Genomic DNA, 130,496 nt, shown 5'->3' with positions numbered 1-130,496 from the left:
TGTAACCGCATGAGCGGCTGGGTGAGGAGATGATGAGTGGGATGTATCACCGCTAGAACTGAAGAAGTGTCTCCTGGCCTCTCATGAGGATCTGGTTCCCCTCTGCCCAAACCAAATCATCTCCACAGGAGACAGGTTTCCTTTGTGGCTCAGACAGGGGGAAAAAAAACCACACAAATATATATATATGTGTGTGTGTTCTCCAGAGTTCCTCAAACTGAGGAGGTGGTACAGGAATAAGAGGCTGTACCAGAAAGGTTGTGCTGAAGTATGGAGCCAAGGCTGAGCTGAGCACAGGGCTCCTGCTGTTGCAGCATCCCCTTTCCTCTCCCTTCACCTGCAGGGACACCTTTAGCTCTTCTCTTTACCCCCTGTGAAGCCAATATCTGTATTCAGCCCTTCAGCTGCAAAATCCAATGTATTCCAGGGCTGCCTGTCCCTGCCGGCAGCCTGCGCACCTTTTGACACATGGACACAGGCACACATGCATCTCTTCCCTGACCACTAATGCCAGCAGATGGATTGGTACCCGCTTTTCATTTCCACAATGCTTTGCTCGGGTTATGCATTAGGTGGGTAGAAGATGGCATCACACCTCTCAGAGGGAGCCATTTCATGGATACAACAGTCTGGTGGTCTTTTTGCCCACAAAAACCAGAGATTCAGGATACCGAAACAGGCAGTTGGGAGGGCCATAGCGTTACTCCCGGTTTGGGCAACTAGAGATCAACATTATCCAGACCATTTTTAACTAAAATCATGCTTTAAGTTACATTAAATCATCTTGCACCTACTTTGCAAGCTCTCCAGCAGCAATAACTTTGGATTTTCCCCAGATTTCTCAGGGAACCTTCACGGCTTTGGTAGGAAAGCAAGGGGACAGAGTAGATGCTGTACAGGAGCATTATTGATGAAAATTAATGATAGTGGGGTCTTTTGTTCTAAAATCCATTTGTCCTGGTGTTTTCCAACCCAGTGTTTTGATTTTCAGGGAGTACCATGTTCTGCCAAAGTGCAAAAATAAGGCAAAGTCAAGATGGTTTCCAGGACAAAGCATGAACATGAACTCTAATGTAGAAGCATTACAGCTAACAGAAACGGGGGGGCTCTTATTTGCATAGAGAGGACCATGCTTAGCCCCCACAGACAAAGAGAAAGGCACACAGCAAAGGCTATCTCCATAATAACACTCAGGTGTCTCAGGTTAGCACATTGCTGCAGGCAATTAAATCCAACTCAACCATTTCCTAAGGTCTGCATCCCCCCCACTTGCTTTAAATGTACTTTCAGTAGTAGTTCCTCATGGGTGTATCCTAAACTGCCCCAATTTGAGCAGCTCTGGGCCTCAGCTGGGCTCTAGAAGCTACATATGAGTCCTGCAAGGGGCTTGAGCTGTTAAATAGTCTCAGAATACAGCACCAGGTTTCTCAGGGAATGTGTTTGGGTTTGCTTTGTCCTTTGGGAGCACTGCGGTAGGACAGGTCCCAGCAAGCCCTGTGCCATTGCTCATTCCTATCAACCTCCTGCTGCGGTGATGAGACAACGCTGGCTGATATCTCTGCCACACTGGGTACGTGGTAGCTGTTTAATATGAAGCCTTTCAAAATGGACCTACTGCTGGAGATTAAAAGGTTGAGTCCCTTGTTTGGTAGGGATAACACAGCCAAAGGGTGGGAGGTGCAGCTTGAGCTGCTTGCTGAGCCCACAGAAAATAACACTGTGGTATGGTTGGGATCAGGTGTGGGATGTGCTATGGCAGAGGTTTAGAGAAGCCCTATGAAAGCAGGGCAAGCATACAGCAACGCTGCTCCTGAAATATCCATACGTCAGCATGCATTAATGGGATTTCTGAGCCAAATGCAAGGGATTTGCTGGTATCTTTTTATGTAACAGCTCTGGATTGATGTTTAACTGTTCAGTCGGTACAGCTGCATTTTCAGATTGGTATTCCCTGTCCTGTGGCAGTGACTGCTGGAGAGCCATGCTGCATGCTTGAGATGCTATTTGTTCTTGGGAATTCCTTTTGATGCCCCTGTGTCCAGTCACCAGAGACACTCATCCCTCACCCATGCTCTCCAGGCCTCTCGTGGTGTCACTGTCCCCAAGCATCCCTATCCTCAGTTGCTGCCTTTCCAAGAGGAGAGGTATCATGAGCATGCCCCATCTGCCCACCTCCCGGATGCCCTGAAAAAGGCATGCGTTGGGGCTTGGCTTCCATATTAAAAGACCTCAAGATTTATGGTGCTAAAGAAGGGAGCAAGAAGGCACATGACTGCCCAGCCTGAGGAGCTTGCAATGAGTGCTGGGCAAAGCATAGGGAGGGGTCTCAGTGGCCACAAGGTGCCTGAACTGGTGCAGCAGCTGAAAATCCACCCAGGAACGTGCCAGTTCCCAAGGATTTCACTAGCAGGGATTTGAAGTTGATGCGAGTTAAGTGGATGTACATTTTCATGCCCATAGGCCTGCAGACATCAAAGCTGGAAGGCGGCGTGGAGCGACAGAGAAATTCATCAGCTGTAAATTTGCCTTGTGGCTCCATAAAAGCTGAAATGGGCAACGTGAAAAATATTCCTGCTGGAAAGAGCATGGAAAATGCTGCACCCCTGGGAAAACAATACAAAGCACTGCAGACCTAAATCAAACTCCAGGCTTGGAAATGCTTTGAGGTGCGAGATGGGACTCCCCAGGCACTGAAATCATGGGTGGGCTTGGGATTTATAACATCATCTCTTCTGGATGTGAGCTTGGAATTCCCTTTGTTCCTATATTTATTTATAGAGCTTAGTAGATGACATACAAGGTTCTGCATTCTGGTTTATCAAAGAAGAAAAAAGTATCATTTTTCCAAGCATGTGCATCTAGAAAACATGCTAACCGTGTGATTATATTTCTGAACAATTTCAGAGCTCTGGAAGCTTCTCAGTCCTCCCCAGGCAGAGGAGTACTCGGGACTCATGAAAATCAGGCAACTTTTTTACCATAAATCTAAAAATGTGCTTGAGGGCCTTGTTTTTCACAGCAGCATTTGAACATGGAAGACTGAAGAGAGAGCCTGTGTTTTATTGTCCTTCCAACTTATTCACCATAGGGATGCAGTTTCAAGCAGTGTAGGAAGCTCAAGGATGTTTCTAGGCCTTTCAAAGTCCCTATGTTCTGGATACATTCAAACTGGAATGCTCTGATGTCTGTGAGTTCATTTGTTTGTGTGTGATCAAACAGGTATTTTTCTGTGACTGGAAAGTTACTGTGATGCCACCTCAGAAAACTGATGAACATCTTGTAGTTAAGAGTTGAAGAAACTATTAATGACTGTAACTTCCCCCCCCCCCCCTTTTTTTTTTTTTTTGCCTGGAGAACTCTTTTGATGTCTTCTTTTTTGTCTAAAATTTGCATTAAGTAAGAGCTTACAATTCATTTTTCATCAGCAACCCCCTTGCCATAGCAGAGCAGGAGTTGTCTGGATGGGCTGTTGGAGGTGGATTTATATGGGTTTATACATTAAAGGCGGTGATCCAGCTGGGTTTTACTGTGTGACTTCTTTTCCTTTGTTTCCCAGTCTCTCCTTTGCCCGTTTGGGATCATGGTCTTGACACTGCACAAGGGTCTGCGTCGTTCTGTTAGATCTGGTTTGATAACTGAGGAAGATCAAGGTCATACTGATGAGTTTCCTCCATTGATAACATCAGTGTCTTTATTAATTCAGCTTTAATCGTATTGAAGTGAAGCCCCTTCACAGGAAAGGGCTGGGAAGGGGGGTTTCTACCTTCGCATGGAAGCAGAAGTTCCTTTTATTTCTTTCATCTATATATACACAAATATACAGAGATAAATACACAAATATAGAGATGTATATTTCAAGGCAGAGGGTCAGGCACAGAAGGAGATGGTGTGCTGGTGCCATGTGGGACTTGGATAATCATCTTCTCTCATGAGCTTGCCCTGAGCTTACCCAAAATCCTGTTAATTAAACCATGTCAGGTGAAACTGTAGGTTTTAAGTATTCTGAAAAGAATTTCAAAAGCCTGAGAGCGAAGTCCTGGAAATGGGTGGCCTTAGTCATCGTGTTCCCCTTCTACAGAAGGGCAGATCCCCAGTTACTGAGAAGATTTGGTAGTGGTCAGCAGGAATGTGCAGGTCCCATCCTGGGGGACTTCTCTTTCACTAGTGGCAGAGGAGACTAGGTGAGGTTAGGCTGGATGTTGTGGGCTGAGATTGGAAAGGACTGAACACAATCCTTCTATTGCCCTAATGAGAAAATAGATCTGGAGGGTGAGATGTGCTTAGAATTATTTCTAGTTCAAGTGTATTATTCGAAAAGAAGCCTGCTGTTGTTGTTTATTCCCTGCCAAGCCCCCTGCTTTTCTTGGGCCACAAGGAGTCTGACTTCTTGCAGCCCTGTTCCAGTCATGATGTCTCAGATCAGTGTCCTGTTTCTGTTCTCCTCCACAAACATCTCACCCCTGTTACAAAATCAGTCGTACATTGAGAAAACTTGCTTCTGGTGCGAGTAATTGAGAGTCTTATGCTGGTGAAGGTGAGGATTCACAGAAGGAGATTCTGGAGGTTAATTGGTGTTGTGTTAGGGGAGCAACACAGACATGGCATGTCCAGGATGCTAAGTGTGTTCATCTAGTGCTCTCCAACACTGATCCATCCCTTGCACTGCCTTTTCGACAGCTTCCTGTAAGGAAAAGGGCGCAAGATCTGCTTTTCTTTTGAAGAGGGAAGTGTTAAGCGCAAGAAAAGATCACAGACCTGATATATCCAGGGGATGTCAAGTTACATCAAACTTCCTCTTCTTAACATGGCAACATCAAGACAAGTGCCCTGAACCAAGTCACAGAAACTGCTGCATGCAATGCCTCATTAGGGAGAGGTTATCTTCATATTACCTGTGGCACATCACAACATTTACACCCTGATTTCCTTTTCTCTGCCTGTTCTGTTCATGTTTTTAATAAAAAATGAGTCTCATGGCTATGATGCTTAGGATTATAGCCTCTGTCTCTCTTGTGCTTCCTAGCTACCCTACACACTTGATCTGTCATATTTTCCAAGGCTTGCTCTAGCAAGTTTTCACACTCTTCTTCCTCCAGGCTTCCTTGGCTTCTTCCCACCGCCCTCCTCTCTATCACTCAGCCTTCTTGCCTGCAACTTGATCTTTGCTCCAAAACTCATCAGTGTTGCCCCACACCTTCTCTACGCAGGGATCATTCTACCCCAGTTTTTGTTCCTTGCAAAATCAGTTGGTACTCAGTCTTCCCCAAATCCGCCTCTCCCATCACTCGGTGCTAAGCCCAGGTTAGCCACCAGCCTACGGTAAAGCCCCAGGTAAGCCTGCAACCAGCCTGGAGCAAAGTCTTGCTGTCAGAAGATCCCTGACATGTTTATATTCACAAGCTTGTCAACATTTGGCTTTTTTTTCCCCTCTTGGGGAACACTGCTGCTGTTTCTAACACCATTTCAGATCCTCTGAGCCTAGTTGTGAACAAGTCTAGCATCAGTGCTAAAACACCAGATGCCGTGGAGACCCGTTTTGGGTGAGTCTGTGCTAGAAGCTGTCATTACATTGGCATTAGGGACGGTGGAGTTAGGAAGCCAAAGAGAGAATCTCTTTTATGTAAACTGTAAGTTTTTTATAAAAGCCTTTCTAATTTGTACCAAAGAGACTCTAGCACGCCCTTGGGACTGGTAAAAATAATAATAGCTTAAGTAGTAGAAGACTGTGAATTTGAAACAGAAGGTTATGAGATTAAGAAGTATTACAAAATGTCAACATTGTATATCAATAAATGTAATTTAGATATACAAAGGAGATAGGAAAGATTTCAACAAAGAACTGTCAAGTCCTACCTCTTCAGATCTCTTCGAAATAAAGCAGATGTCTTCATCCAACTGATCCAGAGAAGCTGTCTTTCACATCCAAAAGTATGTTATTTCAAATCACAAATGAATTAGTCCTTTCAAAAATTACATGGTTTTCTATTTTTCAATCAGATTTTTTTTTATTCTGAGATGAAACACACAAGTTTACATTGACTGGTCTAGCCTAGAAACACAGCACTCCCCAAAGCTAGCAATCCAGAGCTGGAGGAGCCATGACTGCTGGACCTGTAAGAAGAGATGAAGGCAAATAGCACTCATTAGAGCTGTATCTGTTCGCCACTTGAAATATGCCTTTGTAATAAGCAATTTAATTTTTACTATTCTATACCATAACAAATGGCTTCTGCCCCTTCCCAAATCCTCTAACCAATGCTCAGATACGGTGCTTTATCAAGCCTTGATCCGACATGGGCTCCACAAAGGAAATTGCTGGTTTAAGGCTGTGTTACTATAGGATATTACGTCTGAGCCCTGTGATCTTTCTCCTCATCTAAATCTGCAACTGCTGGCATGCATCTAAGAACAAACACTTGCGTTTTCCTTCCCCTGATTATTGCTGTCATGTAATATTAACAGTCTCAAGGTTGCAAATCACTGAAATCCCAGGTCACCTGGAAACAAAGCCACTTACAAAGAGGTCCTCTAGCTGGATCAGGGCCTCGGCTGTTCAATTTCCAATAACTTCGGTGAGCAGAAAAAGACAGTTCCATATATCCTCCTTTTGACTGCTCCTGCTTTGATACAAATTCCTCAGATTTATCCTTTTCAAAGCCAGGGCTTCAGCTCTTCACCCTGACAAACCCTACCTTACCCAAGATGCTTAAAAGTTCAAGTTTAGCCCAGAATTATGTGGGAAGATCCTAGTCCCTGGCTCCCTCTCTACTGACCTCTTCTCCCAACTGGCTCCTCTGCAGAGACAGCTTTGGGGGGCAGAGAGAAACGGTCTTCAGGAACGTGGGGTACAGGGGGCCTTCGCTCCCCTGTCTCATGAGCTGAGACTCTCCACATCTGGCATGGTGCTTTGCACTGGCTATCAAGGAAACGCTGCTGAGAGGCAGTGTATTCATGTGTGCAGCTGTGTGCATCGGGCACAAGGACACACTGGTCACTGTGCTACCGAAACCCACTGCAATCTGGTTGGTTTTCATTTTCTTTTTCATTTTTCTTCAATAATATTCAGGGGGTTTTTTCTTTCTTTTATGCCTAGCCTGGAGGAGCTGCTTATGGCAGCTGAAATGATCTGTGCAGCTGTGACCAGAGAGATATGGCATGTTACCGTACCAGAATGAAAGCTGCCTTAAGAAGGCGGGCAGCGCCAAGGCCCCCTCAAGACCCTGGGCTTTTTAATGCTAATAATGAAGCACCATTAGTCCATATGCATAGCATGCCAGAGATGTGGAAGCTGCAGGCCAGATACACCTGAGGAAGGGCAGGATGAGTGCTCCTTGCAGGGACCGAGGGCTGGTGGCTTCAGGGATGGTTCTGGAGGACAAACGGGCTCATGTGACAATCCCACTGGGTGACAAAGGAGACACATTGCAGCCCATAATGCTCCCCTCATAACAAGTGATGGTGCTTCACGTGCTGGCTGCATGTGAGCCCACGGCCATCACTCCTGTGAGTCTCTGCTGCATGAAAAGGGATCAGCAATGGGGAGATAGGGATTCGGTCAGTCCCATGGTCACCCCAGAGCAAAGCTTGATAAGAGCCATGCCACAGCCTCTGTCCTGATGGACATCTAGAAATACTCTGAGGAAGTGCAGTGGTGCAAGAAGAGTCTGTGGCTTTCCTTGGAGGTGCAGAAAGCATGTGGGTTTAGTCCAGTGAGGACCAAACATTCAGGTATGTTGAGCAATAGGATGGGGCTGCAGGGCCAGGGCGATGCAGCTCAGCTGGGCTGGGAAGAGCCTTTAGACTGGGTCGTATCAGCAGAGAGACATGAGCACAAGGCAGTACTTGAGCCTGTGTGCTTCACAGAAATTGAGCTTATATCGCTTAGAATTAGCTGACATAGTACTGTATTTTGTGTATACGCTTTCCCTGCAGAGCAGGTTGAAGTGCTGGTTTCATGACCATAGTATCCCTTCCAGACAGAGGGAAATCTGACGGGAGATGCCCTGGAAAACTCCTATCCAAGGTTTATGGCATGTGTGTGTATTTTTAGCCTCTTTGGCTTCTGCTTCTCTTGCTTTAAAGATGTAATTTCTGTGAGTAATAATTTAATCAGGGTTGCTTCTCCAAAGAGGTAATTTGTGCAGTGCGTTACCAGAGACAAACATAAAGTGAGGGTGCTGAGGCGCTGGCACAGGGTGCCCAGAGAAGCTGTGGCTGCCCCATCCCTGGCAGTGTTCAAGGCCAGGCTGGACACAGGGGCTTGGAGCAGCGTGGTCTAGGGGAGGGTGTCCCTGCCTGTTGCAGGGGGTTGGAACTGGATGAGCTTTAAGGTCCCTTCCAACACAAACCAGTCTGTGATTCTATGAAGGTGACTGAAATAATGTGCAGATGTATCAGGGCCACAGCCTGAGCCCCACTATGGGCAAAGCATGCTGCAAGACCCATGTGTGTCTGCTCTGAGGGCAGTTGTAGTTTGGTCTAGGTGGGAAGGGGTGTGTTTTGGGGGTCTCCTACCTGGACAGTGGCTCTGCAGGTCCCCCTGAGGAGCACCAAGCCAAGAGCTGTGCTCCTTGGTGGGCAGGTCAGGCAAATTCCTGCACCAGAAGTATTGGAGCCTGGGAAAATCCCTGTCATCCTCTGGCAACGGGCAGAGGAGAGGGGCACCCTCCTCTTGGTCCTCCAAGCTAAGCATTAGCTGAATGGTGCTGCTCCCTCCTCACTGTTTTCATGTGGGCTGTTGGTGAGTGACTGTTGCCAATACAGGGGGCAAAGCAGGCACTGAGGCTTTCTGAAAGGGTGTCTGTCCTATATCACATATATTCCTTGAGGCAAAGATCATATTCTCTTTCACTGGCAACAGCGAATCCTGAAACTGGCACTCCAGGACAATAACTTGGAACACTTCTTCACTGCCCGCTCGCCTGAGTGACCTGGGATGCAGGAAGCTGGGGGATAGGGGGCAACGAGTACTGGGGAGGTTGTATAATGTGGTGTGGAGTATCATTGTTCCATCCAGGATGAGTAAGAGCACAGCTGACACTGGCCACCGACTGCACTTCCATGTGTCTGAGGGAGGGGGAGGCTGAGAGACAGTTGCATAGTTGAAAATAAAGACAATAAGTCTATAAAAGTTTAAGAACTGAATAGATTCCTAACATTTGTTTTTCATTATCACCAAATAACATATAAATAAACATACAACAGAACCAAGAGCAACATCCTAGTTACCCTCTCTAGAAGAAGCTGTGTTTAGACTTCACTGAGGATTCTTTGGCCAAACCTCCTCCTTGTATGCTCTGTAATGAAGTGAAACAGCAAAGCTGGCTGAGCAATCAGGCCTCCATCTTCCTTTAAAACAGAAAGCAAAGCAAACCAAAACCTTGTCTATATGGGAAAGCTAGATGTCAACATGCTGCTAATTCTTAGAAGTCAGTAGTACAGGGGGAAGAACATGTGAAAATAAACACAGTAAGAATCGATAGACCTGGGTATTTTTCTCTCTCTGTAGAAAGAACACAAGCATATGTAACTTTGTGTTGTTGTTATTATTGCTTGTTGATAATTATTTGTGCATCTTGAAGAAAAAAATGGCAATCAATACATAGTGGTAGGTTTTGCTTTTCCTTTTTTCACGTTTAATGATGTAAAATGGCCCCTCGAGTGATGCTGTGTGTGCTGTGCTCTGTAAACACTGCCTAGTGCTTGTGAGGGACAAAGTAATCCAGGGTTCAAAAGTAGCAGCTGCCGAGCTGACACTGGGATATCAAGTGTTTCCTAATCATCCTCTGTCTTGCACATCTTGTCAAAGCCTGTTACAGAGACTGCCAGTCAAGTGGGGAAATGGGACAATCCTGGTGCAGGAGGGTTTGAGGAGAGGGGTGAGGAGGTCGGTAAGTGTCATTTTAAATGGCAGTTACAAGAATTCATAGAGTAAGATGGAAGAGGCAATGAATGATCTGAGATAATGACGTCCTGAGAGAAAACAATCTCAGAAAAGTCATAGACGGAGCCAGGAAAGAGGCATCCCATGAATGCCATTGCTTGGTACATGTTGCTCTGATAACATGAGCATAATGTTCAATCTGTGTCCCTATGGAAGTGGTTGGACACAAAAAGCAACTTTACTGCACAGGCAGAGCTCATAGTTGTTGAAAAGACAATCTTAAATAAACTAGATTGTATGAAACATCTCGTCTCTCACCGAGGAGAAATAATTGTAGCTGCAGTGAGGTGTGGAGGCTTTATAAAAGTCAGGATCCTTTGTCCTAAGGGCTTATAAATACATTTGAGGACACACTGTTGGTATGCCATGACTTCAGGTTTCAGGAGACTTTATTGTATTGATGTTGTTGCTAACACCACCAAGAGAGTAAAAGAGATGGCTTTCCTGCAATTTAGCAGAGCTTTCTTCAAAGGAAAGTCATGAATGCCAAAGCTTTTAGGTCACACATGCTAAAATCTACTCTATTGCTGCTGCAGATATTACAGCTGTTGCCAAAATGTAAATGGAAAAGGGGCTAAAAATCTTCTTTACAACATCCTTCTAAGAGATCCCCTGATCTATTAGATACACACAGCAATTGGCACCTGGACCTGCCATAAGGTGCCCTGTGTTATGCTGGGAGAGTTTTACCTATTCCAAAAGAAAGGGAGATCTAAAATGACAAGGCTGCTATAGCAGGTTCTCCTCCCATCTTTGGTTAAATCCTGCTTGGATGGGAAGGTTCTGTTGCACTGTAGTGCTGAAAAACCCAGCAAGATCAGGAATGAAGAGAAAAAGTTCCCCCAGCATTAGAGACGTGGCCTCTGTGCATTGTTCCCCTCTTCAGCCTCTGTTCACCCTCCAGAGGGCTCCGTCAACTGTTCTCTATTTCCCTATTGTGGACCCCGCCTTTGATCAGCCCCTCCAAAGCATTACGAATCCATGTCATTTCTGGAGCCATGGCAAGTGAGAGGCTGGAGAAAAGAGTGCAAAACTTCTGTTTCTGGGGCTTGACCAGTGACACACGGTCAATGCACACGGACTTCTCTCAGGTCCGGGATGACACATGTTAATTATGTATCAATTACATCATCAGATAGGATTTCTTTTTAATTAGTAGAAGACCATGCACCATGATCTTCTCTGGGAGGCAGAAGTACCTCAATTTGGGGATTTGGCAAATGTCCCTAATGAGATCTGAGTAGAAATGGTGAACCCGCTTCCTATGTACAGTTAATAACTGATTGACCCAGCTACACAGCCTGGACTTCAGACCTTTGCATTATGGACTTGTCTTTAAGACCCTATGAACATAATCAGTACAAAGTACTTCAGGGACCTCTGAGCTTACTTGACCTCTGAAATGAATCTTAAAAGTAACATGAATTACTCTTGAAGATGGAACGAGGCTATTGCAAGACTGCATGGGTCAATGCATAATTGTTTTTAAATAATTTGGATCCTGATATTGGAAAATGGTAACAACCCTAAGCATTCAAATAATTATAAATTGTCCTAAAATAATTACAGAATTTTTTCAGATGGTTCCTTTGCTTTTATTTGCGTTTTGCTTTTGAGCTGTTAGGGTTGGCACTAGTTAATGCTTCCAGTTTTTAACTCACAAATATTAGGAAAACATTTCTAACTTAAATGGAAACAGAGTCTCTCATGTAATTTCATGACTATTACACAAAACTTAAAGAAAAAATAACCCTACTGCAGAAATATACGGCTGGGAAGGACTACAAAGAGGCCACCTAGTTCATCCTTCTCCCCAAAGGCAGGATAAACAGCAACAATAGTATTTTTTATAGCTGTAATCTATGAAATACTGAGTGATGAAGACCCCATGAATTCCCAGGCAATCTGTTCCAAGACTTGGAAGACTTTCCTGGAAAGGACAGCCTCATGTGAAGTTCACCCTACCCGCGGGATGACGGAGCATGGGAATACAGACCTGCAAGGGACCTCTCAACTCTCCAAGGCCAGCACCGAGCGCCATGCAGTGGAAGATGGGCTCACTGGGCACAGCCCCAGGCATCCCAGGGCATGCAAGACCTTCCTGCAGCATATCTGCCCTGATGTCCCTGGGGAGCATCACACAGAGCTCTGAGCCTGTGGGATTTGCTAGATGTAGTCCTTGGTGTAGCTGCCTTGCCTATAGATCTGACAACAAGCAGAACATACCCTCTCAGTGTTTGCTTTCTCAGCGCTGACGATCTGCTCTGCTTTATCTAAAACCAGCTGGAAGTGCTCCTCAGCAGTGCCATCTAGCCACCCCCGCCTCAGCCACTCTTCTTCCATTAAGACCTTTGCACTTTTTTTCCCCTTTGTATCCTATTTTCTTAAGGCCACCTCTCCAATTTCTTAAACTAATTCCTAACACTGTATTTGAATTTCCTTGCAGCCTGTGGCATGTAGGCATCATAGAGAATCTTATTAATCTCTCTATTTCATTATCAAGTCAAAACACTGATTGGTGATACAACCAGCAAAGACTTTTGCAGAGCTCCTTTTGATATTTTGCTTCCTTCACTGTAAACTATCAATAAACTGTTCCCTATGGTGCAAATGTTCATTTAAGGAATCTCCCCTGCTCATCTGGGGGTTCCTGCTTTCCTCCAGCATTTGCTCTTGCAAGTCCAGGGGCTGGTGGGCCCTCCAGTGAGGAGGGAACTGGTCAGCAGCAGGAATGTCAAAGCTTCGTGGGAATCCAGATAAAGCCATTGCCAGCTTTTCTGTACCTGCTCACCAAAGAGGTCAGACGGGCCTGACAACGTCACCCTCAACAAATCCACGTTAGCTCTCCTCCTTTCCATCTCACCATCCAGGTGCTAATACCTTGATTATGTGCAAAGTTTGTGGGTTATTTAGCCAAGCTGTGTATTAATTTTGCAACATTTTATTCATCCTCACCCAGTCTTTTAAACTCTCCCTGATCCTGTGAATTCCTAGTGATAACCTCTTATGATGTAGCTAAAACATCACCTTCATTAGGCCCAGCTATTTGCAGAAATCCTCATGTTTCTATCTCTACTCCACCTTCCCTGGTCTTACCTGTCGCTGGTGTTAGCAGTTGCCTGAGTGAAATTTGAATGGTTTTATTTTAAATATAATTTCTCACTTGAATAGTCCCAACGCTTCTGTTCACTTCCATTTCAGCTGTACGTGTTCCTCCTTGCTGAGGAGAACCACCCGGTTTTTCTGTCCTTGTTTATGGACATACTTACTGATGTTTCCTTATCTCCCAGGCCACTTGCTGCCTGTCCTCACACTCCCCTGTGGTCGGAGCCTTGCTTCCTCCAGCCCTGTCCCCACACGCTCATGTTATTTTTGACACTCAGTATTAGGGACTGTTCTGATTTATATTTTCAGTGCGTGTTCCTTATTGTTCAAGATGACCAAGCTGATCTCATGCTATTCTTTCTATCTCTTTTCTTCATTGGGATGGTCTGCAGATGTGCCATTATTCCAATTCCAATAAGAAACCAGCAACTCCCTGGATGTCTTCCCCTACCCCTTGTTTTCTGAGGGATATAAACCCAAACTCATGTATTACTCATGCTTTCTTGAAGTTCACATGCTTCTCTCTCAAAACTCCATGCTTCTTCCTTGTTAACTTTTGCCCAAGCAGCTTTCCACCTCCGATTTGTTTCTAGCAGTCAGCATCAACCTTTAAAAAGCTGAAGAAGGCATCGATAGTTGCCTCGAAACAGGCAAAAACCTGCTGGGCACCCAGTGCTCAGCTGCATTCCCCTTCCAGGCAGCCGGAGTTAAAGTCTACCTGCTGAGCCCTGGGTTCTGGACACCTTTGTTATCTGCTCTGAGAAATCCTCCTCCAGTTTCTCACTGTGGAGAATCCGCCACACCTGCAGCAACCTGGCAGCGAAACTTATTTTGAGAGACTATTTGCCTGTTGGGACCCCACTCCAGGGTGTTCACAGTCCCACAGTGCTGCAGCAAACTGCCCTTCCTCCGAGACAAGCTCTTGGCTCCCACCCCTGTCTAGCTTGCTTCCTATGCTAGTGATGTATAACCAGTGCCAAGCAACTGCCCAGCTGGTTATTTTCAGCTTCAGCCTGTAACTCTTTGCTCTATTTGTGTAGAGAAAAGAGCAAAGACGATGCTGGCCCAGACCAGGGGTCTGGCAGCCCAACAGAGTGCTTGCTGTGGCTGGCAGAGGATGCCTGTGGGTGGGTGATGTGGCGTATGGTGGGAGCATGGGCGCTGCCGGGTGTTGATTACCCCTAAACGGACTCTGCTCCCGCACATGCATCGCATCCCCTGGGAGCTCTCAGCATCCACAATATCTTGCACCAAAGAAACCACATCTCTGACCAGCAGTCACCAGCAAATATGAAGTACAGGCTGCCCGGAGAAGCAACTGTGCTGCAGACATGACATAACATAGAATCATAGAATCACAGAATGGTTTGACCTTAAAGCTCATCCAGTTCCAACCCCCTGCCACGGGCAGGGACACCTTCCACTAGAGCAGGTTGCTCCAAGCCCCTGTGTCCAACCTGGCCTTGAACACTGCCAGGGATGGGGCAGCCACAGCTTCTCTGGGCACCCGGTGCCAGCGCCTCAGCACCCTCACAGGGAGGAATTCTTCCTAATATCTAATATAAGTCTCCCCTCTGTTATTTTAAAGCCATTCCCCCTTATCCTATATACCTACTATACCTATATGCTCTTGTCAAAAGCCCCTCTCCAGCTTTCTTGTTGGCCCCTTTAGGCACTGGAAGCTGCTCTAAGGTCTCCATGGAGGTTTCTCCTCTCCAGGCTGAACAAACACAGCTCTCTCAGCCTGTCTCCATAGCAGAGGTGCTCCAGCCCCTGATCATCTTTGTGGCCTCTTCTGGACTTGCTCCAAGAGCTCTTGTGTTTGGGGCCCCATAACTGAATGCGGTACTGCAGGGGGGAGGAGGAAGTTGGGTATCACACAAGAGCAGAGTAGAGGGGGAGAATCCCCTCCCTCGACCTGCTGGTAATGCTTCTTTTGATGAAGCTCAACATATGGCTGGTTTTCTGGACTGTGAGTGCACATGCTGGGTCATGTCGAGCTTCTTGTTAACCAGCACCTTAAAGTCTTTCTCCTCAGCACTGCTCTCAACCCAGTCTCCTTCCAGCCTGTATTTCATGGAATCATAGAGTCATGGAATGCTGGGTTGGAAGGGACTTCAAGGATAATCTGGTCCAACCTTTCTAGGCAAGCATGACCTAGAGCTGATGTCCCAGCACCCTGTCCAGTGTCCAATGCTGGGGAGTCCACCACTTCCCTGGGGAGTTTATTCTTATGGCTGGTTGTTCTCATTGGGAAAAATTTGTGTCCCCAGGACACAAGAGGATCTCTTGAAATATCCCCACGAGTAACTTGTTCCCATCACCCCTTGTGACTCCTCGTAAAAAGGGAGTCTCCACCTTCTTTGTGGCCACCCTTTAAGTACTGGAACATGGTGATAAAGTCTCCTGTGAGCCACCTTTTTTCTAGGCTGAATAAGCCCAGGCCTTTCAGCCTTTCCTCACATGACTGCCCAGTCCTTGGATCTTCTCTAGACCCTCTCCAACCTGTCCACATTTTGTACAGCGAGGACCAAAACTGAACACAGTATTCGAGGTATGGCCTGACAAGTGCCGAGTAGAGTAGGGTGACAACATCTTTATCTCTGCTGGTGATGCCCTTATTTGTGTATTTGTGCTTATCCCTCCGTCCGTCCGTCCGTCCGTCCATCCACCCACCTCCCACCCTCTGCCCGCCCCGGGGCGGGGCTCCGGCACGGCTCGGCCCGGCCCGGCCCGGCCCGGCCCCCTCGGGGCCCCGCCCGCTGGCGTGGCGCTGGGGCAGCCGCGGTACGGCGCGCCCCGGCCGAGCATGGAGCAGTAGCGGCTGAGCGCCTGGCCGCTCCGTACCGCGCCGCTCTGTACCGCACCGCACTGCTCCGCACCGCCGGCCATGGGTGCGGAGCGCAGGGGGGAAGCGGCGGCGCCCCGCGGCGGCTGCGCTTGCGGCGGCGGCAGCTGGCGGCTCTTCCTCGGCTTCTTCGCGCTGTCGCTGGCGCTGCACGTCCTGACGCTGGGCTGTTACCTGGAGCTGCGCTCCGAGCTCCGCCGCGACCGCGGCCCGCAGCCCGCAGCCCCGCCGCGCCGGGACGGGACGGCGGCAGCTCCGGGGTCCCCGGCTGCGGGGCGGCCGCAGCGGCTCGCCGAGGGCGCGGAGCAGCGGCAGCAGGTGGGTGCCGGTGGGTGCCGGGAGGGGGGTGGTCCTGCACTGGTGGCGGAGCCCCGCGATGGTGGCTCCATCCCTCGGCCCGCAGCGCTTTTAAACACAAAACCTCACTTCTGTTTGTTTATGAAAAGGGGAGAAAAGCCCCAAACTGCGCCGGCGGGAGTTAAACTTGGGGAGAACCGGGTTTCCTTTGCCGCGGGTGGGAGGTGCGAAGCGGGAGCCGGGGCTGCGGGGGTCTCCGTGGGGCCGCCGGCGCTCCACCTGCTGCCCGCCCTTTTCCTGTCGCTCCGTCGTGACAGCCCCGCCGTGTCGGCTCCGCTCCCGACAGCCCGGCCTCCGCCGGGGGCAGGCGGGCCATCGTAAGGGTCCCGTCCCGACTGGGGTGTCCCGCAACCTCGTGTCGTGGTGGGGATCCCGTTCCCTGCGCACCCCGGTGCTTACCGCTGTCCTCCTGGGGTGGTTTTGATTATTTGAACTATTTCCCCCCCCCCCCCACCCCACAACCGAGATGCATCTGCCTTTGATGGCCCTGCATCGCCCAGCTGCTTGGAAATCAGAACCGTGCAGGACAGGTTGGATTCTGCCACCGCTTCGTCTCACTGATGCATGGAGCCCTGGGAAGTGGGGGTGCCTGGGGGAGGCTCGCTGGTCTGGAGAGCCTCTGGGAGAACAGGAGCAGAGCTGGGGCCTCTGCTCGCAAACTTAGCTCATTTTTTCCAGGCACGAAACCTCACTGCAAGCAGGGTAAGCTGGAGGAAGGAGTTTCTTCCCCTTCGAGCCTCATGAGCAGATGGCCCGCACCCCAAAGGTGCCGAGTGGCTTTGCTGGGGAGTACTAATGAAGGTCTGGGGGAGCGGAGGCACAAAGCCCTGCCTCAGTGCCCCAGCAGTCCTTCCCTTGCTGGTTATCAATGCAGGGGGTGGGGGGACAGGAAAAAATAGCTTTGATAAAGCTGTGAGTTTGGAACCTCTTCCTCTGACTTGGCAGTGGGCAGCCATTCCACTGTGCCAGCCTCAGCTGCTCCCGGGAAAGCCAGGCTTGTGCTTTCCAGTTGGCACTTGGATTCTGCAGCTTCCGATAATAAAATCTAAGAAAGCATTGAACTGGAGAGAACCTGAGCTATCTGGTCATCGCTTTTCTTTTCTCCCTTCCGTGCTCAAGCAGTGTCAACATAAGTGAGTTGCAGCAGCTTGATGCTGTGTTGGGATTCTTAGGTTGCCTTGTAATAGCATGTGGCTGAAGTTCCTTTCGTGTTATCATGCTGGATCTGTTTAGTCTTTAGAGCTCTTCTTTCCAGCAAATATATAATGAAATACCAGGGTAAATAGTTGAGGCATTCATAAATTACAGCGTCAGATAATTTGTCTCTGGATGCGTACGAAAGATCCAAGCGTCGCTCGCTACAGCTGACATACTCCAGATAAGGTAACGCTAATTCTTTATTTCTTTATTTTACATCTGGCCTGCCGGGCGTAAGATGAAGAATTCTTCCGGCCATATTGAAGCAGTTGGTTGTGAGAGAAAGTTTCCTTGTAGTAAGGACACGCGAAGCGCTGAGCTTAATGGGCAGTGCACAGCTCACAGCTGAACTGCTGGCACCGAAACCGCTCGACTTGGAAACTGGTGCTGTGACAACGTGTAATTAATACTATTTGTAGTAATGCTGCTCTCCCGTTTCTCACTGGGTTTTCTGCCTTGCTATTCGCATGAGATGATGTGCAAGCTAAAAACAGCCACCTTCTGTGTCTTGGGGTGCTGTGAATATAGATATAAATGAGGTATTTGCAAAGACACTTGTTGAAAAAGTTATCATCAATGTTAGTAAAAACATCAGGGGGTTCCCAGCTGCTTCCCAACCCGTCGTTGTGATCACTGCTAAATCCAAAGTGCAGTCCCATGCACGTGTGTCAGGAGACATGCTCACCTAAATGAAGCAGAAATTACTAAGCATTTCAAGCAGTCTGATTGATGATGTTTCTCTCTCAAGGAAGGTCAGAGTCGAGGTGCACTGGGGGGACCCAGCATCTCAAACCCTATGGTTTGAGATAAGGCCCTCCAAAAGGCCTTCTGCTGTGTTCAGCCACGCGAAGTATTGTCAGTGAAGAGGCTGAGGAATGGCTGCATGTGTTGTGATTATACAAGCTGATTTAAACCCAAAAAATATTCCTTTCCTTGACCCTTTTTTCTTTTTTATTTTCGGGGGTTTGGGGTTTTTTTTTAATGTGTTGTTAATTTGTTTTGTTTTGATGGTTCTTCCCTCCCCTCCCCCCCCTCCCCCACCTTTACTGACCTGAGGCAGGAGTGAGAGGAGCAGGGGGAAGGATGGGAAGCGATGGTCATCACTGAAGTTTTGGCTGAAATCTCACCTGGTTGTGTGCCAGAAATGACCTCATGACAGGAGTGAGATCTGGCAGCTTGATAACGCCCTGCTTCCCTATCTTACAGGGTATTCAAATATGTAACTCATTTAAGATACAAGGGCAATTTTTCATGGCAGAGATTGAGGCATTGTAGTTCACATCTTTGTCCCAGAAGCTGCGGGGTGTTGCATCACCGGTTTGGCTCTGAGATGAAAAGTTTGTTAATGCTGCTTTAATTCATCGACTCTCCGGTTGCTGTCCCTCTGAGATGCGACTTGGGGAGCAGTGGTGCAGTCAGCCTTGACTGGTGTTATAAAATCCAAATAATCCCTCCGGGTGGGTGTGCTGGGGAATACCCCAGTGATTCTGTTGGTGTGTTCATTAGTGTTCGGCTGGCACTCCACTAATGGCTCCGCTCATGGGGAATGGGCAGCAGGGTGCTATGTACTGCTCACTAAAATAGGTTATGCCTAAACTAAATCAAACCCCATCATCCCTGTAATGTCTGAGCCTCACAGAGCAATGTTTCTGTGCTTTTTCACCAAGCGAGTCCATGATGTGCCTCATTTCTGCAAAAACTTGTTTTCTTGCAAACACCGGGCAAAGTGCGGGCCCTTGTGAGCGTCCTGAGATGGGCTTAAAAGTTGCCAAAGCCTGCCTCTTGGAACGAGCTCAAGTATCCATCAGATATGGCAAATCAAACTAATTGTGGAGGTGCTGGTGGCTGGCTCAGGGGGCTGCTGAGTCAGCCGAAAAATGTGCTGAGCAGCAATTGGGTTACCAGCATTCACTGTCATCGGTGCCAGACGTGTCTGTTCATTGGTCTTCACCTCTCACCTTTAATGAGGGACATAGTAGTGCTTCCATCACTGTTCCTGACAATACCATTGCTTTCCTGCCAGTATTTTTAATTCCACAAAAGCAGCACATATAACACCCCAACTGTTTGTTTTCTTCCCTTTCCCACCTGTATCCCTCCATCTCCTTAAGAAACAGTCAGGCTCCTCTGATTCCAGCAGTCGTTAGGCTGTTCACCACCCCATCAATTTATATCTGTCTCCTAAAAGCCTGCTTGCTCATTTGATAAAGAAATAATAGGAATAAAGCTTTAGAGGTGAAGTAGTATTTTGCTCGTAGTTGTAGGTAAAGAAATACAACAAGAGTGTGCAACTTAGTCGATGCATGATGCTTTTTGTTACATTGAGTAAAAATGAATCGCTGGCTTTACTTGGAAAAGACCTAGGGAGTAATATATAGTGCTTTCTCTATTTCCGGTGAGGATGCTGTGGCAGAGTAATTCTTAGTGTGTTCTTTAGGCTGTTTCAGCTGGAGAAGGGTTGTGGCCTATTGGCCTCTAACTGGCTGTGGGGAGGGGCTGTTGGCTGTAGAGGACAGATGGACATTGCGTTGTCTTTGACACTTTGTTGTCTACCCTCTGCCACCAAAGGGTCATAAATGAAAATAGGGCATGGTGGGCAGGTACCTGTTGCTGTTTGTTCTTTAAGTAATGTTGTCAGGCTAGTGTGAGTAGCTCGATACTGAAATGGGGTTTTGGAGATTGGTCAGAACATCTAGGCAAGACTCATCCAGTCTAAAAGCTGAAGGGTATTGGTGCTTGACTGTGAGGGCACCTTGGAGTGCTTTGCCTCCCTAATATTAAATTGCAATTATTTTGCCCTTTTTTCCCAGTTCCAGCTCCAGAGTCAAGGTATTCAGGTGCGATCTGCACAGCTTGCTGTCAAAGGGTCTAAAAGGCATTAAAGCAGCTCCAGAGACTTCTCCCTCCCGAGCTCATCCATGCACCTCCATGCTCGTGTCTGGTTCCTGCATCCCAAGCCAGGAGGCTGCACCGGTGCGTGATGGATCAGGAATGAGCTGAAACTTGACAGTGTGCTGAAAGCTGTGAGTGGAGCGTTTTGTTGGTGGTGCTTCTCCAACAAAAGCAGCCTCTCTGTAAGCAGCCTCTGTGCAGAGCCCTGCAGGGCACAAACCTTTAAATACCTGCTCAGGGCTCCTGCTCTGGGGCCTTGGGGCTTCAGGGCTTCTGATCTCAGGCTATGGGTGCAGGTGGGCCATGGAGTAGAAAGAAAATGGTGTTTATGCATGCAGTTCATAGTGGGTTTTGCCTCAAATTACACTTGGAGGTCTTGATTGTAGCTGGAGGAAGCTCTTACAGGGCAATAAAGGGAGACCACAGTGTGTTATCTGGCTAATAACACGTTGGGGCTCTGGTAACCTTCATTCACATCTTAATAATGCCTATCCCTCGACCGAAAGGATAACATTCCTGAGACGGCGTGAGGTTTGGGGTCTGTGCCGGGAAGAGGGGGCTGGAGCGGGGTTGCCTGATATCAAATAGAAAACATATTTCTGCTACTGTGCCTATGAATATTCTTTGCATAATCTGGCATGAATCCATCAACTCCTCCTTTTAAACAAGAAAATGGTATGGAGTGTCAGGAGAATGGCAGTGACTGCTGGGTTAATTGGAGAATGAAGCACAGCAGGAGCGTTGCCCCAGGGGTTCGAGGTGCATCCCTGCATGTGTTGCAGGTTTAACTCCCGGCATGCAGAGGAACCATTGCATTTGGCTGTGCAGAGACTGCTGGGCTGGTGCACTGCTGGGGCCCTGCTCTGCCTCAGGCACCTTCCTGGCGTGCTTATTTACAGAGATTTATGATGCTGCTGAGGTGTGTTTCGTTCTGCATCCTTACACCCAAGCAGGTGATTCGGACACTGTGTTGTATGAGGTGGGATGTCACCACTCCTGAGCTGTTCAGGTGTGAGGGCTGCAGCTTAGGAATTCCCAATTAGAAAGGGGGAAGCAGTCAGTGAGGGAAAACACAAAATAGCTGTGGCTCTGGGGTCTCCAAGCACAGGTTGGCTGCAAGCACATCTCTCCAGGGACATCTCAACATGCTGGGGATGCTGGTGAGGATAGTGAAGAGGTTAAAAAGGAAAAATCTCACACCCAGGAGAGAAGAAAGAGTTGGGAAATATATTTAAAATTATAAATATATGTTGCAACTGCTGACTTGAAGCCTGTGTCAACATCAGGCGGGTTCTTTACCTGGGGAGAGCGGAGGCAGCCTCGCTCTGCGCCCAGTGGGGGACAAGTACAGAATGAATTCAGCAATGCATAGCAAGGAGAGGAGGACAGGCTTCAGCTCACGGAGGAATATAGGGATGCTGATACCTTCTTGGGAACAGAAAACTGCAAATAACAGAGGAATAACGCATCAGGACAGTGTTGGCCCCAGCATCCTGCCCATGCTGAGGGGAGCACACAGCAACACTCACCAAGTGTGTGTGTGCTATAGAAATCATTAAGTGAGCGAGATGTAATTAATGGTGTGTGCATGGAGCACGATGCTTGCTTCTTTTCCAGGCTCTTGCAAGCTCTGCCCTTTCTTCCCCTTCTGGAACTGAGCTTTCTGTGGTGTATTTTCTTTATTTTTATTTTCTTCTCACTTCATGAAGGATAAACACTGCAACTTTGCACAAGGACTAGGCCTTCTTATCGGCATTTATTGAATTCCTTGATGGAGAATGTGGTTGTTGCCAAAGTAAGCGTTTGACTGCCATGTGACAGAAGTTGCAGGATTTTTCCACAATTTTCAGATGAGTTAACTGGCAAACGCTCAAACCCATGTTTTTAAGAACACTCGGTGGCATTCCAAAGTTATCTTTCGCTTAACCTCAGAGTACATAGTGCTTTATCAAACTGATATTATTCTAACCTTTTAACATTATTTTTCTTACCGCATAATACTATAAATCTTGTCTGCTCTTCCATACACATGTAGTATCTTGTAATGCTAATTAAACTGCACACCATCCTAATTTTGCTCTCGTACTAATCCAATATATTTTTCTTGACTGGAAGCCAAACCCTGAGAGCTTCAGAGCATGCAAAGTTCTCATTCCAGTCTTATTATATGTTAATGACTTTATATTTTAATATCTTTCAACACTTTAGGAGGATGTTATTTTTAGAGGTGTCTGGCTGCAAAAGGTAACCCGTATGTGAGAGGCTAAGGGGTTTGTGTGGATGTAAAGCACCAAGTAAACTCTGTGCAATGAGTAAGTGGTAAGTGTGTCTGTGAAGATGTGTAATCTGTCAGAGTTCATTGTGCCCAAGTACAGCATTACAGTGAGATTTGGATGCAATTTCAAAATAGTTAACTGTCTTTATAGGACAGTTGCAGTTGTAAGTGCTCTCTTGTTAAACTCTTGGGGAAACGCGCTGTTTTTGTACACTGATGGTGCTGATGCCAGTTGGGCCTGAATGCTACTATAACAGACATAATTACTCACAGATGGGTGGATATTAAAACGAGCTCTTTCCATAAGCCCAAATAAAATTGTTGTAAGTGCGAAGTACTAAATATGCAAGACTTTATTGATGAGATGCCAGTGCTATAATGCATTCCAAATGGCAAGTGCCAGTGTCCTCCTGCTGAAGCTGCACCTCGGCTGCAGCTTGTCATTCCCCAGTCTATCTGCACTTGCTCAGAAATGGCTCTCGCAGCAGGAGAAACAGAACAGCAACTTGAAATGATATGTAAATCTGCAAGCGATTTAGCTCTGTGCACTGTGCCTCCTGCCTATGCATGGCAAGGAGGGATCCTGCTGCCTCCAGTGCTGCTTTCTTGGTCCCATTCATTCAGGAGACCTAAACGTGTTGAGAAAACAATGGGGTGCCAGCGGCAGGCATTGCATTGCATGGCTTTGCAGTATTGTATTGCATGCTGCGTGCATGGAGTTGTGCTGCATGTGTTGCATGGCATTGCAGCAGCAGGCATTGGATGGTTTGGGTTTGTGTTGCATGGCATTGCATGGGGTGGGATGGCATTGCATGGCTTTGCATCAGCGAGTGTTGGGCGGTCTGGCATGTGGCTTTGCAGAGGTGGATGCTGCATGGCATTACATTTCATGGCTTTGCCATGTTGGGCATTGCTCTACATGGTGTTGCAGCGGGCATTACGTGGCAAAGTGGTGTATTACATGGGACTGTGGTCCCTGCATGTTGTGTTGCATGGCTTTGCAATTCGTTTTACCTCTATGCTTTAAATCTTTCTTGAGACACGTAAAGGCAGTGAGAAAGTTTCTTAAATCAGTACTTGAAGTGAAATCCACCTCAGAGCATGTAACAGCTCTGTAATTGTAAATTATATGTGGGTGGAAGAGTTGGGGAGCTGCTGTAGCAGGATTGTGGTCTCTGCCATGGCCAAGGTTGAGCCACGTCCATGCTCAGACCAGCACTGATGCTTCTGTCTCTGCTCCAGGACATCCTGGGGCTTTTCTTGTTGCCCCACGAGAGTTAACCTGGGTGCTGGTCCCTGGGTAAACCTCATCACGCTTCTTAATCAACTTTTCCATTGTGTTACCTCTTCTCTGTTTTTCCATTTCTTATTTTGAATTACTTTGATGTTGGTATTCCTTCCCAGAGAGCGTTTCCTCCACCCTCCTCTCCCTTGCAGCCCACGCAATTGTGCTGGCCGGGGAGCAGGAGGCAACTGGGTGCCCTCTGAGCAAGAGACCTGCTCTGGCTTTTGGTCTTTATGTTGTTCTATTCAGCGTTCTCCATCTCTGTTACAGTGAACATTTCTCTATAATTCTGCATGGGGCTATGGATGCCATGTGGGGCAGTCTCTAATGGCCTAAGCACTTTGCATGGTGCTGGGCTCAGAAAAATTAATCCAGGGTATAATTTTGGAGCAATTATTTCCTTCGACCATGTAAATAAGTTGCTAATCTACTGCTAACCTCAACCAGCACTTTAAAAATATTTCCCTATGGGACAGGAAAGTAGGATAAATCATATGAAGCTGGTAGCTGAAACTGTTGCTGACCTGCTGAGACAACTAAACAACAGTTCAGACTCACAAAAGATATTTTTCTTTGTCATTTTTACTGCAGTATCAGGGTGCTGCCATTCTGCCTGTCTGTGTGTTGAGAAACCTGGGGCTGTGGAAGCTCAGAGGGGTGGCATTTCTGCCGGGAAAGCTGGGGTTCTCAGGCTTTCGCATTAAACATACCCTATGGCAGAAGAATCAGATCAAAATAGGAATTGCTGGATGTGCAGCTGATGAGGTGTATGTAGAGAGCAGGATGAAAACACATGAAGAAAACAGTTGGTTTTTAACTGCAGCTGTTACTATCTTTTTAGTGATAATGAACTAAATTAGTAGGTTGGCTGCCTTTGAGCTATGGATAGGCTTGTCCGTGCTTGTGGAGTTTGTAGTGTTAACTCTTGCTGGGAAGCCAGGTGATCCATTCTAAGGGATGTCGTCATTTTAAAAGGATGAAAAACAGGCTGAGAGAGCTGGGGTTGTTCAGCATGGAGAAGAGAATGCTCCAGCGAGACCTTAGACCGGCTCCCAGTGTCTAAAGACCAGAAATCTGGCTGCCCTGTTCCTGGCAGTGTTCAAGGCCAGGTCACACAGGGCTTGGAGCAACCTGGTCTAGTGCAAGGTGTCCCTGCCCATGGCAGGGTATTGGAAATAGATGAGCTTTAAGGTCCCTTCCAACCCAAACCATTCCGTGATTATTGTTCTTTTAAGCAACATCTTTATTGCTGACTTGGAGTTTTCTTCTGTTGTGGGAAAGAGCTGTTCTGACTCAGAACATGGCTCGTGCAGAGATTCCTGGGCTGCCCAGAACTGGTGGTGTTCAACAGAAGACGCTTATGACAAGAGCACAGCTGTCTGACAGGCGATGCTGTGCTTCCATCGCAGCTCCTCTGGCAGAGCGGTAGGATCATCGCGCTGGTGGCCCATCTTCATCCCTTCCCAAATCCCCTTTTGTTTTGCAGGTCACAGAACTTATATTTTGAAAGCCCAATCCTATGAGTAGACTGGACGTGGAATATTTGAGCTCAGATGCAGGGATGGTGATTTGTGCAGCATTGCTGCTGTTTTCTGGGCTCTGGTGGTAGCAAAGAGTATGTAAATGGGGTGGAAAAGGTGTTTTCCAGACCAAGGCTGTGTGCCAGATCTGCTTGGTAGTCACCAGCACAGTGTAGCCACAAACTGTGTATCTGGTGGCTGCTGCTTTAGGGGTTTTTGGGGGGTTTCTTTTTGGTTTTTTGTGAAGGAGAAATAAAAGTCAGGTTACTGCGTGAGACTGAGTAACCCTGAACCACTTTGTTCTGGTGCTTCTTCTGGGGAAAACTTTCATCAGCTGGTGTTGCTTGGGGTTTGGGGTTTTTTGGTGGGGGTTTGTTTTGGTTTTGCCTGTCTTTTCGTTACTGTAAGTGTGGAGAATCCCAGCAGCACTGCTAGTGAACAAGGTGTACAGGTAGCAAAGCTCATGGGAGGATGGAGACCTTCCCTCATGGAAAGAAAACACGCAGAGACCTCTTTCCATCTACAAGCTTCTCTTCTAGGCTACGTACATTTTCATGAATGGGTTTTCTCTCATTTTTCTTTAGCAGAAGGTTCAGTAAGCCACAGCTGGGCTTTGCAGCAGGGCTTTGCTTTGGCTGATGCAGTGATAAGATTCAGACTTATTCTTCAGTTCTAGTGATGCTGCTGTCTCAGTCGAGGTAGGAAAAGGGAATGTGTGCAGGCAAAGTCCTTCAGCTGAGCCTGTGGAGGCTCAGCACCAACCTTGATCAGCTGCACTTGTCCTCCATGTCTGGTGAGACACCATATCGACAAGAAACACCAAACCTTTTCCTCATTAGGAGATGGAGAGAGCCTCTGTGCTGATACAGATGCTGGCAGTTTAAATCCCTAGAGACTCTGTATCACATCCAGCCTCGCACAGCAGGCTCTGTCCCTCACATTGCCTGTGCATGTCAGTGTGGGGGCTGCTTCTCATTTCAGGCTCAGTACCAGCAACAGGCGGGGAGAGCCCTGTCCCACCGCACTATGCTGCTGGTGCTCCGGGCTGGGATCCGTGGCGCACCCTGCTACCTCAGCATCACCCCTTGCTGCAATCCCAGCCAGCAGTGAAGTCACGTAGCGGGGAGCAGCAGCCGGTGCAGCGCTCTGAAGAGGAAAGCAGCACGCCCCTAATAAAAGCAGGATCTGACTTCAAACAAATGTGTACTGCACAGTTGTTGTTAGCACTCTTATGTGCGGCTGCAAGGCTTGGACAATTTATAGGCGCTGCATCAAGCGCCTTAGTCGGTTCCATATGTGCTGCCTTTGCACGCTGCCTGGTATGAAATGGTAGGATGAGCTCTCGGAAGTTGAGATCTTCAAGTGTTAAATACAAAGCATTGCTCCTGCAGGCTCAGCTCTGCTGATCCAGGCGTCTGGTGCACATTTCTAACAACAGGCTGGGTTTGCCAAAGAAAGTTACACTTAGATACAGCAAATAGCTGTCAACTCTTTCCTCCGTACTCTGTGAGGTTGCTTTCCTCTTGCTTTTCAGAATAACCAGCCTGTTTGGAAGTATGGAAGTTAGGGCTTCTCAGTGCCTTAGTGATGCTTCCCCTCACTTGGCAAAGCCCTGTCCGCTTCCCTGTCCTCACAGCCTGCTCCAGCCAGCAGCACCCTATTGTGGAGGTAAGGTCTGAGGGTCATTTCAAGCTGAGAATAACTTTAGTTCTTCTCCCCAGGTACCTCAACATTGGACCAAACTATTCAAGAGGGGATTTTGGCTGAAATATTAACTAGCTTGCTGCTCTCTAATGAAGATTTTTGGGATTCTGAGCCCAGTTACATGCAGGTGGATGCAGTTGGGGTCAGAAGAAAACATCCAGAGACCCCTGGGCTGATGTCCCCCCCACCCTGACTCAAAGCCATTTCTTCTTCCCATGTCTCAACATGCTGGAAATCCAATTTTATAAATGGTAATTATGGTAACAGTGGTCAATGGGAGCAGTTGGGGCAGTTAAACTTTTGGCCGGATGCTGGTGATGGTCCTGTGTAGCTTCAAGCTACTTGTCTGGATCAGGTACTCAAGCAGTTAAATATTCCTGCTGCTGGTGTACAAAAGCAGTGCCAGGTATCTTCCAGGGGATTCAAGTTTGCTATCTGAAATCTGGCAAATAGCAAAAATTTTTATGTCGTGAGCAGAAATCACACCCCAAGGCTATGGCTGACAGGGAAGGTCTCACTGATATATTTACCTAGGGATTTTGTTATCATTCAGTGTACACTCTCAAAAAGCCCAAACCTCGAGAACAATAGCAACAAAAATCTGCTGGAGGTTTTGTGAGCAGATGCAGCTTCAAGATAACAAATTATTTTTGTTCTTTGTTTGACTACTTGGCATTTAGTGGTTAATTAAAGCAAGGCCAAGTATGGCCACATAGTTCATAAACCAAAGTTTTAAAACCACTGGAATGGAAAGCGTTTGCATTAACTTTGGTCTGTGGGAGGAGGTGGGCTGCCATGCCACACGTTCATCTGCCACCCCATCTGTCCTTTTGCTGCTTCAGAGAATAAAGCAAAACTGCGTTATTAAGAAATAGGGCTCTCCACTATGAAAATCAATAATAATAGTTCATGTTATAAAGTGTGACATTAGTTCTGATCCAGCTGTTCCCCTTTATTTCAATATTGTTTTATGATACAGAAAGGCACTGATGTGAAGTTGGTGCAAATGACGTGTAGGATGCTCTCTAAGGCTGACGTGTATAATACTGGGTAATAAAACACAGTTTAAGCATGAACTTTGAGGGTTATTGTACAAGGAAGAGCATAAGAAACATGATACTCAAATTGTGATTCCTGGCAGAAATGCTTTGCAAGGGGGAAATTTTACTTTAGTTAGGATTGCTTACATGCCTTTCTTCTAGCTGAAGGGCAAATGACACTGTTAGCATTAAATGCTAGTAACTGACATCTTAACATGAAATATGCCTTATGTCTCTAGAATTGAGTTGGAGTTATTGCTGTTCCAGAAATTCTTCTTCCCTGCTCTTTATTTGCGCCAAAATGTACCCAAATTAAATCTTCATGCTAGTAAAGAGCTTGGTTGTGAAGGAAAAACACAGATTAATTGTACTTCGGGGAAAGGTCTGACAAAGAGCAAGAACATACATGGGGTGGGCTGGACAGCCCCATGGTTCGTGTTGTTGGTTCGCCTGTGGTTGCTATGTGTCAGGCTGATGGGTGCCTGCGATGTACAAACAGTAACAAAACCCAGGGCAATTTCTTGGTGGGTTTTTTTTTTCTGGCTTTCAGGTTTTTTTAAGGGCAGTACTGTGGGTTTTAATATCTTAGACTTTTGTGGGGAAATTTTTATGGTGTTTACCAGTGGTTTAGAGATTGAAGAGATTGTGTTGTAAGCAATGCCCTGTTGGTCCTGCATCCCAGGCAGCTGCTGTGTGGTGGCTCTTGGGTTGGTTGATACAGCTGGGCCTGCTGTACTAATGGCTTTCAGGCCTTAAGAAGGGCTGGTGTAGGGAGCTGTATTGCTGTAGGTTGACTGACGGCTTGTGAAGATGTGTTTGACAGCTTGAGTTGCAGGAAGAATGAACAGTCTTGCATAGTTGTCAATTTTAGCTTTAGGTACAATGAATTTTGCCACTTGTTTCAGAGATAATGAATTGGTGGTTGGTTTGGGCTGAGTTTGGGCTTTTCATCTACAAAAGGTTTTTTCCAACGGGCTGTTGTCCGTGGGAAAGAGAGAGTTGTTAATCTGTTTAGGAAGTATCAAGTGTTGCATCTGCAGAAGATGACCAGAGTTGGGCTTTGCTGGTATGGAGGCTTCAGTGACAATGTTGGACTTTACTGCATCTTCCAGCATCTTGTTGAAGAAAGTCAAGAAGCAATGGATTGGGTGTTGGGTGGGAATGATGATAGCATTACAGGTTGGGTTGTCAGCTCTCTACTGGAGAGAGGTCCAGCAGTATCATCAGAGGAGTTTGCCCTCTATAGTGGCCTAGAGGGTAATTTTGAGGGGGGGGGCTACAGTAGCCTGTGCTGAGCCTTGATGAAAACTATGGCTCTCAAAATAAGCACTTAAAGACAGAAAGGAAGATGAGATGGCTTCTTGGTAGAGCTGTTAAATCTTTTTCGATACTTTGCTTCCTTTTGTGAGTATGCTGCTTTCTATCAACAGCATGGTGCTATCAACTGCTCCTCTGGCTAGCCTGGCTCTGTTTTCTAGCGACTAACTAGTATTCTGAAAGTTCTTGAACTTTGGCACACTTCAGAACTGGTTTTGTTCAGTTGGAGGCAGCGGAACATGTAATCTGGTGGGATGGATGTTTTTTTTCAGGCAGCTCTATACATTTTCAGTTTATTATATCAGTGAAGTATGTTGACAGCTCTGTGTACCATTCAGCGTTCAGGCTCGTGTCTGGACTGTGCGGGCTGTGTCATGCTGTTGATTCCCTACACAAAATAGCTTTCAGGCCTGTAAAGCTGTCACTCAACCGGTCATGTCTACGCTGAGCAGCGGCTGGGGAGAGACATCTTCTGCGTTAATTGTTGGGTAAGCAAGCAAGTGCATGTGCTAATTGTATGTCTGTGGCAGGATTTCCCTTTTGCTGCTCTTCTCCTGTTGCCTGCATTCAGGACGCCGATGAAATGACTTTCAGCAGGAGTCGGTATTTACTGCGCTCAGCTTTTGGTTCACCCTCAGGCTACATCAACCCCCCCGAAAAATCAGACTTTTTCTGTTGGTGCAGCAGGGCTCTTCAGCAACTTTTCCCCTTTTGGGGGGCAGAAAATCCAAACTAGTTTTGCTCTGGACCATCCACACCTGAAGTGAGGCGCAGCCTCAGGAGATGCTGTGCAGGGTCTGACCATGTCCCACTGCTGCCAAAGGAGAGCAGCCGAGATTTGTAGGCCCTTGCTTTAGCTGTTGGAGCACTTGTCTGTGTTTCTAAGTAGCTGCAAGGGGAATGAAACATTTTCTTTGCAAATTTATTTCAGGGGAGGTTGGGTTATGGGTCTTCAAGGACCACAGAGGCAAGCCTTGGTTCGATCTCACAACTCTCAAGTATTAGTTATTTCCAAGCCTCAGATATTCTTGAAAAAATTACTTTAGGTTAAAATTGAATTAAGCTTTAAGTTTTCATGCTACCCAGTTGGAAACCTGTCACTGTGTATGTTTTCCACTTTGAGAATCCCTTTGGTGAATAAAAATATTTTGCTTTTTCCCAGTCTCATGCTGAGAATGAGGAAGATTATTTTCAGGTTTCTGCTATCACTGCAAAATGCCAACATTTTCAGATGGAAAGGACTTGGGTTATTTCTTACAGGATCCTAGTTTTCTTAGCTTTATTTTATTTTCCCCCGTGATATCTCCATAACATAACTGTTTGCACATGAATTAAGCAGAGTTCTTTGGCTGACTCTCGTGCACACCTGTGCACTCACATGTTCTGCCAATAAATCGCTGCAGTTAAATACTGCTTCTAAAATATTTGCTGAGGAATGATTTTAGATATCTGAAAATTATTCTTCTAAGACTTGGGCTTCTTATATGGTCGTTTGTGAATTAAGGCTACATAAAAATAGGTTGTTGTTTAAGCAAGTGAACTGTTCTTAAAAGTAGTCCGTTGGGTATTCTTGAGCAGCAGACAAGTCCCATTTCTTCAACTCATGGGTAAATTCGTCAGTGCCCTGGTGTCCTTAGCACCCCATCTCCCTTCTGCTGCTGCCAGGGCGGACTCCCTCCCTCTGGAACCTCAGCCATCAGGAGGGAGTCTTCATTCACTGGTGGCTGTTAAAATCACCTTCATTTTGGTGAGTACCTTCTCTTAAAGACTCCCCCAAAGACACCTCCAGGTGTAACCAACAGGCCTCAAGGGCAATATAATAAGGCAAATGGGGAGAACTGTTACTGCGTTTGCAGTGCTTGGTAGAGAAGAGCATTGTTCAGGCTGGTGTTTGGGTGACGGGCTGCGAATGGGGGGCTGGCATGATGGAGATGGGACTGGCAGGTCTGTGGAGAGCTGCGAAGAGAACTGGCCAGTTATGAAATAATTTGGCTTTTGGTAGATGTGTTTCTTTGCGTTCACAGCTGGGGTGGCTCTTGGATGTTGAGGAATGAGTGCTTCTATCGCTTTCTGATTTTGTGCCATCTTTTGTTACTCTATGCATTTGTGTTATCTAATGGGCAAATATTTCCTGTAATTATTTGAGGCTCTTGACTCTCGTTATACCTGATAGCAAAGAACTCCCTAAATTCAACTCGTCTTCTGTGAAGGGGTGAATGCACTGGATTTTCCTGTCATTCCTTGCTTTTATTTCAAACTATTTCAGAATTCAACTGGCCATAGAGGTTTAAGAACACTAATTATCACCCAATTTACGAGGAGTTACTGTAAGGGTGATTTCTGGCTGGTAAGGTGACCGTACATCTGCTGCTGTTAATATTAACTGATAAAGTTCCTCAGCGAGCTGGATATGTGAGAAAGCTGCTTGTCATTATGTTAATGAAATATCACAGCACCAAGATTTTCTTTCAAGTCTCAGGATCACAGCCCTGCACCTTGGAATAAAACAGGGTGTGTTTATGGCTCCCATTGCCTCCAAACTGAGAGGTCTCCTGTATGCTGTTGCCTTTCTCAGGATTCCCCATCCTAGTGACTGACTTGCACCAGTTCAATAAAGCGTTGAAAAATGCTGGACTTAAGGGACCCTGATGGATATGTATAGGATTATGATTTTTAAGTAGCACTTTATTTATAACCAGTGGCTAAGGTTAGTTGAAGTGATGGGAGGAAAATGCTAAGGATAATGCAGCGAGCCCCTGTGCACTGCAGAGGTAGGATTTACAGTAGGAGAATGCCCTCCGAAGAGCATGTGTTTGTGCCCACAGCCATTAAGCTTAATAATCTTGCTGTCTGTATCGACTTACAAATGAAAGCTTGCAGTAATTTGGAGCAGCATTTGAATTGTGAGTGGTAGTGATGATGCTGAGCTTGTCTTTTAATGCTGAGTTTAGAGTCTTTGAGGTTTGGATTAAAAAAAAACTTCAATGAAACCACAAAAAAGACATTGGAAGCATAACTGAACAGGTGGAACAAATTTGTTAAATCTGTTATTGAGAAAACAGCAACTTGCTTTTAAGAAATAAATCAATCTGCAGCTCAGTGTTTCATAATGAGGAGTGGGATAGGAAAATCTAAAAATATCTACAAATGAGAGCTAATGCTCTGAAGGAACAGATCCAAACTAGAATATAATATTGCCCATTGTGGTGACAATAAGTATTTTAAAGTTCATTGAGATCCTTGCTGTGATGCAGATGGGACTTTAAGAGCCAGCATATTTCACTTGGCTGAGTCCAGTTTTTATTTGCATAATAACTTATTATATGTATTGCCAGTAGCTTGCGGAGCCCCTGGTCAGGGTTGGGAAACCACGATGAGTTCATACTCCTCTGCCTGGTGAGACAATATATTCAGCGAGGAACTGGGAGGGAGGCGTCTCTAGCAACTCATGCAAGTAGTTATGTGCTTGAAATGGCAGGAAGGAACACAGCTTTTAACCCCTGCTTTAGGACAGGGGGTGACCTTTGTGTATCTCGGCTCTTCCCACCAGGTGCCATTTCAAGGGGCTTTGTCCTTCAGCTGTGTTTGTCCCCCATCCACCAGCCTGTGGTATGAGCTCCAGCAGCTTATTTTGATAAAGGAGCTTATCTAGGTGGAAAAGGTGTCCATCAGCATCTGGACTGTCAGGAGATGGGTATCGCTGCTGTGGTCTGCATTATGTTACTTGTTATTCATTTTCCCTTCACTGTTTGGGCAGCAGAGGCACCTCTGTTTCCATCTTTCTTGGAAAGCTATTCCATAGCCTCATCCCTCTCAGCAGGGTCTTCCTAAACTTTGTTCCAGATTTTCCTTGCTCAGATGAGCAACGGGAGAGCTCTGTCACACCCAGCCTGGGCATCACCATTGACTCTCATGATCCATCCTATCTTTCTGTGCTCTTTGATACTTGCTGAGGGCTTCTCTGTGCAGGGGGTTTCTCACAAGTGCCGTTTCGGAGTAGCTGCTCCGAAATAACTGAATCCACATGGACAGCTGTTGCTCAGAGGGGAGTAGGTAAGTGCATCCATAAAGCTTCAGTTTTCTGCCAGAGGGAGTGTGGCCGGTGCAGCTGGTGCATGGCAATTGCCCTTCTGTGGAGCCCTGTGCACTGGGTTGTTGTTCATATGGCACTCAAGGGGGTTTAAATAAAACCAACCCTCTCCAATTTCCAAAATATGGTTGGGGAGAGAATTGATGGGGTGTGGAGTTGTAAATGTGCCAGGCTGTTTTCCACAGTTGGGTATTGCCATGCACTGGGATGGCGATGGTTGCTTCATGTGCCGTGGGCTGACCTGGGGACACGGCAGCATCCCGCCAGCGCTGCTTCTTGGTTTTAGGCTTGGAGAAGGTTTAGTTGAAACCACTTTTGCTGTGACCTGGACAGGTGAAATTTGGTATAGCAAATGCCACCATCATCCTCTGTGGCAAGTCAAGGGTGCTGGAGCACGGGGCTGCTGCACATTGCAGTGTTCAGTGTTAAGGTTTGGCTGGGTGGAAGCAAACCAGCTATGGCTGCCATTTTGCTTTGTAAGTGGTCACACAAGGGATGCTTTTGCGTGGCTGGGATTCCCTAAGCGTATTGCAACACGTCTTTCTGCCCCAAACCTCATTGCAAACTTAAAGGACTTCTCTTTTTCTTTCCCTTTTCTTTTTTTTTCTCCCCCTCAACTAGCTGGGCTTTGGAAAGCCGTAACCAGCCATCATCAACCTGATTATTGATGTGCTGGGCTCTGGAAGGATCTGTGGTTTTCAGAAACTCCGCCTGTTGCTTTAATGAAGAGTGGGGCTCTGCTTTTGGGGCTCGTGTGGCAATTGTGCTGACTCCTCCTTATGCCGCTGGAAGCCCTGCTCGCCTTCTGTTTCCGTGGTTTGTGAGTGCTTTTATGTGATGCTCAGGCTATGAGAGAGCATCCCCACTCCAGCCATGAGGAGCTGCACAATGGTGATGGGCTGTGCCCAGCAGCCTGAGGCAGAGGTGGGGGGGACCCGCTGGCTGGAAGCCACCAAGGCTTTAGAGCAGCCAAGGGGCAGGGAGCTGGCGCCCATGGGTGCTGTCGGAGGTGTGGAGACGTTTGGAGGTACCAGGGAGTCTCTCTGTCCACGCTGTCTGCGATTTTTCAAGGCCAAAGGGTTCATGGAGTCTTTGTGTTCCCGCTTTGAAGCTTGGGTCTGAAAGTGTTGTAATGAGATTTTATTATGTATTCTGGCAAGGTCTTGTTATTTTGTGTGTGGATTTATTGTATAATGAATTGAGTGATTTTGAAATGTTTTGTGCAACGATTTTTTGGAAAGGACATTGTATTTTGTTTATGGGATGTGTGAGTTTTTATGAAACTTTATTTAGCTTTTAGCAAGAATAATCTTTATTCAACAAATAGTGCAAATAAATCTTTAATTGAACAAATATGTGCCAACTTTCAAACACAGTAACAAACAATGACATGAAACAAGGAAACTTTAGAACAATATACAACTTTAAACATAGTATTAAAAAAAAAAGAAAACCCAAACCAAAAATCCCACAACTCAAAAGCCCCTAACAAAGCAGAATTTGGGCCATATAGCAGGGCAGCAGCTAAGTGCACGTATATGTGGGACCTGCCAAGCCGGAGGGAGCGGAGCAGGGAGCTTGGTGCCCATTGGCTTTCCCAGGGTGTCCCATGGGTTCGGGGGCAATGGGTGCCCCCCTGAAAGGGGGTTTGGGGGCAGCCACTGCTGCCAGCTCGCGCCGGGCTGCCAGACGTGACTGGGCTGTGTGAGCACTTGTAGCTGTGGGGCAATGTGGAAACATGGTCTCCAGCAAAGCCGGCTGTCTCCGCAGCCGCTCCAGGAAATGGTTCATATATGTCCCTGTCCTTTCTCAGCCACCTTCCCGGGGCTGCTGATGTTCCCCCCATCCTGGGGGCATCTCCAGCCTCTCCCAGGAGGGGTGGCAGGGTGCACTGTGGGGTCAAGGGCTGCCTTGTCCAGGCTTTGCATCTTTCAGCCCTGTGTTGTGTTCAGGCTCTTTGCAGGCAGGCGAGTGCCTTCAGTCTCTATGTGTTGCTGCATCCCATGTTTTGCAGTCTTGTGGTAGCTGCAAACTTGTGCAGGGCATTGTTCAACCTGGGAAATGGTGTTAGCATCCCCTTACTCTTCTCTGTTTCACCTTTTATCAGCTATGCTGCCATTAAAGTGCATTTTTTTGCTCCTGTCCGAGCTTGCTGCTGGGAGCAGAGCTCTGGGAAGCACTGAGCTGCAGGCAGCAATGCTGGGCAGGGGTGAGGAATGGGCAGTGGTGTGGGGAACGTGGGCAGGCACATGCCGGGGCTCGGCTGCTGCAGCTTGGGTTGGAAATGGAGCTTTCCATCCCTTGCACTGTGAGAGGCAGTGAGAGCCTTTCCTGACGTGGGACGCCCTGTGCCCAGGGTGGGACACCCATAGTTGTTATCATGGGTGATAACAAAATGGTCTGTATTGCATATGTGGATTATCTTTCCCATAACTGTGGCATGAGACGCTGTGCACCAGGTGGCACCAGTCCCTCCTGGTCCCTTCTCCCTCTGTCTCGGCGTGACAGGGCTGGAAATGGCTAGAAATTACTGCAAAACTCTTATATCCACCATGAAAGGGCTTCAGATGAGTGTAGGAAGCCAAAGGGAAGTAGACTGTGGTACGCAGAAATAGGCAGGCTTATAAGACTTTGTGGTTTTCTGGAACTTTATTAAGCTGCATCCGCCAGCTCTGACAAATTTTGCTCCTCTTCACTTGTTCAAATATCTTTATCAGGAGTAAATATTTGTAATTGATTCTGTATTTCCCGGAGTTTTGCATCAACTCTGTAGAAAGAGATCACAATAGTAAATTTCTCATCTGTAAAACATACACTAGTTTCCAAAAAAACACCTTTTGCACCTTGACAAGTGACTCTTATTCTCAGCATTTGTTTCAGTTCACTTTTTTGAATGTTAGTTTTTAGGGAAGAAGGGCAGAGTCACCTTTCTGTTCATTTCTATAATAATCTGATTCTACTAGATTTCCTTCCTTGTTCCAGCACCTTAGCTGGGTTATGCTTTTCTCTTTATAATGCCAATAATAATCCTAAAGTATGGAAGGCGTTTATTAATGAAGATGCTCATATCTTTATATGGCTGCTGCTTTCCCTGGGGTTTGTGGGTTTCCTATGTTGAAGACAAAATAACTCGGCTGTTTATGGCAGGAGGAGACCAAACTCTGCTTTGAAGTGGCTTCCTTGCACTTTGTAAACTCAGAAATATCGGGAATATGAAGCCCAATATTGCTTATTTCTGTGGGCAGTCTCGTGTAGCGAGTCCATTGTTATGGGGAGGAGCATTTTCAGCCCTTCATTGGCTTTTTCAGCCCCTAGAAATTTTAACAAAAGAGCTTTTCTTCTAATAGTTAGCAATGGAATTGGGTGTTAATGAAAACAAATTAATTTTGAATGGAAAATTCCTTCTCATCTGTGTTGTGCCATTCTCTTTTTATAGCGTAAACCTACCAGATCTCTCTCTAGCTGCCCATACTTTTCCAGGAAGAATAAATGAGGCTTATGTTTCCAGAACTGTGAGCTAGCGGCATCTTGCCTCTCCAAGCACCCTTGGGTTGAACCAGCCCAACCTTCTCCAGACGTTTTGTATGGCCCCAAAAGGACACAATGCTTTTCTGTGTACCTTGCTTTTAAACACTGCTTTTTCTTTGGTTTTGGCTTCATTTTCTTTTTCTCCCCAAGTCTCAACTCCTTCCTCTTTCTTGCACGTTGTGGTTATTTTATATACCTAGAGAATATGGTCAAGGCTCTTCCTCTTTAGTTATAAATATAGACTTTGTTTTCTGTTTTGAGTCCTAGCTTGGATGTGAGTGGCTTCACCCTTGCAAGAGCTCTGCAGAGCAGGAGGAGACAGTTGGGTTGGGGTCAGTTTCACCTTAGTTCATAAATGGAAGATGTTGGTGCAGAGAAGCCTCCTTGGCCAAAGGTTGCACTGGAGGCTTGGGGCTGAGCCAGCGTTTTCAAACCAGATCTCCTGAAACCCAGCCCAGTGTGCAAAGACACCATTCCACCACCTTCCCTAAAGCTCTCATTAGCTGTTCTTGCATTTAAAACAGAGGCAAAAGGCCAACAGTGGAGAAGAACACCTGCCTGCATGTTTTATTTTGAAATCCGTATTAACTTATGAGATCAATGAGTTGATGTCACTTGCACCATGCAGAAGGAATCAAGGAAAGCCATTGATGTGCCAGATGTGTGGTTGTAAAATCTGCTGCCTTCGTGGCCACGTGAGAGCAGAGTGGTTGGTGGTACTTTGAGCAGGATTTCTCGTATTTGGTGAGGAAAGGAGGCAGGGAGATGGTGGCTGCAAAGACTGTGAGCAGTCTCTCTGCAGTAAATCCTCCTTTCAGCTAATGCTTGAGCCACAGCAGGCAGGAAAACAGAGATCAGTCAGCAGCATTTGCCAGCAAAGCATTGTCATTTCAGCAAAAGGTACTTCTTTAATATTTATTATGGGATTGTTCTTTAAACATCATTTTCCATAGGCAGGACATGGCCTGAATCCATAGAATGGCCAGTGATGATACAAAGGATAGACTTCCTTGACTCATTTTTGTTTGGTTTTTTTTTTAACTACTTAATTTCCCATTTTTTGAGGAGGGTATAATTCCTCTTAGGACTCAACTATAAGCATCGTAGCTATTTGTTCATGCTGAGCTGGTGCTGCAAACACATAGCCTTCGTACCTCCATCCAGCAGAAAGGTGATCTTGCAGTCCAGCCTGTTTGGAGCCATCAGTAAAAGATCCACATCCTCCTCTTCTGGACGAACTGCCCCGAAGGATTTTCCTTGGGCTCAGGCTGGATGCCTGGTCCCATGAGAGGTGAGGACCAGGGGGACGATTGCACCTGGCGTTGGAACTGGGGATCCTTCCAAAAGGCAGGAGAGAGGAAGCACTGGCAGGGTCTCGCTGCTGGTGCTTAGTCAGCCCCAGCCAGGTTAGAGATCGGTGCAGGTTAAGAATGGTGAGATCCAGAGAACAAGGCTAGGTCCTGCTGACCATCAAGGTGCTTGCATTCATATTGCTGTCTCGCTTCCTACCTGTGAGAAAGAGATTTTCCTCTTGCTCACTGACTGTGTCGAAGTGCTTGCGTTTTCACATCTCCCCGCGTCCTGGTGCACAGCTCCTCTGTGGGTTGAGGGCTCAGATCTGCCTCTCGGGATGTGCTGGCCCTGGGTGGGAGGACATTCATTCATCCCTGTGAGACCTGGGGGTGTGTGTGTGTCCCACCATGGGGCTGCCAAACGGCTTTCCCTTGGATAGACCAGGATCCCATGCAAGCCTTGGCAGCAGCACTGTTATATTTCATATCACCAAATCACCTGCTCCTTGTTGGAAGTGATAAGTCTGTTCTGGCTTCATGTCAACACTATATCAGACATGTAAGCATGTTGGCAGGCAATCTTCATCTTTCTCAGGCTTTTGGATCATGAGGGGAGGATCAACCAGATGTCCTCAAAATCCTGCGTATCCTGTAGCTATCCTGCAGCCAGCCTGGAGTCCAGCGAGCAAGACTGCGTGCAAGGCTTGCTCCTCTCCATCCCTCTTGCCTCTCCTTGGTCAGTGTTTCTCCCTTGGGCTGCAGGTTGAGAGCAGGTTAAGGTGAGACCTTACAGGTCCCACTGTAAGGGGGAAGGTCTCCATGAGGAAGACCAGAAAGGCACTGAGCTCATCCCGGAGATACTGCAAGGAAGGAATGTATCTGGGACTTGAACTGTTTTCCTCTACAGACCTAAGAAAGGGGATCAGGGCAGCATGGCTTGGAGGACATCAGGTATTCAAATAAATAAATTGTTTATTTGCGCTAAGTTTCTCATTTAAATGGTCACCTGTCTAAAATAGCTTAGTTGGAGTCCTAAGTCCAGACATCGAGGTTTTTGGTTTCAGACCATCTGCTTGCTCCAGGATCTTCCTTTGGAAAGAATGTGACATTTTGCGTCAGCGCTTGCAGCTTGTAGTTGCTGCAAAGATTCTCATCCTGGTTTTAGGATGAAGATTTCGATCTTAACCTGGGAGTCAGAGCACGCACTTCAACAGCATCTTAATGAGCTTATGGTTCAAAGCTATTTATTATCTGCTATGACAGGCCTTTTATTACACTGGAAGACTAATTTGCATTGCTTGTAATTAACACTGTAAAATGTTTAAACAAAAGTACAGATAGAAATTAAATTTACAGGCATTGAATTCAATAGCATTAAAATAAACCTTTGATTTGCTTTTCTCCTTTGGCAAGAAAGTGATTAGCTCAAATTAAATTTACGGAAAGCTCTCAACTTGGAACGAGTGATTTAATGAAAAAAAGGCATCCCAAACTGCCAGAGCAGCTTGAGGAAGAGCCGAGCTTTCACTTGCAGAAGGCTGTCAAAGTGAAACTTAACTGTTATGGGTAGGAGAGACACACCCTGAAAACCTGTGTCAGGACATGTGCAGGCAGACGGTGGCTTGGCTTTTCAGAGCCATCGGTCCCATTTTTCCATCCTCTAGCAACTGTTTTGGGGGCATTGGGGTCTTGTATGGAGTGGCACAGAGATTTTGTTCCCTATTAAGATCTTCAAGCGGGATCTTGCCCGGTGTGATCACTGGGTGCCAGCACCATGTCGTGCTTTTCCTCTGAGCCTTGGGGTCCTGTGGAGGTGGCATTGAGATAAGCAGGTCAAACAGAGGTGGCACAGAGCACCATGTACCACCATGGTTCTGCTCAGGTGGATGCAGTGCTGCAGCACCCCAGCAGCACATTGTCCAAGGGCGGCAGCTGTCTGGGGCCATGTCTCAGCGGAACACGGGGATATTTTGCTCCAGTACTACAGGTTAACCATTGTATCAGGTTCAATGGAAAAGGATTGTGGGTTGTTCTGGGGGTTTTTTTTGTGTGCCACTTCTCCGTCTCTATCGCTGCCTGTCATTTGGCGGGGCAGGGATCTTCCTTCTGCCCTGCCTGAGTGTCCATTCCATTGAGACATGAGACATGAAACAAAGGTTTGAAAAATCAGCCTTCCAATGATAACTGATGCCTGAGGAAAAGGGAATGGGAATTGTGTCATGCCCCCTCTGTTCTGGGGTGCTGGAGGCAGTGGTGTGGGGACCACTGCTAATGCATGCCTGTAATCAGTAAATCTCCTCCTGCTGAAGAGCACAGAAGGTGATTCTGGAAAGATCTTGTTTTACACTAGAAGAGGCTTTGACATGTTCATTCGCAAATGAAGTCATCAAACCGAGGCCATTTCTGCTCTGATTTATGGAGCAAGCTTTGACAAAAAATTATATTGCAAGAAAATGGTCTCTCGGTAAGGTTTGGATTCTCTTCTATTGTTTTGGATTTTCTTTTTTTATGGCTGTAATTAGTTCTAGCTATAGCATAGTTAGAACTAATTTGTAGCATCTGGAACCAAGGCTCTGAGTTGTCCATGTGTTGGTATTGAGCTGCTGCCGAGATTAATGGGTGAGTACATGTTGCCTGGGGTCAGGACTGCTGTGATTTACAGTGTACAGACCTCTTGGGGACTGCTCCAGTCTGTCTGGCAGAAAGTTATGGTAGTCAAAAAAGTAAGGAAGGTAGCATGTAGCATGTCTCTGTCTCTCCTTGGGTCTTCTGTGATGCTGAGTTGCCCAGGAAAGTTGGGGGTTGGAAGGTGGTTTGCACCCTCAATGCTCTCAAATCAGAGGATGTTTGTTCAAAACCTAGTTAGTGGGGTATTGCTGTAGAGGATGTTCAACAACAGGTTTGAGTTTGAAGAAGCTGCAAGTAGTTAAAAATGAGGTCTGGACCAAAGGTTTGTAGGCTGGAAATTCAGGTACCGGTGAAGTGGATTACAAGTTTCAGGTCTTTGCCTGCTCCTGGGCAGACTGATAGCCTTAAAAATGGCATTTCCTCCCAAAATCCCTCCTGTATCAGGGTGAAAACCACCAGCAAGGAGTTGCTTGTATAGAAGACATGAAAAACTGAACTAAAAGCAACTACAGCTAGAAAGCATGTAAAAATAAATAAATTTTAAAAAGCTAATATGCACCAATGCCTTAAGGAACAATGATGGAAATTATATTCTTATGTTTTCTTGGGCAGGTCATGCACAAATTAGATTTTTTAAATTTTTCTTTTTTGTAATTTTTTACTTTAAGTTTCTATCTCTGCAGCAGGTAGTTTTCCACATTGTTTTGATCTGGTTTTAAGTATTTTTATTTTTGGATCAAGCTCACTGCTTCTCTATCCAATGGTTGCCTCTCACTGTTTTCAAAAGATAACTTTAAAAGTTCAAGTATTGGTGCATTATCTGTGTTAATCTGGGAAGATTGTCAGCTGATACAATATCTCTTTCAAACCCTGCCAGGGTATTTGGGAACCTTTCTTCTTCCCCCCTCCTCCCTCTCCCGGGCTCTTTGCTTATGTAGGCACTGTGTTTATGTGCTCTTTCTCCAGATTAGACTGTAAAGTCTCTTGGGAAACATATGACTTCAAGCTGTCGAAATGCATTTTGAACCCGTGTGCATATTTTCATTACAACTGCATGCCCCAGCTACCCAATACACTTGATATGAGCATTGTCCTCTACCAAGAGAAAGACAAAGATGACCTCAAGCTGTATAAAAGCTTGTGTTTTGTCTCTTGTATAAGTCCTTTTGGGTTTTTTTTGGTTGATTTGTGAGGAGAAAGCCAGCCCTTCAGCCATTGGGTAAGGAAGCTTCTGAGCATTTGCTCTACAGAAACTAAGAATGAATTTTGCACAAGTTATTTGACTTAGGATAAACTAGAAAGAAGGAGCATCCTGCTAGCTGTGACAGCATCGGCTAAAAGAGCTCTTCTCTGTTTTAAGAAGGATTTGTCATTCCCAAACTACCGATTGTGAGGCAGGAATAAAGCTTTTTCCCTTCTCATTTTGTTTGGTTTTGCTTTTTAGTGTAATGTTCTGGGGTTTGCAGTTTAAGTCCCTTAAACAGCTGGTAAGAAAAGTTGTGAAATGAGCGAAGGCACAGGATTTAATGCCTAGAGTTTCATAATTGTGTTTTGTTTTTTAAACTTAAAATTAGAGGGTTTTGGTAACATGACAAGCTGGTGGTATGTATCAGACACATAGGACTTTAATTTGAAATTTGTTTTTTATAATAGTGTTTTTTTAAGAGCAGATTCTCTCTATATTTATCGTCAGTTTCTCTGGCAGCACTGTTATTGAGAAATGACAAGTTACGAACAACATTGTTAAAGTTTGGGGGCATTGGGATGGGATTTTTTTGGCTCATGCAATGGAGATCAAGTTTTCGGCTGAGGAGCCCTGGTCAGCCTCACAGCTGATGTGCCCCATGCTGAGCATGACCCAAGATGTTTGCAGCTGGAGTCTGTGCTCAGCAGCCTGCTGCGAGCAGCTCGTGCCTCAGTGCCTGCCCAGACAGATGGCAGGAGTGAGATGGGGAGCAGAGCAGCTAGTAAGGGTATTATCCTGGCTTCAGTCATAACCCAGTTGCTAATCATAACCTGGTCTATGAATACGGGATCCTTAAATCTGGTTGTGTTTGAGCAACCACTTTTACCTGGTTTAATGGAAGGTGTCCCTGCCTGTGGCAGGGTGTTGGAACTGCATGATCTTTAAGGTCCCTTCCAACTCAAACCAATCTGTGATTTTGTGGCCTCCTCTGGACTTGCTCCAACAGGTCCACACCCTCCTTATGTTGGCCTGGATGCGGGGCTGCAGGTACGGTCTTACAAGGGCAGAGGAGAGCGGAGAGAATCCCCTTCCTTGCCTTGCTGGTCACACTTCTTTGCTCTTAAAAGATACGGTCTGGCACTGGTGTCAAGAAGGGATGCTGGACCATGAACCCTTAACTGCGGGAGAGCTGCGGCTCTATGAAATACACTGGAAGCTGACTTGGAGATGCTATACCAGCAAAAAATGGAAGAGCAGCTTCCACCGTTCCGTGCTCACACGTTCCCCTGCCCTAAGTCACTCAGCACCTTGCATGCAGCAAGTGGTGGTGGCTTGCTTTCTCACTTGAAGCAAGGCACTCTTGGGAGGGTCTTTGATGAAAACATGTGCATCTCGTAGGTCACCAGGTAGCACAAGAGCGATGACTGTTTGTTGCGGTGCTTTAAACTGTTGCTAACTTTTATTGGGTATTCTGCTTAGTGCATTTGTAAGGGAGTTATCTTGATAAATACACAGTACAAGTACTGCTTCTGGCTAGAAGGATGATAGCAGCTAATCCACAGAAACATGCACAGCCCAATCTTTTGTTGCTTTCCATGTTGCATAATTCTGCAGAACAGGATATGTCAACACTCTGGTGTCTGACAAAGAGCCACTATAGGGGTGTGGGTGAGACAATAAAGCAGGACTGAAGGGGTAGGTGTTGGGACATGCTGATGGATATCGTGTTTGCACAGAAACAGCTGTTTTATAAATCCCTCCTCTCTTTTGTTAACGGAAAACTGACAGCATCCCAGAAGAAAGCAAGTTCAGGAGGTGCAGAGTGGTTTTCACATTCAGTCAAAGTGTAATTGGTTTCTTAGCAGAGTTAGCTGACTCTTTTTTTGAGGGGGTTACATTTTGTGCTTCTGGGGTGCTGTACATATTTCATCCCTTTCAGATGCTCTTTCTCCTTTTCTCTTTTTTTCTCAACTCTAAAAGTTGAAAGAGGGCTTGGGTTTCTTCTCCTTTTGAATGTTGACCTTGCTGCATAAAGTTGTCTGGCTTTCTGCTCTCCCTGCCGAGTGATATATGTGAGCATCTGGTAACAAGGGGGATTTGATCATTAGTTTTTCTGAATTTCCGTAACTAAGATTACGCATGTACATCAGGATTTCTTCCCAGCATCGCTGGACTGGCCAAGTGTTCCCATGTCAGACCCAGCCTTTCGTGCAGAGCCACAGTGTGCAGGGCTGTAGGCTGAGCTTCCCCTCGGAGCAAAGCAAATCTTTGCTCAAAGTTTACAGCGGTAAATGTGTCCTTTGGGGGGGTCTAGCATATTCTGGTGTTGCTAAGTGTATCTCAAGTAGTCCAATCTATTCATCTGTTGCCTGAGTTCACCTCTGATCTGAAGCAATGCGGACTCCTGCCTTCCTGGGCATGCCTTGGGAGTTCTGGTAGGCTGCTGTATGTCATCGGTATTGCTCATGACACTAGTATTAGCATTAGGATGTTCTTCATGTTCCCTTTTCACTGAGCTTGAGGGCTTGTTGCGGGAGGGGAGGTGGTGGATGAAGGCTTGGGCTCCCACTGTGCCTGTTTCAGATGTATGTGGCAGCTCTGGCCTCACTGGAGGTGCCGGGGTGCACTGGAGGTGCTAGTGTCTGGTGCTGGGGTGCTGCTTCATTGTGCTTGGCAGATGGGTTTCATTGATCCCAGGGAGGAATCTTGGAGTGAGGGACCAGACAGCACTCTGAGCCTTGTCGAATATACAGCACTTTTATTTTTTGAAAGTAAAAATTCAGCCGCTGAGCTGTGGGTGAAGCTCAGGGGTGAGCTGGAGCAACCCTCTCAAGGAGCACAAATCTCGTGGACTGCTGCTACCAAAACACCATCATCTAAATGATGGTGTAATTCCAAAATAATCCATTTTGTAAGGCTGTTTTATGGGTAGTTTCTATTCTTTGCTACTTTCTGTTTATGGGGCTTTTCTTTTTTCGAGTCAGGACAATAAGATCTAGGACAAGAGGCTGGTTTTTCATGCTGGCTGTGGTCACTCTGCTGTCCATCTCAACTTTGCACTTCTCCAGTCTGCTAATAAAGCATCAAATTGTTCTCTCTGCATGAAAAGCTAGCGAAGGCCAAACCAAGTCTGACTGTGATTCAGACTAAGCATCTCCATCTCCTTTTGGGTGCTGGGTGTCAGATCATTACCGTTATTAAAAACACCAAAAGCATCTCTCACCTTGGGGACCTTAAGATCTCTGCATCAGGATTTCCAGCATCCTTGTCTCCATGTGGGATCCTCAGTCATTTGGGTTTTCTCATTGCAGTGTTACCCATTTCTACTGTCCTGGGTTTTACTTGTGGACTTTGTCAGGGTAAGCAGGTAATGCTCATAAATTGAAATTTGACTGCATAATGTGGTTTCTGGCTGCATTGAATTCATTCCCCATGGACTTGGGGACATATCCCATGTGGTGTTCTCCAGTGCAAATGATTGTTTAAAACATCCATCTGCTTTATCTGCTGTTGTGTTTACAATTGCCCTTTGTAGTTCCTGGCAGACTCTTGTCTCCTCTGCTTTTTGTTTATTTAAGGTTATGGTAAAATGTCCCTTCCATTCAGGGTGTGTGGGAACCTTGGGTCAGGGGAATAAAACATTATGACACCACAATCATCCCGAGAGCCTGGAGTGACCCAAGCAGTGGTGGTTCCAGCTGGTCGCCGATGCTGTTGGTCCTCAGGAATGGGATTTTGGCCAGATCCTGCTCTTGGCCTGCCTTGGGCTTTGCAGGCGGAGTAGCTGACTGCATCCATAACCAGTTCGTAGCAGATTCAGTGTGTACAAGGGGAAAAATAAAGGCTTTGGTACACTTAATTTGTAGCAAAACCTGGCCAGTGGAATAACTTTTGTTTGGGTATTGAATCAGTGTGATGTCTCTATTTGTCTGTCTAGGATGATTTAGAAAGCCAGTTTCAGCTTTAGAAAAAAATAAAAATACAACAAACAAACTCAAACCAAACTGTCTGAAGAATCCAGTGAGGATATATTTGATACTTTTTCCTGGCAAAAGTTAAACAGTTTCCATCCTTCTTCAGTTTCAAGCCTTCAGAAGGTTTACAGGTCCTTCTTTAGCACATGTTGCTGCGTGTCCTTGACCATGCTCGCATGCTGACGGTGCTGTAGGCTGGGCACACATGGGGCTGCACAGGCTTTGGAGTTTTACTCAGGTTTTGTGTCCCCATCACAGACCAAATATGACCTGGGGTGACATTTGGAGAAGTTGCAAAATTCTGTCTGTAAACAGTATTTATTTTTTTTCTGTCTTATACTAAGCCCCAAGCCATGTAGCTGTTCGTCTCGCCCAGAAAAGTAGCAAAATACTCCCTGGCTGCAGGAGTGGGTTGTTTTCCTAATTTTCCTTCACTACAGCAGTGTTCCCGTTAAGGGCGAGCATGCAGAGTGCCTGGATGAGACCCCCAGTACGTGTGCCACACCAAAGTGTGTGTTGGAGATCTGTGGGACTTGGTGGCAAATTCCTTGTCCTCTGCTGCTGGAGGTGTTGCCTGTTCCCAGTCATGTTGGGCAAAAGCTTCCGGGCAGCTCCAGGGTTCAGAGCTGGAGGTGCCTGATATGTGTGTATATAAATATATATATATATATATATATATATATCTGTCTTTGAAGCCTCACTGCCAGCAGGACATGGGTTGATACAGGAGGACTTGCCTCTTCCATATCTGGTACCCAGCAGTTTGCTGGGTAAAAAGAAGACAATGATAAAATGAATGATTGTAAAAAATATAGAGTGACAAGATTGGATTTTCCTAGGGAGGAGTCATCAGGGTCCACCTCAGAGGAGCAGGCCGGGAATACCTTCATGCGCTATGCATATGCTCACAATTGGATGTTAAACTTTAAGAATGGGAGTAAGCTGGTATTTCAGAAAGGCTTGAGAGCCAGCTTGCAATCTTACAAGCCAGCTTAGTCCTCATTTCAGGAATAGGGTGTGGACAAAACCGTTCGTGAATTTTTTTTCCCCAGCTCTTTTTAACCTTCAGAAAGCCACTTCATCTTTCAGTGCCTTGCTTTGTAGTGTCCATACAATGGGGAAAGCAGCTGCTGCAGTGGCACAAGCATTATCTACCAGCTTAAAATACTACTGAAATACTTTAACCTGTCTTGTCAAACCAGTAGGACTATACAAAAGCATTTTGCTTCTGTCAGAAAGCAAGAACCTGTAAGCGATCCACAAGCGAGCGCTTCTCCAGCACTGCTCTCGCACAAGAGCAAACAAAGCCTGACTTGAGGCAGCTGCACGGCAGCTGCACAGCAGCTGGCCTGGCTCACTGGATGGAAACATCTGGATGGTCTGACAACGTATGGACCCTCGCGGCATGAGATGCTGTGCTGACTGCTGCTGTGTGCAGCATCTTGCTGTTGCTGCTCTCGGCTGTTTGAAAGACATACTCTCTAGTTCATCACATCAAAGTCTCAAGCAGAAAGGCTTGGCTTGCACAAGACTCACACCTCTCCTTTCTTGTCTAGTGCTGCTGTGTCTGTTGCCTACAGCTGGGGACTGAGTGGTGTAACTGAGGTTCATTTGCCGAAAAGATAATGTAATTCCTTTGCTCAGCTTTGGAATGCACTTGCAGTACTGTGCCAGCTGCATCTTCAACTTCATGGACGGCTGCTCAGATGATCAGATGATGGGGTGGTTTGGTGTAGCTTTATTTCTATTAAAAGCAGTCCTGCTTCCATGGAGAGAGTAAATGGGGAATGTTTTTCTGATTATGAATCTGTCTGGTCCTTACAGCAGCAAGTGGAGCTGGGTTATTTGGCAGCCTCAAAGCTCAGTCTAGAATATGGCTGTGGATGTGTGCATTGCTTCAACTGTGTGAGATAGTGCCTTACGGAAAATTCAGACTCCTGAATTCCTCCCGGCACTTTTTTTGCTAGTTTCCATTTCTGTAGCGTATCCTCGTGTTTCTTGTTCAGACCAGCCAGGCACCATTAGCTCTTTCAAAGCTCATTTGTCTACTGTTCTACTGCATGTGAAATGGTGGTTCCTGGAATCCTGGGGCAGACCCAGCACTATTCACTTAGTCCCCACAGTGCTTTACCAGGCACTGCCGGCTGCCATCCCAAGCACAGCCTCTGCCTTTGCAGAGCTGTCAGAGTTCTTGTGTGCCACCCCTTGCTCCCTCAGCTGCCCATTTGGAGCAGAGCACATTTGGAAGGACGGGGAGATGGCACAGCCAGCAGACGAGACCAGGCTGCCATAGGCTTTACTTCTTGAAGGTGCCATCTGTGAAGTGATGGTGGCTTTTTTGCTTCCAACAAGTCCTGGTTTGCACAGCTTTCCTTGAGGGATATGGTGTTTTGCAAATCCCACAAGGAAGGCACATCTCTGGCACGCCCCAGCACCACGCCCTGGCTGTGCCTTGCGGTGACTTGTTTGCATTGCCATGCCCTGAAACAAAACGAGCACTTTCGGAGTTCTTAATCCCGTTTGTATGAGATCATAGTCTCTTTTGACTTTAATTGCAGTGGATCTGATTAATTAGGCAACAAAGCATAATTTATTTGAAGAGATTAATTTTATAGAATTAAACTGGCAGCTGCCATCTCTCACCACAGTATTGTGTGTTCCTGCAGGTCCGGGAATCGGCACTAAAGCCTTCGTGGTCTAAGTGGATGTCTTTCTAAAAGCAATTCAAGTCCAAGGTTGTGAACTGTCTGGTGCCGGCTTGGCAGGTCTGGACACAGCGCCGCTGCCTAACCCCTGCGATTAGGGATGCTCTGCTTGCACGATGGGAGTTGGCAACAAAAAGGGGGCAATTCATTTATTCTTGGGTTTCTGGCTTTTTCAGTAAGGGCTCAAGTATGGAAACTATTTTAAGCGCATTGGTAATACTTTAATTGAGATTATTTCCCAGTTGCCATAGTGGACTTTTTAATCCTTGTATTGGATGCATTGTGTCATGGATGTTACGTTTACAGTGGACTTGTTTTAATTTTAATGGTAATACTATTTGATTTGGACTACTTGATTCCCTCCTCCTGTTTCCTTTCCTTCCATTTTTGTCCTTCCAATAAAATGTCATAAAAATTAATCATAGCTGAAGGCCAATTTTAACATCCAGATTTAGAAAACAGGATTTTAAAACCCATGTGCTGAAAGGAGAAATGCACTCTAACAGGAAGTCTTTGTTTTGTTATGGAGCAAGAAAAAATGTTTTTAAAACTTTATCTGAACAGTTTCTAGCAAAAAGATTTCAAAATTACGAAGACTTTTGAAGATTTAAATAAAAGGGGAGGAGCGGATGTCTGATAGCAAGTGCAGAATTAAGTTCCTCAGTTCCAACATCTGACATACGTTCTCCTTTGACTTTCTACTGTAGGGATCATTTCAGTGAGTGAATCCAAACTCATTCTTTGCTGCAACTAGTTCCATCTCAAGCAATGGTGAACTTTGAAAGATAGAAGGACAAATACCAGAGAACCGAAAAATGTCCTAAATTGAGGTACTGCAGGCATATTCCCTATGGAAAGCTCCAGAGCAAGATTTGGTGTGTCTCTTCTGCTGGTTGGTCATCTCTTGGAAGAAGAAGTGGCTTTATCACCTTGAGCGTATGTCTGCTTTGGAGACAGGGTTCAAGAAAAAGATTAATTTGTTCAGAGAAGAAGCTGTTCTTCTCAGCTGTCTTGGATGTTGGGACTTCAGGGCTCCTGTTGTATAAGAAACATTTGAAAGCGATGCAAGTTGAAGGCATTGGGTAGAAGAGAAGCACACTGAATGGAGAGTCGCCCAATGGCATCTACTGGGAATGGTCTCTCTATCTCATTATGGTTCATGTTATAGCAGTTGTGGAAGCCAGATACAGAACATGCCAGGAATTCTTAGGTGTTTTCAAATGTGGTGAAAGGAAACCCTCTTATGGAGGCGACCCAACGGTGGTTGAAGGCGAGCCTTTGCAGGCTGGAGGGAACCCAGTTCTTCATTTCACAGGGTAGCGGAGGTGCTCCAAGTAGAGCAGCAGGACCCTAAAACTCTTTGCTGGAGCAGTGCCTGATTTAGGGAAATTTATTTTTAAGAGCCATTATGGCTTCAAGGAGGATTGTGCTGCTGACCTCATGCTGTCCTGGATGTACTGGAGAAGATCCAGGTCATGAGAAAGCACAAACAAAGGCACAGATGGAGAAATGGGCAAAAGGAGAAAATTACAGCTGATATCGAATCACTTAAGCTTACAGGGTTTCCCCCTAAAGCAAGTGTGCCCAGCACCTTTTAGAAGTGACAAATACTTTGATAATATAGATGCTAAAATACAAAAAGAATTGTTGTTGGTATGGAGAAGAAACCATGACCTCCATATGGAGGGGGACATAGCCCAGCTGGCTGAAAATGGGACTGAAAAAGACTGTGAAGGCTAATCAAAATGTGAAAACCTGGGAATTCATACTAATAGACAGCAGATCTCTGGTGCTGGTTCACAGCTAAATTTGATTTCCTTGAGAGACAAAAGGAACTGATTTAAGTTCCTTACCTTGTGCTGACATTGATACTTCTCAGTGTTTTAACTAGTGTGTTCCCAGGGAAGCGCCCAGCTCCTGCAGGTCTGCTGTGCCCCGACAGGGAAGCCAGCAGCAGGAATCTCTTACTCTTGCTACCATTAAAAAATTTACTACAGGTGTCTTCATATATGGTGTTAAACTTGGCTTTGACCTTGTTCTGCCTCACATCTGGGCTGTGTTTTTAGCTTTCTCTTTCCATGCCAACAGGTGTAATACATTGGAAACCTCAGCCCCTGCTCCGCGCTGTGCATAGCTGAGGTTGTGTCTGCCTGAGGTGCCGGCAGCGTTGCGCCTCCATCTACTGTCCCCATGGGAGGCATCAGCTTGCCTCCAGACTAAGGCGGCTCCACAGAAGTGTGTCTCAAGACAAGCATTTGGGCAAAGAGCCTTGTAGAACAAATCACATTCTTTTCAGGCTTGAGATGCTGCTGGCTTGGTATCAGATTTAGCTATCTAGGTGCTCCTGCAAAGTCAGTTATAGTTGTGATGTACATGTAACCCAGGGATTTGAACTGTTAAGAGAGTGACCTGCTCTTGATTTTGAGGGTCTTTTTTAGGGGAGGACGGAAAAAAGCTTTTGTTTCAAAGGTAGGCTCGTTTCTGGGAAATGCTGTGGCATTTGGTGGGTTAGTTTGAGCTCGTTGTTTTACTACTGAAGTTGAAATGAAATTTTAAAATATTTAATCTGTTCCGGTTTCCCTTTATGGGGACAGGTTATTGATTTTGGCAGCAAAAGCTTGGTAGCTGTAACTGTAAGCTAAAAGATGACTGGTGTCATAAACCTAGGAGTACTACTTAAAGCTCTGTAACATACAAAAAGGAGGAAGGAAAAGGAAAGTTTCTGGGAAGGGTTTGGTTTTGAAGGGAAGTTTAAGAGCTGTGATATACCCTTCAGTGGCAATTAATTCGCTATCTTAGTTTCTTTGTAATCAGGCTTGAACTGATAACTGGCAGTCAGATTTAATGTTCTGTGCTGAAAAATACAGTGGCTTTCCTGGGTAATGAAATTAAAATACCAATAAAAACTTAGGAAAATATGCTCCCTCCTCTTTTATTGTTCTCTAATGATTTTCTGTTACCGCAGTGCCTAGAAGACCCAGGAGCATGACTCACTGTCCTTCTGAAAACTGGGATTGCGCAGTCCTCTTTGGAAAGGCTTTTCAATCCAAGGACAGAAAAGCTCAGCAGATTGAAAGCATCTCAAACCCACTTTGTAAAGGCGGTGGTGACAGTATCTGGTGCAGTGCCACTGGTCCATGGCACTAAATTGTCCACCTCCATGCATGTGATCAAGGTCATTTCTGTTTTCTAAGGGTCAAGTACTTGCTTGGCTCCTTGGTAGTCACTTGTTATGAAGCTCTTCGTGACTATTGGGATTGGGAGCTGTTACAGCTCCCACCCGGAGGAATAGTTCAGTCCCTCCTGCCACCCAATCTTCCCGCCTGGCTTTGGATAAGCATTACTGGTGCTTTTTATTCTCTAGGTTATATAATTGTTTTGCCTGATAGCTTTGGGTGGAAAAAGCTTTTAAAGATCGCTGCTGGGTCTAAAAGTCCTCAGTGAGGATCCTTGTGTGCAGATCAGAATGAGGGGGAGTTGTGGTGGGTTTCATATCAACTCAAAGCTGATGGTTTGTGCCCCTGGGACCTTGGGCTCCAGGGTGAATAGCTGGCAAGAGAAGGGATGTGGCTGGCGTTGGGATGAGAGGAAGGATGACCGGGAGCGATGTGAGAGATGAAGCAGTAGGGGTGAGAGAAGAGTTAGAGGCAGTTGTGAAGGAGAGGACCATTCTTGAGCTTTCACAGAGGAAAATAGACAAGCTGGTGGAGGGGTTCGCAGAGGATGGTGTGTAACCTCCAGAGCCCTGGTCGGGGTGCATGCAGTCAAGCTGGGCTGAAACCACCAGATCTGGGGGAGGAAGATGGGTTATGAGAATTCCAGTTTAGAGAAAGTATAATCCCTACTCTCTCCATTGCTATCTCTGACCAAGTTCTGGCTCATGTTATATATTATGTTACAAGAGCTTTGCATTCAGGGCTGTGGCTTGTCTTGCAGACAAGACATCGTGTATAAGTTTTTGGCATGTTGAAATGGGAATTGTTTACTCTTTCTTCTTGTATTTTTATGAGGACAAGTAATGATGACAAAAACAAGACTTAAAATATGTTGAATGGGGTTTGAGTTTTTTTTCCCAATGAAGCAAAGCTACTCCCTGAGCTTCTTTCTAGTCTGTTTGAAAATAAATAATATCTACTTAATTTTTCTTTTGCACCACGTGTTACCAGAGGCAAATTTCTGATGGAGGACAATGGGGGCGATATTCAAGTAGCTGCTGCTGTCAACCGCAACCTCCGATGGCTGAACTTCAGAGCACCAGAAAAACAACAGTATTGCTTGCAAAGAATGCTTCTACAGAGCTTAGGCTTGTTATTAGTCTTCTCACACTGATGATCTCCAAAATTGCAAATGATGAGGGAATTTGACTTTAACAATACCATTAAACAATAATGAAAGAGGATGATTTCATGCCTTTTTTTCTCTGGTGCTTTAAGACGCTGTGCTGTAGGAGAGTGTGGGGTTTATTGATTAGATCTAAAGCTGGCTGGTCTAAGCTTTCTCATGATTAATTGGAAGCCAACTTTGTAATAGTTGCATGCAGGGAATTATTTGGGGGTTTTGTTAGTCATAAATATGTTCTGAAAGACTTTGAAAGAATGTACTTCTCACTGAAAAGGGCTCGTGCACCTGAATGCTTGCATGCTTTTCCCAATTCTGCTGCTCATCGGGAAGAAGACACTAGTTCTTCCAACCAACTTGGCTCTGCCTAAGGAAAAAAAAAAAAGCCTTTTGTGCATAATTGCATTGGTTGGATTGTATTTTTCCACTTCGCTCATTTTCAAGCTGTTTGACCGTTGGAAATACATTCCTTTGGTGCCCAGTGGACCTTCAATCCTATAAAGTGTTTCTGAGGGATGTGCGTTAAGGCATTTGCAGAGGGATGCAATTAAATACACAAGCCTTAATGGTTATTTCAGCATCCCAGCATTGTTTTTCTTACTGCGCATGGTTTGTATATCCAGCCATAACTGTCTCATACGTTTGGGTTTCACAGGCTCCTTCCTATTTTATGGTACCTTTAAAAAAATAATCATCATATGCATACGGACACACATCTCTATTCTTACTTGTCTAGAGCGTGGAACATCCATCCTTACAAACCAGATGAGTTTCTGAAGTGCTGCTTTCAGCCACCTGTGTCGTAATGCTGCACTAGTGTCCAGCCAGCAGCATGTCATGGAAGGTTATTTCTCCTTTCGCATCTGTGTGGCTGCATTGTATTTTGCTAGATGGGTGGCAAACATCTGTTCATTCTGCTCTGCCAATCCTCTTCCTTGTTGAGGACAACAAATAACAGCTCCCTCCATCCGAGGTAGACTTCCTTGAACCCCTCTATATTGGCACCATGGTTTAAATGCTGTTACTTGGCACAGAGTGCTATGGAAGTAGTCCCTACGACAAATTACTCTCATTTTGCTCACACCAGTTATGTCTGTTACCAAGCGTGGAGTACTGATGTGTAACTTCTTCAGCAAAGCTTGGTTTCAAGGGGCTTCGTCCCAATGCAGTGTGTGCACATTGTCAGCATGGTCACAATTGCTGTCACAAGCTATTTTTATTGTAGTCTTTTCTAAGTAAAAGGTATGTTTCAATCATTCACCCTCACTGTCACTTCTCTTTCTGACTTGGTTTAATTAGAATGCCAAAGTTTAATAGGTAGATGCTTTTAGCCAATATTTAGTATTTTTTTCTGAGTGATAAGAACAAAACCTGGGTGAGAACAGAGTTGACAGAGTTGGGGTTGTTGAGCCTTGAGAAGAAGAGGATCCAGGGAAACCTTAGAGCAGCCTTTCAATATGTAAAGGGGCTTATAAGAAAGATTAAGAGGGACTTTACCACAGCCTGTGGTGACAGGACGAGGGGCAAGAGTTTTAAACTATGAGAAAGTAGGTTAGACTGGATGTAAGGAAGAAGCCTTTTATGATGAGAGTGATGAGGCACTGGCACAGGTTGCCCAGAGAGGCTGTGGCCCATCCCTGGAGGTGGAGGAGGAGGAAGGTCTGGCTGGGTGATGTGCTTTGGTAGCTGTAATTTGAGTTTGTGTTTTATTCACCTTTTTTTTTAATCTAAAGTTTCACATTACTATTAGTGCTGACCAAAGCATGCTTAGAGCCCCATAACATGAGATTTGTGAATAGAAAGGTTATTTTATCCAGGAAAATAAACACATTGTGTCAATCTCCTGTACTTCCCCTTCTGAGACTAAAATTAAATGGTTTTGTTCAGATTGTGAACAGCTTTCAAGTCTCTTAAGAAATTTTCATTGTTTTACTGAAAATGACAAAACCCATCAATCAAATGAGAAATCAGGGTGTTTCATCCATTCCAAATCCTTATGTTTTTCCAGGCGAAACTCTTCTCTGGATTCTTCCAAGCTCACTAGTAGCTTTGTTTCTTTACAGCATGAAAGGGAGGATAGCATGTGAAGATCCAGCTTCTACCTGGCAGGAAAATAAATCAGTATTTATCACTAATCTCTGTGTAGATGCCCAGATGTGGAGAACGAGGTGGCATGGGCTGAGCTTAAAATTATGCTGCAGCTTTTTTGTTGGGTTAAAATTGTCTTTGTAATAGCAGGGAAAGGAAACCTGTTTGTTTTGACACAGTGAGGGTTGTGCCATTACAAAATCTTCTCAGGATGAAAAATGTCGGGTTTGGCCTTAGCACTGGGAGCAGCTCGTGTGCCACTTGGCCACAGGCAGCAGGGTGGTTTGGGGTGGGAAGCTGCACTTCTTCACAGGCTGATTCCCCACCGCTTCATTTTCAGGGCTTTTGTTTAATCATCTTTTGTAAAGCTCAAATAAGAAAGCCAAGTAATAACAGCATTCAAAAGCAGCGCTGATGGTTTCATTGAAGTTTTAACCTGAATGATAATGCAGTTTGTTCCTCAGTTCTACAGTGTTTCAACTTGATTTAAAGGAGTGGTTTAAAAAAGCTCTTTTACTTTTTGCTCATCCCTTGCCCTGCTCGGTTGTGTAGGGGAAAGTACTGGCAGTGCCTGCAGAAGCATCCTGCCCCGGTGCTCTGTGTCTGGGTCAGTGTGGTGGGATGTGGGAGGTTAGGGAAGATGGGCAATGGGGAGCTGTGCCCCGTTCTCTCTGTTTACTAAGACTCGTTGCAACTCAGCCTTCGGCTCTCCATCTGACTCTGTGTTGGGTCCTTCCTTAGGTAGGTAAGTGCTGGCTTTGGTCTCCCAACTCTCATTCGTAAGATTGCATTGGGTCTTGGAGTAAAGCAAGATGCAAATGTAAAATCCAGCTGCTCCTTTGGAAGCAGGAATGGGATGCTCTTTGCCTGGAAGAAGAGTGTGTGCATGGGAAAGAAGTCGGGAATAGGTGTTTGTGTGTGGAGCAGAGAGGTAGAAGAGGGGAGGTGAGAGCCCCAGGGTATGTCAAAAGCAAAGAGACTTTAGAGATTATTATTTTTAATAGGAAGTTTTATGGCCTGTAGCTTAAGGAGCTACTCTTAACTAGCAATTTGTGGAAGGAGTTTATTCTCTGCTATTTCAAAGATGCTTTTGATGCCACAGGTTTTGTTCTTGGAACAATAATGCGCTTGATAACCTTTGGTGCTGCTTTTTTGAAGCCTCTTTGTTCTTGTCTTAAGCTATATTTATCTTGTCTGTGTGTTTATGGTTTAAATAACTGTGATGGGGTTTCCTCAGTGTAAAGAAAACCCTGTCCTGGTCAGAGCAGCCCTGGTTGTTGGTGGGTGCGGTAACACGCAGAACAAGGTGTTTGGCCCCTAATTAATCTGTTGTGAAATTGCTAATTTTAGGAAGTGGAAATAGCTGGGGAAAATGCTGCTGGTGATGAGCTGCTGCACCCTGGGGTAGCTGGAAGGACTGGTGAAGTTTCTAAACTGAAATCCCAGTTTCTGGGTAGGGGTGTTTATTTAGTAACTGTCAAAGAGTTTTTAATGCAGCAACTATTTTTTCACAAATAAGAGGTCGCTACATAAAATTTTTCCCTCTTGGCAAAAATCATGTTATAAAGATGCACTCGCTCTAGGTTTAAAGTGTTAATTTGTGTGGTATACGGAATTGGATTTAAAGGTCCCTGAAGACCTGTGAATCTCAGTAGCTAATAAGGCTTGCAGAAGAGAGCTTGAGAGAGGAAAAACTTACTGGCAGTGAGTAATACTGGTGAAAGAGCTCCAGGATTGAGCAAGTTTTGCAGAGAATAATTAGAAATGATTGCATCGGCATGTGGGGTGTTTGATTATATCCAGCTATAGATCTCTCCTGACTCTGCCTGTGTCCCTGTCGTGCAGCTCCTGTGCCTCGGGGGGATGCTTCTCCCTGCTGAAACCCTTCAGGTTGAGTTTTCCGAAGTCTTAGATTGTTTCCAAGGGGACACAGCTCCCTGTGGTTTCCCTTGGGATGAGCTGAGTATCTGTGAGCAGCCGTCTCGCGTCTCCCATGGCTCTCCTGCTCAGCTCAGCAGAGCTATCCCTGGTGGAAAGGATTTGGTGTTCAAACGCTGATCTGTCTACTCAGCTAAGCCATCCTCGCCAGAGATGCTTAAACTTGTCTTTCTTCTTCCAGCTGGCCTGGCTGAACTTCTTTCACCCTGAAGAAAAGCTGCACGTTGGAGAAGAAGGTAGACGTGTCCGTCGGAATAAAAGGAGTAAAGGCAGCGAAGGGCCAGACGGTGAGTCCTGCTTCGTTCCTCCCTGCTGCGCTTCGCGTCTTTGCACAGATGAGCAGAAGACTGACACTTTTTTCAGTTGATGGTTCTGATCATGGTACAAAATTGTGTATATGGGGGGAAAAAAGATGGCATCTGTGGCTTTTAATAGTTTCTATCTGATTTTGATTGCCTTTCCACATGAGGAATGCCAGTAGCTCTGATTTCTGCAACTCCAGGTCTTGTGATTTTGTGCAAACTAATGCCGCTTAGTTATTTTGTCCTTGACTCTTCTTCTCTAATGGTGAGACTCCATGTTCATTTATAGCTATGATTTGTACTTGTATACATATATTTGTTGTTCTGTACGCCTGTGCCTGCTTAAAATCATCAAGTAGCTATTTGTAGTCCAACAAACAGCTGTGAACATCTGCAATACAAAATGGTAACTGCTCTAACAGGGTTTTGCAGTGCAGTGGAGCCTCAGGTGGGTTCAAAGCCCACGTGAAGGGAAGTCAAAGTTGTACAAAGCTTGTATGAAAAGAGCAGAAAGGTACCAAAAAATCAAGATTATTTGTCTGTGATTTGATAAATATAAAAACAAGGATGTGTGATACTGACTTCACCTTCAGTCCCTTCCCCGAGCTTGAATCCTGACTGATTTCAGTATGAGGAATGTTCTTTCCAGTGCTGTCTTTTCATGACTGTCCAGCTACACTGCAGCATGAGGACTGCTGCCCGTGTCAAGCTCCTGGAAGAGCTCCAGCACTATCCCTACTGCAGAAAAGCACAGGTCCGTTTTTATACAGAAAAGAGAAGAGGACCAAATGCCAGGGAGAGTAGGGAAAGAAATACTGGATTACTGGTCTGTGCATGGGTTAGTGCCTGCTAAGCCCAAGTCCTCCCTGCATTATAAACCTCTCAGCTATTGTTCATTTTCCACTCCAGCTCCCTGGCTTCATGAGTTTCCCATCTCCCCTGAAGCCTTCGCAGTTTCACTGTGGAAGAGTATTTCCCTGTGGCTCTGCTCCAAGAAAGAGCTTCATGAAAGTCCCTGGATTCCTCCTTCCCAAAATGCTGACAAGTATGATGCATTTGGTACAGACTTCCAGAGTCATTCCAGCTCAGTGTGGTCCATCATCTTTAGAGCTGGTGTCACTCTGATGCTCAGATGGCTCAGGCTGGATCCAAGTCCTTTTGCACTGACTCCTTGAAATCTATTCCAGTGTTTTTGCAAGTTGCTTGTGTAAGTAGCAAGTTTCCACTGTATGTGAGTGGCGTAAATGGAGTGCTGCAGGCAGATGTTAGGAGGAATTAGATGAGCCTGTTAGGCTGCCTAAGGGCTGCCTTCCTATTGCCAGATGTACAGGGAATCGCTGCATGGCGAGAAATAGATGCTGAAAATCGGTGGACTAATGAGGGCTTTTCTCATCATCCTTGTGCCCAGGTGAAAACATGTCATACTTATAACTTGCAGCCCTTTCCCAGATTTCCTTTATGTTCCCTGAATGCGTCAGAGTTGAGTCCCTCCAGAAATGTCGCACACTTACACTGGTGTTATATGGCTTTTTGTAAATTAGGGGGTTTGACCCCATAGTGTGATGGAGATGGGGGGAAATGGCTGGAGTGATAGGTCATTGTCCTAGTGGTGTAGGCAAGGCAGGTTATGTTGGAAAGCAGTTACTTTGCATTTGGCCATCTCAGCTTTATTAGGTAGAGCAGTATTTAACAAGTGTAAGATCTCAGGGCAGGGATTGACCTTATAATAACCATAAAACCAGTAAATAGACAGAATAGCGTTCTTGTGTAGATTGTTTGTTTTAGACCTACATGAAGGAATCTTACTTTTTAGAGAAGGGGAATGAATCATTAAAAACATAAATAAAATCATGTCACAGTACTGATAACACCGTTTTCTTCATGAGTTTTGCAAAAGGAAAGTCGATCGAATCTTTGATCTCCGAAGAGCCTCCAGAAGATAAAAGTGGCTGAACTATAAATTTCCAGAAGGAAGGAGATGTGCTTTCCACTTGAGGCCTCACTAATATTTGTCTGGAATTAATTTTATGAACTTTCAAGTCCTTTCACACATGCAGTGAAAGACCAAAGTGATCCAAGTGTGGAAGCCGTGGTTGGAGGGAAGCTGCTCAGTCCCCTTTCCACGGCTGTTTGAGTCCTGCTCTGGTACCAACAACGGGATGGCTTTGATGATTTCTAAACATCAAAGATAATACAGTCCCTTTCCTAAAAGTTTTCTTTCAAGTCTTTTGCTGTGAAAAAGGTGGGTTTGAGATGAGTCAGAGCTGGTCCCATGGGGTCAGGGGAAGGTGATGGATGTGGCTCCATGCTCTAGCACAGGGATAGTACATGGGAGGCCACGAGCAGCAAAGCTGCTCCCTGCTGAAAAACCCGAAGAAATATTGTGTGAATAGTGCAAAGCCCTCAGTTGGATCCTGCCACCTCCAAACATGACTCTAGTATTTCAAGGGCTGCTCCTTTGAGGACTCCGGCTTCAGTCCTGCTTGTCATTTTTATGATCGTGTTTGCTTAATTTTTGTTCATGTCCCTCCACACACAGTCCCCTGCATCCAATTAAGCAAGCCAAGGTCATGTCCTGGGACGAGGTGCCTGCCTGGCTCCCCTCTCCGCTCGCTGTCTGTCCAGTCATGCTCTGGCATGGGTCACCCTGCCAGAGACAGACGGGATTAATGGGAGGCTGATGCCCATCCCAGTCCTGAGGAGCACAGATCATCTTTCAAGCCAGCTTCCTGTCCGTGCCTCCAAAACCAACATTTGCACAGCTTTAAAATCACCACTATTTTTTTTTGACTTCTCAAGACCCAGGATTATCCCTTTTACAGCTCCATTTTATGGTGTTCTTTCCACTCTCTGTTACCAACTCCACCTGTCAATTTGCTTTAGTTCACTAAAATTTGACGCTGTCCAATGTCGTTCTTTTATTTTTCTCTTTTTTCCCTTCTTGGTGTATTTATGCTGCTGTGGAACCACTGTTGCTCCCAGATTAACAAATCATTCTGGAGCTGGTAATTAGCAACAATTGTGCTAAAAGGAACCATCAAGAATGTTAAATTAGTCCACTTTTAAATAAACTGTGTATGAAATGTTAGATGTCTATTCCCAGAGCACCAGTAAAAATGCTGCTGGCTCTTTGCTAACAAAGCCAAAATATGGGAGTAGCATGGTTGTAACTACAGAGACAATTCCGTGCTCTTGAGGTTATAAATAATGACAGAGCATTTATAAAGCAGATGTCAATTGGAGTCTTAAAAAAACATTGTTTAAAAAAAAAAAAAATAAATTCTTTTTCTCCTACTTTCATCTCTGTTCCCAGTTAGATCCCTGCCGTGCTGCTTTCCTGGTTTGTTTGGTTTTTGCTTTTTGGTTTGGTTTTTTTTTTTTTCCCTTCCTAGATTTTTTCATATTGAGCTTGGTGAGAAACATAAGTGATTGTTATCCATTCTTTGATTTGGAGCATGGCAGCTGGGAAGAGGCTGAGCAGATGGCTGTCCTTAAGCTGACAACAATTTGGTTCCTACTACTTTGGCAGTCCTTACTGCCAAGGAAAGTCCTTGATGAGAACTCACGGGTTTCAGCACTGCAAATTGCTTTTGTTGAAATGAAAATTAAATTCTAGGAGAGCAGAAGCTCGTCTCAATCCCTGCTTCTACCTGGAGCTTGGGAAGTGATGTGCCAGTTACGTGGGTTCAGTGTTTCACCCTGTTAATATTTGCTAGGTGGTTTTAGGATGGTTTAGCAGGTAGCTGATGCTAGAGCCTGGCTGGGGGTGCCTGGCTCCCTTCATCCCCAGGCAGCTCCCGGTCCTGCAGGTGCCATGTCTCGGCTGTCCCCCCTTCCCTGGCAGCACTGACCATGCAATAATCACAATAGAGACTTTTCCTGCTGGCTTCCTCTCCTTTGCCAAGGGCAGGTTTGTCCCTCTGCCTCCAGAACAGTGCCTTTGTGTCGGCCCCGTGCAATTCCCCAAAGCCCAGGCATTCCCAGAAACACAGATCCATGAAGGGCGATAGAGCCTTATTGTGCTCTGAAACCACGGTAGTGAGCATTCAGTAAATACAGAACATTACCTGGATACTGGAACGCAGGAGATGGTCACAAAAGAAAGGCTCACCACAAAGTGCTTGAAAAATTCTGTTTTCCCCCAGAATTTCTGTGTGATTTCCCCCAAAATGGGAGAAGGGGAAATTAAGATGGTGTTTGAATCGTCATGGACAATCTCCATCACTTCCTTATGGCATTGCTCTCAGTACTTGTTATTACGAGGGTAAAATTAGGACTACAGCTCATTTACAGATCCTTACCTGCACGTTATACCTATGCTTATGATAATAAGGCAGGTATCTGTATAAAGTCTTACACCTCAGGTGCTTTTCATCAGGAAGATACAGTGATAAATATATAGGTAAGTTATTTCAGATAATGGTCTTGTGTCTGTGCTTATTTCTAACGAATGTTTCTGCAGGTCCAGAGAAGCTTAGAACTGGCTAAAAACCCAGAATGATGTCCTGGTTTCAGCTGTTACAGCAGTGAAACATTAATACCACATCATTTCTGGAAACAAGAGAAAGTGAAGGTCAAGATGATATTAAAAGGGGTCTTCTTGCTCTCAGTATATCTTTTAAGAGAATACATTTTTAGACAGCTGAAACTTTTTTGGTGTATCCTTGGTTCGAGCTACTCTCAAGTAATTTTTTAATACTGAAATTACTTTGAGGTCAAGTTCGCTGCAGTGTCCATTAACAATCTTTGCTGAAGACTGTTTTGGGAAACTACAGTCAGCTTGCTGACATAATTTGAGGGAAGCTCCACATAGCCCAAGCTCTTTGGGAAAGCAGAGATGCTAACATCTGGGCCTGAGCCAATATGCTAGTTCAGCTCAAAGATGTTGGAGTCACTTTTTGTGCCTAGAAAGTGTGTGATGCTGAAAGCCTGAGTGGTGAGGCTCATTCCTGCAGTCTGCACTGGGGGTGATATTTCCATGAGGATGTGCTGCATCAGCCAGCAAGAAGTGAAAATTGATGGAGTCCAAAATTCTTCATTGAACTCTGGTATGTTGCTGTCCTAGTTGGATGTTAAATATTAAAAGCAATTAACTTGCTGGGAGAGGGAGAAGCCTAATTGTGTGGTGGCCATAATGAGAAATTGTTCCAGGTTGCAGTGTTCACAGTGTAACGGTCAATGTGTCCCAATCTATTCACAACCTCCATTTGCCTCCTGTCTTCTTCACCAGCCCTTCCAGTTGTGATCTGGCTTGTTCCAAAAGAAGGCCTGCTTTGTTGTTATTAATATTTATAAAGCTGTGATGAGGCGCTGTTGATTTGTTCCATCTGTAGAGCTGCTTTGCTGTGTGCTTGTGCTTCCCTGGTACCTGGTTCAGATAAGGTAGTGGGATGACTGCTGGAAGATTTTGAGATGCCAAGGATATTCAGAAGGCTTGGGAAGGAATTCTCTGGTTGGAATCTCACCTCGGTTGCATTGTTACCTGCTTGCACTGATTCCATTTTTCGGTGTATTTCAGAGTTGTCCTGATGGATCTTCAGTGTGTAGCCTATGGTGTGTGCTTCAGCAAGCTTTGCTGAAACTGGAACTTCTAAGCCTTTTTTTTACAGCTGCATGTTAAGCAGGGACCAACATTATTAGAAGTGACTGGTGATTCCATATGAATTCCACTTCTGAAAATCGGGGCTTTTCATAATGCCTCAGGTCAAACACTGAAGTTCAGGAATCTCAGTTTATTCTGTTACAAAACATGGCCAGGACTAATGAGAGGAGAACAGATGTTCCAGCCAGGCTGGAATGTGATTGCATCTGAGCTATATGTGCATCTGAACTGCGGATGCCATGCACCAAGCATTGTAAATGCTGAACTCAACTAGTAGCTGGTGATTTTCCTTCCCACAGTATGAGAGGCTCTATTGTCTGTCTTGCTGAAGTATTTGCAGCTGAGCTTTGATTTCTGTGAATAAACTGGCTCTCTGGCCACATCCACAGAGTATTTTGCAGGCAGACACAAGTTTGCTTAGCACATGCTCCAAGCCCATCTGGTAGCGGATCAGCTCTAGCACAAAAGCTGAGGAACTAGTGTTGAGCTGGCTCATGTGCACCTTTCCGAATGGCCAGGTCCAGGCTCAGGGTGCTGCTGCAGTGACTGCACCTTCTGCAGATCTCTGGCTGAATAAGCTTTATTCTTCTGTCTGTGAGAGCCAGGGTGGGATTGAATAGCCAAACCCTGAGCTTCTGTGCTCGTGATGGGAATTGTGAAGTTGTCTTCAGTTGTGGCCTCTCTGGGCACTCATTAAAAGTATATTCTGTTATAGCAGATCAGATACCTTAGCCATAAGAAAAGTTCTGCCACACAAAGGCGTAGAACACTGTGGCATTGCGAAGCTCTTTGGGGAAAAAGTTGTGAATGAGGCATGGTGGTTGCATGTTTTCATTAGGGCTTTGTTGGCCATGATGTATAGCAACATTGTTGGGTTTATAACTTATCTCGTTAACATGAGCAGGGTTTGGTGAAGTCCATTAATCTGCTTGAAATCCTATGAATGGATAAACTCAAGAGTTGGCTGAGCCAGGGAACACTTCAGTGTGTCATGACTGCTGAAAGGATTTGACTTTGGCTTCCCAAAGAGTGGTGGGGTCACTCTTGCGTCTCCTTCAGGCCCCTTTTCAGATTCATACAAATACATGTGCATGCACATGTGCACAGATATATCTTTGGATATAGATCCCATGCTATTCCATGTAATTAAACCGTCACTTTACAGACAGCCGTTCAACACTACAGAGGTTTTCAATCCAATTAGGCAGAATTACATACAGGAGGAAGAAAAAAAGTGAAGTTCTGCAGGGATGAGATAGTCGAAGAGATTTCCTCCCACTTGCCCTTGATTCCTTATGGATAGCAGTGGTGGGGAAGAATGTATTTAAAACATCCAGCGGGTAATTTAAGAGAGCCGTTCGTACACTTGGTTAAAACCTTGCTGCACCACCACTTGGGAATCATTTCTACTGGAATTCATGACATATGTTAGTTGTTTATCTTAGTGGGATATGACTTAAAATGTCAGAATGTTTTGTGTTAAGCAACAACTGAATAAAACAAACAAAATAAAAACACAGCTGTAATACTACGCTTTAAATCGTTGAATTCAAATATGTGGTATTGATAAAGTAAGCTATAGGGTGCAGTGGTGTATAGAAAATAAGCCTTGTGAGCCCAGCCACCAAGCCAAAAAAAGCCTTCAGATACTTGAATTAGTAATAGTAATGTTGTTTGTCAGCTCTGCGGTAAAGATCCAGCATTTGGAATGCAACCTAAATGCCTGAAGGAAAACAAAAGGCACATCATATTCTTCTTTCATAGCCAGTGAGAGTGTGGAAAATGAAATATGATGGCCACAGGTTCTGGTGTGAGCCCCAGGAACTTGGCTGGGACTGATTATGTGAGAGCGGAGCTAAGAAGGGCAGAGATTTTTGTTTGATTGGGGTTTGTGTTTTGGAGAAGGCAGTGCAATAGTATTTTGCCAGCAACAGTGGCTCTGTAGTTAATTGGGAGCAGGATTTTGTCTTTGTTCATGAACACATTTGCTCTGTGGTATGCTTGCACCTACTCAGTGGAGACAAGATATTTTTTTTTTAAAGCCTTTGTAGGGCTACCTGTCCACCAATCCCAAAGTGGACCTGGATGGGATTGAGGAGATAAATCAACTTGGTTGTTCTTTATGTAGTATAAAGTGATGGAAATTTCTGTGTCAGTGAGCAAGGGTACCTCTTCCTTACTTGAGAAAGCAGTGAGCAGTGATTTTCAGCAGAGCTCTGGCTGTTGGAGAAGCAGAGCTGAGGCTGGGGAGTAACATAGGGTGGAGGGGACCCTGGGAGGTGACTAGACCCAGCCCTCTCCCCCAAAGCAGGACCAACAGAGGTGATGACAGCAGAGGTGACAGACTTCTAAAGGACAGTTGCTGTTCCAGCCTGGTTCTTCTACAACCCCGCACCTATGTTGTTCCTCATGCAAAAAGCCTGTAGGAGATATGCAGGGCTGGTGGGTCTCTACCTGCTCCAGCACGGGTCTCTTCAAACAGCAGCTGATGACCTGTGAGTCACAGCATCCTTTTTAAGGTGGAAAAGCCTGGTGAATGCAGAGCCATTACATTTATCCTAGTCCTTCCCTCCTTTCCAGCTGTGGCAGGGTGGTGGTTGCTCAGCAGGGCATCTTTACCTGGATCAGTGAAACAGTGGTGAGTGATGCTGTCTTAGGTCTGTCTCTTTTGCTCACACTTCAGTTCTGATAATCTCCACCTGCAGTAACTAAAGATTGTTTTCCCTTTAATATGATTAAAGATTGGTATAAAGTACATCACAACCTACTGTTGCTGTTAGCCATTATCTCTGCATATTTGCATTTAACTGTCCTCCCATTCCTTATGAGCTTGGCCAAGTTATTCCCTGTTGTGAAGAGTCCTGTTTTTTAATTGTCAAACCAGCCAAAAAACCTCTCCAAGTGTTGGCACGAGAAAAAAAATTTGGAAACAACAACAAAAAAAACCCCAAACCTGTTACATGACGAGATCTTACATCATCTGAAGCTGTCTGAGGAAGAGAGAGATTGTGGCTCTCTGCCATCTAGTGTCACTCCAGGGACTCAAGAGATGGGGTAGGGGTGAGCTGTGACTTCTCTTCTTTTGTTTTCAGACCAATAAGCTTGAACTGAGGTCTGGAGTATGGGATCAGAGGAATAGGGAGGGAGCAAGCTACTGATCCATGGAGTAGCAACTGATCCTAGAGCAGCAACTGATCATCTGGATGACACATGGATGTAGGCTCGTCCTTTGACACATTGCTCAGAGAAGAGCAATGAGGCAGCAGAAGGCCACTCTCATACCTAACTCACCACAAGAGAAATGATTCTCAGCCTTTGGTATTGATGCACAAGCTCTTCTCAGACCTTCTGGCCAAGCCGTGTCGTGCCCCACAAGTGTTGGGGTAGACCTCAATGTGGGATACGTCCCCTGGAGACACATGGAGACATGTGAAAAGTCCATAAAAGAGATGAAGAATAGTCTCAAAAAGTGGGCGTAGCCAAGGGAGTGCCTCAAAAGAGTCCAAGATGAGCTGCAAACTCTTCTTGATCTCTTGGGCTAGAGGAGACTGGCTTTGAGCAGTTTAATTCAGCACAGGGGTGGGGTATCAGAAGCATCAGCTGTAAACTGGCTCCAAGCCAGTCTTGGGGACTTAAGAGCCTATAACTCCAGAATATGACTGGCTAGAATACGAAGGCTACCACTAAACAAAGACTTCTGAAATTTAGGGCTTGTGTTTCTACTGTTCAGAGTTTAAGTGCAGTGAAGGTAGAGCAGCAGGTTGGGATTGTCCTGCAGGCATGACTCTTGTATTGCTGTAGAAAGAAGATGCTGTTAGATGAAGGACGAGGAGGGAACACTATTTTATGGGATGTCATCATGGAGCATCTCAATTTAAGATGTAACCAGAAAAAGGCAATTAAGGGTGACTGTGTTCACACATGAATTTTCAATTTTAAAACAAAATTGAAACAAAAGGAGAGAGAAAAGCAACAGTGGTGGTTGAGGAAAAAGGGAATGGCCCCAGGCTTTGCCTTACAGCCTCATATATAAAGCAGCACTGTTTCATTCTTCCACTGCTTTGGACAATGAGCATCCCATTCTGTGATGTAACGTAGTCATTATATTCAGATTTATTGACTTTAGGGGACATCACATTCCTTCTGTCTGTAAACATGTACAGCATCGTTCCTCCACGCTTAGCAGAAGACCTCCCTTCTTCATTCCACCCCCCCAAAAAAACCCACACTGGCAAGGCAGGCCAGAAGTTTTGAGTAGCACACAATGTGTTTTACTTCTGGGATATTTTGCTAGATCTATATTTTACCATTCTTTCTAAATATTCTGGAGAAATAAGACCAAAGCTGCTCTTCAAGATCTGTTGCCTTTTTCTCTGGAATTGGTGGAAAAGCACTTTCTTTTTCAGGGAAGGGAAAAAATATCTTGTTTTAGTGTTTGTATCGCTGACTGATATTTCAGTAGGGTCCAAGAAGCTTTCATCTGGATAGACCAAATTTCCTGAAAATGTTGAAAACATATTGGTTCCAAACTTCCCCCAAACCCACATGTTCTAGATTAAGCATGTGTTTGGGAGCTAACATCCTTCTTTCCCCAACTCCACCATGGTCTGGCATTAATAACACCGCATTTAAATATTTGAAAAGCCTTACATATCTCATACCGTGTGAATGAAGCAAATATCATTACACCAGTTTGTAAGTGCAGCAAACGAGTTTTGGAGGTTTGATTGAAATGGAGGGGTTTGATCTTATTCATTGGAACAAATTACATCAAAGAAGGTGATAGATTCTTCATCACTTGAAATCTCACTTAACACTTGGCTTTTCTTTCCTTCCACCCCTTCCACCTTTAGTATTGGTCAAATAGAGATAGAGGGATTGATGGGAAGCTTAATGGGTGGACTTTAATACTCGATCATCATAATGGTTCCTTCTGGTCTTAACATCTGTGGAAGTTGACAGGACTGGTTAATTCCCAGGCATGGTTCAGGAATGGTAATGTTTTATTAGCTGCTTTGCCCTTCTTTTTCTTAGGAAGCCCCAAGTTGCAGAGTTCTTCCTTCCTGGAGAGGTGGAAACTTTGGCATTTGGTGATCAGAGCTTCCTATGAGAGGTGGCGACACCCTGTGTTGATGGGTTGAATGATTAGCAGGACCTGACTTCTGTAATACTCATCTGCTCTACTACACAGCCTGGTTGTTGTGCTCGGCTTCTGTTTCTTTTTTATTAATAATGGTACCTCAGCTGATGTCCAGGAACTTATTTCAGATTCAGTTAGCTATCTATTCTCCAGAAGTTACTGATGGATTTGGGCGGTATTCAGAGCTTTGTCTGAGATTTAGCAAGTGGTCTCTTTGTTAAACCAGATGGTTAGCAGGGTTTGGAAAAATACTTTACACAAATTTCCATAGCTGTTGAGTACAGTGATCATTAAACCTAATATTCTTCTTCCAACTACAGCTAGAAGCTCATATTTCAAAGAAAAAGCTGCTTTTTTTATTGCACAAAGCTTTGACAACATAGTTTTGAAAATATATGTATTAGATAAGTCATACAGAGCTCCCCATTTCTGTTTTCATCTTCAAAATTAGATGTTCATCTTGAAAGTAGCTGTGGACTTAACGATTTCAGGTCACCTCATGCTTATTTTATGAGTAAGTGAGAAGTGATGTGGCTTTTCTGGAAGACACTAATACCTCATTAATCACCAAGATTTTGTCTCTGATTCTGTTTGTAACATGGGATGAGGGTAACTTCTGAGTACCTCCATCTTCTCATCTCTCAGGAGCAGAATGGTAATGGTAATACGGAGATGGCTCAGTTGTATTACCTGGTCTTACATATTCCCCAAACCAGAATCGTGTTTAGGTAAGAAGATTGATGACATACCATAGTAACCTAGTGCTAGGAAAATAGAAAAGGGATGCTTAATAATTCTATGGGCAACCAGTTATTGTTGAAAATGGACATGGTGGTTGCTGCAGTGTACCTTTCCAAAACTGGTTGAACTCCTTGAGATGTCTTTGTTCTGTATTGAATGTGGATGCTGCTGGAATACAGTGACAGCCCTTGACTTTGTTCTCCTCTTGGCAACTGAGAATTTGAGAAAGTTCAGCAGCCTTCTTAGGTACTTGTCCTTTGTTTGACTGATTTCTAAAATGGTCAACCTTCTATTGGTTTTATATAAGGTAAGCATAATTACAAAGATCTGTTCCTGTCAATAAAACCAGTTTCAACAGTTTTGCAGGAATGCAAACTATTTCTTGTTAATCCAGACACATAACTAATGAGTGAAAGCATGGGGGTTTTAATATAATATTTATATCAGCATATGTTGTATAGCAGTTTTTGATATTTTTGTATTTAGAATAAATCATAGCAGCGAGTAGCATGCAGAAAGAAAAATCATGGGGAGGGGGGCAAGTAAACTCTATTAATCTTTTTAAGAGAAAACATGTCATATGTAATATCTTCGAGTTGCATCACCATCTGTTGGGTTTTTTTATGAAGCCCTTGGAAATGATCCAGCAGATGCTAGGGCTGCTGGAGCTGGGGGCTAGAACCTGCTCCCTGAAGCACAGTTAAATGTCTTCTGCTGCTTGCTGGGCCACAACTGCGGTTTTACGCAACAAAAACTCATCTATTGCAAACATCCTCTTCAGCTCAAGTGAGACGCTTGCATCCAAACTGGCTCATTGCTAAAACCCATGGCCATAGTGCTTCTGCTGGAAGTTACCTGGCATTGCTTGGAGCTCCTTTCCCAATGGTGCTCTCATCCTCTTCCTAGCACTGATGGTCAATCAGGTGAGCTCTTCTTGACCTTCCCAGAAGCCCTCCTGTGAAATTGTAGATACATCTTTCTGTATGTAGATGATCAGGACTGACTGAATTATTCCCAGTATTTTCACCCCTACCTACTAAGAGTCATTAATATTGCCCCATGCCTGCCAGAGGTATTTCCACTGATCCGTTTTAGGGTTGTATTTCTGCCTTTCCTGCAACTCAGCACCTGCAGACATTGTCCTCTGCAGCTCCATCTGAGGAGCTCCACGATCCAGCAGAAAAGTTTATTATTCCCTATGTATATATAATTTATAGGACTATGAATTTTGTATGACCGAATCTCATTCCCTGCTTATTATCCTTCAAAGCCATTCAGCCTCTCCTCTCTGATATCCCAGTCCTCTGCTGTATTAACAGTTCTTGTCAACTTTCCTTCCTCTGCAAAGCAGAGTTAAAATGAAGGGTTGAATAGAGCTGACAGCTTCTTCAAGGAGGGATTAGAGCATAAGCATAAATTTAATCTGAGCATCGCAGCAGGCAACGTTGATCAGTGGAGAAATACTCAGGTCAAACCAGTTTCCTTCTACAAGAAGATGGCAGGTCGTGTGGGCTCTGGACCAGCAGTAGGTATCCTGCAACTTGTTTTTCTGTAAGGCTTTTGATACTGCAAAGGAACATGGTGCATAAGTCTATGATCTGCATCTTGGAGTGGGAAAAAACATGTATTCTCATAGAACTTCTTTGGTATCAAGTCATCTAATGGCCTCCGTGAAACTGCACTAAATAATCCTGGATCTTGTAGAAGGCTTTGAGACTGGGAGCTTCTCCGCAGGAATGGGATGGCAAGGTGGGATCAACAGTGTAGAAGGTGTAGGAAAGACTTACTCTTGATTAACTTGTAGGTATTTAACCTGCTCCACCAATTAACAGATAACCAATGGGTCAGTTGTGTTCAACCACTGCAGCGCTTAACAAGCTTTATTGCTTAAATATTCGGGGGTGGCGTCAGAAAAGCATGGCAGAAAAGATTTTTGTTTGTTTTCTCCTCTGCACACAGGTGTTGCAACAACATATATCAAGTAAAGTTTTCAAGCCTTATGCCTCAGCACGTTTTGTACTGAGGGGAATATAGAGCTGATATTTTGGTGGCACTCTGCTTCTCAAACTCAGTAAGAGAGTTTGTTACCATTTTAGACTAAATTGAGAAAGCTGATGAGTTTACCGTTTGGAGCAAAAATGAGGAAAATTCAGTCTTCTGGTGTATCAGATGAACCTTATGGCTCCCTGCTACAATTAAATTATCCACTCCCCTCCTATTGGGAGACGAACAGATGCAAACCCCAGAGACTCAGAAGCTCCAAAGGCTAATAATACTGTGTTTTTTTCATGTCAGAAGTATTTTTGTGTTTGTTGAAAGATTCACTTGCACAGCCGTAACATCTCTCTCTGCCGTGCCTGGAACAGATGCGTGTGTTGTAATATAGACTGTGAACATTGACATCGCATGTGGTTCTCATTCCTCCCATTCATCTTTGAAGCTAATTGGTTCCATCCATTTCAAATGTGTTTGGCTCGCCACAGCTATTTGTACTTTCACTCTGGTTATAGCGCTAATGGTGTGATATATATAACATGAAATAAACTCTCGTGACTCCAAGGTCTGAAGAAACACATACACAGCACTTGCATTTTGCTTGCTGGGTTGGGCTTTTTTAAATTACATCCCCCAGACAGTTTTTTTTCTCTTCACTGAGAACGTTATCAACTAGCTGGTGCCTAAGATGAGGGCCAGGAGACGCCTGGGGTGATTGTGGCTCATTCGGCAACACAGAAGCTCGGAAAATGCAAAAAGAGGAGCCTGGTAGTGTTTGCCAAATATGAAAGGGTTTGCAACTCATCTGCTGGTGCTGGACGTGCTGGCTGGCTTTGGTATTGCTCCTTAGCAAGATGCTGGGACTGGCATTGTTATAAACTTGTGAGTTGTCCTGTCTGTATGTTTTAATACTGTGAAGATACGGATTAGTAAAAGAAAAAAGTAAATTAACAGAAATAATAAGTTAGATAATACCATCTAATGCAAGATGTCTCCAGTAACGTCCTTGTAGGTAAGCTTAGGAAGCATGGGTTAGAATGCATGGTGAGGTGGATCAAAAACTGGCTGAATGACAGAGTTCAGAGATCAGGTTGTGATCAGCAGAGCAGAATCCAGTTGACTACTGCCTGTAGTCAGTGGTGTTCCCCAGGGATCAATACTGGGTCTGGTCTTATTCAACGTATCAGTGACCTGGATGAAGGGCTAGAGTGTTTCCTCAGCAAGTTTGCTGATGATGCGAAGGAGGGGGTGGTGGCTGATACACCTGAAGCTGGGCTGCCATTCAGCAGGACCTTGACAGGCTGGAAAATTGGGCAGAGAGAAACCTAATGAGGTTCAATAAGGGCAAGTATAGGGTACTGCCCCTGAGAAGGAAGAACCCCAAGTATCAGCACAGGTTGGGGACTGACCTACTAGAGAGAAGTTCAGCTGAGAAGGACCTGGGAGTATTGATGGATGATAAGTTGAGCATGAGCCAGCAGTGTCCTCTTGCAGCCAGGAGGGACAAAAGTATCCTGGGGTGCATCGGGAGGAGCGTGGCCAGCAGTCAAGGGAGGTGATCGTCCTCCTCTACTCGACCCTGGTGAGGCCACATCTAGAGTACCTATGTCCTGTTCTGGGCTCTTCTGTACAAGAAAGACAAGGAGCAACTGGAGAGGGTCCAGCAGAGGCCACAAGGATCATAGGGGGTCTGGAGCATCTGTCTGATGAGAGATTGTAGGAGCTGTGCCTGGTTAGTCTAGAGAAGAGAAGACTGAGAGGGGATCTCATTAATGTATATAAATATCTCAAAGGTGAGTGCTAGGAGGATATGCCAGACTCTTTTCAGTGGTGCCCAGTGACAGGACAAGGAGCAATGGCCATAAACCAAAATACAAGAAGTTTCACCTCAACATGAGGAAGAACTTTACGTTGAGGGTGGTAGAGCACCCAGGAGGGTTGTGGAGTCTCCCTCTCTGGATGTTCCAAACCTGCCTGGACATGTTCCTTTGTAACCTGCTCTGGGTGGCCCTGCCTTGGCAGGGTGTTGGACTAGATGATCTGCAGAGGTCCTTTCCAGCCCTCATAATTCTGTAGTAATTTTCCCATGACCCAACAGCAGAACGTAGGCAAATTAATCTTCCTGTTGAGGAGGCATTGATAAGGTTACTGGGCATTTCTCTGGTCCTTCTTGCCTCTTTCCTCTAACTAGCCACGGGAGATGGCACTTCTGTACTAACTGATAATTTGTCTTTCTCTGGCACTGCAGACTCAAAGCAACCTCATTACCTTCCGTTCATTACAAGTCTATCTCAGTTAAAGGTGATTTCTGTCTTCTATGTGTGTTTAAACCCAGGTTTTAGAGGGATTTCACTGATGAACAGCAAGGGAATATTTGGGGATTTTTGCAGTTCATTTCCATCCATGATTAATTTTTGAGGAAGCAATGGGACATGTTTCACACTTCAGCTTCTGCTCAAAAAGTAACGTAGTTTCTCAGCTTCACTATAAATATTTTCACTTCTTGCTAGGGAGGCTTGTATTCCCATTGTTTTAAAAAGCCAGTTCATGCTAATTCTTTGCTTTTGTTTTTATAAGTATTTTATTATTTTTAAACAACTTGGCTTGCAAGTATTTGGGTTATTGCTCTGAGAGCTGTGTCATGCTAACTTTCTTCTAACCTGCCCTCATCGGGAAGCATGTCAGCTTTAAATGTTAAGCTTGGTGATTTCAAGCCAAGAGACACAATTCATGTATGGCTGCATAGACCACAAGTGCATCTATTGTCCACTTGAAAAATAATCTGCTATTTAGGGACTCTGTTTTTGAATGGTTTCTGCTGAGTTTCAGGATTTCTGCTGTGTGAAGGTTTGATGTGCTGTGCTTCTGTCAGCAGCATCAGAGGGATACATACAGCAAATCTCTGGGCAAAACTCTGAGCAGTGTTCAGCAGAGCTGGAACTAAGCTGGTATCTGAGAGTAAAGCTCTGGCTTAAGGCTGAAAAGCATCTGTCACTGGAGCTTTGCTGTTAGCCACAGGTGTGTGGTTTAACTCATCTTTGCAATATGGGGAAGAGGTGCCCACCAAAACTCACTCACTTGCATTATACCAACCATGGATTGCTAGTTTGAGAGAGGGTAAAGATCTGGGTACCAGTAAAATCATCATACCTTCACAGCAATGGTTTGTAGAAAACAGAAGACAACATCTTTGGCTTACTGGTTTTGTTGTGAATTTTGTTCCAGCTCTGGAGATACAGCCTCTGGATCAGGGGGTGTCGATGTTGGGGGGGATCTTCTAAGATGAAATGGTCACTGAATTTCACTGGGTTTTTTTTTTTTTGTTCTTTGTAGGTCCAAGTTCAGTGAAAAACAAGAAAAAGGGTAAGTCTGAGTTTTGATTTAATTTTCCTTTTTATGCCTGTATGACCCAGCTATGAGTCCTCTTTAGCCAACACAAAGGAGAAACCAACAGCAGGTTCCCTCTGTGGGAAGGACAGGGAGTAATGTGGTGTGTGGTCCCACAACACAGACCATGAGCTGCTCTTGTGCACCTGCATTGCCATGGCAGGACTGTACAACCGGAGCATAGGGCTCATTAGAGCCTTCCTTGAAAACTAAAGGAAGTTAATTACCTTTTATTGAAGTAATTATGAAGATATCAGCTATCAGGAGTCACTTGCTGTTTGCCAGACTGTCTCTAATGAAACAGCTTTAGCTTTCGTCACTATCCTGCCATGCATCTTGCTGCAGGTTGGAGTCTCCTTCAGACCCACCAAAGTCAGCGTAGACAACCTCTGCATCTCACTTCTGGTTGTGTATTAACCTCACAAGTATTATTTTATGTGTCTCTTCTGAGTGTTGGTCAGCCACAGATATTTTGTCTGACTTCCTTATGTTCCTCAAGCTGTTTGCAATGTAGTTGGGTAGTTTTTAAAATGCCTATCAATGACTTGGGCTATTCAGGAGGCAGCCCCCTATTTCCACGGGGTGTCTGATGGTGTCCTTGTTTGTGTAGGACTCCTGGGGAGTGCTTATGGTCATACACTTACTTGCTACCAGGAACCTGAGTGAGTCAGAGGATCTGAGTTTCTTTGTAAACACAAGTATGCTGCAGTCTTGATTCCAGTGAAATACAGTCAGATTACCCCTTTCTGCTCCTTGTCACCATCTGTACATGGTGTGTGGTCACAACAGGTTGTAGGTTATGAGAAGTGCAGAAGCTGCGCGCGGCTTGGGGCTGTGCTGCTTCTGAAACCCAATCCACTGAGGGGCTCGCACAGGCATCAACACGCATTGCATGCTCACAGCCAAGCCTATACAGCAAAGCATAGTTGACATGTGCCATGTCAACTCGCTGCTTACTACCTATTGCACCTAATGTGTATGTAATTAACAGGAGCGTTAGCTGGTTAGCGCTTTGTTGCGTGTCTCAAGAGACCTTCCCAGTCCAGCTCACCACCGTGACCTGTGGCAGCAAGAGCAGCTGAGCTTTGCGTGTCTGTGCTACTTTAATAGCACATCAAATCGCTTTTAATTCTTGGATACAAACTCCAAATTTACAGTTGAAAGGTTGAGACAGGCTGCAGTTAGAAACTTAGTTTATATTTACTCTTAAAAGCATCATAAAATTTTATGTTTGAGAAGTTTGTCCTAACAAAGCCCTGTAACTCTAAACCCATGTTAACTCAGCCGAACTAATAACAAATGGTGACTGTGGTATTCGTAGCAATTCTGCTGTTGCAGGGGGATCTTGTAGAGCTGTATTATATAGGGCTGTAGCACTGTATAAAATCGTTTAATTTTATGGTATTGTCATATTTAATTTTTTTAGAGTTAGAGCTTATTGTTTGGCAAACAATAGTTAAGGAAAAATTATTGGTTCTGCCCACTTTAAATTTGGGAGCCTCACTAGTGCATGTGCATAAAGTGGGACATGTGGCACACTGGAACTTGGATGCTGGAGACCCCCTGTGGGGCTGGGGTCCCCTCATGTGGAAGGTGAATCAAGAGCTTTATACTCACTGAATATCTTTTTTTTGCCTTGTGACTTTAATAAGTCAGGTTCCATTAATGCATAAAAGTGGTTGGAATTACTTGAAGAAGCGGGGATGCACAGAAAGTGTCCCTGTGCAGCATCAGTTATGTGCAATTGTTTTTACTACTAAACTAGCAGCCCATTTAGTAGCAGATCTGATTTCTGAGACAGATTAGTTAAACCAGTTGTAATGTGTATCCCTCTTGGGAAGGAAAGCAAGGAGTGACAGCAGGAGGATTCTTGACTTGCTGCATGCGAATCCTTCATTGCAATGGACTATATCTGAGGGAATGTGAATAAGAACTTAGCAAGTGTGCTTTAGGGGAAATTGGTAAGGGGTTTGATTCAGGGTGATAGTTTCCATAGTGTGTTGTTATCCCAAGGAGGAGAATTGCTGCATTAGAGCAATTAGATTAGATTAGCTGGCCTGTTGCCAGCTCAGATTTGAAGGCACAGCTACTAACCTGGGCAGAAATACTGCGAACGATTTGTTGCAGGTAAGAAACCCATCTTTGTAGGATACCAGCATTACTTTAATCGTCTGTGCTTACTTTAACTTAGTTTTCTGCACAGTGAAACTAAATCACATGGTTGTCCTAAGCTGATTTCAGTGTGTCCTTGTTCATGGCTAGTGGCCATCTGAAGATCTCCACTTTTGTGCTAACTAAAATAGATGGGGTTTTCCTTGTTTTGTTCCTTGACAAAGATGAATATTTACTAGAGAAACAAGTACATAAATATACTCAGAAACCATTCCAATAACCATTATTTCATATCCTAACTGCTGCTGTCATCAAAAAAAGTGTTTCATTCTGTCTTACAGTTGACTTTGTTGCAGCAGTTGGAGCAATTCTGCTAAGTTATAAAGCTCTTTGGCATAAAAGCTGTTAAAGTTGCATTTTAAAAGCTACATCAAAATAACATAATTTCTATCAGGAATCTAGAACATCTGGAGAGCACAGGTCAGGCTTTCCATTCAAACCTTATTTCAGTCCACTATGTGGATTGAAAGTTGGATTAAGAGTCTTCACTTACCTGGTTGTGCTGTTCCCCACTCTGGGACCACATGGTGAGATGTGTTTGAGGATTATGGCAATTTGTCAGTGCTTTCATCCTCCTCGTTGGGTTAATGCTTCCCTTACCCCTCCATCCAAAGCCCAAAATGCACGTTTGATGATTTTGAGGCATAGTAGCATCAACTTCGCACATGTTAAGTGCCTCCTGATGACACCATAGAGAGGTGCCACTTCATCCCGGAGCACTGTGGGGATGCCTCCTGCATCGCCCTGGGCGCTCAGCAGCTGAAGTTCAGCTCTGAACTACCCTCTGGAGGCACCTCTCTCCCTCAGAGGGGAGACCAAGCCAGGGGGGTTGTATGCTAATGCATACATATGCAGCAGGTAGAAAAGATTGCAACTGTTTGACATCAAAATAAATGGAAAACTGAGAAACTGCAGAGTGGTTCGTCTCCACTGTCAACACTCCACCTTTTGCCGTGGTGCACTGTGGTATGCAGCTGGTCTAAAGGGACTGTCCCAACCTTGACTGAGGGATGCTGGACTCCCCGCAGCCCTATGCCAAGAGCAGGATTCCCAGGGAACAGCTGTGGCCAGAGCTTTGGGGCAGAGACCATCCCAGTCTCCATCTCTTGGGAGGCCTTGGAGAGTGCAAATGCCTCATTTAAATGTAATTACATACATTGGAAGGAATCTGCAAGGCAGTGACCTGCTTCTGCCTTGCTGGCAGCATTGTCCTCATGGTGCAGAGCCATGGGACCCCCACCCTGGCCAGTTGTGTGCTGCTCTTTGTCCCTGCCCTCTGGCCAGCAATGATCCATTCCCAATCTTCTGCCTGCCTTGTTCTTGGGGCTTTCTTGTAGGTAAAAGACCATCCCACCCTTGGCATGGTTGAGAAGCTAACATTTCACCTTCTACATTTCAGGTAAGAAGGCTGGTCCTCCAGGGCCCAACGGTCCTCAAGGGCCACCAGGTCCTCCTGGGCCCCAGGGTCCCCCCGGCATTCCCGGCATCCCTGGGATTCCCGGCACAACTGTCATGGGACCACCCGGCCCCCCTGGCCCGCCAGGCCCTCAAGGACCACCTGGGCTGCAGGGCCCCTCAGGTAACCGGCTTGCTCCCTTTTCTGCTCAGAGCCTTTGCACACCAGGGGCACACAGGAGGTGCTGGTGCTGTACACATAAATCAGAGCTCCAGGTTTCCATCTGAGGACAGCAGAGTGTCTGCATGCGATGGTGCAGTGTCCTTGTGTAGGACTCGGATGTTCCTGGGCTTGTCCTTGGGGAAATGAGAGGAGGAGCCTGGCAACAATGGTTTAGGGTGCAATGCCATGGGCAAGGGGGTGCCTGTCGGATGAGGATGCAGAGAAGGAGCAGCTAAGACCTGCAGAGCCTCAGTTGCTTTTAAGCATCCTAGTGAAGTCTGATGGTGATTGATGTCCTGGCTGCAAGGTGGCTCTTCCCAGCAGGAATCCTCTTAAGCTAATGCAAAGCCTAGCTTTGCATCAGGACCAGGAAGGCTGATGCTTCACAGAGCCATTAAGCCAGCCCTGGAGCCACACGAACTGTGGCAGCTTGACTCCCATACCAGCCAGATGAAAATATGGGTTTTTTTCCTGCAGTTCTTGGTTTCTTTTTTCTTTGTTTCTGTGTATCTGCACCATACTGTTTCTCCAAGGAGTCATGTGCCAATTATTTTGTTACATTCTCTGAATTTAATAACTCTTTAAAATGCAGATTAGTAGAAGTTCACATCGGTGTTGTTTGTTATATATATATGAACAGTCTAGTGTTAAAACATGTATCTTCAGAGAAATCAAGACTATTACCCTATAGCTCACATGGCTCTCAAGGGAAAACTTGGTTGACTTCTCAGTTTATATCTCAGAATTGTCAAATCAGAAGCCAGGAGCAGCATGAGGTCCTTAGCACCCCAGAGTGCTGCCCACAAGCATCTTCTCTTTAATAGAAATTTGGCTTTCGGAGAAAAGAGATTTCAGCATGTAGCTTGAATGCAATGAATGACCTGAGTTACTGCAGAGTGAAACTTGTAATCTTTGCAGCCAAGAGGCTTTATTGCCACTGCTGATCAGGAAAAGGGTTGTGCAATTTTTCCTTCTAGTGGAAACTGGTTGAATAACATTCAGGAATTTTGGTGCTGGTAGACAGAAATGCAGGAATAAGTAGGAAAAAGCTAGATGACTCTTTCTTGTTTATGTACTTTTTAACATTAAGCTGCACCCCATACTGCTGGTACTGTTGTCCTCCTGTTGAAAATGGTGTTTTCATGGTTGTTAGGGGGTAAGAGAAGTTTTATTTATAGGAGTGTTTACTGCAGCTCTTTCAAGCTTCCTCTTCAATAATATGAAATTTTATTTTGCAGGTGCCACAGACAAAGCCGGCTCCAGAGATATCCAGGTTTGTTTATCTTCTTTCAAAGAAAAAATTCAGCTTTGGCTGGATTTTTGTAACCATACCCACCTATGTTTGCTAATGTTATGTTCAGTGGTACAGCTCTGAAAAAAACTACCCCTTCCTGCATGTGTGAAATCAGAGTTACACAGAGTGACTGAGCTCACTCATTTCATTGCTGAAAAGAAAGCCATATTAATCTGTCTTGGGCTTCTCGCCTCTTCTCCAGTACTTAAACATGTTGTTGTCAGCTGCTCTGAGCTTTTGTTTTCATTTATGAAAAGCATGGATGATCTCAGGGTACTATCATGCCTCTGTACTGGTCACCAGGGCTGTGGAGGTGTGTTGAATGACTGTAAAATGATGCAGTTTGCTATTAATTTTAAATCCCTGTGCTCTTCTTTGCAGCCAGCTGTGGTCCATCTTCAAGGCCAAGGCTCAGCAATCCAAGTGAAGAATGGTAAGAATCTCATGATATTGGCAGTTACTGAAAAGAGCCCATCCTACACCCGAAGCCACATACCTGGGTCTATGTCCATCCTACACCACCATTCCCTGATTATCCCTGCTGTTGGCCTCCCCATGAGACAATCTGATTCCCCTACCCAGACCCCCTTAGAGGAGTCTTCTGCTGAGTCTCCATCCCCATTTCACCTGCTCTCCTATTTATCTCCCAGAAGACCCCTACCTTGCACATCCCAGTAATTCTGTCCTATTGAATCTCCCTTCTCCTTGACCTCCAGACAGATGTTGTGCCTCCTTCAACCTGCTGTCGTATCATTAATTTTCCTCAGCTCCTCGATGGACAGCCTTCTTTCTCACTCTATTCTATTTAAAGCCCCCAGTGTATCCTTTTCCTGTCTTAGCCACATCAGCCTGTGTTTTTCTCACATTTTCACATTAATTTGTGGCAAGGGAAGGCACGGCTGTAGTGTGAGGACACAGAGGTGCACGGCCACTGGCTCCTCCTGAGTTACGCTTCAAGCATGCACACATGCAGCCTCCATGGCCCCTTGTGCATCTCTACCCCCAACAACAACATTTTAAGCCTTTAAGCTCAAGTCCTGCCGAGCTGTTTCACGTCCACAGGCAGCTCCTTTCTCTCCTCTTGCCTTCCTAGATCCCTATCCAATTTCTGCTCGAGTTCCTGCTCTTCTTGCCAACAGCTGGGTCTCATTCATTAGCTGCTGCTTCCCTGCTCACGATGTCTGGCTGTGCGGGAGAGGAGCTGGCTGTGTTGTCCCCTGCCTAAGCCACCATGTGCAGCTCCCCAGGGAGTGCGGGCAGCAGCCCTGGGGCATGTACCCCTATGCCAGACCTGGAGGGCTGTAGCTCCCAAGGATTGGGGCAGCAGAGACAGGACTGTAGGACCCCATGTCTGCCAACTTCTGCCCCATGCATGGGATGATGAGGGCTGGACACTGCTTCTGTTGAAAGGCAATTTCTCTCTTTCAGCAGACGTTTGCTGAGAGAGCTGAAATTTCTCATGGTTATGGAAGTATGCATACAGCAGGGTGGAGAAAAGCTCCCCAAAACAAAAAGGAAACCGACTGTTCCCAAGAACAATACAAGGGAAAAGATGCTGTTTTGCTTACATTCAAAAATTATCCCTTTATTAATGAGAAGCCAGTATGTTTACAGAGTATGCTACTCTCTAAGAGTGGGAATTGCCCTGTGAGTGTCCTTCCCTGCTGCTTGGGAACAATCTGATGCTGTGAGCCATTAATGCTGTCCAGCTGACAGCCTGGCTGGTGTGTGGCTGGGGGCAGGGAGCAAAAAGCAGATGAAGACTGGGAGGAAGAGAGTTGCATTTGATAAAACAAGGCATCTACAGAGAATGGCTCTGTTCAGGGCTCATAGCAAAGTGTGTCCTCTGGGTCTGCTTGTTGGCCTGTCCAGAGGACAGAGGTCTACTCATGTTGTGAGTTAGTCCATCAGCTCCAATGCCAGAGGACTGGGTGGTTGATCAGTAAATCCCTGACCATATTGAGTGAGGACCCCAGTTAAGGGTTTATGCGGTGTGACATAATGCAATTTTGTACTTTGTTGTTGTTTTGGCTTTTAAAAACCTAGGAAATGTAATGACAAAGCATTTGTTAAAGTAATGCTAGTTACAAAGTCAAGAATGTTGAAGTCAAGGAATACCAGAATTAAAATCGATTGTGTAACCCTAAGTTGGCCTCCATGCACAGATGTGTCCTGAGAGATGGTGCAGTCCCCTAGTTGCACACGATTTTCCTCATAACACTATTGTCTCTTTTGCTGCAAGGACTAGTTTTCTTCTAGGGATGATCCCAAGGCTTAAAGTGAGGGTGAAAGCTGTGTCACGACACTTATGCTGAGAATATCTTCCAGCCCAGCAACACTGAGATATTGTCCACAAGTAGTCCCACTCCCATGAGGAATCACTGTTGTCACCCTAGCCTTGCTGCAGTCCTCAAGGATTGTCTGTTGATGTGGTTTTCAGCACACTGTCTGCTGAAGCTCTGCTTTTTTTAGTATGGAAGCTGGGTAGAGAGGTGTGGGAAGAGGAATAAATGAAATGGAAAGTAGAGGAAAAGATTTAATGGTCTCAAGGGTGGGTGATGTCAGTCAAGGGTCTGTCTTGGAGAATTGGATCCTGGTCCTATCTCTGCTGCAGAGTTTTTTCCATGATATCAGGGAAGTCACCAGTAACAAAGATTTTACAAGGGCCATGAACAGATGCTCTTCAGGAGGCACCTGAAGAAGTGCTGTTATAATCACAGCTGCCATAAGTCATTTGGGATCAGTGGCTGAACATGCAAAAATAGTGTGAAGAATCAGCCCCTGGCCTCTCAGGTGAATTAAGAAAACTTAGCAAACAATCTTATAGTAGCGGGATTGATTTGAATGTGCTGGAGTGTCTTTGCTCTGGAGTGGGGATGATACTGAAAACATGTTTTCAGGCCTGCAAAATATTCAAATATCATAATAAGCTCAACTTAGTGTCAGGAGGAGGCAAGGGGATGAACGCAGAGTAGTACAAAAGGCCATAGCCAAATTTTCAAGGATGAGGAGAACCACTCTTGTCGAGGACAAGCAGAGATGTAAATCAGTTGTGTTGGGCACTGAACAAAATGGGTGTCAGCAAGTGATAATGACATTAGAGCTATAAACCGGAGTCCAAACTAACACACCGTGATCTTTAATTCTGGGATTTTCTTACCGTGTTACTTGACTTTTCAACTTTGAGTCTGTGGCAGCTGTTGTGTATGAAACCTTGCAATGTCACTGTATTTCTGTGCTCCTGCGCTTTTCATTGACGGGTACTGAGTGACTGCCATTTTCTCATACTGAGATCTTTCAGGTGGAGTCCTCAATGACTGGTCTCGCATCACTATGAACCCCAAGGTGTTTAAGCTGCATGCCCGCAGTGGGGAGCTGGAGGTACTGGTGGACGGCACATACTTCATCTATAGTCAGGTAGAAGTGAGTACGGTCCTAGGCCTAACTCCTATTTTTGTGTTCCAATGGAAGCCTTGCATGAACCACGAGAGGGCTCCAGACAACTAGCAAATGCCAAGAACTTGTATGTACTTTTTACCACTTCGTGCTCTAGGAGGTGTGTGTCGGAGAAAGATGTTAAGAGTTTCAAAGTGCAAGGTCACACGTTTCGCCCTAACACCAGCCACAAGAGATTAGTTACCAAAACACATGTGCAAACAGCCAGCCAGTCCCCACATGCCACCGATGCCTTTTTTTAATCTTCCATATTGTCTGCGCAGTCATTCACCAGCCCATCTAAACCTCCCTGCAGAACAAGGGTCCCAGCAGGATGCTAGGCTCTGTGCTTTAAAATAGATGTAAGACTAAAACCCTGACAACTCATGATCATTTTGAAGCCATGCCACTCTTCGTAAGCGTAGGACTCTCAGCCCACTTGGCTTGACCAAACTCTAGCTCAGGTAATTCCATTTTGCCTGCACCTACTTTGTGTAGCTGCAGACTGACACGATGCACTACATTGTGCAGTGGGATGGCTCAGCTCTGCTTTAGTTGGTACCGACAACAAATGTACAGACCTGCTAAGCAAAGTAATAAATAATTGCATTATGATGTAGTGTAGTAATTGGCTAATCAAGATACAATTTCCTTTCCCCATTCAAGTAAACTGCGGGAGATGGACTGTCATGTAACGCACTGCTCCCAGTGTCTTGCAAATCTCTGAACAGAATTGCTGAGCTGTGTGGAGTGTGAGCGCCTCCCTTCCAGAAATGCAGGGTGTCCTCCCAGCTGCAGGCTGAAAAACACGTCCACGTTCTGGGACAGATTTTAGCAAGACAAGGATTTCTGTGTGACAGCCACAATTAAGCAGCTTCCACCTTGTTCCAGGCTTCTAATACTGCCTGCTGCTCATGATTTGCCTCTGTTCAGTTGGCAGCCCCACTGGGGACTGTACAAAGTCTGATAAGGTGGGCTGTGGGTGTCAAGTTAGGTGCTCTTCTGTGGAACTGGTTACGTGTCTAGTTTGGATGGGGACAGGAAAACTAACTCTATGTTAGTATAGGGCCAAAGTGTAATTGCTTCCTGAGCGAAATTAGCTTAATGCTAATTGTTGGCCACAATGTTGTGCTTCCCTTGTAGTCCATCAAGGGAAAAGCAGTCTTGTGGAGCTTCTGAGGTTGCAGGGTTTAGGCTAAGAAGAATTAGCAGATGCATCTAGCAGATGCTGGTTTTCTTCTATCAGGAAGCAGCAGTTCCCTGGGACTGAATTCCTTAGACAGGTCTTTCTCATGCATCCCACAGTTCTTCAGAATCAGTGTGTGGGAGATGGTTTAGTAATGACTAATGGAGTCACAGGGACTTAGGCACTAGGTCTAAGAAATAAATCAGTAGAAACACTGCAAGGTCATTTGCTTCCAAGCTGTGCAGTTTGGGAGGGTGTCTTCCCTGTAGTAGCTTATGCCTACCTCAAGTCCAATTACAAAGAAGGCAACTCTCAGTACATCTTAGGGCATTTTTGATGTCAACACTAAGGAGGCTCATGGGACCCAGAAAGCAGGACTGGCCAGGTAAGTGCAAGAGGACTTCAGTTAAAATATTTCTGTTCGTTTATTGGATGAAAAGCTGTTTGTAGCAGATAGAGTTGTCCACACATTTTTGTAACTAGGCCTGTGCAGGTTTGTAATTTTTCCTGTAATAAGCAGGGTCTAAAGCGAGTGTTCATAGCTCAGCCTTAGATACATGGATTCACAGATTCTTGCATGCTAGTGTTAGCATGAAGTGGAATACAGAGTTTCCTCATGTTTGGTTGGCTTGGGGTTCTTTCTGCCTCAAACAAGTCAATCTCCCATGAGTATAGGTGCCCTGCGGCCAAGGAAGGGATTATTAGCAGAGGGAACATACCCACACAAAGGAATGTGGACTTGTTCTGTGTGCACAAATAACTCCCTAACACCTTTCTTCTTCCTGCTTCACATCAGGTATACTACATAAACTTCACAGATTTTGCCAGCTATGAGGTGGTGGTGGATGAAAAGCCCTTTCTGCAATGCACTCGGAGTATTGAGACCGGCAAGACCAACTTCAACACCTGCTATACAGCTGGAGTCTGCCTCCTCAAAGCCAGGCAGAAGATTGCTGTGAAAATGGTCCATGCTGACATCTCCATCAACATGAGCAAGCACACAACTTTCTTTGGGGCCATACGCCTAGGAGATGCACCAGCATCCTAGATGAACTTGGCATGTCCAAGGATACTCACAGAACTGCACAGTGCTGCTGTTCATAAGCGTATCAGTATTTCAGGGGGTTCTGTAATCCAGCCATAAAGAAAACTGATCCAGAGCTGTTTATTCCTGTGTGTGAATGCAGGAAGCACAATTGTCTTCTGTGACTTGCATGGAGACTTGGATCAAAAAGCTAGTTGAAAAAGCATTGTGAGGAAGAAAGGCTGTTGTGTCTGCCTTGTCTCAGTATTTCAAGTATTACTGCACTGATACTCTGCTCTGTGATCTTCACATGAGGCTTGTTGAGAGTTGTGTGGGTCTCTGCTTTTATGTTGCACTAGCAAGAGCATCCCAGGCGGTAGCGGGAGAAGACAGACTAATGTCCAAATTGTCCTATCCAGGCACTCCTGCTTCTGCACGCTAACGAAAAGAAGGAAGGGGGATTTCTGGTTTTCTGCCTTCCCAGTTCAGACTGGAATGGCCACAGGGTGCAAAGGGAGGTGAATAAGACAGGGTCGGTGGTGTTTACATTCATCCTCAGGAGCGTGAGCAAAGGCGGCGAAGTGCCTCTGCCTAGAACTTGGAAGCAGGCTGCAAAAAGAAGTACGTGTGAAAGGAAGAGGAATACTTAATAGAGCAGGCTTAGCAGATAGGAAACTGCCTCCACATTCCAGAAATCACCAAGTCCCAAAGAAAATGCTGATGACTGGTTCCAGCACCTCTGCTACTTTCAGCTCCTACTATTACCCCAAAGGTATACCTTGCCCTAACGGGGCTGCCTTAAAGTACTGCTGCTGTTACAGCAATTTGTGTTTTGTTGGGGTTTTGGTTTGGGGGATTTTTTTGGTCTTTTTAATTAATATTTTGCAAACCAGAACACATTTCTACAGGCTTCGCTGAGCCACGTAGAGCAGACACAAGTACTTGTGAAAACACTCTGAAGAAGTTTGTCATGTTTAAGAATAAAATATTCAAACAGAATTTTTTTTTTCTGTTTTAATAGCAACTGTCCTGCTTTTAGATGTGGTTTTTATCCTTTCTCCCCCCACCCCTTTCCTTTTGGCACCCTTCTACCTAAAATGCTCTAATAAGTGGTGATGGAGTCTCTAGCAAACCAAAAAAAAAAAAAGTAGTATTTAAAAAGTCTGGTCCAGCATGAAGTCACCACTTTTTCTTTTCTATGAGCCCTGCTGAGTCTAGTCATAACTCGATTTCTGGTGACTAATAGAAGAGCTGGGACACTATTGTTTCTTTTGGCTTCTTGAGCAACTCTCTCCCGTTACCTCCCCTCAACTAGGGGAGACCTAAAGCTATAAGATGTGTTCAGGCTGAAGCGCTAATTGCTCTTTTGTGTCGTGCCTTGGCTTGTATTTGGTTGCGTAGGGATTTTTTTTAACTGGATTTCTTTTCAGAACATGTTTTTTCTTTAAAAACTGAAGAGGGTAGTGAAGTTTCAGCCTATGTAGCAAACAGAGTCCTGAACTGACATCTTGGTGATGGCCTCCATCTCCAAGCATAGGTGGCTCAGCCACGGTCACCTGCAGGGACATGGGAGCAGATGTGTCTCAGCACTGTGCTGTAGCCACTCATCTAACCTCAGAGGGTCCACCCTGGCTGAAGCATTCTTGGCTCCATTCACTTTTCCCCATCCATAGCGAGTGATCTCACTTGCCAAGTATTGCAGTCATTGGGAGATAACTATTTCTTGGGGGCACCCAGCTTTGGCTACAGCCTCGCTATTCACTGGAGGCGTGCAGTTTGTAAAATAACTGCATGAAAAATTGCCTGCTATTTCTTTTTCAGTATGTTCTCCTTTCTAGCCTTAACGTGTTGGACTAGCAAGAGCCTTCGGGGCACTTAACCAGCCTTTGTGGTTTATTTCCTTTAAAATAGATTAAGAAGGATATGTTTCTCTGACAAGGATGAATTGGGACAACTGCGTATAGTGAGAACTTTAAGCAAATCGTTAACAGAATTGCTTTAGAATACAGCCTGAACAGCAAGTCTTAGGGGCAAGCTTAACTAACACAGTGACTTGGGAAAGTGCAATGGATGGAGTTTGCATTCCTTGTCCCCCACTGGCAGGGTCTCTGATTTGCTCCTGACTATGGCTGCAGGCAGGAGAAGGCAGAGGGAGAATCCCTTCTCTCTCTGAAGGCCCCATGCATCACTGTCAAGTTCCTTCTCTGGTGTGTGCCTGGGATGAGGGAGAGGAGCTGAAGGGTTCCTTCCATTGAAGGTGTTAACAGGCTTTTTCTTGTGCTCATGTTACACCAAAGCACGAGCTCAACGTAGGCAAGCTGGAGACATGGTGTTGGAGAGCAGAGAAGACCTGCCTGCAGGTGGCCTTGGTACCAAGAGACATGTTCATCCCTGGGATGAGCGGGCAGATCACCAGTCCTGCAGCAGCCATGGAGAGTCCTTGTGCTTGAAATCCTTTGGCTTCTCTAGCAACAAGTTCTCATTAATGAAGTATTACAGTGCAGGTTACCTAGGCTGTAGTATAGATTCTTCTGTATTATGCTTCTCCAGATGGTGCCCCACCGTCTTTGCTGCCTTTTCCTCTTAACTGGAGCCCAGCAGGCCTGGAAGCAAGCTCGGCTCCTCAGGGGAGCGTGAGGAGGATGGTTATGGCAGGTTCTAACAAACTACAGCAAGAACAGGGCCTTGCTCCAGTCTTTCTGTCTGATGCCTTTGAATTTTGATGTATCTCAGCTCCTAGTCTGGTAGGGAAGGAAGCACTTCATCTGTAGACAAACATCTGCACATTTGAGATGGTGCACACAAAAACAGTCACCAGTGGCTTCCCATGTGCCAGCCCTCTTCTCCAGTGGCTCTGCTCTTACCTACATGCCTTGGCTCTGCTGCCCAGCTTTCGGCTGGATTCTAGCTGCAGAAATGTGGCAAGCAGCTAACCGGTATTTAACACAGATCTGAAACCCTTCTCTCTCCCAAGCTCCTCTCTATAGAGACAATTCTTAGGGAGGCTGTTGTGTTCAGGGCCCCTTTTGAAAAAAGGATTCCCTTCAGTAAAGGCTTTAGGTCATGGCTCCCTGCCCAAAACTGGCCCTGCTTCCCTCCAGCACCTTTCTCATGCAGGTAAGCAGTTGCGGTCTCCCTGCCACCCATTGTCCCCATCAGGAGACTTGGCATCGTCCTTCCACTGAGAAAGCAACATTGGGTGCTTAGAAAAGGGCACCCAAGCTGTGCTGGGAAGGAGATGAGCACAGTGCGCCCACTGGTCCATATTTCTTCCTCTCTTCCCGATAGTTGGTGGAGTGCAGGGAGTCCTTCCCACTCGCTGCAGGCTGGTGGCACTGGCCCCAGGCAGTACTGGCACGGGCTTTGGGGGACAGGGGAAGGGACAACTGTAGCTGTGCTTTGTGGCTGCCCCCAGTCACAAGCCTGAGCCCCCCCCCACCCCCCATGTTCATCACATCTCAGACTCCCCAACAAAAGCGTAATGGGAGAAGAGTTGTGGGCAGAAAGACACAACTCTCCCGTTACATCTTAGAGCTGCACGGTGATGTACTGATGCTGTTTTGTGCTTCGACATCTTTATTCAAGACACTATCTGTATATAAAATATACATAATGTATATAAATTAGGATGTAAGTTTATGTAAATTGTCAATATTTTCATTGCAAATAAAGCTTTTTCCTGATCTCAGTGTACTTGTTGGCACGTCCTTCCCCAGCCAAACCAGGAGTTTCTGTGGAAAAGCTTTACTACAGCAAAGTGTGCTGACTGCAGTTGTGCAATGGGGCACAGCTGAAAGGCAAAACATCTCCATCCTTTGAGGAGTATTTGATAGGCAGCTGCTGTGGCCACCACCACTGATGTGAGAGGCAGTGGTCCCCTCATTGCTGCCTGCTCAGCATTTGCCTTCCCAACTCCCTGCTGCTCTCTGGAGTCAGTGGAATGCGCAGAAAACAGCATTGCTGTCACGACTTACTGGGAAAGAAGTATAGATGATGTACCTAAATAACCTGATACTCTTCTGCCTCCATAATGCCCAGGCTGGGAACGAGTGCCATCCCACAGTGCAGCTGGTGATGTTTGGCAAGAGTCTTTATCCCTTCTTCTACCAGGCCTCTGTCCTGCTGCTCATTCCTCCATCCTTTGCAGACCTCTGATGTGAAAGCCTGGTGGGGGAGCAGGAGCATCAATCTCTAACAGACCACTCTGGAGCCCTGGGAGCCAGCCTGGAGGCCAGGAGTGGCAAGAAGCACAGGTCGCCCTGCGATTTGCAGGAGCAAATCCCTCCCGTTCATGCTGTGTGGTTGGCTCTACCTTTGGCATGATCCATGAAAAGCCTCTTGGCATTTGCATGGCACCTTGGACGGCTCTAGGTCCGCACCCAGCTCGCTCTGCTGGGTGCTCCTGCAAAGGGAGTTCACAGCCTTGGGATGCCAGTGGCCAGGGATTCTCCACAGAAGTCCCTGTTCAAAAATGGGGACTTTTCAGCTGATTTCATGGGCCATGACCACTGTGCAGAGCCATGCCCAGCAGTTTAGGATGCAGGGAGGAGAGGGCCGGGGATCCCCAGGTGCTGGGGGCTGCACCACTTGCATGGTGTGGTTCCTCCCCTGCATCACCTTCTGCTTTTGGGGCTCCGCACTTGGCTGCTGATGGGAGATGAGGGATGGTGGAGGTGAAGGTTCATCCAGAGGTCAGTGATTCCTTAGCCAGAGCCTGCACATTCCACATCTGCACAGATGTGCTGTCCTCACTGCGCCTCCAAACACAGCAGTGGGCTTTTTGCTCAGAGCTGCCCCTGGCCCCAGCTGCTGTCAGAGCCCAGGTCCACGGTGGTATCACCCTAAACCATCAGCCTTGGCCTCCGGGCTGAGCTCAGCCGCTGTCACTGCTGTGTGTGCCCGTGCTCTGGTGACGTTGGTCTCGCTGAAGGCTGAACCACATCCTGGAGGTGACAAAGTGCTCCCCACCACGTCAGCTGTGAGGAGGGTGAGGGGCAATAGCAGCAGAAGCCAGGCTGCTTCATCCTCCAGATGTATACATATGTGTAAGTGTGTGTATATATATATATAAAATTTTTTCCTGCCAGATACATCTAGGACTGGAGCAATAGCTCTACAGCTGAAACTACAGCAAAACACATCATTGGGCAACCATGCAGCAGCCTGGAGATGCCCCTTCAGATGGGAAGGAAATTGGCCACAGTGAGCCAAAATCCCGCATGAACCTTGCGCGGAGCATGTCCTCGGGGAGCGTGTCAGCACCAGGTGGCACAGGGACATGGGGATGTCACCACAGAAAAATCTCTGTGGGATCCCTCTAGGAGCCTGGATACCACCTGGAGCTGTCACAGGGAAAGTACCCATCTGGTTCCTTCCCTGGGTGAGATGACCCAGCAGCCATCCTTTAGGCCTGGAGGGACATGGGAATGTGGCAGTGAGGAGCCCAGCACCTGCAGCGTAGTGGACTCCTGGGGAGGAAGAGGGGGTGTGGGTGTGCCAGTTTTGTACATCCTGCTGGGAACGGGTGGTAAACGCCAGGATGCTGCAGGAGAGTCCCCTCGGCAGTGCGGGAAGAGAAACCTGCTCTGCCTCCCTGCGGTGAGCTCACCTGCAGCCCCGAGCTGCTGGGATTCCCACGGTGATCCCTGGTGGCTGCAGCCCGGAGCTTGGTTCCTGGCTTGGGATGGTTGGGAAGGTCTCACCAGCTGCCCTGGGATAGCTGGTACAGAGCATGGCTTGCCCCTGGCACAGAGCAGAGGAAGCTGGAGGAAGAACAAGGTCCATGCAGCGGAACTCCCCCAAACCCTCTCAGCTGTCCCAAGTACCACCTCTGCCTCCCGGCATTTGATATCGGCGGCTGGTCCAGCCGATCACCTGAGCCCTGCCTCCTCCCCATCCTGCTGTTTCTCTTTCCCTTCCTTGCGGCTTTCTGCACTGTTTTTCCCCCTCTGCAATCTTATGTCTTTCTTTTCCCACTTCCGTAGCTACAAACACCCACATGCATTATCTCCTTCCTCCATCCCATCCTGAAACCTATTTATACAGAGCCCGGCTCCTGCCCAGCTTGCCAGAGAGCACTGGAGGAGTGGGACGGGGGTGGCAGTGCCTGCAGCCCAACATGCTCTTGTTTGAACACCGGCTGGCTGAAAGAGGATGCTTGCTGCTCTGGTTGCTCCCATCTGTTCTCAGAGCCCAGTCTAGCGGGGAGGTGAGGCTCAGATCCGCACGGTGCCAGCAGGTAAGGCTGCTTTCCAAGGAGCCCCTGGGCTGGGATGGTCCCAGCAGCACTGCTGGGTCCAAGCCCGGCTGGAAGCATCCCTCTGTGCAGCGCAGGGTGCATCTCCTCCCTATGGCTCTCAACTCCCTCCAGCCTTCATCTCTAACCTTCTTACCTTTGATTTCTTCTCTGCTTTCCTGTCTCTGAGCTGATTCCTGGCCCCCAGCTACTCCCATGTCCTTGCCATGTCACCTTCCAGCAATCCCTGCCATGGGGGTGTCAGCTCCTCCTCTGCCCAGACAGGACAGGGATGCTCTGAACTAGTCCTTGGGCTGTCTCAGTGCCCTCCAGAGTCTGGGTTCGCCCCACCAGCCTGATGCATCTTCAGTGCTTATACTACTTTTTTGCCCATCTTGCTTGCTGGGATGCATGGGAGGGCAGCCTGCTGTCCCGAGGCTGACGCTCCTTCTTGCACCATCAGAAACAACTCAGCAGTGTTTTGCAAAGCACACCTTAGCCCTGGGGACAAGCTTCTTGTCTCTAAGCAGTAGCTTTAGGTAGTCTGTTCCCATCCTGGGCTTGGGAAGGGGAGCTGTGCTCATGTCCATGTTGCTGATGCCCATCTTGGACAGCAGCTGGCTTGGCTGGGGCTGTGGTTTGCAGACCCTCTCATGCTGATGGCTTCTCCTGTCTCTCCGTAGAGCCCCACAAAGGTGTCTTGCAAAGGAGTTGGCCTGCGCAAGCTTCCAAAGGAGCTTGGCCAAGGAGTGAAGTACCTCGAGCTCTCCAACAACTTCATCCAAAACCTGTCGGGCAGCTCCATGCCGGGGTTTGAGCAGCTCGAGTACCTGGACATGTGCTTCAACCAGCTGGAAGCTGTGTCAGCCACAGCCCTGGCTCAGCTGCCTCAGCTGCGCTCTCTCCTCCTGGGATCAAACCACCTCGACCGCAATTACCTGGCTAATGGACAAGCCTTTCGTCTGCTCAGGAATATAGAGGTCCTGGACGTGTCAGCAAACAACCTGGACAGCCACATGGCAGGCTGGTACATCCGCAACCTCACCAGGCTGAGGGTGCTGGACCTCTCCAGGAACAGGATGACCAGGCTGCTGGCAGGGATCTTCCGGAGCACACCACGGCTGCGCGAGCTCCACCTCAGCAATAACTACATCATGGAAATCGAGGAGGGAGTCTTTGAGGCTCTGGAAGAGCTGGAGGTGGTGAACTTGGCTTTGAATTCCCTCCACTGCATCTCTGGCTTCAGCCTCACACAGCTGCGAGTTTTAAATCTCAGCCACAACGCCCTGGAGCTGTTCTCCTCAGAGGAGGGAGTAGAGCCCTACTTGCTTCAAGTGCTTGACTTGAGCCATAACAGACTGCTCTACTTTCCAGAGCTCCCCAAAGTCCATTATCTCACACACTTAAACCTCTCCAACAACCTTATTGCTTCCCTGCTTCCAGGCTCACGCCACCCGGGGGAGTTTGTACTGCACTACAAGGAGATGGCGAGGTTTAACAGGACCTTGCATACTCTCTCTGCTCTGACACATGTGGCTGACTTGGATCTCAGCAATAATCGGCTGCAGCTCTTCCCATTTACCTTCTTCCACAGCCTGGGCTCTCTGCACCACCTCAGCGTGGCTATGAACTGTCTCCAGGATGTAGCCAGGGAGTCGCTCACCAGTGGCATGGAGCCCAGCGACCACCCACCGGCACCACTGGAGCACACCGCCCTGTCTGTGCGCTCGCTGGACCTCCATGGCAATGCCTTCCGCATGCTGCCACCCTGGTTCTTTGGTGCTCTGCCTCAGCTGGAAACGATCGACCTGGGCTCCAACAGCCTCCAGCCTTGTGAGAGCCAGCAGGGGAATTTGGGAGGCACCTGCACCCCCTTCTACAACGTGCCTCACTTGAAGCATCTGAGTCTTTACAAGAACAACATCACCAGGCTGCAGCCATACGCCTTCAACCAGACCTCGCTACTCTCCCTAGACCTGTCGGGGAACAAGGACTTGTTCATGCCTAAGGAAGCCCTGAGGGGGTTGGAGTTCTGCCTGCAGAAACTCTCTCTGAGGGGTAACCAGATGGACGACAGCAAGGCAGAGCTCCCCTGCCTGGGCACGCTCAAAGTCTTGGACCTCTCAGGCAATAATCTGAGCCTTTTGCCTGCAGGTCTTTTCTGCTCCCCACTGGAAAGCCTGGACATTCGCAGTAACCAGCTGCTGATGTTGGAAAAGCCGGCGCTCATGAGCTGGTCCCACAGCCTGAAGGACGTGTCCATCGCTGGAAACCCCTTCAGCTGCTGCTCGCTGGCCTGGCTGGACATGCTGCGGGCTGCTGGTGTGGGTGTGCTGGACCTGGATGAAGCTCTCTGCATCTACCAGGACGAAAGCAGGAACTTCTCAGCCACGATAGCCAGCAGCCCTCGGTGGCTTTGTCCACATCCCAAGGACACCGGCTCGCTGGCTCTGCTCGTGGTCATGATGAGCATTTTCTTTCTCAGCTGCGGGGCTTGCTGCCTTCTGAAGAAAGGGCAGAAGTCACCAGGGTTTGCGGGACTCCAGAACAACAGCATGGGGGTCTTCCCCCACCACCCCAAAAGAGAGGAGCCAGCTGAGGCAAGGCCAGCAGACAGTGTCACCAAAGTGTAGGGCAGCCCTGGGAAGCAGGAACTGTTGCAATCGGTCAGAACTCTAATTATTATTGATAATATTAATAATAATATTGTATTTTGGGTCTCCTCCCCTCACCGGTATCCTGCATGTTTTGCAAATCAAATAAAGGCAGCATGGTTGGTGCTGAGCTCTGGGCTGGGCAGAGGTAGTCTCTGGACCACCTCTCCTTCTTGAGAAGGAAAATGCCCCCATCTACTCTGTTCCCTACAAGAAATAAAACACACTACAAGCAATTGCAGGTGAGTTTTCTGCCCTGCCATTGTACATTCTCATCACAAGAAACCAGAGACTGGGCTGGTTGATTTCATCCACCCCCATTGAACCCAGCACACTCTGCTTGTGGAAAGGGTATTGTCTCCATTAGTGCCACCTGACTGTTTTACAGCTCTCCCAGCAGACACTATTTGCCTTTTAAGTAGGTTTAAATAGGTTGACTAAATACCTGCTCCTGCTCCCAAAAGCATTCCCCAGCCCAGCAGTGAGGAGTGGGCAGCGACAGGGAATGGTGTGGTGCTGGGTCCACATGCTGGTGTGCGAAGGGGGTTTCTGCAGGACCCTAACCACCTCTCTTGTGCCTTTTCCTGCCAAGCTGTCACCTGAACAGTGCTGTGGCATTGGCAGGACTTAAAATGAACCCAGGCACTGCTGCATGTGCCGGAAGGAAATCTGCCCTGTCCTCACCCATTGAGATAGTGAGAATGAGAGAAAAGCTGTCTTGTGGTTGATGGTGGGGCACTGGCTCTTCAACAGGGGTGCAGGATGTGCTCATCCTCAGTGACTGGACTCCCAAGTCAGCAGTAGCAGCTCAGTCCCCATCATAGCGGTAAGTGCTGGCACAGCCATGGTCCTTGGTGGCACCCTCTGAGCATCTCATCCACTTATCAATGGTGTTTAATATTGGGCAGGGGGGGAGGCTAGAACCCCAGCTGGGGAGGGCAGCAGGAGAAGGTGCTAAGTGGGATGGTGAGCTGTACCGGCGATGTGGGATGGCTGTTGTCACGGCGATGCTCCCGGTCTGCACATGGTGTCTGTCTGTCTGTCCCAGGTGTGAATGTCCAGCATCCCAGAGCAGAGTGCTGCTACACTCCCCCCGACAGCAGCACCTCAATGGCTGCGGCCAGCTCTGTGAAGGGATAAAATATAAGGCTGCAATGAAACCTTTTATGTTTCACATCTCTTTTGTTCCATCTTGAAAGTACCCAGCTGGCCAAGGCCACCTACTTCCCCACATACCTGGTGGGTTAGAGGCTGTGAGTGCAAAAGGGCTTGGAAGTCACTTAAAATCCCAATTACTACTTTCTTTATTTTTTTCCTTTCAAGCTTATTGTGGTTTTACTGTGAAGCAAAGGGCATTTTTGCTGCAAAACATATGCCTTCCCCATGCTGCCCATAACTGCTGCTGGGGCTGCAGCTTCCTGGCCTTTGATGGGCATCCAGCTCCCAAGGGACTCCCAGCACCTTTGATGGCCCCGTATTTCTATAATTGCCTCAGTTTCCCTTTGATCTGGCTCTCTGCGCCTCATCATGGCAAGTGACTGGCCATGCCAGTGCCCAGGGCATCCCAGAGGAGCCTGGCACTGCATGTCACCACCCCGCAGGGACCTCTAAATTGGGCAGGCTTTCCTGCATACTCACCAAGTGAGTTCAGTGCAGCTTCGGCCAGTCCCTAAAGCTGTGCCAGCCCCCTTCCCCAGCCCAGACACTTGGGGACGTTACAGGGACACTCTCTGCAGCTGCCTGGCCAGAGCCCAAGATGCTGGTTGCCTTCGGTGGGTGTTTCTGGTACATTTTGTGTGGCCTGTTCCTCATTTAAACCCCCTCCCAGGCTGTACTTTCCATGCATGTCACCATAGGATGTCCTGCCCTTTGTGCTGCTGCTTCACCAGCTCCCACCAGCATCATCCTTGCATCAAGGCTTGCAGACATTTGGAGCCTTGCAGTCACACACAGGTGCGTGTTCAGGGACACTGCACACTGCTGGGTGTTTGGGGATACTGCGTGCCACTGAGTGCTCAGTCAGTGCCAGGCACTGCCCTGGGCTGCCCAAGTGCTCCAGAGCCATGTTTATCCAGCGCTGTTGACACAAGGCTGTGCTGTGTCCCTGCGGACCAGCTGGTAGTTGACCCATGAAGGGACAGCGGGCTGCTGGTGCCTAAAGTTTTCTCCAAGTTTTAGAGCATCTGCTAAAGCACATACTAAAAATAGGAGAAAGTATCCTGGTACTGGTTTTATCCTGTAGGGAAGGCTCCCAAAGATACATAAGGTTTAGGGAAAGAGAGGTAGAAGAGAGATACCGGCCTTGCTGGCAGCAGGGAGGCTGCCAGAGCGCAAGGGAAGGGGAGGTAAGCTTCTTTTGACAAGGAAACCTGGCCAACCCCCAGGGCCAAAGAAGGGTTGCGAAGGTACAGGAACTGAGCCAAGGAAATGGCATGTTGGGTTATTATCTTTCTTGATGTCCATGTGCTTTTCCAATTCAAAGAAAAACACGATTCCAGGTTGCGATCCCACAGGTACTACAAGAAGTAGTGAATCTACGTCAGCTCCAAGGGCAATGTCCCCTTCTCCCAGCAACAGGAAAAGCAGCACGCTTCCAGCTTGGCCAGGAGCAGGGCACAGGGTGAGCACCCAGGGCTTGTGCTGGCAGAGGGGACAAGAAGATGTGACCAGGCTTGTCAGACCCTGCCCCTGCATTTGCGTCAGCAGAAACCAGCACAAGTTACCCACGAGGTCACAGAGACCCGGCTGTGGTCCTGGCTGGTGGTACAGGGGGTATGTCGTGTGTGCTGCACTGCTCCTCAGGCTGAGCTTCCCATGGTTTACAGGAAATGGTTTCCTTATCGCAGGGATGTCTTGGCATCTTGAGCTTTTTCTTGATCTAAAATGAGGGCAAAAGATCTGTAGAATATTGAAGTTCAAACAAATAAAGTGATGATGCCAAAAATGATGCATTTTCATGTACAGCTGTAAGGCAGTAGGAGTACAAATTCTGGTCTGAAAAAAACATCAGTGGTGGTTAAAACATTGTGACCATTTGCAAATTTTCTAGTGAACACTAGTTGAGAAATCCAGCCAAACTCATTCTTTCCAGTGGAAAGCCTCCACATTTCACTGGATCTGCATTTTCAAAGAAAAAACAGATTTTATCAAAAATTTCCAACCAGCTGTTCTGCTAACTCATGTGGAAACTACCTTGTCTGCAACTAACTTCTATTCAAGGGCACTTTTTTTTTCCTTTTTCCCTTTCTTTCCATGGAGATGAGAGCTGGAGCTTCACCTGCTTCAAGAGCTGAAGAATTTCCTTGTTTCTGGCTGGCAGGTATCGCTCCTCAAGCAGGGAGAGCACTTCTCACCCTCTGTGTTTAGAAGGAGCACAGGTTAGCCTAAAACTCCCCAACTCTCTTACAAGATAATGTGCTTGTTCTGTTGCAGGGCACGAAACCACTGTAGCAGAGAATGCTGTTTCCCTCCCTCTGCCCAGCAGCTCCTGCCCTGGGTTTCACCAACCAAAGAGCTCAGGTAAATCCAATTCCATGCACAGCCACAGAACGGCTCCTGAAGGTATTGTTTCATTTATTTTTTGCTGATATTGCTGCAATATGTGTTCCCAAATGTGGTTGATCTCATAAACCACTGTCCTCTTAACCACAGCTTGGCTCCCCACGGCAGGGTGCCTTTTACGTGCTCCTGGCTAATGCAGCAGTTGCTCTGCAGCTTTGGGATGGGACAGGAGGCTGGTGGCAGTGGCTTATCCCAATGTGTCACCTTCGGGACATCACCCCCTGCGTCCCTCCCATTTGTAGGGCTGAGCCACTGCTGCTTTCCATTATCACTCACTGCCACAGCCTCTGCTACGTGACTCAACAAAACTCCCCTGGCAGCTATTTCTAGCCCAGTTAGTGAGGTCGGGCGTGTTATTCATGACACTTTCTTCCTCTCTGGTGGGGCTCTGGCCAGGCTGGGACCTGCCACCGGCTCTCCAGCACACAGACCTTCAGCCAAGTGAGACTGTGGTGGAGAAGGCAGCTCCCAGTATCTCCCCTGCCTTGCAAAGTCCTCTATTGCCTTCTGCAGCACCGCTTGCCTGGGATGTCCAGGGCTGCTGTGGGGGTAGTGCAGATGTGGACACATGTTCTGCAGCTGGATCCCCCAGCCCTGCTGCCTGGGGACCCTGGGGACAGAGTGTGCTGCAGAGGCTGCCTTGATGTGTGCTGCCTGCCACAGAACACTGCCAGGGATGCCAGCAGCACATGAAGCATCACCATCTGTCTCTTACAACTTGAACCCACAAGCAGGCACAGACTCGTGGTCCGTGGTCCCTGGTCCCAGCTGTGGGGCACTGGATAGCCATAGTGAAGCTGGAAGGCAGCATCATGTGTAAGTGGCTTTGGAGAAGATCAGCTGGCAGGAGCAAGCCCTTGCAGGTCCCCACCACCCCCAGGCTGCTTCTCAGTATCCATCCTGTGGTGAGGTCACTGACTCCACCACTACATCAGAAAGAGGAAGGTTTCACTAAATGAAAGCAACCCTCTGCCACAGGGCACTCAGCTGGTGCCAGGGTGACCCACACCAGCATCCCCAGGCTCCGGAGGGGATGCGATGCTCCCAGGTGCCTGCCTGCAGCAGGGATCTCATCCACAACCTCTGGGACATGGCAGGAGCTGGTCAGGGAGCATGACCTGCCTCCTCGGAGAGACGTCAGTGCCACATGACAGCGTGCCACCACCATCTGCGTCACCACGACCTGGCGCTGCCGCAGCTTCCCAGGCAAAAGGATGTGGCTCCTCATGAGATAGGTGAGCGTGGGGTGGGGGAGCACTGAGGTCACCAGGAGCTCGAGGGGACACAGGGCACTCCGGTGGCAGGGGAACCCCTGGAAGGTCCTTATAAAAAAGGAAGCTACAAGCTGTTGCAAGCTGGGATGGTACGTGGGGAGGGATCCCTGTGTGCTTATGTGGGTAACAAACCATTCATGGGGGTTTTCTTTGGCCCCTGTCCAAGACCCAGTAATGGGGGACATGAAACTTTGGCCATCCAGGACAACTATTTGATGTTCCTTCAATAATTAGCTTAATTGCCGGAGCAAGCTCTATGTGCAGGCAAGCAGTAGGTCTCCTTGCCCTTCTGTGAGCTCCCCCTTGAGCTTTCCTCTCCTGTCTGTGACCCCAGGGCAGCCAACACCAGTCAGGCAGTTTGGGGGTGAAGTTTTCCAGCATTCCTCCCTGCTCCTTGCCTGCTCCCCTTGGTCTTTCCCTCTGCTCAGCACCCACAGATGAAGCTCCAGCAGCACGGTTGCGCTTTCTCCCCATGGTGGCTTGGGCAGGGTGGGGAAGGGAAGCCTCCACCTAGGCTGGGAATCCCCTCCTGCCCTCCTCCTTCCCCAACAGAGGGAAGGGGAAGGGATATTTTTAGCACTTACCCTACAGTTGTTTCAAGGATTGAGCTAAGAAGAGGAACTGACTTCAAATGCAGGATTACTTTTGCTTTAAAAGGAAGCCTTTTTTTTTTCTCCCCTACTACTCAGTCATTGCAAAACTTTTCTGTGAAGAGGGATTGGTAAAAATCACCTTTCGTAGGAGGCAGCTTGAGGATCTCAGAAGTCACTCAACACTGTTCCCTATGCTGGCACTGGCTTCTCGTGCCCTTGACCAACTCCCACAGTGACCTCACATCCCAAAGGAAGGGGATGGTACTGACCCTCCTTGCCCCAGCGTTGGTCTTGGCTCCAGCACCTGTAAAGCTATGAAATGCCTCCAGACTGTCCTCGTGTGTTTTCTCTCCACATTCCTGCTCTCCAGCAGCTTTGCCTGTTACTCACAGCTTCTCCCAAACCCCCTCAGAATCCACGTGCTCTTGCCTTTCCAGTTACCTTCCAACCGCACTAGGTACTGGCTATGCCAACCCATTCGAGATCCTCCAGGTCCCAGAGTAAGACGCCATCCACACCTTGAGGAGTTTGCCTGAAAGCAATATGGTTAATAGGGCGGAAAAGTGCCTTCCTGCAATGTGAAACGTGCCAGCACCAACACCAGCAGGAGCATGGTGAAAGCAGGCTCTCCAGGGACCAGAAGGTAAGATGGTGGCCCTTAAAAGCAAAACCACTGGCCAGAAGGTGGCAATATCCCCTCTCCTTTCTGGCCCCGACACCGCAGAGCAGAGAAGGGGTTGGCCCTTTTTGCAGGGGACGGGTCATTTTCGGTTTGGAAGCTCTAAGCCCCCTCAGACCCACTTTTGAACAGCTTGGGCAACGGTAGAACAATGCTCCATGTCCTGTCTAGGTGTCAGGCATCCCTGATGCCCATTTCCCGATGCTCAGCCAGCACCAACCAGAGCGGGTGCTGGTGCTGGTGCCACAGCACCTACAGCCAGCAGGGAGAAGGGTGTTCCACAACGGCGTGCAAAGTCCTGTCCTGGGGAGGAACAGCCCCAGGAACCAGTTTCTGCTGGGAACACTCCGCTGGAAAGCAGCTTTGCCTATATAGCAACCCTAGACCTTCCTCCCCTCTGCCTGCACACGGGTGGGCTTGCGCTTTGCCCACCTTTTAGCATCGCTCAGGAGAGATTAGGGGACTGCTGACCCTCTTGTCTGAAATCCTCTGTTGTATGGTTTAGTTGTGATGGTCACTTCTTCTTAGGCCGTGCGGGGCTGCTTCATGCAGCTGATGAGATAACGTTAGAAATCCCCCCCAGAAGGATTAACATCTCCTGCATTCCCACTGAGCCCTCCTCATCCCTCAGCAGACATGTGGCACTGGGACACTCTGGAGCAACAACCAGCAAAGCAGGCTGGATGCAGGATACCTGGTGCAGAGGATTCCAGGGCAAGGTGACTATCTGGGAGGGACTGGGAATTCCTGTGTCCCTCTGGCTGGAGTCTGAAGAAGGAAATGTCTGTTTAGACATGCCCAGCACACAGGATTGCCTTAGCTTTGTGAACCGCTGCCCTCCCTCTGCCTGCTGAGCACATGATGCCCAAAAAACCACCCAGGCACCTCCCAACACTGACAAAATCAGTTTTTCCTGGTCAGAAAATTCCTAATCCTCCAGAAGCTGTTCAGATTTCCCCGCAATGTCCCCCTCAGGGCCGAAAGCATTTCCCCATTCCCCAAGGGTGAAAAGGGAACTTACAGAGAATATGATTTCATAACAGCAAAATCCTTGGGGTTAGAGTGAAAGGAGCACTTGGGCTAGTGCGAGGGAGAAGTGTGGGCACCGTATCTGTTTTCATGTCAAGGTAAGAGAAGGATCTGCAACACCTATGATTGGTAAGGTGAGATTTTGAAGAAATACCAGGGACTTCCAGAGCACAGTGAGCACCAGCAGGACCAAACTGGCTCGAGAAAGGTGAAAGCTGAACTATATCACTGTGGTGAGACCAGTCTGACTTCGGTTTCTCACCTAATGGCAAAGGACCTCAGCTTTACCTATGGAGTCTTGCAGCACTTAGCCATCAGTCATATGGCAGGGCCCCACGGTGCTGCCACCTTGCCCCACACAGCACCAACATCTGGCCCCAACAGCAGGTGCTGCTTTATCAGGTTTTATTACCTCCACTTTTGGGGTCCCATGATGTGTATAACCAAAATCCAGGGACTTAACAGGGACTTTCTCTCATTGCAGTGCCCTGGGTAGAAAAAGACCAAGCTCAGAGACCAGGTTCATCTCTGTCATGTGCCACCTGGGACTGGAGCCAGAGGGAGTGTGATCTTACATAGGACGGCAGTACCAAGCCTCAGGTACCACTGGAGCAAAACAAACATCAGCTCTCTTGAATAGCAGGGATGGTTGGAGGAGACTTTGGGCTGAGGAGGGAGCGGCTCAGTTGGGCTTTCAGAAAACTGAGAAAATTGTCTGCTGTTCTACAGTGCTGGTTGGTCCCGGCCCTTGGAGGGTGCACTGAGGCTGTCTCAAAGCTCAGGACTGGTGTGTGCAGTGGGTCTTTCCAGCAGATCATATGGGGTATGTGAGCTACGAAGTGGTGAGACCCTTCCCTGTCAGTTCTGCCTGGCTCTTTCCATATGGCACGATGCAGCTCCAACCCCTCACACACACTTGTGTCTCAAGCTGGTTTGTGGATTTTATCAGAGGTACTTTGAGGCCAAGTGCAGTTCTCTGGGAGTTGTTTTATGGGCATCACCTATTGGTGTCATAAAAAAAAAGGAAACTGCATTCTGGAAACAGTCAGGGTGCTTGAATTGTGTCTGGGACCGTAAGGAAGTCTAGAGACTGAAAGATGCTGTAATGGCTCCCCAGGATGGATGCCCTGTGGATGAATGGATGGAGTCTGCCTGTGCTCCACTTCCCGCAGGCTGTGACTTCCACATCCCACAGCTGGGGATCACAAACTGCACTAGCTAGTGTCTAACTTGCCCTTACATCTTCCTCCACAGGGCAATAATCGGGTCTGGAAAAGGCAGTGGTAGGGCAGGACCAGCCCTGGTGTCCCACAGGGGCTGGAGGACTCTGCTGTACCTGATGCTTGGTCTGCAGTGGTTTGGAGCAGCATGTGCTACAGGATAGGGCATGTTCACTGCTACTTTGCCCCATAAAAATAGGCAGACTGTTGTTATTTTAACCAGCTTAGTCCTCATTGTGGAGACAGAAACCAAAACAGAGGATTTGGTGTTCAGGGAACATAGACTTGGGTTACCCCTTGAGCTCTCCAGCAGGGACTCTGCTTTCTGCCACCAGGAAAGTGTTTCCCACCCTGAAATACTCCGGGATAATTTTCTAAGTACTGGTTGCAGTGAAAAAAGGCCCCTCTTGCCCTAAACCAGGGAGTCCCAGCAAACAGTGCCAAAGTTCCATCGGTGGCAGTGCAGCTGCTGAGGTGTCCAGAGCCGGGCAGGCTCTCTGCTCAGAGCCCTCTGAAGCAGAGATCCATGGATGGTGGTTGCTGGCCTCCACGTGCCCTCTGCAGAGACATCCCAGCTGTGTGCCCTGATGAGCAGCTCAGCAAATTTGCTTTTATCCTGTGCCTGTCTTACTCTTGATGAAAAATCATTCCTCAGCTTGCCATAACTTTGGACCCTTTGGTGTCAGTCCACAGGCATTAGGGAGAGGGAGGTTAATGGGATCAGAGCCAGCCAATTCCAGGGACACTGAATAGAGCATATCTTTCTTTTCTCCCTGTCCTTTAATTAAGCTCCTTGTAACTCTGCTTGGGATTTGGGAGTGACCTCGGCACTTTCCTAGCAGGACCCTTCCTCATGGGCCATTGCTCCAGCACAATGCACCTTGGCCTTTTCATCCCAAGGGAGTGATTTGGGAAGGTCAACAATTCAAACTGCGTGTCCTAGTTTTAGTGCACATGATAGCAAGTCAAAAGGAGGTCATGAGGGGATGCTAACCAACCACCCAGTCATGTCCTGTAAAGGGAAAGCACCTTCTAGTGAGAGAGGAAGTCGCACAGTGAGGGAGAAAGTGAAAAGAAAGTAGAGGTCTTCAACCTATGACTGCTTCCAAAAGAAGATGGTGTCAGCTGGCTTTGTCTCTCAAATGTCACCTTCCTCTGTGGGAGAGCATCAGCCTACCTGGTTGCTGAAGGTCGTCACAGCAGCAAGCTTGTACTTTTGATTTTCTTCTTGCGGCAGGGAAAGATCCAGAGAAATACACCTTGTGACAAGCATGTGCAAGAAATGGGAAATGCTACACCAGGAAATGCTACATCAGGCCAGCTCCTGTTCAAGCAGGCACGAGTTCCCTGGCTGCATCACCTGTGCCAGCTGTAAGCTGGTCCCTGCAATGAAACAGGCATTTCTGCAGCTGATACCCATGCCCAGTGCTAGCTCACGGACGTGCAGATATCAGTTTGCTCACAGCACCAGACAAACTCCACTTTTGGGCTGTCTGGGAGACAGACAGCGGACTTTAACTCATTTTCTTGGCCTGGAGAGGCAAACTGCTGTGAAAGTTGGTTATGCTGTTTTCAGGAACCTGGAATTAGCAGTAAATATCAGCGCATTAGTCCTGACCTGGACAGCCCAGCAACAGAGTCAAAGCCAAGTCCTTCAGCTGTCCCTCCTGCCCCCATGCACTTTGGGGTGCTGGAGGCAACAGAAAGCCCAATGCCAACTACAGAGTGGGGTGTGAAGTGTTGACAAGCTAAAGACAGCCCCATGCTGAGTTATATCCTGCTCTTACCACATGCTTCCTAATGGGTGTGTTGGGTTTAGGGCTGTTTCTCAAGTTTGAGTGGCAGGGATGCAGACTGGACTGTGGTGGAGGGAGCCCTGGCCCTGCAGCGCAGCACCTTCCTGCAGCAGGAGAGAAGTTGCTTCAACACAATGACTCTGAAATGTGCTTGCAGGCTGCGTGCTGAGAGCCCTTCCATGTGTCCCTTTCTGCTCACCCTCTCTCTCTGCAGTTATGAAACCCCAGCAGCTGCGGATGCTCTGACTGAGCATGGGTCAGCAAGATGGTCTGTCTGTAAGAAAAGGGGCTGAAGCTGTGAAGTTGGTGTCTAGGGGCAGCATTTCCACACATTCAGTCCCAGCGCAGCCTTTGGCTGGGTCTGCTCCAGGCTAGTGAGAAGTGTCCACACCCTTGACTGACATATGTACATCTGGAATCTTGGTTATTGCAGAATCCTGGCTGTCCTTGGGCTCCGGAGACACAGGAGGCAGACAGCTGAGACTTTCACTCTTTCTGGGTCAAGGAAGATGTATTTTTTAAAGCTGCTTGCACAGAAAATAAGCAGAAATTACAATCAGCCTATGCCAATCCCTTATGTCCCTTACTAATATTCTGCCTTTGTGATTCCTGCCAGCCCGTTACAGGGATGAGCTACTACACGCTGAGCAGACACATGTATTTGCTTTGTGATCCAGTGGTTTTCCTGAAGATGCCAAAGGTGAGAATATGGGTGCCTGTTGTATGCAGCATCTCTAGCCTTGGGGGGGCACGGAGGGGTATGCGGCACCTGAGCACTTAGCAGTGCTTAGCTCTAGCTCCCCATCACCTCTCCATCACTCCCCAGGCGCTGCTATTAACAGCTGTACCCACCACTCCCCAGCCCGCTGTGAATTGCGCCGAAACCGCCTTTGTTCCCCTCCCCGGGGGGCAGGACCGCGTCGCCCGCGGCTATAAAAGGGGGCGGCGGCTCCAGCCCCGGTCCCGGCCATGGGCCGCCCCACCGCCGCCGCCGCGCTGCTCTGCCAGCTGGGGCTCTCCGCGGCCATCCAGTGGCTGTGAGTAGCAGCCCCAAGGGGGGTACCCCCCATCCCGTTACCCCCTCCTTTGGGACTCTCCTTCTCCGGCTGGGTGCCCCGTTGTCCTCCCCACCCCACTGATACCCATTCTCTCCCCACAGCGGGCTGACGGAGAGCGGCAGCGGGGTGGCCTGGAATGAGAGCCACCACTGCCGGCTGCTCGCCGGGCTGGTGCCCGACCAGTTCCAGATGTGCCGCAGGAACCTGGAGGTCATGCCCAGCATCGTCCGGGCCGCACGCCACACCAAGAGCAGCTGCCAGAAGACCTTTGCAGACATGAGGTGGAACTGCTCCTCCATCCAGCGAGCACCCAGCTTTGGCCCTGACCTGCTGAGAGGTAAAGGACCCTTCATCTGCTGTGTTGGTGCTCCAATTTCTGCCCCATGTAGCTGTCCAGACAGGCAGCGCTGCTGTTCAGCTGATGGATGTCAGTTTTGCCTTAGATGCATATTTTGGGGAAAACTTACTGCCATACACTGGTGCTAATCTTGTGCAATTTAAATCATCTGACATGTAGTAACTTCCATTTCAGACTAAAAGCTGCTAGAGGCTCAAAAAAAAAGGGGGAAGAGGAGGGGATATAATATATAACATAATAGGTAACGTAATGGGTGGCACAGTTTAAAAACACTGGGACTTGGGTTTATCCTGCTGCAAGAAAAAATAACAACCTCATTTGCATTGTGAGATGCTTAAGAGGAGTGCTGGCTGGGCAGGGAGGAACGACATCTCCCCCTCTTCTTCCCAGGAACCCGGGAATCCGCCTTTGTCTATGCGTTGGCTGCCGCTGCCATCACACACTCCATCGCCCAGGCCTGTGCCTCAGGAGAGGTCCCTCTCTGCTCCTGTGGCTCCGTCCCCTCGGAGGTCCCCGGGCCGGACTTCAGATGGGGTGGCTGTGGGGACAACCTGAGCTATGGCCTCCAGCTCGGCGCTGCTTTTGCTGACAGTCCCTTAAAATCCAGCAAGCTGGGGACACAAGCGCTCAAGGCCATGAATCTGCATAACAGTGCGGTGGGTCGGCAGGTGGGTACCATGTCCACCCCATTGCTGCAGGCCAGGCACCTTACAGAGCCTGGGGGGCAGAGGTGCCTAATGTAAGGCAGTGACTCCAGCCAGGATGCCATCCTTAAAGTCAGGAGGCAACTAAATGGTTAAAACAGAGTTATGTGTGTTTGCAGAGACACCCCCCACTGCAAACCCCCCACCCCCTCCCCCCCCCCCCCCCCAAACATCCCTGCACCCTCTCCACAACCAGCACAAGACATTTGCCCATAAGCAGAGGCCCATCCTGCTCTGCTCCAGCCGGGCTCCTCAGCCCCACAGGGAACTGCAGGGTTTTGCACTTTCATGCACCCCTGTTCCATGGCTGTCCTGCACCCATGTTGGCCAGGGAAGCTATCAGCCCCTCTACAAGCTCCAGCAGGGAGTTCCCCAAGGGTTAGGTTCTTATCATATGGGAAATGAAGCAGGGCTGAGTTTTTGATTGCCCCATTATATTCATTTAAAGGTGGTGGTAAGCAGCTGAGCTCTTGAAACTTCCCATGGATGCTCTTGCAAATCAATCTGTAGAGTGGGTACCATGAGAAAGCAGAAGCAAATTAGTCTGTTTTCCTGTCCTCTGCAGGTGCTGAGTGACTCCCTGGATACCAAGTGTAAATGCCATGGTGTTTCAGGCTCCTGCTCAGTGAAGACCTGTTGGAAGGGACTGGCAAAGTTGGATGAAATAGCCTCTGACCTCAAGTCCAAGTACCTGGCAGCCATCAAGGTAACCCACCGGCTCATAGGGCCCAGGAAGCAGCTGATACCCAAGGAAATGGAGGTCAGGCCAGTGGAAGAGACAGATCTGGTTTATCTCATCAACTCTCCTGACTACTGCACACCAAATCTTCACCTGGGGTCTCTGGGGACACAGGATAGGTAAGGAACTGCTGCAAACATACTCTAACTCAGCCTTTAATTTCATTAGTGTCTGTACCATTAGCATGCTCTGGGAAGCTGGTGTGGATGGGCTGTCCCCTGTTAGATGGGGACAGAACAGGGACTGCTGTGAAATCTTTGCATCTCAAAGCCCCAGGGAGGGTAGGAAGGCAGATGTCATTCTTACAGAGCTATGCAGGGGTAAAGGCAAAGGGAGAGCCCTCACTGAGAGTCTGTCAGCTCTACTCTCCAGGACAGGATCTACCCACTGACAGTTCAGAAAGGGAAATGCCTCCTCTCCCTGCAAGCCTTTGGGTGCTGTCTGCCAGTAACCAGAACAGTTCAGCAGCCCGTGGAGTCTGCGGTGCTTCCCAAATTTCTCCCTTCTGGAGTGACTGCCAGACAGCAGGGAGTTTTTAGAGGGATGGGGAAACCTGAAGGTTAAGCCAGGGCTGCCTCAGGGCTGTGACCTGCAATCCTGTCAGACTTAGCAGTAACAGCAGTTCCTGGTCCTGACCATCCGCCCTTCCTTCTCCATGGGGAGTTCCTGCCTCCAGCATGATACACAGTGATTGTGTCCAACCTCAGCCACAGCTGCTCAAAGACAGTCACAGCAGCAGGAGCTGGTACCAACCCTAGTTTGCAAGCAGACCTGTGCATCTCACTGCCTCCTGCTGTGGGCAAGTGAGCTCTGGGAGGTGGCCTGGGCAGATAGCTGTGGTCAGCACCCCTCCGTGGGTATGCTCCCTCAGCTCCCACTTGTGCATCCTCCTTTGGCAGGCGGTGCAACAAGACCTCCGTGGGCAGCGACAGTTGCAACCTTCTGTGCTGTGGCCGCGGCTACAACACCTACACGGAGGAGGTGGTGGAGAGGTGTCACTGTAAATATCACTGGTGCTGCTACGTGGTGTGCAAGAAGTGTCGGCGGAAGGTGGAAAGATACGTCTGTAAATAACACCAGAGGCGTCGTGGCAGGCAGGAGAACTCTTGCACTGGTATCCTCTGGAGATGATACAGCTGGAGACCAAATGCCAACCACGAGGGGTGCTCCAAGCTGTGGCAAGAAGGGGGCTATGCGGGAAACCTGGGCTCCAGCATTACCATGGAAGAACTCAGACTGAGAGATGCCAGGAAGCCTAAGGCCGGAGGCCGACCTCTGCTCCACCTCTCCAGAGCAAGACAAAGGGCTGCCCTCCTGCAGCTGATCAGGAGCGTCCAACCCTCTGTCTCCAGCTGGGGACAAACCATTTATCACTCCACATGCACAGGCCCTTTTCTCCAGGGGTGAATGGGGAGTCTGGGCTGCCATTGTCTCTTTGCAGGAGGTTTCTGACAGTGGCCTGAAAGCCAGGAGTGATGGATGGGAAAGGGGGTAGTGAGTCCATTGGGAAAAGGCTGGAGGGGAAGAAAGCTGCTTTGGGTGAGGGGGTCATGGGCAACTCCTCTGGGGGTAGGTTTCTGCTGCAGGCTCACCCAATACTACTGATTGTTCCTCCTCAGGGGCAAACACTGGTCCAGTGCCCTTTGCAGCATCTGAAATGAAGACCAGGCTTGACACAGGCAGGACCAGTTACTGCTTCAGGAAACAGAACTCATTGATCCTCCCCACGACTTGCATGGAGATTACTGCTGCTCTCAGTGCTAACTAAAGATAGCAGACACACCTAGGGACAGCAGTGGTCCTGGAGACTGCTGAAGCAGGGCAGCATGGCAAAACTGCACCCAGCAGCCATGGCAGCACTATAGCTTCTGCCCTGTGGGCTTGTGTTGGAGGTGGAAGGCCACTCAGTGCATGGCATACTCATGGCTTGTCCTTCCTGCCGCCCTTTCATTTAGACCACTAAGGTCTTCAGCCCACTTCTTCCATCCCCTTAATACCAGGCGTGCTGGCACTCTGGCCTGGAGAGAGGACACAACTGGGGTAATAAGAATGAACCTTTAGTCTCTATACTTAATGTAAGTGGGATTCTGGTGGGTGTTTTATAAATAAATGTTTTACATCTTATCTCTCTATGGCATGTTTCCTAGGATGACCTCCTTTCTGCATCTCCTTCTCAGCTGGCCACAGAGGAAGCAATGCTATCAGGAGAGCATAAAGCCCTGTGTTCATGCCCTTACATGCAGCAGGGGACCAATTCACTTTTAACCCTTTCGGCTGCTCATTGGCCCGAGTTTGACTTAATTACAGGTATTTGTCAGCCTCAGCTACTGTACATATACGGAAAACCTGCTGGAAGGTTTCTGTCACCCACTTCCTCAGGTCTCTGACTAGCCAGCAAGGAATACAGCTGGAATCCCAAGAAGGGATTTAGCACTGGTGGCTGGAAACTGAGGCAGTCCAGGATGGTTTTAAGATCCTTGTGAATGTGGTCTGGACTAGCCAAGCGTACATGTGTGAACAGCAAGGAGTTAGGAGCCAGGGATGGGGGCTCTGACAGCCCCCATTTCCCGTAGTGCAGAATGTGGCCAAGCACTTGCATGGGATAAGAGATTCCTGCTCAAGCAGTCTTTGGAGAGAAAGGATGAGTCTAAACACACAGGTGCTAAGGAGAACCCACAGCACAAGGCCAGGTAAATGAGACAGAAATCCAAGAGCAACTTCCTGCAGCTCACGCCATGACCTTGAGAGTCTGGCAGCTTTGGTTTGTCTGCGTGCGCCTTGGCTTGTTTGTGGTTTGCACTGAATGGAGTTGGCCACGTTCAGCCCCAAGTCCAGCTGTAGGATTACTCATTTCCATATTCATTCAATCATTTTTAATAGCCTCTGCTGGGTCACGGAATCAATTCATGAGCTTTTATTGTAAACCTCCATTTCATTGTCTTCTTCACTTAATGTGCTCCAGGTTTCTGTATTAACAGTGAATAAGAGTCAAGAATCAAAGGTGGCTTGAGACAAGCCAGGGAGGTGGAAGTTGAAATGCTCAGAGGTGAAGCCTATGAACCAAGTGAGTTAACTATCATTATCAGTTGTTAATGTGCCGTTGACTTGAGCTGGCTGCTGACATCTAGCCTTTCCAAAGTGACAGTAAAGCCACAGCTGCAAGGCTTCCATCACAGCTGCCCAAGGCCAAAAAGCTATCTTGAGCTTTTCCTTTTAAAATGCAATTAGGGGTTAGTCACCAGCATTCCTCAGAAAAGAGAGTCTTCAGCTGCCAAGCTGCAAAACAGCTGCAGTTCCTGTGTCCAGGAGAGGTGATGCAGGTACTTAATGAGGAGGATTGCTTAAGTACCTTCCTTATAGCCACCTTGCTATGCATCCCAGATCAGAGGGAAGTGAAACCGGGAGGGGCTGTGAACTCCACAGAGCATTGCAAAACTAGCTGGTGAGAAAAAAACAGGGGAAGGATCTTGTGGAGTGAGAGATTCAGCCAGGAGGGTGGGAAATGTGATTTGCATTTGGTAACTACAAACACACATAGCCTGGGGTAGAGGAGAGGAGGCACAATAGCTAGGAATGCCCTGGGGAAATGTGATCCCCTCCTAGAGAGGTCCCATTTGAGTTTCTGCCTGGGAAAAGGCAGGGTCAAGTGCTGAATATGCAGAGTCCTCTCCTCCTCTTGCCTCTTGCATCTCTGCTGCAAGCCCAACAGGGAAGAGCTGGGAAAGGACTGGAGGGGTCAATCAGCAGCAAGGACCTTGGGATCTCTTTGTGTCCTGCGGGAAATCGGAAAGTGCTGTGATTAGTCGGAGGGTGCAAAGGGTCAGGCTGGCAGGAAGGACGATGGTGGGGAGGTGACAGTTAAGTGACAATGCTCTGAGTGGGAGGTGGTGTAATCTGGGCCCACACCTGGATTTTGCAGGACTGTGAGATATGCTGAGCTGGAAGAGCCTCCCAGGGACCCAGAGCCAGGGCAAGGAGTTGGCATTAGACAATGGATCCGGAGGGAACAAGCCCTGCGTTTGGCCCCAGAGGTTTAGGGGATCCATCTGACTGGATGCATTTTCTCCCTCTAACCCTGCTTGGACAGAAAAGGCAGCAGGAAGGTACCAGGGGAGCATGGAGTCCTTCCCCCAGCCTGGGCTAGCACAAGCACCCTCTGAGGTAGCAAGATGGGAAAACCTGGTCCCTGATATCACCCCTCCAGCACCAGTCAGTGCAACACTATGCCAGAGAAATTGGTGCAAGGCGGCTTTTCTCCAACCTTCTGCACCTTTGCTTCCACCCCAAACATCTCCAGTTCTGGCAGATAGCCCTTCAGGATCCAAATAAACCTGGGCAAGGACAGTAGCAGTGTCCCTGAAACCGAGAGCATCTCTGTAACAGTTGTGGCTTTGCAGCCCTTCAGACACTTTCTCGCATGCTGCTTTTGCCCTGCTTTCACAATCAGACCTCTCCAGACTGTGGAAGGCTGCTGTCATTACCCCCTCCTTCACCAGCCCTCACAGGCCCCACTGCTAATGTGACGCACCTACCTCTTTGACTTTCCTGTCATTAGCCATTTTTCCCAACGTCTCGTGGCTTTTTGTTTCTCTGTCTCTCTGGAAATGAGACTCCCCAGAGTCTCCATGGCCATGGCAGAAGTCTCTCGCTGTCGCAGTGAGCTGACATGGGAGAGATGCCCCTGAAATGGCTTGTGCATATAAGAAAACCATCCCTGTATATGAAATATGGTGAGAACCAAGCAACGGGTTTGCTCTGAAAAGACTCCTCTCAGCTATTGCTTCTAATTTGGGTTTGAAAGGAGTAACGCTGGTATGAATGTGATCATTCCCTGCTGGTTACGCTTGTGCAGACAATGAAGTCTGGAGAAAGGTGAGTGATTTTCATGGACTCTCTTGACTCTGCTGCTAAAGAGCAAAGTTTGCTGCTGTTTTCTCTCCCCCCCCCCCCCCCCCCCGCCCTTTTATTTCTTCAATCATTGAGGGATGCTGCATAACTTATTCCAGGAGGATAATCTAAGCAAGGGCAGCAAACTGCTGGTAATCAAGTAAGCATTTTGGACGAGGAATGACACTGTGTCCAAGAACTGTTCTGTGTGATATTTCTTCCCCACCACCTTGGATTGCAGCTCGGACCAGACCATGGGTCAGGACCTCCACCTGCTTTTTGCCTGGGCCCTTCACAAAGGAAGCTGAGCCAAAACAAGGAGGAGGCGTGAGATGGGGCTACTGCCTGAGGGCTCAGCTCTTGATCAGCATCTGTACTGCTGTAAATATATGGAGGATGTTGCTTTGACCTTTGATATGCTTGGTGCCTACACTTACACAAGACACAAACATGAGTAAATGTTTATATGTAAGGAAAACCCCTTGCATCTCTGTTCTCCTTTATCTCTGGGGTGTTCAGCAACATCATGATGCCCCAAGGATGACAAATAATAATAGGGATTGTCCTTATAGGGATCTTCAGCTGAGGGACAGGGACAAATCAACACAGGTGAGTAACAGCCATAAGACCAGAAGGGGAACTATGCTGCTGATTGAGGGCCTTTGGGCATAGTTTGAAGGACAGTTGCAACAATGGCTGTGTAGGAAGCAGACCTCCATCCCTTCTCCTAAGCTGGCCAGGCTGGCATGCCTTCCACCTCTGAACCCTGTATTTCAGCAAGTTGCTCGATCAGAGTGGAGGAATCCCACGGTGCCAAGGTGCCGTGGCCACCTTGCTGAATCACTCAGTAGTAGCATCTTCCCTTTGTGCACTCCTGGAGACGCTGCCTGCAAGGTCCATCAGAAGGTGAGTTAAAGCAGGGCAGGAGGGGCAGAACAGTCTCCTCTCCAGGAAAGAAACTGACATGGGACCATGAGCCACCCTGGATCTGCCATCCAAGTGGGCTTTCCCAGAAGCATCCTCCCATTCGCCTGGAGCTGGGGCCCTACAGATTTTAAGGACTTTATCATCTTGCATATATGTCAGCTGTGACCACTGTCCACGTGCTGTGTGGTGGAGTAAGGCATTTCTAGGCATGCTTCAGTCTGGCTGGAGTAGCACTTGTGTGCTGTAGGACAACATGCAGGAGCTCTAACACCTTTCAGGAAGACTGATGTACATCTAACATGCTGGAACTCTTGAGAAGCACCAGACAGGCCTTCCGGATGTGCATGGCCAGATGTTCTACACATGTGCATCAAATGCAATACATCATGGTGGTAGGTTTCACTACCTGTATAATGGAAAGCACATAGGCACATTTCATACCTGGAGACAGAAGCATAAGCACTGTCCAGAAGGTAACGCTGATCCCGAGACATTGACTTCATGCCCAAAACCTACCTCACCGAGACATCCAGCAGACCTGCGGAGCTGGAGAGGCTGATCCCAGCTTGCCAACTCCTTGGGAACTCCCCCTTTCCACATGCAGTGGGACTAATCACAGCTACTATTCCTGTAGTCTCCAGCTTGAGGCTCATTGTGGTGTGAATAGGCACTTGCTGGGTAATTATGCCTTCCAAAGAACAATTTATTTTTCCCTTGTGTTGAGAACATTAACTCTGTAATTAGAAAGGGCAGCTCAAAAACCCATGTCCTGCCAGGTGCACCTCAGGCAGGAGGAGAACACCACAGCCGGGTATGTGCAGTTTGCTATGCTGGACATGAAGAGCAGGCTCCAAGTAAATCTGGTCACTAACCCTCACTGTCCTCAGGATCTCGAACACAATCTCATGATCGCTACAGCCAAGGCTGCCCTGGAGCGTCACATTCCCAACCAGCCCCTCCCTGTTGGTGAGCACGAGGTCCAGCATGGCACCTCTCCTTGTCGGCTCTTCTGTTACTTGCAAAAGGAAGTTGTCATCCACACAATCAAGGAACCTCCTGGATTGCTTCTGCCGGGCCATACCATCCCTCCAACAGATACCTGGATGGTTGAAGTCCCCCATGAGGACAAGGGCCTGCGAGCGTGAGGCTGCTCCTATCTGTCTGTAGAGTGCTTCATCCAGAGAGCTCTCCTGATCAGGCAGTCTGTAACAGTCCCCACAGTAATGTCCCCCATCACTATTCTCCCTTTGACCCTGACCCACAAGCTCTGTGTTGACTCATCACCTGCCCCCAGACAGTTCCATACTCTCCAGCCTATCACTGACATAAACAGCTACTCCCCCTCCCTGTGTGCCTGGCCTGCCTTTCCCAAAGAGCCCATAACCTTCCACTCCAACACTCCAATCATAGGAGCCATCCCACCATGTTTCTGTGATGCCAATAACACCATACCCCTGCAGCTGTGTGCACATCTCTTAATTCCTCTTGTTTATTCCCAGTACTACAGGTGTTTGTATAGAGGCATCTAAGCTGAGCTCCAAATGAAACCGACTCTTTGGCAGGAGCAGCTGAAATAGCTCTGCATCGCTCCAAGCATTTATTACAGGTGCTGACAACTGACTGGGAGTGTTGGGATGGATCGATGCCCCCCCCACACACACATCTAGTTTAAAGCTGCCTTGACCAGACTGGCAAGTCTCCTACCAAAGCAGCTCTTCCCCTTGTCAGGCCAGACCCACCAACCTCCAGTAGACCTGGCCTCCCAAACTGAGTCCCATGTTCTAAATAACCAAACCCCTGACTATGGCACCATCGTTCTAACCATTTATTAACCTGCCAAATCCTCCTGGCCTTTTCAAGGTCCTCCCCTTTGACCTGGAGGATTGATGACAAAACTGTCTGAGCCCCAGAGCCCCTAACTGCCTTTCCCAGGGCTCTGTACTCCTTTTAATGATTCCCAGGCTACTGCTGTCAGTATCACTGGCACTCACATGGGCCATGAGAAGTGGGTAATGGTCAGTGGGACCTACAAGACAAGGCAGCCTCTCAGGAACATCCCTGACCCGAGCCCCTGGTAGGCAACACACCTCCCTCAAGACTGGGTCAGGCCGACAGATGGGTATGTCTGTGCCCTTCAAAGTAGTGTCACCTACTACTATGACCTGCTGATTTTTCCTGGAGGCACTAGCAGTTATCCTCTTTACTGGTGCATCAGCTGGTTGTTCATTTGGTGCGGTGGGCATTTCCTCGTTAGGCCCCTGCAGAACCACGAAGCGGTTCTGCATGGGGACGTTGGAGTTTGAAGGAAGCCCCTTGCTTTTAATTGTCCTCTTCCTCCTTTTTTTTGTTGGGGTTTGGGTTTTTGGTTTTTGTTTTTTGTTGGTGGTTTTTGGTTTTTTTTTTGGGGGGGGTGTTTGGTTTTTTTGGTTTTTTTTATTTCTAGCTCCCAGGTTCCTGGATTAACATCTTCTTTTTCTGTATGCACTATAGCGGATGCTTGTGGCCCTGCACAGTTTGGGCTGGAACAGTCAGTCTAGCTCCCCCTCAGCTTCCCTGACATCTTTAGACTACTGGCAGTGTCCCGCAGCTCAGCCCCTGCTGCAGGAAGGCCTCCACCAGGGCACCGAGTGCAGCCCTCGCCATTGTGCACCCTCGCCTCAAGGGACCAGTCGAGGCACTTTCTGCACCGCGAGCTCTGCGCCGCAGCCTCCCCTCCCACCGGCTCTGTCTGGTGCCGCCGCTGCCACCGGCGGGGCAGCCAGAGCAGAGCTCCCAGAGCGGGCCCTGGGGCGGGCGCTTCCCATGCCCCTGCCCGCCCTGCCCGCCGCGCCCGGGCTGCCCGCCCTGCCCGCCGCGCCTCTGGGGCGGGTTTCACCCACACGGGCTGCCCGCCCCAGCGGGGCTGCGGCTCCTGCGCCAGGCCTGGCGGGGGCTCCAGGCTGCCTCGGGGGCTCTCGCCGCTCAGAACGGAGACTCCTGCACGCGGTGTTTCCCCTCGCTCTGGTGTTGAAGGCTCGTTTCTGGAGATACCTCGGCAAAATAATATATATACAAAAATATATAAAAGAAAAAAATAAGCAAAATAAAATCTCTTTGCTGCCTAGTTCTTGCTGTGAAAATCCCTCGCTCTTCATCCCAGGCTCTTCCAGAGCAAATCTCTAAAGCTGGTTTCTAGCAACCAGAGCTGTTGGGGATGCAAGATGGGCAATGTCGGATGCGTTCACCTCGGCAGGGAGGTCTGTGTGCACAGCTGGGTGCTCCCTGACCTTTCCGCAGGCACATCCCGCTGTTCCTGAGCCTGCAGACTGAAGTGTTGGGGACATTTTTATGTGAAGTAGATCAGGTATTTTAAGGGCAATGTCTTGAAGTGCTGATACTTATACATAGTAGTAAAGATCCTATGTAACGCCTGAATTTGAGTTGACAGATGGAAGTGATGGCGTAGATGGGAGGAAAAGATTTTGGTGCTGCATGTAGTTATATAACTGTTGTGAGAAACAAAGCTCACTTGTTGATATGATTGAAAAAGGACAAAGTCATCGAAGCAAAACTATTTATTAATAAAAAGGAGTCAGCTGAGTCAGGTGTGTCACACCGGGGTGGCACACTCCTTTCAAAATAGACGAACTTCTTATACTCTCTCACAAGCGGTGGGTGTCTCCCTCCTCCTTCCCTTTGGCCGGGTGCTGGGGACTTACACTCTTCCTGACCACCTACCACGCCAAACCAACAGCAACAACTCCCCCACCTTCTCTTCTCACAAAACAACCACCACAAGCAACTTCTTACCTCTTACCCAAGCAACGATTCCCCGCAAGAGGGAACAACCACCCCCTTCTTACACAACTCCATGGCTGAAGCAGAATGTTATTTCGTTTGTCACACTGTGCATTTTCAAAGCCTTTCTTAAGCAGAGTGGAACTCTTCTGATTCCTGTAGTTTTCATTTGTCAAAAACCTTCTGTTGTCAATCAGATGAGGTGGGGAGATGGATCCCCACGGTGGCATTTTGCCTCTTGTTTATGCATCATTAGAGGTCATCAGGAAATGACAGCTGGTATCATCTGGTGCTGCCAGTGCTCCTCTTCCTCCTAACGGGTACATTCCTGTAAGTCTCTGTTTTATTTGTACAGGAGTCTTACTCAGTTGTTAAATGAGCAGGTCCTCCTTACACCAAGAAATTTGTCAAAGACATGAGGAGGCTTATGAACGTCTGGGACATGCGGACCCTGAGGAGCACTGGTCAGCAGCTGGCACCTCTGTGAAGAGCATTTAAACAGGGTGCACAAGTTTGAGCTGGATTGAAGCAGGAGTTGGCTCTCTGACTACATTTGATGGAACTTATACAAATAGGAAATTGTTTGTTTTAGAAAACACTGTATCTGGGCTGGGCTATAGAAAGGCAGTTTAGTTCTCTTTATTAGTTCTCTTGATTTAGTTCTCTTCTCTTTGAGACAGATATAAGCAGAAGAAGGACCTGGAGAACAGGTTGGCCTCTATGAAAAATTCTGTGGACAGCGGGCAAGCAGATGAGTAGCAGATACAGAAATTTTATATACTACAAACCCAGAAATGGATGAACACCAGCCTGGAAGAAATTGAAAGTGTTGACCAAGATATAGTCATATTGAGGAGCAGAGGTACAGCGAAACAGGTATGAGATCTCTCTTGAGCTGCAGGTCGATCACAGCACAAACAGATGGGATTTGTTTAAACTCTGAATGGGCAGTGTCTGATTTCTGAATTGGTCAATTCTCTTTGAGACATATAAGCAGAAGAAGGAACTGGAAAACAAGTCTGCTCCTATCTCAGCCAACATGCTGATTTTGGGTTGTTTTCCCAAGAAAACAAGGCTCGTGTGACACAAGAGGTAGCTTGCTTGCAGACGCAGCAGTGGCTGTGCCGGGTGGTCTCAGACACAGCGGACCTTTGGCCAAGAGCACTGCGTGGGCAGAACAGGCACCTTGGCTGGTTTTGGGGAGGAGGGATGGGGCTGTGCGTGGAGTTTGGATCCTGGCTCCTGGCCTGGGGCAGTTAATGGTTCACCAAGGTCGGCTGGAGGGCAGGGGGTGGTGGGAGGCACGGAGTGGCTGCGGCTGCTGGACTGTCCCTCGCTGGAGGCAAGGCTCCATGGGTTCAGCTGTGGGGACAGCCAGCCTCGGCCACCCTGCTCAGCGCATGGCCTCAGTCCTTGGCACTTGCTGGGGTTGGACACTGCCTCACGCCTCCCTGCTGCAGCAGCTGGGAAAGACACGAATTCTCTGTGGGCCTGAACACAGGAGGGCACAGGAAAGGTCCTGGCCTCTGGGGAGCTGGGCACGGTGTGGGATGTGCCGCTGCACTCTGCTCTGGTGCTGCACCCAAGCTCATGGACATGTTTGAGCCCAGGGGTGCCCAGCCTGCCCCCTGCCTGGCACAAGGCTGTTCTGAGAGCAGCCGGCATGGTCCAGAGCTCTCTGGCGATGAGCATCCCCCATCCCATCCCTCTTCACCCAACTGTTTCATCCTTTCCATCCCACCTCCCGCCTCACCACTGCACCCCAAATCCCTGGCAGCCACGGGTACCTCTGGGTTCACCCCCTGCCAGCCCAGCAGGGCAGCTTTGGTCCAGCCTGTGCTGCTCTGGGCTGGGTGCCGTGTCCCTCCCCACAGGCAGCTGCGCCAGCATCCAGGCCGCCTTGCGCACCCTGCTCGCAGCACCCTGGCCCTCAGCGGGATATCCAGGATATGGGCAGGGAGCCCTGGGGGGTTCCCCCGTCGCATCTGTGGGAAACCCGGGTCTGATGGCCTCTGTGCTCCCCAGGAGCAGGGGCAGTGCTCTGCCTGCACCCTGCCTGCTCCTCGGGACCCCACCACTCTGGGAGCTCTGCCGCAGCAGGGGGAGCTCTTGCACTGTCCCTTGCGCTGTCCCTTGCATGGTCCCACCACGCAGGGTCCCTGGCGGGTCCCTCAGAGGGTCCCCGAGCACTGCAGGGGCTGGCAGTCCCACAGCACCAGTGGTCCGTTCCGCTGCAGGGCTGTGCCCGGTGACCCGCCGCGCCATCGGGTACCTGCTGTCCAAGAACGGCACCGGCAACGCGGTGGCCGTCGTCATCGGTGGCGTGGCCGAGTCGCTCTCCTGCCGTCCCGGCGTCACCACACTCATCCTGAAGAACCGTAAGGGCTTCGTCCGCTTGGCCCTGCAGCACGGGTGGGTCAGGGGCACCGCCACTGTGGGAGTCTGGGGGTCCTGGCACCCCATCACCACTCACCATGTCCCCTCCACAGGGCCCACCTCGTCCCCTCCTTCTCCTTTGGGGAGAATGACCTCTTTCGCCAGGTGGTCTTTGAGGAGGAAAGCTGGATGAGGAGCATCCAGCAGCGCTTCCAAAAGATGATGGGCTTCGCTCCCTGTGTCTTCTACGGCCAGGGCCTCACCTCCATCCAGTCCCGGGGTCTCCTTCCCTATGCCAAACCCATCACCACTGTAGGTGAGAATCTCCCACCTACCACACTGAGACATCCAGCAGACCTGGGGAGCGGGAGAGGCTGATACCAGCTTGCCGACACCTTGGGAACTCCCCCTTTCCACATGCAGTGGGACTAATCACAGCTACTATTCCTGTAGTCTCCAGCTTGAGGCTCACTGTGGTGTGAATAGGCACTTGCTGGGTAATTATGCCTTCCAAAGAACAATTTATTTTTCCCTTGTGTTGAGAACATTAACTCTGTAATTAGAAAGGGCAGCTCAAAAACCCATGTCCTGCCAGGTGCACCTCAGGCAGGAGGAGAACACCACAGCCGGGTATGTGCAGTTTGCTATGCTGGACATGAAGAGCAGGCTCCAAGTAAATCTGGTCACTAACCCTTACTGATTTCATGCTCCCAAAGTATAAATGAAACCTATTCTTGAACAGTTGGGACAGCAGATAGAAACAGCGGGCTGATTAACTCTTCGCAAGGAGATTTGGGAGCTTCCAGCCTGCTAACCCACTTGGGTCTTAGAGGCAAAGCCTTCTGCAACTCAAAGGAAACCAGTTCTCACACGGATTTCCTATTCTCTTGGTCTGGCTTCCCTGGTGAGTCGGGGTAATGTGCTGCTCAAGGCCTGTCCTGTGCTGCCTCTGACAATCTGGGTCAAAACCACCTCCTCTCCCGCCACCCCCAGTTTTGAGGGCAGGAGGGGGCAGCTGAGCTACACCGCCCCGTCGTCAGCCCCTTTACAATTAGTTGGAAAGCAAGCCCATGAGCCCCTCTGAGAGGTGGAGGTCTCTGAGGAGAACACCCTAAGGAGATGTTTGCTAACAATTAAACATAGATATCCTACGGGAGGGTGATCTGTGAAGTGCTCAGAGAGCCTCTGAGTAACAGTAAGGCTAACACTTTGGAGCAGTTCACTCTAGGAGTCTCTTTTGCTCTGATCCTTACAAGTGCTGCTGAAATGTTGAATCTTTGTGGTTTCAGGGGGTGATGATGTGATTGTTTTACTGTAGCTTTTAACTAATACAGAATGACAGTCAACTCTTGACATAGCTCCCACTACCAGGGACAGGAGAGTGACAGCACTGGGGGTTACTCAGGGCGCACTGAGCGGGCACCCAAACCCACAGCTCTCCTCGTTCTTATGAGTGACTTTTTATTGAGCTCCCTCAGTAGGGATGACGAAAACAATGTCAACTCACTCATTCCTGGAGGCTGAGTGCTTCCAGCCAGCCCTGAATTACTATTACGTTTCTCACATCTAGGTCAAATTCCTGTGTTTCTAAGGGACCAATATCATGGAATCAATCACCGACTGGTCTGTGTTGGAAGGGACCTTAAAGCTCACCCAGTTCCAACCCCCTGCCACGGGCAGGGACACCTTCCACTAGAGCAGGTGGCTCCAAGCCCCTGTGTCCAGCCTGGCCTTGAACACTGCCAGGGATGGGGCAGCCACAGCTTCTCTGGGCACCCTGTGCCAGCGCCTCAGCACCCTCACAGGGAAGGGCTTCTTCCTAGCGTCTAAGCTAATTCTCCCCTCTGTCAGTTTATCTTTATTTGCTTATCAGTTCCTAAAACCCCAGCTTTAACCTTTGCCTGCCTTATTCCCTTTTAAATGTCGGAGCTATTGTAAGAAGGAGCTAAGCCAGCAGGACAGACTTGGGGACCCCGGGCGCAGCTGAGCCGCAGCTACCAAGATGGCGGCACCATCGCTGTGCCCTCACCAAGATGGCGGCACCTTCGCTCTACCCTCACAAGATGGCGGCACCTTCGCTCTACCCTCACAAGATGGCGGCACCTTCGCTCTACCCTCACAAGATGGCGGCACCTTCGCTCTACCCTCACAAGATGGCGGGCGGGGCGGGGCCGCTCGTAGCCGCCGGAAGCGGTTCTTCCGTAGCCCGTTCCCGGCCCAACATGGCGGAGGGTGCTGAGGAGGGGCAGCGGCTGGCTGAGCTGCTGGCGGCGGGCTGGCAGCTCTGGGAGGAGCTGGAGACCGGCACCGCGCCGTCCTCGGGGGCCCTGGCCGTGCAGGAGAAGGTGCGGCAGGGGCTGGACGTCCTGCAGCGGGCGAACTCCATGGTGGCGCAGCTGGACCTGTTCAGGTGAGCGGAGGGGAGGGATGGGGCTGGCCCCGGGAGCACCCAGCGAGGCCGGGCGAGGATACTCCATCCTTCTGGGCTTGGCCAGGCCCGGGTGGAGAGGGAACGAGATCGTGAGGCTCGTCTCTGCCCTTGCAGCGAGAACGAGGATCTGGAGGAGATCGCCTCGGCCGATCTGAAGTACCTGCTGCTGCCCGCCTTGCTGGGGGCCATGACGCTGAAGCAGGTGGACCTGAGCAAGAGGCTGGAGCACTTGGAGACCGCTCGGGCCCACTTCTGGAGCTTCCTCAAGCTCTGCAAGAGCTACGGGCTGGGCAGCTTCCACCTGCCCCCCGCCACCAGCCCCCCGGCAGAGGAGGGTGCCGGGAGCCCGCCGCGGAGGAGCCCTGCTGCTGCCCAGGCCAAACTGGTGGCCATGGCGTCGAGCAGGCAAGCCAAAATTGAGAGGTAGGTTCTTGTTTTGTGGCGTTTAAAGGCTTCTGGGAATCAGTTTAGGAGAAGGGGAGAGCCTCGGGCAGTGCAGGGTTGTACAGACAAGGACTGCCAGGAAAGAAGTGCTTTCCTTGATACCGGAATACACTTGATTGTGAAACATTCATTTTAAGATACGCACCACATATTATTTAATGACTGGGGAGGCGCGTTTATACGTTTGGTTTCTGGTCTTTGAAGAACTGCATGAAAGCTCTTTCGGCTAGTGCTTTAATTGCTGCTAAGAGCATAAACCCACCCATGTTGGAAGTTACCTACCCATGGGCTTATTACACCTTTAAAAAAGAGGTGGTTGATGTCTCTTTGTTATGCTTTAGCTGGGAATTTTGAAAGTTGTTGCGTATTGTGGTAGCACTGCAAGGCCCAGGCTGGGCTGAAGAGCTGTTTAAATTGCATGGATACAAAAATATGATTTATATTCTAGATATTAACCTAACTGAGGTGGGTTTGGGATACTAGAACACGTCAGGACCTTTGGGATCAGCGCAGCAAAGCCTTTTCAGAGCTGAGTATCTCCTCCCAAGCGAGCTTTGCTGGCGCTGCAGGTAGGGCTTTGGTTACATGTGAAGTCCCCTCTTGCTGTGGGCTGGTGCTTGCATGTACCGTGACTCCGTCCACTGGAAGACAAAAGGGAGGTGCCTGCATTGTGAGTTCTGTCACAAGCAGGTTAGTACTTGATCAGCGTGAGGCACCTTGCAGTTATATTTGTTTTCAGTAGAACACATGGCCTGCATGAAAAACATTTTCCTGAGCAGGCTGTATCATCGCTTTGGTTTGCTTTGCAGCAGGATGGGCTGGGCCAGTTAGGATGTATTTTTCAGGCTCCTTGTGGAGCGCTTGCGGATGGGTTTGGTTTTTAGAAGAACTCTTGTATGCTCCTTGTTCTTTCAGCTCCTGTTGGTTTCTAATCCTTGGTTATTACTGTTCGTTCTTCAGGTGGCAATGTAGCTGAAGGATTTAGCCTGGAAGTGGTTTATGTAGGCAGTTCCACCCTTTCATTCCTGAAAAGGTCAAAAAAATCCAGAAAGTCAGAAAGATTTGAAAAACCAACCTGCACACACAAAAACACCCCAGACAGAAATTGAAGAGTGTTTTAATCTACATTATAAGCTCAGTCTTTCTGTCCTGTAGAAGCAACTCGATATAGCTATCGCATTGGTTTTAGAAGGTTATTAACTCATCCTTCGCTGGCTCCTTTGCTGTTTTCTCTAGGAGACAAACATTGCCAGGCTTGCAGAATTGTACCTGGGAGGTTTAATTTTCAAGGTTTGCTCAACTTTTAGAAGACAAATTGTCAGAGGCACCCCTACATTTAAGCTCTTTTAAAGCTGGTTCTTACAGACAGAAGCTACTTAAATTGCAGCAGTAACCCATCACAGCCTTCCTTTTTGTATACGATTTTACTTTTAAATATATAAAGTCATGTTAAACCTCTTACACAGAGTAGTAAAGATCCTGTGTAATGTCTGAATTTGAGTTGACAGATGGAAGTGATACCATAGATGGGAGGAAAAGATTTTGGTGCTGCACATAGGTATACAGCTGTGCATTTCAAAGCCTTTCTTAAGCAGATTGGAACTCTTCTGATTCCTGTAGTTTTCATTTGTCAAAAACCTTCTGTTGTCAATCAGATGAGGTGGGGAGATGGATCCCCACGGTGGCGTTTTGCCTCTTGTTTATGCATCATTAGAGGTCATCAGGAAATGACAGCTGGTATCATCTGGTGCTGCCAGTGCTCCTCTTCCTCCTGACAGGTACATTCCTGTAAGTCTCTGTTTTATTTGTACAGGAGTCTTACTCAGTTGTTAAATGAGCAGGTCCTCCTTACACCAAGAAATTTGTCAAAGACATGAGGAGGTTTATGAATGTCTGGGACATGCGGACCCTGAGGAGCACTGGTCAGCAGCTGGCACCTCTGTGAAGAGCATTTAAATAGGGTGCACAAGTTTGAGTTGGATTGAGGCAGGAGTTGGCTCTCTGACTACATTTGATTGAATTTCTAGAAGTAGGACACTGTATCTGGGCTGGGCTATAGAAAGGTAATTGAATGATTTAGTTCTCTTCTCTTTGAGACAGATATAAGCAGAAGAAGGAGCTGGAGAACAGGTTGGCCTCTATGAAAAATTCTGTGGACAGCGGGCAAGCAGATGAGGAGCAGATACGGAAATTTTATATACTACAAACCCAGAAATGGATCAACACCAGCCTGGAGGAAATTGAAAGTGTTGACCAAGAAATAGTCATATTGAGGAGCAGAGGTACAGCGAAACAGGTATGAGATCTCTCTTGAGCTGCAGGTTGGTCACAGCACAAACAGATGGGATTTGGTTTAACTCTGAATGGGCAGTGTCTGATTTCTGAATTGGTCACTGTCAACTCCTACCCCATGTTCTAGACAGTCATGGTTTGCAAAGTGCTAGAGCACGGAGTATCGGAGCTGAACCAGTCTACATGCAAAGGCTTTTCTCCCCTTTGCTGGCTTCTGCCAGACCCTTAACCCTAAAGAAGTAACTATATTTGTAAATTAAAAGAGATCCATGTGATTTCTTTCAGACGTACACTTCTGGTGTACAAGCTGTTCAGGTGTTACAGAAAGAAATTCCCGTTCTGAATGATGAAAGCTTCTCATAGACCTGCAATTCCTGTGTAGAATAGTTGTCCTGGGCTTTGTTACTCACTTAGAACGTCTGTCTAGAAATTAAAAATCATGATGTGTTGACATAGGCCATAATCCAGCTTGGTTGGCACAGCTGGTTTGTGCAGTTCATTACTGGTGTGCAGAACTCTGCGCCTCTGTGGTGCCCTGGGTGATATCATTAGGAATGATGAGCTCTACTTGCTTCAGAATGTATAGTGTTTGATCCCTGGGAAGAATAAGCTGTATTTCATGCTTTGGTCTGAGCTGATCTGGTTTAGCTCTGTCAGCTTTCCGTTTTGATCAGAGTGGGTGTAACAAAGGCACAAAGAGAAGTGATTTGTAGCAGCTCACAGATGGAGCTCATGATTTAAACAGGATTAAGGCCTGAATTGTCCATCTTGGGATGTTGCTCTGACAGCAGAGGCGTTTCTCTTCTACAAGACCTTTAATAACTTGTTTGGGGTGGAAAGTGGAGAAAGGGATTCTCATCTACATGATTATCTTTGACTATTGTTTGCATCTTCAGTCTTCAGCACCACCACACGGTACTCCTCGGCAAGTCAGACCTCCATTGAAACCTTTCATTCTCACCCGGGACGCTCTGCAGAATGAGTATGTTGGTTTCTGATTATTTAGAGGCAGTATGAGGCAGTGCTCTGTCCTCGTGTCAAGACTCAGATACTCTTTGAAATGCAGAAAACCAGTTGTTACTTTCAGGCTTTGCATCTGGGCAGGGGGTGAGGGGAACATCTCGTGCATTTCTTGAACTTTTTCTGACTTCTGTTACCAGCATGCTGCAGTGTCTTGGCTAATGCCATTTCCTCCTGTTGGGATGGCAGAGGAGATCATATTTAGGGAATATTACTCTTTAGTTTATAGGCCCTGTGCTTGCTGGTTGCTAAGCTGTGGAGGTGCAATGCTTATCTGCCCGTCTAGCCTCTGTGGGACAGAAGAGGATTGCTCTTCACTCTTAAGATAAAGAGCCCAGTAGTGAAAAGCAAATGTGATCTCTTAATCTAATGTAAACTCTGGAATATTTCCGTGAATTCAAGTAAGTGATCTGGGGGGCTGGGAAGATGTGATGCCTACCAGAGAATCACCAGTCACGGTAATATGGTTTTCAACTGTAAGGCTTTCCCTAGCTTTACAGGTTATCCAGATCTTAAGGTTTCGTAGCACCATGAGATTCTTGTGAGGAATATGGCAGCTAAAGCACAAACTGGGATAGAAGCCAGATTTCTTGTCATGCTTTTGGCATTATTTGCCCTGAGCCTTCCATATATCTGTTTAGCCAAGCTGTGCCTCACTCAGTTCTTGTGGCCTCCTTGGCAAGCTGTACTGACTCCTTTGGGCTGGAGAAGTGATTTGTGGATAGAAGTGGATAGAACAATCCTCACCTCTCTAAACTAGCAGGGTGAACTCCCTAAATGCTGTTATGACTGGGTCACAGGCAAGCCTTGCTGAAGGGCCAGGCTGTAGAAAAATGTTCTCAAGCCCTCCTTGGTAACATGCCTTGTATTGTTAGTACAGATTGGATTAGAGAGGAGTTCTGTGCAGGGTTGTCTATGTTTCTGCTCGTTCGTAGCAATGTGAAGTGCCTCCTTTGACTGTCCACCTCTTCCTGTAGAGTGTTTGGTGCTGGTTATCCCAGCCTGCCTGTGATGACTGTGGATGACTGGTACGACCAGCGCAGAAAGCAAGGAGTGGTGCCTGGTCAGAGCACACCTCAGAGGACACCAGGTACGGAGCAGCAAAGCAAAGATTGGAATGGAGAACTTGGGAAGTCGCTCAGGGGGGAGGGTGAATGGGGACGTGTTCAGGGTGTAAAGTACCCCCTGACTGAGGAAGAGTAAGAGCTGACTTCATAAGGCTGTGAGAATAACTAGATTGCTTGGCTGCTCTTTCGGCAATTCCTGCTTTTTGTCCAGACTGGCTTTTGAGAGCTCGACTATGGATCTTCCACTGTCCTACAGCCACTCACTCCTGTTCTCGACTTCAGCAGGTCTAACTGATGAAGAGTTGCAGAAGCAGCAGCAGGAGAAAAAAGAGGAGGAGGATGACGAGGAAGCTCTTCAAAAAGCTCGGAACTGGGATGACTGGAAAGACACGCACCCAAGAGGCTATGGCAACCGGCATAACATGGGCTGATGCTCTTGCTGCAGAGGGAGCAGGGCCTGGAAATCTGTAAGAACAGCCAGTGTCTTGGCGATGTAGGAGTTAAAGACACTGTACATATGCAGAGGTATCTGTGGCTTCTCTGGGAGACAGAGAATTGGATGAGTAAACATGACTGCTTGTTTTGGTTTACCTTAAATGTCAGATGGAGTGCACTGGTCATGTACAGTGACACCACAGAGCTCCTGTCAGGTGGAGCTCTTTCTGAGGGGTCAGACTGCCTCTGTTCTCCCAGTCAGAGGAAGTCCTTGAAAGAAAAGTACATGAATTTGGAAACTGCTCTTTGTATTGTGGGTGGATGTATTTATTTTCTTTTTCCTCTATATCATAGATTCATAGAATAGTAAGGGCTGGAAAGGACCTTAAGATCATCTAGTTCCAACCCCCCTGCCATGGGCAGGGGTGCCGCACACTAAACCATGTCACACTAAACCAAGATTTTGCCAGGCACAGAGGTGAGACTGACTGGTCTGTAGTTCCCTGGGTCTTCCATTGTCCCCTTCTTGAAAATGGGGGTTATATTTCCCTTTTTCCAGTCGTCAGGAACTTCACCTGACTGGCCATGGTTTTTCAAGTATGATGGACAGTGGCTTAGCAACTTCATTCGCCAGCTCCTTCAGGACCCACGGATGGATTTCATCAGGTCCCATGGACTTGTGCACATTCAGGTTCTTAAGATGATCTCGAACCTGATCCTCTCCTACAGCGGGCCCAAGGTCTTCATTCTCACAGTCCTTGCATCTGCCTTCCAAGGCTTGCATGGTGTGGTCAGAGCATTTGCCAGTGGAGACTGAGGCAAAGAAGTCACTGAGAACCTCAGCCTTCTCCAAATCCAGGGTAGCCAGTTCTCTCGATAGCTACCAGAGAGGGCCCATGTTGTCCTTGGTCAGTGTTTTTTGTTTGCTACATACCTATAGAAGCTCTTCCTGTTATCTTTCACATCCTTTGCCAGATTTAATTCTAATGAGGCCTTAGCTTTCCTGATCTGATCCCTAGCTTCCCAGGCAGTGTCCTCGTATTCTTCCCAGGCCGCCTGTCCTCGCTTCCACCTTTTATAAGCTGCTTTTTTTCCTTCTCAGTTTCCTCAGCAGCTCCTCATGCATCCATGGAGGTCTCCTGGCCCTCCTGCCGCATTTTCTTCTAGTCTGGACGCAACACTCCTGAGCTTGGAGCAGGTGGTCTTGAACATCAACCAGCAGTCTCAGCCCCCCCTGACCTCTAGGACTATATCCCATGGAACCTTACTAAGCAGGTTCCTGAAGAGGCCAAAGTCTGCTCTCTTGAAGTCCAGGGCAGTGAGCTTGCTGCGTGCCCGTCTCACTGTCCTCAGGATCTCAAACTCGACCATCTCATGATCGCTACAGCCAAGGCTGCCCTGGAGCGTCACATTCCCAACCAGCCCCTCCCTGTTGGTGAGCACGAGGTCCAGCATGGCACCTCTCCTCGTCGGCTCTTTTGTTACTTGCAAAAGGAAGTTGTCTTCCACACAATCGAGGAACCTCCTGGATTGCTTGTGCCGGGCCATACCATCCCTCCCACAGATATCAGGATGGTTGAAGTCCCCCATGAGGACAAGGGCCTGCGAGCGTGAGGCTGCTCCTATCTGTCTGTAGAGCGCTTCATCCAGAGAGCTCTCCTGATCAGGCGGTCTGTAACAGTCCCCACAGTAATGTCCCCCATCACTATTCTCCCTTTGACCCTGACCCACAAGCTCTGTGTTGACTCATCACCTGCCCCCAGACAGTTCCATACTCTCCAGCCTATCACTGACATAAACAGCTACTCCCCCTCCCTGTCTGCCTGGCCTGTCTTTCCTAAAGAGCCTATAACCTTCCACTCTAACACTCCAATCATAGGAGCCATCCCACCATGTTTCTGTGATGCCAGTGATACCATATCCCTGTAGCTGTGTGCACATCTCTTAATTCCTCTTGTTTATTCCCAGTACTACAGGTGTTTGTATAGAGGCATCTGAGCCAAGCTCCAAATGAAGCCACCTCATTGGCAGGAGCAGCTGAAATAGCTCTGCATCGCTCCAAGCATTTATTACAGGTGCTGACAACTGACTGGGAGTGTTGGGATGGATCGATGCCCCCCCCACACACACATCTAGTTTAAAGCTGCCTTGACCAGACTGGCAAGTCTCCTACCAAAGCAGCTCTTCCCCTTGTCAGACCAGCTGCACCAGCTCCAGTAGACCTGGCCTCCCAAATTGAGTCCCATGTTCTAAATAACCAAACCCCTGACTATGGCACCACTGTTCTAACCATTTATTAACCTGCCAAATCTTCCTGGCCTTTTCAAGGTCCTCCCCTTTGACCTGGAGGATTGATGACAAAACTGTCAGAGCCCCAGAGCCCCTAACTGCCTTTCCCAGGGCTCTGTACTCCTTTTAATGATTCCCAGGCTACTGCTGTCAGTAACACTGGCACTCACATGGACCATGAGAAGTGGGTAATGGTCAGTGGAACTTACAGGATGAGGCAGCCTCTCAGCAACATCCCTGGTCCGAGCTCCTGGTAGGCAACGTTGCCACGCTGCGCCCTCTTTGCCTGCCCTGCTTGCTGTGCTTCCCAGCGTGTGTTTCACCCACACAGGCTGCTCACATCAGCAATGCTGCCTGCTCCTGGGCAAGCCCTGTCAAGGACTGGAGGCTCCCTCTGTGGCTCTCGCTGTTCAGAATGGAGGCTCCTGCACGTGGTGTTTCCCCTTGCTCCAGTGTTGAAGGCGTCCTCTTTGGAGCTACTCACCTCGGCAAAATAAATAATGTGTATATATAAATATATAAAATAACTTAAGCAAAATAAAATCTCTTTGCTGCCTTGTTCTTGCTGTGAAAATCCCTTGCTCTTTGTAGGTAGTTAAGGTATGGCGGCCGGAAGATATCGCGATGTACGGAAAGAGAGAGCCCCTCCCTAGGTACTCTCACAAGCCCCATAGCATGGAGAGGGGAATTGTGGGGCTAGGCTGGACAATACCATAAAAGGTAAAATTTGTTAACCTGCCCTTCTGATTGGGTCAGAACAGGTACTTCCGTGTGGCCGAAAGGTATAAAGCACCTGCTGTTGTTTAATAAAACGCTATTTGGTCATCCTCCATATTGGTGTCTGTGATCTTCTAGCCCTAAGCCAGGGGTTGGCTTAGTTCTGCAAGTCTTGGCTGAAGCAACGCAGCAACAAGTGGTGACCCCGACGTGATTCGTTCGGAGGGCAGAGGTGTAGCTCGCGAGCATGGATGTGACGGTTAAGGTACTGAAAACGTTGGCAAAGGATTTCAAGATTTGTATCAAATCTGGCAGCATTAAGGCGTGCCTGGAATCTTTGATTCACAGTGGGGTGCTTGGTCACCCTGCTCAGATATTTAATTCCAAAAATTGGCCACAACTTAAACAGACACTGATTGAGCAGGCACTGGCGGGAAAGCCAGATCTTCTCATCACTCTGGGAAAGTTATTGGCCTTATTGCAATGGGCTCGGCAAGATCGGGAGGCGTGGGGGACGGCGCAGTTATACTTACAGGGAGCCGCGCTTGAAACTGCACCTCCCACTACAACAGCGGCAGTGCAGACTGGCGAGCCTGGTGATGGTGGGGAGGACGAGGTGGAGGATAAATCTATAGAGCAGCTGCCTGAGCCGCAGGCATTTCTTGTTACTGAGTCTGAAGAGGAGCCCTCTGCAACCGGTGCGCAAGGAGGGGCTGCGCGAAAGGAGCCCCCCGCACCACCGGCATATCCGTGGGGGGAGTTAAAAGATACTGTAGCTCATTATAACG

The 130,496-nt window shown here is 47.6% G+C and overlaps 4 protein-coding genes and 1 long non-coding RNA gene across 15 annotated transcripts; all 5 read left to right on the top strand.

The window, feature by feature from the left end:
• Positions 1-15,798: 15,798 nt before the first annotated feature.
• Positions 15,799-86,145, top strand: EDA (ectodysplasin A). 4 transcript variants are annotated; one of them, XM_030498325.1, is made up of 8 exons: positions 15,799-16,214; positions 57,432-57,537; positions 74,364-74,393; positions 77,989-78,168; positions 79,446-79,480; positions 79,883-79,934; positions 82,803-82,918; positions 84,919-86,145. In XM_030498325.1, exons 1-8 carry the CDS (start codon positions 15,939-15,941, stop codon positions 85,168-85,170), a joined length of 1,047 nt encoding a protein of 348 aa, XP_030354185.1. In that variant the 5' UTR covers positions 15,799-15,938; the 3' UTR covers positions 85,171-86,145. The 4 variants fall into 4 exon arrangements, with proteins under 4 accessions (XP_030354185.1, XP_030354184.1, XP_030354183.1 ...); XM_030498324.1 differs by having other exon boundaries at positions 82,803-82,924; XM_030498323.1 differs by having other exon boundaries at positions 15,862-16,214; positions 82,794-82,918.
• A 5,083-nt stretch (positions 86,146-91,228) lies between these two features.
• Positions 91,229-94,165, top strand: LOC115613197 (transforming growth factor beta activator LRRC32-like). The gene is made up of 2 exons (XM_030498354.1): positions 91,229-91,384; positions 92,065-94,165. The coding sequence occupies exons 1-2, from the start codon at positions 91,265-91,267 to the stop codon at positions 94,012-94,014; spliced, it is 2,070 nt and encodes a 689-aa protein (XP_030354214.1). The 5' UTR covers positions 91,229-91,264; the 3' UTR covers positions 94,015-94,165.
• A 5,438-nt stretch (positions 94,166-99,603) lies between these two features.
• Positions 99,604-109,170, top strand: LOC115612776 (protein Wnt-11b-like). Of its 4 annotated transcripts, none has more exons than XM_030497500.1 (9): positions 99,604-100,106; positions 100,777-101,771; positions 101,901-101,994; positions 104,804-104,887; positions 105,014-105,224; positions 105,347-105,582; positions 105,994-106,271; positions 106,873-107,165; positions 107,946-109,170. In XM_030497500.1, the coding sequence occupies exons 5-9, from the start codon at positions 105,157-105,159 to the stop codon at positions 108,118-108,120; spliced, it is 1,050 nt and encodes a 349-aa protein (XP_030353360.1). In that variant the 5' UTR covers positions 99,604-100,106; positions 100,777-101,771; positions 101,901-101,994; positions 104,804-104,887; positions 105,014-105,156; the 3' UTR covers positions 108,121-109,170. The 4 variants fall into 4 exon arrangements, with proteins under 4 accessions (XP_030353360.1, XP_030353358.1, XP_030353361.1 ...); XM_030497498.1 differs by having other exon boundaries at positions 103,629-104,887; XM_030497499.1 differs by lacking the exon at positions 99,604-100,106 and having other exon boundaries at positions 100,830-100,861; positions 101,656-101,771; positions 103,629-104,887.
• Positions 109,171-116,753: 7,583 nt separating this feature from the next.
• Positions 116,754-117,376, top strand: LOC115612777. The gene is made up of 2 exons (XR_003993148.1): positions 116,754-117,140; positions 117,318-117,376. It is a non-coding gene; the product is annotated as an uncharacterized LOC115612777 (long non-coding RNA).
• Positions 117,377-121,031: 3,655 nt separating this feature from the next.
• On the top strand, positions 121,032-127,005 carry IGBP1 (immunoglobulin binding protein 1). Of its 5 annotated transcripts, none has more exons than XM_030497487.1 (6): positions 121,032-121,423; positions 121,559-121,867; positions 123,989-124,184; positions 125,077-125,162; positions 126,178-126,290; positions 126,553-127,005. In XM_030497487.1, the coding sequence occupies exons 1-6, from the start codon at positions 121,047-121,049 to the stop codon at positions 126,696-126,698; spliced, it is 1,227 nt and encodes a 408-aa protein (XP_030353347.1). In that variant the 5' UTR covers positions 121,032-121,046; the 3' UTR covers positions 126,699-127,005. The 5 variants fall into 5 exon arrangements, with proteins under 5 accessions (XP_030353347.1, XP_030353349.1, XP_030353351.1 ...); XM_030497489.1 differs by having other exon boundaries at positions 121,221-121,423; positions 126,550-127,005; XM_030497491.1 differs by having other exon boundaries at positions 121,221-121,423; positions 126,178-126,278; positions 126,550-127,004.
• Positions 127,006-130,496: the final 3,491 nt, after the last annotated feature.

This window comes from Strigops habroptila, chromosome 9, assembly GCF_004027225.2.
Source record: "Strigops habroptila isolate Jane chromosome 9, bStrHab1.2.pri, whole genome shotgun sequence".
Lineage (NCBI taxonomy): Eukaryota > Metazoa > Chordata > Aves > Psittaciformes > Psittacidae > Strigops > Strigops habroptila.
Note: the sequence above shows the minus strand (reverse complement) of the source record. Positions and strands in the feature narration are given on the sequence as shown.

Excerpts from the sequence above, each read along its gene's own strand:
- EDA (XM_030498322.1), top strand. The coding sequence starts at position 15,939 with ATGGGTGCGGAGCGCAGGGGGGAAGCGGCGGCGCCCCGCGGCGGCTGC. Across the intron at positions 79,935-82,793 it reads AGCAATCCAAGTGAAGAATG|ATCTTTCAGGTGGAGTCCTC; the intron begins GTAAGAATCTCA and ends TCTCATACTGAG. Across the intron at positions 82,925-84,918 it reads TCATCTATAGTCAGGTAGAA|GTATACTACATAAACTTCAC; the intron begins GTGAGTACGGTC and ends GCTTCACATCAG.
- LOC115613197 (XM_030498354.1), top strand. The coding sequence starts at position 91,265 with ATGCTCTTGTTTGAACACCGGCTGGCTGAAAGAGGATGCTTGCTGCTC. Across the intron at positions 91,385-92,064 it reads GATCCGCACGGTGCCAGCAG|AGCCCCACAAAGGTGTCTTG; the intron begins GTAAGGCTGCTT and ends GTCTCTCCGTAG.
- LOC115612776 (XM_030497500.1), top strand. The coding sequence starts at position 105,157 with ATGGGCCGCCCCACCGCCGCCGCCGCGCTGCTCTGCCAGCTGGGGCTC. Across the intron at positions 105,583-105,993 it reads TGGCCCTGACCTGCTGAGAG|GAACCCGGGAATCCGCCTTT; the intron begins GTAAAGGACCCT and ends TCTTCTTCCCAG. Across the intron at positions 107,166-107,945 it reads TCTCTGGGGACACAGGATAG|GCGGTGCAACAAGACCTCCG; the intron begins GTAAGGAACTGC and ends CTCCTTTGGCAG.
- IGBP1 (XM_030497487.1), top strand. The coding sequence starts at position 121,047 with ATGGCGGCACCTTCGCTCTACCCTCACAAGATGGCGGCACCTTCGCTC. Across the intron at positions 121,424-121,558 it reads GCGCAGCTGGACCTGTTCAG|CGAGAACGAGGATCTGGAGG; the intron begins GTGAGCGGAGGG and ends CTGCCCTTGCAG. Across the intron at positions 121,868-123,988 it reads AGGCAAGCCAAAATTGAGAG|ATATAAGCAGAAGAAGGAGC; the intron begins GTAGGTTCTTGT and ends TCTTTGAGACAG.